Source organism: Phoca vitulina, unplaced genomic scaffold (assembly GCF_004348235.1).
Source record: "Phoca vitulina isolate PV1807 unplaced genomic scaffold, GSC_HSeal_1.0 scaffold52, whole genome shotgun sequence".
Taxonomy (NCBI): domain Eukaryota; kingdom Metazoa; phylum Chordata; class Mammalia; order Carnivora; family Phocidae; genus Phoca; species Phoca vitulina.
This window is the reverse complement of record NW_022589755.1, coordinates 5,280,915-5,417,422: the sequence shown is the minus strand read 5'-3', so window position 1 is coordinate 5,417,422 and position 136,508 is coordinate 5,280,915. Positions and strand designations below refer to the sequence as shown.

General features: G+C 52.3%; 11 protein-coding genes across 11 annotated transcripts in view; 9 read left to right on the top strand and 2 right to left on the bottom strand.

Moving 5' to 3' along the window:
* The window catches only part of LOC116621941 (sialic acid-binding Ig-like lectin 5), a 15,955-nt gene extending 5,590 nt beyond the window's left edge, over positions 1-10,365 (top strand). Inside the window, exons 2-11 of the mRNA XM_032387978.1 lie at positions 2,078-2,266; positions 4,045-4,174; positions 4,255-4,614; positions 4,768-5,046; positions 5,242-5,289; positions 5,760-6,017; positions 6,100-6,384; positions 7,162-7,255; positions 7,592-7,670; positions 10,114-10,365. Coding sequence (XP_032243869.1) covers positions 4,144-4,174; positions 4,255-4,614; positions 4,768-5,046; positions 5,242-5,289; positions 5,760-6,017; positions 6,100-6,384; positions 7,162-7,255; positions 7,592-7,670; positions 10,114-10,293 — 1,614 coding nt within the window. The 5' untranslated portion in view covers positions 2,078-2,266; positions 4,045-4,143 and the 3' untranslated portion in view covers positions 10,294-10,365. The remainder of the gene's footprint in view (positions 1-2,077; positions 2,267-4,044; positions 4,175-4,254; positions 4,615-4,767; positions 5,047-5,241; positions 5,290-5,759; positions 6,018-6,099; positions 6,385-7,161; positions 7,256-7,591; positions 7,671-10,113) is intronic.
* Positions 10,366-11,849: 1,484 nt separating this feature from the next.
* Positions 11,850-17,056, top strand: LOC116622464 (sialic acid-binding Ig-like lectin 8). Its single transcript, XM_032388935.1, has 9 exons — positions 11,850-11,855; positions 14,025-14,091; positions 14,154-14,516; positions 14,706-14,984; positions 15,180-15,227; positions 16,402-16,574; positions 16,651-16,658; positions 16,751-16,885; positions 17,014-17,056. The coding sequence occupies exons 1-9, from the start codon at positions 11,850-11,852 to the stop codon at positions 17,054-17,056; spliced, it is 1,122 nt and encodes a 373-aa protein (XP_032244826.1).
* Positions 17,057-27,373: 10,317 nt separating this feature from the next.
* LOC116621935 (sialic acid-binding Ig-like lectin 10) lies at positions 27,374-34,248 on the top strand. Its single transcript, XM_032387967.1, has 11 exons — positions 27,374-27,691; positions 27,770-28,153; positions 28,313-28,597; positions 28,836-28,883; positions 28,992-29,255; positions 30,326-30,373; positions 30,504-30,761; positions 30,844-31,128; positions 31,435-31,525; positions 31,619-31,730; positions 33,589-34,248. The coding sequence occupies exons 1-11, from the start codon at positions 27,517-27,519 to the stop codon at positions 33,853-33,855; spliced, it is 2,217 nt and encodes a 738-aa protein (XP_032243858.1). The 5' UTR covers positions 27,374-27,516; the 3' UTR covers positions 33,856-34,248.
* A 12,591-nt stretch (positions 34,249-46,839) lies between these two features.
* On the top strand, positions 46,840-48,049 carry CUNH19orf84 (chromosome unknown C19orf84 homolog). Its single transcript, XM_032388026.1, has 2 exons — positions 46,840-46,874; positions 47,521-48,049. The coding sequence occupies exons 1-2, from the start codon at positions 46,840-46,842 to the stop codon at positions 48,047-48,049; spliced, it is 564 nt and encodes a 187-aa protein (XP_032243917.1).
* Positions 48,050-49,288: 1,239 nt separating this feature from the next.
* Positions 49,289-54,614, top strand: LIM2 (lens intrinsic membrane protein 2). The gene is made up of 4 exons (XM_032388028.1): positions 49,289-49,463; positions 53,023-53,172; positions 54,209-54,343; positions 54,553-54,614. Exons 1-4 carry the CDS (start codon positions 49,289-49,291, stop codon positions 54,612-54,614), a joined length of 522 nt encoding a protein of 173 aa, XP_032243919.1.
* A 5,174-nt stretch (positions 54,615-59,788) lies between these two features.
* Positions 59,789-60,626, top strand: NKG7 (natural killer cell granule protein 7). The gene is made up of 4 exons (XM_032388027.1): positions 59,789-60,031; positions 60,111-60,257; positions 60,342-60,476; positions 60,568-60,626. The coding sequence occupies exons 1-4, from the start codon at positions 59,875-59,877 to the stop codon at positions 60,624-60,626; spliced, it is 498 nt and encodes a 165-aa protein (XP_032243918.1). The 5' UTR covers positions 59,789-59,874.
* Positions 60,627-62,617: 1,991 nt separating this feature from the next.
* Positions 62,618-63,887, top strand: CLDND2 (claudin domain containing 2). Its single transcript, XM_032388029.1, has 4 exons — positions 62,618-62,786; positions 63,103-63,240; positions 63,469-63,588; positions 63,814-63,887. The coding sequence occupies exons 1-4, from the start codon at positions 62,618-62,620 to the stop codon at positions 63,885-63,887; spliced, it is 501 nt and encodes a 166-aa protein (XP_032243920.1).
* Positions 63,888-64,646: 759 nt separating this feature from the next.
* Positions 64,647-78,988, top strand: ETFB (electron transfer flavoprotein subunit beta). Its single transcript, XM_032388006.1, has 6 exons — positions 64,647-64,769; positions 73,037-73,195; positions 73,318-73,476; positions 75,521-75,583; positions 77,955-78,113; positions 78,775-78,988. Exons 1-6 carry the CDS (start codon positions 64,713-64,715, stop codon positions 78,943-78,945), a joined length of 768 nt encoding a protein of 255 aa, XP_032243897.1. The 5' UTR covers positions 64,647-64,712; the 3' UTR covers positions 78,946-78,988.
* Positions 78,989-81,675: 2,687 nt separating this feature from the next.
* VSIG10L (V-set and immunoglobulin domain containing 10 like) lies at positions 81,676-87,935 on the top strand. Its single transcript, XM_032387960.1, has 10 exons — positions 81,676-81,715; positions 81,796-82,641; positions 83,029-83,322; positions 83,474-83,758; positions 84,372-84,626; positions 85,083-85,361; positions 85,602-85,898; positions 86,751-86,864; positions 87,057-87,211; positions 87,693-87,935. The coding sequence occupies exons 1-10, from the start codon at positions 81,676-81,678 to the stop codon at positions 87,762-87,764; spliced, it is 2,637 nt and encodes an 878-aa protein (XP_032243851.1). The 3' UTR covers positions 87,765-87,935.
* A 2,815-nt stretch (positions 87,936-90,750) lies between these two features.
* On the bottom strand, positions 90,751-106,392 carry IGLON5 (IgLON family member 5). The gene is made up of 8 exons (XM_032387985.1): positions 106,312-106,392; positions 98,252-98,330; positions 97,348-97,580; positions 95,855-95,974; positions 94,355-94,489; positions 94,078-94,198; positions 93,390-93,544; positions 90,751-92,352 (listed from the first exon to the last, which is right to left on the bottom strand). Exons 1-8 carry the CDS (start codon positions 106,388-106,390, stop codon positions 92,264-92,266), a joined length of 1,011 nt encoding a protein of 336 aa, XP_032243876.1. The 5' UTR covers positions 106,391-106,392; the 3' UTR covers positions 90,751-92,263.
* Positions 106,393-132,363: 25,971 nt separating this feature from the next.
* SIGLECL1 (SIGLEC family like 1) lies at positions 132,364-136,245 on the bottom strand. Its single transcript, XM_032388934.1, has 5 exons — positions 136,221-136,245; positions 134,702-134,983; positions 134,475-134,580; positions 133,241-133,397; positions 132,364-132,411 (listed from the first exon to the last, which is right to left on the bottom strand). Exons 1-5 carry the CDS (start codon positions 136,243-136,245, stop codon positions 132,364-132,366), a joined length of 618 nt encoding a protein of 205 aa, XP_032244825.1.
* Positions 136,246-136,508: the final 263 nt, after the last annotated feature.

Here is a 136,508-nt window from a genome sequence, read left to right as displayed (position 1 = left end):
GCAGAAACCATACATTTTATCCAGAAAGCATCCCCAGTTGTCTTACCATCCCTCAGATGCCCCCATCTCCAAGCTGGGAGAGGCTAACCAGACAGTGTTAAGGGAATTGAGACTATTCTCTGCAGCCCAGAGATGCTGCTGGGGCTTTGGTGGCTGCAACTGTGAGGGCAACAGAGGTCTGAGGAAGAGGTCTGGGTGGGGCTGTGGTCAGACACTCTGTTTGCTACCGTGGTCCCTGGAGGAGGGTGCAGGTATGATCTGTATCCTACAGTCAATGTCAGTGAAGGAGGGTCTGTGCATCTAATCCCATTCTGGACTGACTTTGACCTATCAACACCCACTTTTAGATCTTGGAGATGGCCGAGAGACATCACAATCCTTCTCTGGCCACAAACCCTATCAAAAACCAAAAAGAGAGAACATCCTCTGGGACCCAAGGGCCCCCAGTTGCTCTCTGAGCATCAGAATTTCCAAAATTCAGAAAAGTGGAAATACTTTAGGATAGAGAAATATAAGGACACCTGGCTGGCCCAGACAGTGGAGCATGCAGCTCTTGATCTCGGGGTTGTGGGCTCAAGCCCCACACTGGGTGTAGAGATTATTTAAAAACAAAAACTTAAAAAAAAAAAAAGATAAAGAAATATGGCTCCTAATATATGACACTCTCTGAATGTGACAAATAAGAGCCAAGGGTCCCCAGGAAAGGACCCTAGAGATGGAAACACATCTCCTTATCTGGAGGGTGGGGGAGATGCACAGAGTCCTGAGGCTAATAGAAGGAGAGGCCATTGTAGAGGTTGTGCCCAGGATCATACTCCAGGGTCTGAGTCTTTTCCTCCAGGGGAAAAGCTGACTTCTCCAGTTTGCACCAGATACCCCAAATCTATACCCTTATAACCTGTAGTACAGAGTCTTTTCAGAATCTAAAGAGCACTTTACCAGGAGCTTGTGTAAGAAGATGCTTCTCTCCTCCCTGGGCCCCAAGGCCCCCCATCTTTTAGTATTCATCCATATCTTAGGATCCCAAGATCATTACACCAGCACTACATATCAGGTGACCTTTCTGGGAGGTCGTAGTTCTGTGGACAGAACCATCTGAGAAGTTTGGCCCTTGGCTAAAACCTGTATGTGATTTTCTAGGCCCGATCACAGGCAAAGATGAAGGCCTTCCTTGGAGGGCAGGCCTCAAGGGGGAAACCTGCCCTCCCTGCTCCAGACTTGGTGACGGCCAGTGCATCAAAGGTTCTGAAGGGACTTGCTCCCATCAAGGACTCAGACCTCTCTGGCTGGTCATGCTCCTCGAATACCTGCATCCACAGGCCAGGGGCCTTCATTCCTCCCTCTCTTTATCTGAGGTCTTAGGCAGAGGTCTTCAGGCTCCTCAACTGAGGCCTCCTTATGGGGGAAGGAGGAGAAAAACATGAAGACACTTTCCCCACTCTGACTCAGAACTCAGTATTTTCTACTCCTACCTCCGCATCCCCACCCCTCACAGCGATTTTCCCTCCACTGACCCTCACCCTGCTCCGTGGCTATAAATTCCCACTTTCCCTTATTGTATTCAGAGTTGAGCCCAATCTCTCTATCCTGCTGCCAAACCCCATTGTGGTGGTTCCTGTACCTATTGCAATGGCCCTGAATACAGTCTTAACCATTCCTTAACAAGTGTCGTGAATGATTTTTCCCTTGACATTTAGAATCATATCTTTTTTGTTGTTGTCGTTTTTTTAAGATTTATTTATTTATTTATTTGACAGAGAGAGAGAGCACAAGGAGGGGGAGCGACAGGCAGAGGGAGAGGGAAAAGTAGCTCCCCGTGGAGCAGGGAGCCCGATGCGGGGCTCGATCCCAGGACCCTGGTATCATGACCTGAGCTGAAGGCAGACGTTTAACCAACTGAGCCACCCGGGCACCCCTAGAATTATTTTTTTCTTTAGAACCCAACTGCCTTTCTGTGGGGGAAAGTCAAATGGGGGAGTTGGTGTTTTCTCCCATTTAGACTCTTGTACAATGTATCACCATAGTATGTGATTAAAGCCTTCATTGTTACTTTCATTTTGACTCATGGTTGTTTCAGTTGCCTGCTTAGACCACTCATTCAGCTAAACTCCTGACACCACCTGGCTCAACGTCTCCTACGGTTGTTGGTCAGGACACCTGCATCCCTGAGGGCCTATGTGACTTGAGGACTGGCCAGAAGCCTGGTGTGAGGAAGAAGAAGAAAGCACGACAGTCTCACTTCACCACCCTTCTGTGGATCCAAAGGGTTAGCCTCCCCCACCCCCCAAAATTGAAATAGAAAATACTGTCACACTCTGGTCCAAATATTCTAGGAATCTTGGTATTGGGCCCTGTACCAACACTCTGCTCTGGGGCAGTGATGGAGGTGGGGTGTCTGCTGTTCAGGGCAGAAGTGGGGTGTCAGAGCTCAAATGGGAGAAGGCTGATGCTGCTCTTTTGAATGCCCCCTTGGCTGGCTGGCTGCTGCCCCCTCCAGCTTCTTCCTGGAAAAACTCCCACCAGGGTCACCAAGGACCATGTTCTTCTGCTGCTACTTTCCTGGCCAGGCCATCTCAGTCTCTCACCCCCATTCCCACAGTTAAGCTTGAGTGTGTGTGTGTGTGTGTGTTCCCACAGCTCCACCCAGGGCCCTCTGCTCCCCCCAGTGAATATACCTGCCCCTGGGGCCAACTCAGCTACCTTTCCCACCACCTTCTTCCCAGCCTAGCCCTGCACATTCACACTGCTCTTGGCCATGGCACCTCCCGCCCCCATTACTAGAGTCAGGGCTCTGGGAGTCACTCTAATAGTCCCTTCCCCCACCCACTGCACCTCTCTTTCAGTTTCACTTCCTAAAAGTGTCTTAAATAATTCTTTTTTCCATCCCCAAGGCAATGTCTCCACGTGGGCTTGGTTCTCCCCTTCCCCAAAGTCACAACAGTTTCTTCTCTGGCCTTTTGGCCTCCAGCCTCTCCTTTCCAGCTCTTCCCTACACTGGCCTTAGAGGGATCATGTTGATAACTATGTGACCCTGCCCCTTTCCTGCTCAAGAACCTTCCATGGCTCCCCCATTGCCTTCAGATAAAGCTCAAGCTTGTCTGTCTTCCCCCACTGCTTGAGCTAGTTGAGGGTCAGGACTGATTCAAACCTGTCTTTTTTTTTGTTGTTGTTAGTTTGTGAAGGAAGGAAGGAAGGAAGTGAAGGTGTATGTTGTTTCTCTTGCCTCATCTGGACTCTTTTATGCCTCTGAAGCTATGTAGGCTGTCCTGAGACCCATCCCTAGCAGGCCACCTGAATGAGGGTCCCGAGACTGTGACTCTCTGGGGGGCTGGCCAGGTGGGACTATAACAGCATTGCAGCAGGTCTGAAGGGTTAATTTGCTTCATGCTTATGCACCCCTTGCTTGCTGACTTAAGTCCCTTGATCTGTAGCAGACCTGTCTTTCTTTGAGATTGGCAGACCACTAGCCTTGAGGAGTGAAGGACCAGACTTTCCCAGAAGAGAAGGCCTGACCACATTGGAACACAGCTGCTGTGGATGCCAGCCACTCTGTTCAGGGTCATGTCCACATATGACTAACTGTCTGGCACGTGCTTCTCCTGCATGTGGCTCCCTTCCCTTTTCCTGGGCCTTCTTTGAGTCATTAGTCTGCCATCTTCCCAGATTGCCAGCTTCCTGAATAAAGCACCATCACTTGTTTCTCAAGTATTGATTTTTTTTTTCCTTTTCCTTTAATTCCAGTATAGTAATCATACAGTAATATATTAGTTTTAGGTGTATGCGAGTATTATTGTCAAGCGGCGAGCAGCCGAACCTGAGTTCAGAACCGCTTCTCTGTCCAGTAACAGGTGTCCAGTTCGGACAACTGTGCAGGAGCCCAAGAGGCAGGACTTGGAGGCTCTCGTCCCTCCTTGAGCAAGACCTTTGCTGCCTCTGAGCCTCGGGACCCACCTGCCACACGCAGAAAGGGAACCAGTTAATCACAGTTGACTGCGGGTCTGAAGTTCTCTATGATAGGTTTGTGGTCTTTTGTTTCTACCACAGGCTTCCGGTCGAAGCTTCCTCTGCCCTCGCATATCCTGCGGCTTCTTTTCTCTGTCAGAGGGACCGCAGAAGGCAGGCTGTCCCAGGCACCACGGAGGGATGCTGCTGTGGCTGCTTATGCTGTGGGGAGGTGAGTGGGTTGAGGGGAGAGGGAACCCCACTTGGGGGAGGCACCAGAGCTCTGGGATGAGTGTTTCCCTCTCTCTCCAGGGCCCCTGGATGCAGCTCTGAGCTACCAGCTGGAACTACAGGAGTCCGTGACGGTGCAGGAGGGCCTGTGTGTCCACGTGCCGTGCATGTTTTCCTACCCCTGGCTTACCTTTGCAATCCCCCAAATGTCTTGGTTCCAGAAAGGGGCAGATGTAAACCGTGATCCTCCAGTGGCCACAAACAAACCGAACCAGAAGCTGCATGAGAGGACCCAGGGCCGGTTCTTCCTCCATGGGGACCCCCAGACCCAGGACTGCTCCCTGGACATCACGGGAGTCAACATGGGAGACAGTGGGACTTACTTCTTTCGAATATTCACACATTCATATCTAGATAATATGCTTTCTCTGAATGTGACAGGTATGGTAGGGGCCCAGGGAAAGGCCCCAGAGATAGAAAAATGAACATTCTGTTCCTCTTGGGGATGATGAGGGGTAGAGATAGCCATGGCCAGGCACTGGGGCAGGATGACAAAACACTGAGGGGCCACAACATCCTCTCTATCCTCACCAGCCCTGACTCACACACCTGACATCCTCATCCCGGGGACCCTGGAGTCTGGCCGCCCTGGGAACCTGACCTGCTCTGTGCCCTGGGCCTGTGAGCAGGGCACGCCCCCCATCTTCTCCTGGACATCGGCTGCTCTCACCTCCCTGGGCCCCAGGACCCACCTCTCCTCGGTGCTCACCCTCACCCCACAGCCCCAGGACCATGGCACCAACCTCACCTGTCAGGTGTACTTCCCTGCAGCTGGTGTGATGGTGGAAAGGACCATCCAACTCAATGTCACCCGTGAGTACAGGGCCAGGATGCCCACATCCCTGAGGGCGTGAGACCAGGGCAGAGCTGGGCTAGGGCTTGACAATGGGGTCTTGGTAGCTAAGGAGGAAGGGAACCCCCTTACCTGCTTCCATGGCTCCTGGGGGAAGGCCCAGCACCCACTCTTCCCTTGCACGAATGCTGAGGTTGCCTCATCCTTCTGTCCAGATGCTCCACAGAACACAGCTATCAGGATCTTCCAAGGAAACAGAACAGGTAGGAAAGAACCTCTTTTCTCCAGGACTGGGGTGGAACCTGGGTCTCCACCAGGACAGCCCTAGCTGGGTCTCAGAGCCCCTGCTGGCTAGGAACTGCATGAGACACATACAAGAAGCCAGCCACTGAGTCAGGCACGGGGAGAGCTGTGGGAAGAAGCCCCCACAAACCTTGACTCCTTGAAGTTAATGTTCGCTCACCCACAACTTTCTTTGGTCAAATCCTCCTGCTTTTGGGCTCCGCTTTGGCCCTTTCACTGCCTTTGTTCACCATATCCCTGTCCCGAGCCCTCGGTTTTCCATCTGCTGGACAGTTGGAGCAGCTCCAGGGAAACCGTCCGAGCCTCCGTTGCAGGCCTTCAGACTGGACTCTGCCAGTTCCCTCCTCGGAGCAAGTGTGGACACTGCCAGAGGAAACACCAGCTTCACCCAGCTCATGTCTCTCCCTCTCTCTGCATCTCTCTCCCAAAGTCCCGAAGATTCTGCAAAACATGTCATCGGTTCTCATCCTGGAGGGCCAGGCTCTGCGTCTGCTCTGTGCTGCTGACAGCAGCCCCCCTGCCGAGCTGAGCTGGTTCCGGGGGTCCACCCCCTGGAATGCCACCCCCATCTACGGGAGTGCAAACCTGGACCTGCCTCAAGTAGGGGCTGCAGAGGAAGGAGACCTCACCTGCCAAGCTCAGAACCCGCTGGGCTCCCAACACGTCTCCCTGCATCTCTCTGTGGTCTGTGAGTGTGGGGACCCCTGGGGGCAGGCTGCCCGGGGCCTGGGCAGGAGAGACACCGCTGACCCTTCTCCTCCCTCCCGCAGACCCCCCATGGCTGCTCAGCCCCTCCTGCTCCTGGGAGGGCGAGGGGCTGCACTGCAGCTGTTCCTCCCGAGCCCAGCCGGCCCCCACCCTGCGCTGGCGGCTGGGGGAGGGGCTGCTGGAAGGGAACCACAGCAACGCCTCCTGGACCATGACGTCCAGCTCTGCAGGGCCCTGGGCCAACAGCTCCCTGAGCCTCAGCGGGCCGCTGGGCTCCGGCCTCAGACTCAGCTGCGAGGCCCGGAATGCCCACGGGTCCCGGAGCGCCGCCTTCCTGCTGCTGCCAGGTCCGGGGGCTCTCGGGGGGTGATGCCTGGAGGAAGGAGAACTTGGCCCTTGTATTAATTTTCTAGGGATGATGTAACAAAGTACCTTAAACTGGGCAGCTTAAACAATGGAGATTTACTGTCTTCCAGTTTGGGAGGCTGGAAGCCTAGGATCAAGGTGCCTGCAGATCAATTCCTTCTGAGGCTTTGAGAAACTTTTCTGGCCTCTTCCCTAGCTTCTGGGGTTTGCTGGCAATCTCTGGTGTTCCTTGGCTTGTGGAAGCATCACCCCAATCTCTGCCTTCATGCTTACATGGCATCCTCCTGTGTGTGTGTGTCCACACGTCCCCATCTTATGAGGACACCAGTCATATTGGGTTATGGCCCACCCTAGGGATCCCATCTTAACTTGATTACCTTTGTAAAGGCTCTATTTCCAAATAAGGTCACATGCTGAGATGCTGGGGGTGGAAGGGTGTGCCAAAGGGCTAGGACTTCAGCATATGAATTTGGTGGGGGGGCATAATTCAACCCATAACAGCCCCGGAGAGATGGGGCTGGTGGGGGAGAGCCACCAAGACCCCAAATGGAGGAGGTGGAGGCTTAAGATCCTTGGTCCTGAGGCCAGGGGAAGGGGCTGGTCCAGGGTCCACAGGGCAGCGGAATGCCACATGACTGAGTCCTGGATGGGGAGTGGGTGGGTATACTAGTGGGACAGAGAGAGAGAGAGGGAAGTGGCCGGTCGGAACATGCCATGTGTTGGAGCTGAGGCTTACACACAACGCACATTTTCTGCAGGTACACCAGGAGCCAGGGCCGTTGGGGTCCTGGGAGCAGTTGGGGGAGCTGGCTCCATAGCCCTGCTTTCCCTCTGCCTTTGCCTTATCTTCAGGTGAGAGTGGGTCCAGGGATGGAGGGAGAGGCCTGGAGTGGGAAGAGGATGAGGTCGTGGAATCTCAGAGAGCTTGAGCTAGAGGAACCTGGGCTGCCTGGAAATCCAGGAGCCAGGGAAGGAGGCTGAGTGGTGGTGTGGATCAGCCCATACCCAACTGGGCCAAGCCTGGGGTCTCTTCCAGCTCCTGGTCCAGCTCTTGGATTAGGGGGAGGACCTGGAGACTGGACCCACCTCCACCTACCTTATTCTATGCTCTTCATGGGTTGCAGGGGATGGTCTGCTTACTGCATGCCCCAAATAACCAAGCTGAAAGGCCTGGGGCTTTTCCCTTAGAGTGAAGACCTGCAAGAAGAAAGAAGCCCAGCCAATGCAAAGCATGGACATGAACCCAGCCAGCCGCTCAGGCTCTGGGGTGAGTGACAGGCTGTGAGCTCCTATCCAGCAAATAGCTTTTGGAAGTCGCCCTCAGTATGGGCACCTGAGCATTTCCCTATTAACATCCAATACTCCCTGAGTTCCACTTTAAATTACTGATTCAGCTGCTCTAATACTTCTGTTTCTGATGGAATATGTGTATAGCCCACTTGCTTGTTGGGGGTGTTTCTGCCTCCTACGTCAGAGTATCACATTCCCTTGGACTATTAGCCTTTTCTTGTGGCGTTGATTACCCGCAAGTACAATGGCCCAAACTTAGTCTGTGTCAGACCCACTGGGTGCAAGGGAAGTGGTAGGCTGGAGCCCTAGGGTAGAGAGACTGGGGAACCCCAAACTCACAACTCATCACTCCCACTTTGCATTTTTCAAATCTACCACTGTGTTTATTTAACATCAACTTCATTGAGGTACACTTTACGCATAATAATGCACCCATTTTAAGTATGCAGTGAAATGAATTTTAACAAATGTGTTCACCCTGTGCCCATGTCCCCAGTCAAGATGTGGAACATTTCCATCAGGTCGCCAAATTCCTTTGTTCCCCTGCTCAGTCAGCTTGACATTTCCAGCAATCACTGATTTCTATCACTATGGATTTCTTTTGTCCCTTCTGGAACTTCATATAGATGGAATCATGCAATATTTACTGTCTTTATCTGGCTTCTATCACTTCATTAAAAGATGTAAAAATCCTAAACATGTATACCTCCAATAACAGAGCATCATTCATCAAAACAAATGGATGAAAACTGACAGAACAGCAAGGAGAACAGATTGGCAATTACAGTTGATGATTTCAAAACTCTTCTCTCAGTAACCTGGCAGAACAAGTACATGCAAAATCATTTTTAAAGTTTAATTTACGTAATTGCCTGTCTTTTGTCTCCTTGGTCAACCTTGGGGAATGGAACCCTTAGCGTGGGCTAAATCCCCATCTTGTCGGGAATCAGGAGATATATCTTCCATTTCTTTACCTTCAAATTCTCAGTATTTTTTTTTAAGATTTTATTTATTTATTTGGGAGAGAGAGACAGAGATAGCGACAGAGAGCACAAGTGGGGAGGAGAGGGAGAAGCAGGCTCCCAACTGAGCAAGGAGCCCGATTCGGGGCTGGATCCCAGGACCCTGGGATCATGACCTGAGCCCAAGGCAGATGCTTAACCAACTGAGCCACCCAGGCGCCCCTCTCAGTACTTTTTTCTTTTAAGTGAATGTCTTTTGCAGTCCATACAGTATAGTGGCTCAAAGCACATACTCTGGAGCTAGACTCCTGCATTCAAATCCCATCTTTCCCTGCTGACAAGCTGGGTGACCTTGGGCAAGTGACACACCCTCTCTGACCTCTGTTTATTTTGGTGACATGGGAATATTACGAGTACATAGAGTATCATAGAGTAGTTATGACAAGTGTCTAACACAGTAGCTGACAGGGACTAAGCACAGTACTCATTACTACAATCAGAATCATTCCCTCCCCTAGCAGGTGAGTCCCAAGGGCAGTTTGTTGTTGTTGCTCTTGTTTTATTCCCTGTTGTATCCCCAGAGCCCAGAGAAATACCTGTTTCTTCTTAATCTGAGAACTGTTTCTCTTTGCCTCTCTGAGAGGCTGTGTGAGGGCATCCTGTTTCTATAGCCTGAGGGTGTTGTGGGCACGGAGCGGATGTGGGCTGACATCTTGACTGCTCGGTCTTCTAGCCGCTGCCCAGAAACTGGATATGCCACCCCTGCCTTGCTTTAGATTTCAAAATATCTCATATCACAAATGTAGTACTCTGTATTTGTTTTCTATTTGTTTAGTAACTACCTCTCCTAGAAAACCACAAGCTGCCTGGTCTCAGGAAATGTACTTGCTGTGTTCGTCACTCCACACAGCACCTTGTACTCTGTCCAGACAAAGGATGGTCCTATAGTTAGAAAGAATTGGTTTTGAGTCTTGGCTCAATGGTGCATTTATACATTTATATAGATGTGTGTCTTTTTTTTTTTTTTTTTTTAAATAGGTTCCACACCTAGTGTGGAGCCCAACCCGGGGCTTGAACTCACCACCCTGAGATCAAGACCTGAGCTGATATCAACAGTTAGATGCTTAACCGACTGAGCCATCCAAGCACCCCTATATAGACGTGTGTCTTTAGGGCAATGTATATCATCTCTCTTAGCCTTAGTTTTATTATTTGTGTGATGAGTATGATAATAATATCCTCTCCCAGCTTTCATTTTTTAAAGAATGTAATGCAATTAATATAAATACTAAGGGCTTGTCAATCTTAATTATTAAACTTTTAATAATAAATTAATGGGTAAGTGATAAAAGTTCCATCAGGGCCAATCCCCTTGTGGTCCTTGGCTGTTCCCCCCTCCGCCCCGCCCCCCCAGACCCTATTGACCAGCTCTGAGTCCATCCTCTTCCTTCCACTCAGGCACATCAGCACCAGTCCTGGATGGACAGCCCTGCAGACCACCCAGCTCCTGCTGAGGCTAGCCCCATTTCAAGAGAGGAGCAGGAACTCCACTATGCTCTCCTCAGATTTCCCAAGCTGAAGCCTCAGGAACGGGAAAGCATCAACACGGAGTACTCAGAGATCAAGACACACAAGTGAGGAACTGCTTTTCTCATAGTTCTGGAGGCTGGAAGTCTGAGATCAACGTGTCAGCAGAGGACTCTCTCCTTGGCTTGTAGTTGGCTGTCTTCTCCCTGTGTCCTCACCTGGTCTTCCCTCTGTGTGAGTCTGTGTCCTAGTTTCATCTTCTTATAAGGACACCAGATGTACTGGATTAAGGCCCACACTAGTGACCTCGTTTTAACTGAAGTTGCCTCTTTATATACCCTATTTCCTACAGTCTCATTCTGAGGTACCAGGGATTAGAACTTCAACATACTAATCTTATGATTTCTCAACCTTGACTATTTTAAAATTAATGGCCTTCTTCACAATGGTTTGAATCTCCTAGTATGTGTGGAAGACCCCAGGACTTGTGTCCAAAAGAACTGCGTTCCAATCCGTCTATGCCATGGATCACTTTATGACTCACTTTACTGTTCTACAAAACAGGGAAGTCATCCTTATCTAGCCAGATGATCGTGAAAGATCTATGAGAGGCTCCAAATAAAACAGTTAAGTCCTGACACAAAGCTTTCTGTGAACTCTGAAGACGTGTGTGTCAGGACTTCTGTTAGACGCTTTAACAGAAAGTTTCTGCTAACGATTTCTCTGAAGGCTTGGAGGGGCCAATCCCAGAAGTCACAGAACTTTCCCACCAGGATCAAACACAAGGAAGGATGGCTGCCCTTACCACTTCTATTAAACAGTATTTTGTAGATCCTTTCCAGTGCAATAAATGCAAGAAATAGAAATAAGAGTTATCCAGATCATAAAGTAAGAAGCAAAACAGTTTTGGGGCACCTGGATGGCTCCATCAGTTAAATGTCTGACTTCGGGGTCATGATCTCAGGGTCCAAGGATTGAGCGCTGAGTCAGGCTCTGCCCTCAGGGGGAACTCTGCTTCTCCCTCTGCCCGCCACTCCCCCTGCTTGTGCTCTCTCTCTCTCTTTCGCTCTTGCTCTCAAGTAAATAAATAAAAAATTTAAAAAATAATAAAAAATAATTGAAAAAAAAGAAGAATGGATGAGCAAACTGCGGTGTAGACTCACAAGTGGAATATCGTGCAGCTGCCCCAGGGATGACGCTTGAAAACAAGGTGCTAAAGGAAAAAGCCAGACACTAAAGGACAAACATTGTTTGATTCTGCTTCTCTGAGCTGCCCAGAACAGGCAAACTCATGGAAACAGAAAGTAGAATGGGGGTTGCTCGGAGCTCGGGACGGAGGTGGGTGGGGGTTGTTGGGTAACTGCGCAGAGTTTCTGTTGGGGATGATGAAAAAGTTCTGGGAAGAGGCAGCGGTGACAGTTGCACCACATTGTGAGTGTACCTAGTGTCACTGAATTGCACCCTACACAGTGTTAAAAATGGCAAGTTTTATTTTTGCAAATATTTTACCACAAAAAACCTCAAGGGAACGGGAAGGTGCTGTCATTATGGAGACAAGAATAAAAAAAGTAAATAATAAATAAAATTAGAGCATATCACCTATCGATACAGGCTTGGAGGAAAAGCCCTCAGGCGCATCGGGCTGGGTTTCCTGGAGCTGCGAGGCCATGGAGGTGATATTGGAACAAAGGCTCCAAGGTAGGGAAGAAGCAGACTCTTTGCTTGCCTAAGAGGAAGGTATTCCAGGAAGACGGGAAGAGGGGAACGGTGAGTTTGGTGGCTCTGAGGCTGACAGCACAGGAACGCAAATGTGGGGGAGCCCAGAGGATGGCGCAGACCCCATGGAAAGCCACTGCAGCCCACCGCAGGATTCTGGGAGCCTTTGCAGAGAGCAGACACATGCTGAGACCCTCATTTTAGCAGGATCCCCATGGCTACTCTGTTCAGAATCAGCCAGACTGGGCCCAGGGCAGCAAAAAAGAGATGCACAGCCCTGGGGTGGGGGGGCCGGTGCAGGCAGGAGGTGGTGGTGTGCTGGGCCAGGGATGCGGTGTAGGTAGGGAGGATATGTTTTGGATATACCCAACAGGTCAAGCCAACAGCATGTTCTAATGGATGTGGGGGGTGGGGGGAAAGAAAGGAACAAGGACGATGCCCAGTGTCTCCCCTGAGCAGCTGGAAGGACAGAGTCCTGTTCCGGGGAGGACTTCAGAGAGCCCGGTTTTGAAGGGTGATGTTCATTCTGAGAAGCCACTTGACATCCAACTGGGGATGTCAGGGAGAGAGCAGGAGTATGAATATCCAGAATCAGAGGAGGGATCCAGACTGGAGACGTTAAAATGCACAGCTTACGTGACTTGATAATAGATCAAGTTAATAAAAGAGTATGACCTTTCCTCAAGAAATTAGTAATAGAATCACCATATGATCCAACAATTCCACATCTGGGTGCATATCCAAAAGAATTAAGAGCAGGGGCCGAGAGATATTTGCACACCTGTGTTCATAGCAGCGTTATGCACAAGAACCAAAAAGTAAAAGCAACCCAAGTGTCCCTCAGCAGCTGAACGGATAAAAAAATGTGGCCTAAACTACCATGGAATATTTTTTTAAAAGATTTTTTAAATTTAATTATTTGACAGAGAGAGAAAGAGTACAAGCAGGGGTGCAGCAGAAGGAGAGGGAGAAGCAGGGTCCCTGTTGAGCAGGGAGCCCAATGTGGGGTTCGATCCCAGGACCCCTAGATCATGACCTGAGCCGAAGGCAGACGCTTAACCGACTGAGCCACTCAGGTGCCCCTACCATGGAATATTATTCAGCCTTAAAAAGGGACGGAAATTCTGACATATGCTGCCACATGGATGAACCTTGAGGACGTTATAGTAAGTTAAACAAGCCAGTCACAAAGAAGACAGGTACTGGATGACTCCACTTATGTGAGGTCTCAAAAGTAGTCAAATTCCTGGAGACAGAAATTGCAGCAGTGGTTTCAGGGGCTGGGAGGAGGGGGGAATGGGGAGTTGTTCTTTAATGGGTATGGTTCAAGTTCTGCAGCTTGAAAAGAGTTGCTCTTGTTTACTACGTGTCAAAAATAATCTCGTACTCATATTTTTAGAAAATATCCAGGACATATGGCCAAGTCACAGGTGCCTGCAGCTCTGAACCCCACAGGGACAGCACTGTATATCTGGGGAGGAAGTGGCACCCTGGGTGGAGACCATGTCACGGGACGGACCACATCAGGCCCAGCTGTCTTGTCTCCAGTTCCCCCAACACAGATGTTCACTAAGCATTTGGGGAATGAATGAATTAATTAATGAGTGAATTAATGAATGAGTGGCTCCTGCCTTCTCTTCACCCAGGATTCCTTCTCTTCTTCTGCCCCAGAGGCTCACACAGACCTAAAGAATCCTCTACCTTGCAGGACAGAACACCTGAGGGTCTAGATGAGGCTGTGACCTTCCAGGTCTAGCCAGGAGTTGACTAGCTCCCTGGTGTAGATGCTGCTGCTCAGACAAGCCCCTCAGGTGGGAAGACCTTAGGAGATGCACTGTGTCCCATGCCTCACATGTCCTCAGAGGTCCTGGTCCAGTCTCCGGTGCCAGAGGGAGGTGCCGAGATGGGGGGCAGGACACGGGGTCTGCTGCTGGTCTCTCCTCCCTGGATGGGGCTCCCTGGTCTCTGGCAGGCAGGGGGCGGGGGTCGCCGGCTTTGTGCAGAGATGGGGGGAGCTCTGGCGCTGAAGTTCCTCTTCTGAGAACCACAAGGCCTTGTGCTCCTTCCCAGCTTCCCGTGGGTCCCCTACAACCCTCCTCCACTGCTCTCCACTTCTTCACCCACAGGAAGCCCACACATCTTCCATCTCAAAGATGCTGCTGCCACCGCTTTTTCTGCCCCTGCTGTGGGCAGGTGAGTGGGCCGGGGGTGGGGCAGGTGGGCGGGGGCTGCTGCTGACTCTAAATTCCCCACAGGGTCCCTGGCTCAGCGTTCAAGATTCTGGCTGCAAGTGCAGTCCCTGTGTGTGCATATGCCCTGCAAATTCTCCCACTCCCGACGCAAATACACTGACGATGACCCAGCTTATGGCTACTGGTTCCAGGAAGGGAGTGATCACAGCCAGAATGTTCTAGTGGCCACATACAACCCCGATCGAGAAGTGCAGGAGGAGACCCAGGGCCGATTCCACCTCCTCGGGGACCCCTGGGACTACAACTGCTCCCTGGACATCAGAGATGCACAGAGAAGGGACTCGAGGACATACTTCTTTAGGGTGGAGAAAGGGCCTTATGTGAAATATAATTACCTACAGAACCAGCTCTTCGTGCGTGTGATGGGTAAGGAACGGGGTCAAGGAGAGGACACATGTCCCATGCATGGATCCTGAGGGCTCCTGGGGCAGGGCTGGGAAGGGACCCCCTGATCTCCATCCTGGCTGGGGAGGAGACGGCTGGCCTGGGGTAGAGGCTGCTTCCAGGGGCACACTCAGGGTCCCACTCCAGGATCTCTGTCTCTCTCCTCCTCAGCTCTGACACAGATCCCTGACATCCACATCCAGGGGCCCCTAGAATCTGGCCACCCCAAGAACATTACCTGTAGTGTGCCATGGGCCTGTAAGAGGGGGACACCCCCCACCTTCTCCTGGATCGGGGTCGCCCTCACCTCCAGGGGCTCCAAGACTCCCCACTCCTCCGTGCTCACCCTCACCCCGAGGCCCCAGGACCACGGCACCAACCTTACCTGTCGAGTGACCCTCCCCGGAGCTGGTGTGAGCGTGGAGAGGACCATCCAGCTCAACGTGTCCTGTGAGTGCCAGGCCAGAACGCCAGGGTCCCTGAGGGCAGTGGGTGTTGGGGAGAGGGAGGCAGGGCTTGGGTGGGATACTTGGGGAGAATTCTTAGAGGCACAGGATCAAGATAGAGAGAACACCCAGGCCCCACCCCCTTGCTCACGGCCACCTCGTCATACTGCAGGTAGCCAAGTATTTGTTTCTGTTCCAGATGCTCCACAGAACCTGACCATCTGCATCTTCAGAGGAAATAGCACAGGTGGGAGAGGCCCCCGGGGCACAACTGACGTCTCAGAAGTCAAATAAGGGAATGTTGTGAGGGTCTGAAGGAATGAAGCCCCATCGCTCCTTATCCCCTCCCTGGTCCCAAGTCTGCCCCACGCCCATCCCCTGGCTGGACTCTCCAGGGTCACTGTGAATCTTAGTTTGACCATTCGCTGTCACCGTGGCTGCTTCCTCTCTCCCCTCACTCTCCCGTCATACCCTTTTCCTGATTCTCTGCTTCTCCTATGACCATGACATCTCACTGTCCCACCAGGAGCCTTAGATACAGGTTCCTCTTGCTGGGGATTGGGCCTCTGGCTGCTTTCTGCATGACCCCGTGGGTAAGCCTGGGCCCTGGTGCTTCTAGTCCTATGTCTGCCCTGAAGACCCTCGCAAGTCTCTGTCCATCTCGGTCCAGTCCAGATCCTCCAGAACCCCCTCCGCTACCCTGGGGAGGCCCCTCCCACCTGAGCAACCTGAGTCAACATCCTGGAAGTCACTTTAGACATTTCTGTGCCTCACCCAACACTCCCCATGACTCAGCAAGTTTTGCAAACTCAACTTCTGGAAAATGTCTCAAGCGGCCTCTCTTCCTCCATCCCTGCAGCGGCAGCCCCACCTCGGGCCTCTGCCTTCTCTCACCTGGACATAGTGAGACCACTTGCATCTGGACCAGCCTCCTCTCTGGCCCGCCAGTCTCTGCAACCACCACCCCCCGCAGCCCACCACAACTCGGCCTGAAGGTGTCTCTACATGCCCTAGATCTGGCCCTGTTCCTCCCCTGCTCAGACCCTCCCATAGTTCCCTGTGGCCCTTAGAGGAAAGGCTGGGAGCATCACCTGTGTGTGAGCCTCCCAGTCTTTCCCTCAAGTGGTCAGACCTACGTGTGTCCACGCGCCTCCTCAGCATCACACACCAAAGCCTACCTCCTGGGATGTCCTCTGCCAGGTCTAGACATGCCAACTCTTGCTCAGAGGTCCATCCACATGTCCTGGGATCATCAGGTGCCTCTCCTTCTCACCACCTCAACAGATGGATCTTCACTCTTACTTGCCTTTGCTTGTAACACTTGTCTGAGAGACACTATTTTCCACACCTGTGTCTGTGGAAGGGCAGAGGGAGAGAAGGGGCTCTCAGCCCTGCCCTTTGGGCTTTTCTCTGTCCCCTAGTCCCAGAGGTCCTGGGCAATGCCACTTCTCTTCGAGTTCAGGAGGGCCAGTCCCTGTGCCTGGTCTTGGACACTGGTGACAACTTCCCTACCAGGCTAAGCTGGTCCTGGGGAAGCCTGAGCCTGAGCCCCTCCCAGCCCTCAAATCCCGGGGTTCTAGTGCTGCCCCCAACGGTCTTGGGTGATGGAGGAGAACTCACCTGCCTAGCTCCACACTTGTGGAACTCCTACCATGTTTCCCTGAACCTAGTTGTGCAGGTGAGTATATGCATTCTGAGGTGAACAAGACTAAGGTGTGGACTTAAGGAAATTCACTCTCCTCCTCCTCCTCTCTCTCTTCCTCCCCCCAGGTATCTCCTGTTCCTGCCCCCAAATCTCTGGGGAGCAGTGGAGCCCCTGGCCTCTAATCCTCACCCTACTGAGAGGGACCCTCAGGGGGCTGGCTTCTTTTTCACCTATGGCCTCACCTGGATCTACTACACCAGGTGAGAAGCCCTTTCTCACAGTATCCCAGATTCTGGGATACTTTGGGTGGCTTCACTCTTCTTGTCCTCTCCAGAGAAAGCCATCCGCAGAACTGGTCTCTTACTTCAGAACTGTGTTTTCCCCATAGGTTCAGAGGCTCCAAAGAGGATAAGGCTGCAAATTGTAACTGAGCCCTCTTCCTCATGGTGGTGCCGCTGTCCGGTGGATGAGGATCTGTCAAACCACTGTGTCCTGAGACTCACCCCTGTACAACTCTGTGGAGCAAGGAGGTACTGGAGGACTGGACCCTGCCTCCTCTCCAGAAATAACGTCTCTCTACCTCTGGTCGTTAAGACTCTTCCTGCTGGTTCCGAATCTGTGGTGGGGAGGGCGAGTGAGGACATAGATAGATTTTTGTTATTATTAATTTGAATTATGCATACCCCATTAATATATTGCTTCTGTGTGTTTATCTTGGATAAGCCCCAAATTCAACCCCATAATATATTGTTATAAATCTCATATTATTTTTAAAACAGAATTTTAAAGAGATTTTTTAATTAGAAAAATAAGTTATTTCATATTTATCCACATATTAACCATTCCATGGCTCTTCATTCCTTTGTATACATTCAGGTTTCTCTATAGCATCACTGTCCTTTTGCCAAAATATCTTGTCCCATCTTTCTTGTGGTGTAGGTATGCTGGTGGTGAATTCTCTTGGCTGTTATTTGTCTGGAGAAGTTTCTGTTTACATAAGCTTGGAAAGATATTTTTTATGGGATAAAGAATTTTAGGATAACATTTTCTTCCCTTTCAGTTCTTCAAATTCTTTTGTCTTTCATAGTTTCTTGTGAGAATTCTGTCATTTTTACCTTTCTCTCTTTGTTTGTAGTTTGTCTTTTTCTCTGGCCAGTTTTAATATTTTCTCTTTTTCCCTGGGTTTAAATGATTTGGTTAATATATGCCTTGGTGTGTGTGTGTGTGTGTGTGTGTGTGTGTGTGTGTGTGTGTGTGTGTTTAGAAGGAAGGGAGAGGGAGTAGGGGAGAAAGAAAGATATTGTCCTGTTTGGAATTTGTTGAGTACCTTGGGTCTGTGGATTTACAATTATGATCAAATTTGTAAAAATTGAAGCCAATATTAATTTCAATGTTTTTTTTCCTATTCTTCCTCTCTCATCATCTCTGGGTCTCTCCTTTTACATATGTAATGTGGCCTGATGCTATCTCACAGGGCCCTGAACATGTGTTTGCCATTTTCCAGACTTTTTTCCCCCCTCTATTTGCTGTTTGAACAGGATCTACTGCTACATCTTCAAGTTCGCTGATCATTCTTCTATAATGTTCAATCTGCTGTTGATCTCATTCAGTGGAACTCTCATCTCAGATAATGTATTTTCTTCTTTAAAAGTTACATTTCCTGGGGTGCCTGGGTGTCTCAGATGGTTAAGTGTCTGCCTTCAGCTCAGGTCATGATCCCAGGGTCCTGGGATCGAGCCCCACATCAGGAATCCCTGCTCAGCGAGGAGTCTGCCTCTCCCTCTTCCTCTGCTGCTCCCCCTGCTTGTGCTCTCTCTCTGTCAAATAAATAAATAAAAATCTTTTTAAAAAAATTACATTTCCTGGGGGTGCCTGAGTGGCTCAGTTGTTCAGTGTCCAACTCTTGATGTTGGCTCAGGTCATGATCTCAGGGTCATGAGATCCAGCCCTGTGTTGGGCTCTGCCCTCAGCACAGAGTCTGCTTGAGATTCTCTCTCCCTCTCCCCCTGCCCCTCCCCCTGTTCTCTCACACGCATGTGTGTGTGTGTGCGCACGCATGCTCTCTCTCAAATAAATAAGATCTTTTAAAAAAAGTTACATTTCCTGTTTTTAATCTTATGCTTCTTCTCTTATTATATAATGGTAATGTTTTCGTTTACATCCTTGAGTATATCTGGCACATATTTGTAATAACTCTTATAATGTCTCTGTCTCCTATTTCCACCTCCTGTGTCATGTCTGACCCTGATTCCATTGGATGACTTTTCTCTTGTTGAGTATCAGGTGTTCATATTCCTTTGTATGTCTAGTAATTTTTCACTGAGTGCTGGACATTGTCAATTTTATGTGTCTGACTGCTTGGTTTTGTTGTATTTCTTTAAAAACATTGGTCATTTTTTTTTAAGGCAGTTAAGTTACTTGCATGTTGGGACAATATTTTTGTTTAAGATTATTTGACAGAGAGAGAGAGAGAGAGTGAAAGAGCACAAGCAGAGGTAGAGGGAAAGGGAGAAGCAAGCTCCCCACTGAGCAGGAAGCCTGATGTGGGGATCAATCCCAGGATCCCAGAATCATGACCTGAGCTGAAGGCAGATGCTTAACCAACTGAGCCACCCAGGCACCCCTGGGCCAATATTTTTAAGACTCTTTAATTTTTAGCTCCTCCTAAGATAGGTCTAGTGTTGGGCTAATTTTTTTCACTTGAATGCCATGGCCCTTTTAGAGCTTTTGCTGACTGCCCCATGGATTCAAGGAGGTATCTTCACTCTGGCTGGAGGGAATATGCACAAGTCCAAGCCCTTTGTGAGCTCTGGGAATCTCCCATCTAATAGCTCTCCAGTAATTCCTTCTCTCCTTAGAAATTGTTCTCGTTTGGCCTTAGGGGGTTTCACCCTATGCACATACAGATTGGTATTTTCCAACTACTCAAGGACCTTTCATGGAGACCTTGAACCCTTTCTCCACAATACTCTCCTGTCTGAAACTCTGACCTACATATTTTAGCTACATCTCTTTCCTTAACCTTTAATGTCTGGCTCCTCAACTCAGTGAAAGTTCAGTCCCTTTTATTGTGCCCCCATCCCCTTCTTACTCTGCTATCTGCAAACAACCTCCTAACAAAAAACCTGGGTGATTATATGGTTTACTTCATTTTTGTCCTTCTCTCAAGAAGCACAGTTCTTCCCTGTCTGCAGTCCATGTATGAAAATAGAGGTTTCTTGTATTTTGTTTGGTATTCTAGTTGTTTACAGGAGGATAATTCTGGGCCCTATTATCCTCTCATGCTCAGAAGCAGAAGTCCCCAGCAGACTTTTAATAACGTTTTATTGAGGTATAACTTATGTCATATAAAATTAATTCATTGTAAGTATACAGTTCAATGATTTTTTGGTAAATTTATAGAGTTCCGTAGTCATTGTCACACATTTTGATTAGCCTAAAGAGGACCCTTATGCCCATTTGCAATCAATACCACTCCCTTCACAGCTCCAGGAAATCATTGATCTGCTTTCAATCTCTAATGAACTGTTTTTATGAATATTTCATATACATGAAATCACATGATATAAAGTCTACTGTGTCTGCTATTTTTCACTAAGCCTTAAGTTTCTGAGGTTCAACCATGTTAGAGCACACACCCATATTTAGTAACATTATATTCTTAATATTATTACATTGTGTGAATATACACCACATTTCAGTTATGCATTCACCAGTTGATAGACATTTCCATCGTTCCCAGTTTTGGCTTTTAAGAATAATGTTGCTGGTTCCCCTTCTATCCCTATTCCAGTTCAGGATGATGGAAACTCCATTCCAGGTGGGTAGAGCAGGAACACAAGGCTCCGTCTCCTCCCAGGGAAGGGCAGGCTGCCAGCATTCCTCATTCCTTGCCAGCTTTGTTGAAGAGGCTAAATTCCAGGTGAATACAGCTGAGAAGTCAGGGGCTCTCTTTTTCATGCTGCCCCTTATCCACAGGACAGTGGCTCTAACTCTGAAAACTGGCGTTGATAGGGAAGGGCATGATGGATGGTATTTTCTAGGGTGACAGAAATATTCATTACCTTTTTTTTTTTTAAGATTTTATTTATTTATTTGACAGAGAGAGACACAGCAAGAGAGGGAACACAAGCAGGGGGAGTGGGAGAGGGAGAAGCAGGCTTCCCGCCGAGCAGGGAGCCCGATGCGGGGCTCGATCCCAGGACCCTGGGTTCATGACCGAGCCGAAGGCAGACGCTTAACCGACTGAGCCACCCAGGCGCCCCAGACAACAGAAGTTTATTTCTCACAGTTCCGAAGGCTGAGAAATCCAAGATCAAGGCACCGAAATATCCGATGTCTGGTGAGAGCACATGTCCTGGTTCATAAAGGGCTTCTCACTGGGTCCTCATGTGGCAGAAGGGACAAGGGTGCTCTCTGGGGTCTCTTTCATAAGGGCACAAATCTCATTCAGGAAACTACCCTCACAACCAAATCACCTCCCAAAGGTCCCATCTCCAAATACCACTGCCTTCAGCATAGGGCTTCAGCATATGTTGAAGGGATACAACATATGCTGGGATACAATGTTGGGAGGGATACAACATTCAGTCCACAGCAAAGGCTAAAGCCGTAGTTGGTAAATATTCCGCAGTCATTCATGTTACCCTGCACTGGGGGCTGGGGGAGGGGGCTATGTGGTCATTTTGTGACTTAAACAATGTTCTTGTTTGTGTCTGTGTTAAGGCATGTGACTACTATGGACTACTTATCTTGTTCCACCCCAGAGTGGGTTTGTCTGGTGTGAAATCCTGCGAAATCATTTATATTTAATAGGAGAACCCCAGGGCCTGACTGTGAATGCCAGTGGGGGCTGCTTTACTCTTTATTAAGGGGCGGGGGGAGTAATTCAGTAAAAAGATAAGAAGCTGGAGAAATAAACAGGGACCAGATCAGACAGCCTTGGGTCTTCACATAAAGAGTTGGTATTTCACTTTGGAAAACGGACACTTCACACTGACTGTCAAAACACATGCCAGTAAGTAACAATTTCATCTGATAATAAAGTACTGAACTTGCAAAACTTTTCCTTTACTAGAAATTAGCGAATTCAAATTTATCCTATAGTAGTATTTTTCTCACCTTCTTGCTTTTTAATACACTATCTCGGCTTGAAGAGAAAAGGGTGAAGGCCCAGCTGAGAACACAACCCCAACCTCGACAATGCGAAGATGGGACCTGATAACACCACACGCTGTAGACTGTGTCCCCCCAAAATCTGTATGTTGAAACCTACCCCCCCATGTGATGGTCGCAGGAGGTGGAGCCTTGGAGAGGTGATTAGGACATGAGGGTGGAGCTCTCATGAATGGGACTAGTGACCTTATAAAAGAGGCCCCAGAGACTCCCTTGCCCCCTCCACCATGGGAGGGCACGGCGGTCCGGGAAATGGTCCTCTGTGAACCAGGAGGTGGGCTGTCACCAGACACGGAATCAGCCAGCTCCTTGATCTTGGACTTCCAGCCTCCAGGACTGTGAGAAGTGAGTGTTGGTTGCTTAAGCCACCCAGTTGGTGAGATCTCTGTTACAGCTGCCCAGACGAAGCCACCACAGGATTGCATTTTCTTCCCTGGCCATCATATGGTGAGTGTGGCTCGGTGGGACCCCATCTGAGAATGATGTGTGAGCATGGGGCAGTACTGAAGTGTTTTAAATCTGGGGAGGGTGGGTTTGCCGTGAGGGAAGGAGGGTGGTCACAGTGACTTCTTTAATAGGGCAGAGACTCGGTTTATTGAGGGGCAGTGAAAGGAGCAGAGTCATAATTTGTAGGTGCAGTGAGAACGAATGCAGCCTTTTGGGAAGAGCCACGTTTGCAAAAATTGTTCAGCATCAGGGAAATATTCCCCGGAGGGCTGCAGTTCTCCAGGACCACCACCAACACAGATCCTGGTGCCTGGGGCTCCACAGGGGTCCGTCAGTGCCGCGGGGACAGAGCGCCCCCTGGAGGCGGCGTGCTGAACTGCGGCAGAGGCAGCGAGGCCCCAGGGACAGATCCTATCGGAACAGATGACAGGAAGAGGATGGTGTGTGTGTGTAGCGGGGGACGATAAGATGCCCCTTCCCCTAATAAAGGCTCCTCAGCACCCTCAGGGCCTCAATTACAGCCAGACCTGGACTCTTCATCCTCCACTGGGACCCTTCCCTACATCCTTCCCAGGCAGCATCCTGAACTAACTACCTCTCTCTCTCCGCTCCCAACCTCTCCCGCCCCATTCTCACTTCCTCTCAAATCTACCTTTGCCCCTGTTTTGACATCAGGGGCAGAAGGAGCAGGTGTTCAACATTTGTTAGTGAGTGGAGAGGGGAGGCCTGCAGAGCTGGGTGTTTGTCTGTCTTAAAGGAATAAGTTCAGAGAAAATCTGAACATTCTTGGGCAGAGAAGATAGATGCGAGGATAACCAAAAAAGATTCTCCTGGCCTCGGGTAGCCGCCTGGCTCTTGTCTGGCCAAGGCTGGGGGAGGGTTAGAGGCGATCTGGTCACACTGAGGAAGGGCGGAAAATTCTGAGGGGGCCCAGGAAGCCACAGGACATTCAGAAGGCTGTGGGGGTGGGAAAACGTTGTGGATGACTCTGAACTCCGAACAGTGGGAGGGGCAGCCACAACCCCAAGTATCAACGCCCCCCCCCCCCCCCCGCCAGGTGGGAATAAACTTGGTGCAGGTGAGAATCGGGGGTGGGGGTTGGGGGCGATCACTGTCAGAACGCAGAAACAAAGCAAAAGAGGGTTCAAAGTGAGTTTGGGGAGGTCATCAGAGATACGGTGAGCAGCTGGGATTTTCTCCCGAAGATAACAAGACACCACTGAAATGTTTAAGTAAGAGAGAGACTTGATTTGATTTCTATTTGAAAAATAACTCTGGGGTGCCTGGGTGGCTCAGCTGGTTAAGCATCTGCCTTCGGCTCAGGTCATTATCCCAGGGTCCTGGGATCGAGTCCCGCATCCGGCTCCCTGCTCAGCGGGGAGCCTGCTTCTCCCTCTCCCTCTCTTTCTCTCTCTCTCTCTCTGCTGTGTTGAGAAGCCACCAAGAAGGGAGCAGAGTAGAAGCAGGGAGGACAGTTGATCACTGCTATCATACAGGTGAGTGAGGGCGGTGGCTTGGATCCAGGCAGTCATTCTCCATCAAGGGTGATTTTGCCATCCGGGGGACAGGTGGCAATGTCTGGGGACATTTTCAGTTGTCCCAGCTGGAGTGGACGGCTGCTACTAGCATCTGAAAAGTGAGGCCAGGGCTGCTGTAGGACATCCTGCCCCGCAACACCCCGCCTCACCCCCCAGAATGATCTGACTCAAAATGTCAGTAGTGCTAAGACTGAGACATCTTGGACCAGGGTAAGGAATGGGAATAAGTGGATAGACTTTGTTAATACTTAAGAAGTTGAACTGATGGGTCTTGTGGGTGGCTGTGTATGGAGTGAGATAAAGAAGCAGTCAGGGGGCGCCTGGGTGGCTCAGTTGGTTAAGCGACTGCCTTCAGCTCAGGTCGTGATCCTGGAGTCCCGGGATCGAGTCCCACATCGGGCTCCCTGCTCAGCAGGGGGTCTGCTTCTCCCTCTGACCCTCTTCCCTCTCATGCTCTCTGTCTCTCATTCTCTCTCAAATAAATAAATAAAAAATCTTTAAAAAAAAAAAAAAAAAAGAAGCAGTCAGGACTTGGTGCCACATAATGATCTTTAGACAGCTGAAAAGCAGGGTTGCGGTGAGAAATAGTGCTGCATGAAGCATGTGAAGCTTGAGATGCACATTATAGATTCCTGAGTAGGTGTCTAATGGATGGGGAAGGGTCAGGGCTGAGATGCAATTTACAGTCATCAGCCTGTTTATTGTTGTTGCGTTTTGTGATGATCTATTTTGGTTTGCTTTTAACTTCATTGTGAAGAAACTATAGACTCACAGGAGGTTGCAAGGAAATGTACAGGGACATCCCATGGACTTGAACCTCCCCCCTCCAATGTTATCATCTTTTTTTTTTAAAGATTTTATTTATTTGTCAGAGAGAGAGAGAGAGATGAGCAGGGGGAGTGGCAGGCAGAGGGAGAGGGAGAAGCACACTCCCCCCTGAGTAGGGAGCCTGACTCGGAGCCCCATCCCAGGACCCTGGGATCATGACCTGAGTTGAAGGCAGACACTTAACCGACTGAGCCACCCAGGCGCCCCGCAATGTTATCATCTTCCACAACTAAGTACAATATGAAAATCAAGGAATTGTCAGTAGCATGATCAGGTCAAGCCCATATTAGGACCTAGGCATCCCTCCCTCCCTCTCCCTCTTCCCTGTGGAAGGCCCTTCCTCTATGAGCTTCATGTTGTGAAGTCCCTGGACAGGAGGCTCCCTGGGAGAAGGGACCCTGGCTCTCCCCTGATAAAGCCCAGGTTGGGCAGTGGGGACCTGGATCAGAATGCAGAAGGTGGATATTAGGGACTGAATTGTGCCCCCTGCCCCGTTCACATTTGAAGTCTTAACCCCAGTACCAGCGAATGTGACTATATTTGGAGATAGGGCCTTTAAAGGGGTAATTCAGTTAAAACGAGGTCATAGAGCAAGCTCAAATCCAGCAGGACTGGCGTCCTCTTAAGAAGACATCCGGGGGCGCCTGGGTGGTTCTGCCGGTGAAGCGTTAAACTCTTGATCTCAGCTCAGGTCTTGATCTCAGGGTCATGAGTTCAAGCCCCGCGTTGGGCTCCATGCTGGGCGTAGAGCCTACTTTAAAAAAAACGAAAGAAAGGAAAAGAGATCAGGACACAGGCACACACAGAGGAATGACCATGGTGTCTACAGCCCCAAGGACAGAGGCCTGGGAAGACACCAACCCTGCTGACACCTTGAAAGAAGACACCACTCCCAGCCTCCAGAATGGTGGGGAAAGTTTCTTCCATTGTTTAAGCCATTCAGTTTGTGGTGCTTTGTTCCAGCAGCCCGAGTACATGAATACAGTGGACCTGAGAACAAGGACAGAAGCAGCCACAGGTCACCCCCCCCCAGGAGACCTCTCCTGGCTTCCCAGGAAGAAGTGATGACCATGCCTTTCCTCATCACCATCTGTCCCAGCATCGGCTGGGGGGGCAGGGGGAGCAGTTATGAGCACTTCAGTGCTTTTCTGTTTCTCAGAAGCTTCATTTACCAAACTGGATCCCCTTGAGGTCAGACACAGTGTCTAATTTGCCTGTGTCCCCAGTGTGCAGCTTGGCACCTGCCACAGACCTGGTCCCCAGGCGTGTAGGTTCAGTGGACCAACACATGTCTCTATGTGACCAAAGTCATTTCAAGGAGAAGGGCTGGGTGAGGGGGACAACATCCGGGAGTTTATCCCACTCACTCCCCATCCCCCTTACCTGTGGGTGCAGGTGTTCTCATCACAACAGGTATTACAAGTAAGTGCATCCAGGGGCACCTGGGTGGCTCGGTCGGTTAAGCGTCTGCCTTCGGCTCAGGTCATGATTCCTGGATCCTGGGATCGAGCCCCACATTTGTCTCCTTGCTCAGCGGGGAGCCTGCTTCTCCCTCTCCCCCTGCTTATGAGCTTTCTCTCTTTCTCAAACAAATAAAAATCTAAAAAAAAAACCAAAAACAAAAACCACACAAGTAAATGCATCCAATCTTAGGGCAGAAGAAGGGGAGCTAGAGAGGTGGACTAAGGTCTTGGGGGTGGGAGCTTCTGGTGGACCAGGGGATCGATGAGCCCACCAAGCGAGGATGAAGGGATAGAACTGAGACCGGCCTAGGGTTACCAGAGTTAGCAACTAAAAACACAGGGCATCTATTTAAATTTGAATTTCAGATATGAACAACAAATTATTTTTTTTTTAAGATTTATTTATTTGAGAGAGAGAGGGAGTGTGTGCAGGGGGTAGGGCAGAGGGAGAGGGAGAGGGGAAGCAGGTTCCCTGCTCAGTGAGGAGCCTGCCGTGGGGCTTGATCCCAGGACCCAGGGATCATGACCTGAGCCTAAACTAAGAGTCCAATGCTTAAACAGCGGAGCCACCCAGGTGCCCCACAACAAATAATTTTTTTTTAAAGATTTTGTTTATTTGACAGAGAGAGACACAGCGAGAGAGGGAACACAAGCAGGGGCAGTGGGAGAGGGAGAAGTAGGCTTCCCGTGGAGCAGGGAGCCCGATGCGGGGCTCGATCCCAGGACTCTGGGATCATGACCTGAGCTGAAGGCAGGCGCTTAACGACTGAGCCACCCAGGCGCCACCAACAAATAATTTTAATACAAGAATGTCCTATTGCAATATTTGGGACATACTTACACCAAAAAAATTACTCATTGTTTAATTGACAGTAAACTTAGGGGCGCCTGGGTGGCGCACTTGGTTAAGTGTCTGCCTTTGCCTCAGGTCATGATCTCTGGTCCTGGGATCCAGCTTGGGTCAGGCTCCCTGCTCAGCGGGGAGTCTTCTTCTCCTTCCCCCTCTGCCCTTCCCCTCGGCTCATCCTCTCTCTCTCTCTTTCTCTCTCATGCTATCTCTCAAATAAATAAAATCTTTTTAAAAAATTAAAAAAAAAAGAAAGTCAACTTTAACTGGACATTCTGAATTTCAAGACCAGCCCTTTCCCCACCCCCAAAATCCACCTCTGCACCAACCACCGTCCACAGGACCCCTGTCTGAAGAACGGTTCACTGTGTACTTTCACTTCTGCTTCCTCAGTGACCCAGGGCCCAGTGGGAGAGCCCCTACCCTCCACCCACCCGGGCCCCACGGCCTCACAAGCCTTCCACTCCCTCCCCGGGGAGGTGACTGCCAGAAGGACCAGCTCTGCAATCCTCAAGCACCAGGCAGGCCCCCCGGGGAAGACCCAGAGTTCTAGTGGATGAGGTGGGGTGGGGAGTGTGAGGACGGGGAGTGTCATGTGGGGCTCAGAATCAGGAGCACATTTCACACATCAGGCCTGGGACTCAGCTTTCTCTGCTGGGTGCTTCTTCTCTGCCCTGCCCATTGCCTGTCCCAGCGTCTGGGGGCAGGTCCAAGTGCCTCCTCGTGCAAAGATGCTCCTGCTGATGCTCTTGGCCCTGCTGTGGGGCGGTGAGTGGGCCGAGGGCTGGAAGGGGCCTGGGAGGGGCCGGGGCTGGGCGTTGTAGCTTGAACCTCTGTCTCCCTCAGGGTCCCCGGCTCAGGACCTAGGATTCTCGCTGCAAGTGCGGAGGGTGGTGATGGTGCAGGAGGGCCTGTGTGTGCGCGTGCCCTGCACCCTCTCCTACCCCCCGCTAGGCTGGACGGAGAATACCCCCGCTCTTGGCTACTGGTTCCTAGCCGGGACAGACTCGAGCGTCGGAAGGCCAGTGGCCACAAACGACCAGAATCGGGCAGTGCGGACTGTGCCCCAGGATCGATTCCAGCTTGTTGGTGATCCCCAGAACCGAAGTTGTTCCCTGCTGATCAGAGAGGCCCTGGTGGAGGACTCGGCACCGTACTTCTTTCGGGTGGAGAGAGGCCGTTACGTGCAATACAGTTTTTTGAAAAACCAGTTCTATCTGCAAGTGACAGGTGCGGAACTGACTCCAGGGGGAATGGGGGTGGGGCCTCTCCTCCTCCCTGCCATCCTCCGCCCCCCCACTGGGAAGAGGGGACTGTGGGAACAGAGCAGGGGTCTCCCCCTGCAGCACTCCCTTCCAGGGCTCCCATTGAGCCCTCTCTCTGTCCCAGCCCTGACACAGCAGCCAGATGTCTATGCCCCAGAGATCCTGGAGCCAGGACACCAGGTGACACTCATCTGTGTGTTTAACTGGACCTTTGAGGAATGTCCAGCCCCTACTTTCTCCTGGCTGGGGGCCGCCGTCTCCGCCCCAGGACCCAGACCAACGTCCTCCTACTTCTCGGTGCTTACTCTCACGCCGAGACCCCAGGACCATGGCACCCACCTCACCTGCCGCGTAGACTTCTCCAGGAAGGGCGTGAGCACAGAGAGAACCATCCGACTTAATGTCGCCTGTGAGTGTGGTGGTGGGGTGTCAGAGCGTGCAGATAGGCACGGAGGATGTGTAGGTGGAGAGATGCAGCTGGTGGGGGGTCCAGAGAGGCCGGTGTGGAGACCCACCACGCCGCCTCAGCCCTTGTTTGTCACTTGTGTCCTGAGGGTGGGCACACTTTCTTTCCCCCTGCCGGGGAGCGTTCTCTCTGTGAGGAGCCCCACCTTCCTCCCCAGAGCCAGGTCTCAATCTTGTTGCAGATGCCCCCAAAGACCTGGTTATCAGCGTTTCCCGTGCCAACATGTCAGGTACTGAGGGCCTGGGAGGGTCGGCTGGTCCTCTCTGGGGGACAACTGGTGTTAGGAGGGCGAGGGAGATGGCGTTCCTCCCTGCAGCCTTCCTCTTGCTGCTTCCAGCCCTGGAGCCCCCAGCACACAGCCCACATCTAGAGGCTGAGAAAGGCCAGTTCCTGCGACTGCTCTGTGCCGCCGACAGCCAGCCCCCTGCCACACTGAGCTGGGCCCTGGAGGACAGGGTCCTGTCGAGGTCCCACCCCCAGGGCTCCGGAACCCTCGAGCTGGTGCTGCCGGGGGTAAAGCCTGAGGATTCGGGCTGCTATACCTGCCGAGCTGAGAACAGGCTTGGCTCCCAGAGCCGCACCCTGGACCTCTCTGTGCAGTGTGAGTACAACTGGCCGGGGCCCGGTTTCCAGAAAGGGAGAGGGGTGCGGGGGGCCAGGGATGGGGGCATCCCCGGCTGACAATTCCGATTCCAACTCCGATGTGGGTTCCCCCCCCCCACCCCCCCCCCACACCACCAAGCAATCCTCTAATGCCGGCTAGGCGTTCTAGGATTCAACTCCACCAAACACTGTCTGCCTGGAGGTAGCATCAGACCCACAGGTGAAGGGCTCAGTCCCACAAGACCCTCCCCCCTCTTCAGAGGCCAGTCACAAGCCCAGGCTGACCAACTGGCTATAGATTGGAGTTTCCCATGACCCCCTCCTTGGATTTAATTAATGTGATAAAGTAGCTCACAGAACTCAGGAACATTTTACTTACTAGGTCTCGGGCTATTAGAGAAGGATGTAACTCAGGAACAGCAGGTGGAAGAGAGGCGTAGGACCAGGTATGGGGCGAGGGCGCTCAGCTTCCACGCCGCTCTCCAGGTGCGCCCTGGTCCCTGCACCTCCACGTGCTCACCAACCTGGAAGCTCTCCGAACCCCTTTCTTTTGGGTTTTTATGGAGGTTTCAATACAAAGGCACGATTGAGTGAATGACTGGCCATGGCTGGCTGATTCCACCTCTAGTCTCTCTCCCCTTCCTGGAAGTCAGGGGTGGGGCCGAAGTCCCCAAGGCTCAAGTCACAAGGTTGGTGCCCCTGGCAACCAGCCCCCATCCCAAGGTGCTTTCCAAAAGTCGCCTCATTTACATAAACCCAGGTGTGGTGGAAAGGGGTTTGTTATTAATATCAAGACACCTTTATTGACTCTCATCCTGTAGGAAATTCCAAGGGTTTTAGGAACTCTGTACTAGGAACGGGACAGAGACCAAATAGATATTTCTTATTATAAATCACAGAGACCAGCCCTTCTTACCTGTCAATTCCTTTGGGCCACTCAGCGGAGAATCAGTCAGCGGATGATTCAATTCCCCTTCCCTGTCCTGCCGTCTTGGTCTCCAAGGACGGTTCTCTGCCCAAAGGGCAGCCCCTGGCCTGTCTAGAGCCAGAACCCTGTCTCTGTTTCAGATGCCCCAGAGAATCTGAGAGTGATGACCCTGCATGCAAATAGGACAGGTAGGAAGGAGAACAGCGAAACCAGGGCCTCTCGGGGCCACATTGGGGACCTCAGTGTCTGGAATGTTGACATGCAAAAGGGTCCCTGTGCCCTCAGCTGAGCATCTGTCCTGCCTCTTCCCTCCCCTAGTCCTGGAAAACCTCGGGAATGGCACATCCCTCCCAGTCCTGGAGGGCCAAAGCTTGCGTCTGCTCTGTGTCACCCACAGCAACCCCCCAGCGCGGCTGAGCTGGGTCCTGGGGGGACAGACTCTGAGCCCCTCCCAGCCCACAGACCCTGGGATCCTGGAGCTCCCTCAGATACAAACGGAGCATGAAGGAGACCTCACCTGCCAAGCTCAGAACACCCTGGGCTCCCGACACGTCTCCCTGCATCTCTCTGTGGTCTGTGAGTGTGGGGACCCCTGGAGGCAGGCTGCCGGGGGCCTGGGCAGGAGAGACACCGCTGACCCTTCTCCTCCCTCCCGCAGACCCCCCGCGGCTGCTCAGCCCCTCCTGCTCCTGGGAGGGCGAGGGGCTGCACTGCAGCTGTTCCTCCCGAGCCCACCCGGCCCCCACCCTGCGCTGGCGGCTGGGGGAGGGGCTGCTGGAAGGGAACCACGGCAACGCCTCCTGGACCATCACCTCCAGCTCTGCGGGGCCCTGGGCCAACAGCTCCCTGAGCCTCAGCGGGCTGCTGGGCTCCGGCCTCAGACTCAGCTGCGAGGCCCGGAATGCCCACGGGAAACAGAGCGCCGCCTTCCTGCTGCTGCCAGGTTAGGGGGCCAACTCGATGCCCCCCGGAGGTAGCTGAGTGGGGCAGGGGCCAGGGTCCTGTGGTTGGAGCAGGAACTGGGAAAGAGCACAGGGCCCCTGTGGCCGGGGATGCAGAGGGAAATGCAAATTGGAAGGCCTGTCACCTGGGTCTGGGGTGCAGCAGGGTTTCCAAGACTGGGACAGAAGGGGTTGCCGATAAAACGTCTGGGACGGGCGCTGAAAGACTGAGTACTCAGTGGCAGGTGGGTGTGAGGCCCCAGGTTAATGGGAGAGGCTCAGAGATGGCTGCCTATTTCCTTGTGCAGATAAAGGACTCGTCTCAAAAGCATTCACCAACGGAACATTTCTGGGAATTGGCATCATGACCCTCCTTTTCCTCTGCCTCCTCCTGGTCATGTGAGTTAGGAGCCAGAGCAACGGTGTGTGGGATCTGGGGCTGGGGACAGGGGAGGTGCCAGGGCACACACAGGTGGGTTGTTTCCCTCGCAGGAAGACTCTGAAGAAGAAACAGACCCAGGCGGGGACTCCGCCGAGGCCCAGGGCCACACGGAGAAGCACGATCCTGGACTATATCAACGTGTTCCCTAACCCTGGCCCCTTGGTGAGTGGCTCACGGGCTGCCTGTTCTTTCTATGTTCAGACTTCTCCCCTGGCCCCTCTCCTGTCCTGTCCCAACCTTTTTCCCAAGGGACGTCAAGGTGGAAAAGGTACGGGTACTGGATTCAAGTCCTGATTCTGGCACCTACTATCTGTGAGACCTTGACCAAATCAGTCGCTCCCTCTGAGCCTCCATTTCTTCCTCTGCTTCCTTCGAGAGTTGGTTTGAGGATTAGAACACATGCACTTGCTCAAAATGTAGCGGCTGTCCCATTATTACCACCCTGATGATGTTACTAATTATAACTAATGATGTGATAATTATTAATATCATTGAGAGGCAGTATATTTAGTAATTAAGAGCAGGGCTCTGAAGTCAGCTTGTCTGGGTTCAATCCTGGTTTTATCGCTGTGTGTTCTTGGACAAGTCTCTTAAGTTCTCTGTGCCTTAGTTTCTTTAACTATAAGATGGGGAAAATAGTAATCCCTATTACCTAGGATCATTCTTTTTTTTTCTTCCATGTAGGATCATGCTCATTGTACCTATAAAACATTTAGAATAGTACCTGGCACATAGTAACTGTTCTTACTGGATATCCAGATGCTGGATATTTTCAGGAGAGAACATTTATACACTGATGACTCCAAAATTTACATCTCTCAAACTCACCCCTGAACTTGAGACTCATAGCTGACTGTTTAGCAGCATCTCTGTTTGGATGTCTAATAGGCACCTTGGACCGAGCCTGCCTGAGACAGAACTTATGACTAACTATACCCCGTAGGCTTCTCCTCCACCCAGCCCATCTTAGCAAATAGCACCACATCTGCCCAGCTGCCGAAGCCAAAATCCTTGGAGTCATCTTTTGCTCCTCTCTTCTCTACCACCCTACAACCAACCCATCAGCAATTCCCCTTCAAAATACACCCAAACCACTTCTCACCACCACCCCCGCCAGACCATGCACCACCCCACTTCCTGTGCATGCTCCCTGCTTCCTCTCTCACTGTCTGGCTCTCTTTCTCTGTGCATGCTATCTTTTAAAAGCCCAAGCAGGTACATCTACCCCCATGGGGTACTACTCAGCAATCAAAAGGAGCAAATGAGGGGCGCCTGGGTGGCTCAGTCGGTTAAGCATCTGCCTTCAGCTCAGGTCAAGATCCTGGGGTCCTGGAATCGAGCCCCGTGTTGGGCTCCCTGCTCAGCGGGGAGCCTGCTTCTCCTCTCCTTCTGCCGGCAGCTCTGCCTACTTGTTCTCTTTCTCTTTCTCTCTCTGTCAAATAAATAAAATCTAAAAAAAGGGAACAAACGATTGAAAGAAGCTACTGGTTGAAAAACCTTAGACACAGGGGAAAAAAGGGGAAAAAAAGTCAATCTCAAAAGGTCATATATGCATGACTCCATATTTATAACACCCTGGAAATGGTAAAATTGTAGAGATGGAGGACAGATTCGTAGCTTCAGGGTTGGAGACAGGAAGATGATGAGGAATAGCAAGGGAGGAACTTTGTGGCGACGAGACAGTTCTCATCTTGAATGTGGTGGCGGCTCCAGGAATCTGCCCATGTTTGTTTGCTCAGGCTGCCCTAGCAAAGAACCACAGAAGGGGTGGCTTAAACCACAGATTTTTAAAAATTTGTTTATTATTTATTGTTTGTTCCTGCCCAAGACGTAATCCCCAGTTCCTCAATCATGTGCCTGGCACATGGTAAGCTCTTAAGCATTTGTGGAAGGAAGGAAGGAAGGAAGGAAGGAAGGAAGGAAGGAAGGAAGGAAGGAAGGAAGGAAGGAAGGAAGGAAGGAAGAAAGGAAGAAAGGAAGGAAGGAAGGAAGGAAAGAATGACGATTGTTTTTCCCTCAGGCTCAGAATCGGAAAGCCACACCGAGCAGTCCTTCCCAGGCCCCTCCTCCAGGTGCTCACTCCCTGGAATTTAAGAAGAACCAGAAGGAGCTACATGTTGTTGCCCACACTTGTCCAGGACCCAAATCATTCCCTCAAGCCTCAGAATCAGAGAATAACCAAGAGGAGCTCCATTATGCTACCCTCCACTTCTTAGGCCTCAGACCATGGGAGACCCAGGAGCCCAAGGATACCTACTCAGAGTACACAAACATCAAGTTCCACTGAGGCTGTCCCAGGCTGTCACCCTGCAGGGCTGGGATCCAGGCTAGGCAGAATGGAGAGGATGAGGAAGACAAGGTGCCAGCCTGTCTCTCTCTCTCTCTCACTCTCACTCTCTCTTTCGTCCTCCAAGGATGGGTCCTCCCATCCCAGACCTGAGCATTTGGAACAGCTTGGCAAACCTATCCCAAGGGACCCTCTCTGAATACACTATTCTGAGAGGCAAGGAAAAGCCTTTGCTCTGCCACAGTTTCTCAAAGGTGGGAGGGCCTTTAAAGACGATTAAACTACCACTTTGTGAGGTCAGCAAGCTAACTTCAGAGGTTAAGTCTGGCCCACTGCCTAATTTTGAGCCAAGAGTGCTTTTTACATTTTAAATGGTCAGGGAGGGGCACCCACCTGGCTCAGTCAGAAGAGCTTGTGACTTTTGATCTCCCGGTCATAAGTTCGAGCCCCATGTTGGGTGTAGAGATTATTAAAAAAAATAAATAAATAAAAATAATAATAGTAAGTTTAAAAAAATAAGTGGTTGTGGGGGAATCAAAAGAAGAAACATGTTTTGTGACAAGTGGAAATGATATGAAATTCAAATTTCAGTGTCTATAAATAAAGTTTTATTGGAACATAGTCGTGCCCATTCTTTTATGTATGTCTACAGCCGATGTCAGGCAGAGCTGAGTCTGAGATATTTGCTGTCTGGTCATTTGCAGGAAGAGTTTGTGGAATCTTAATCTAAAGTAAACTCAGCCACTTATTTTTACAGAAGAGGAACAGAAGCGGATGTTGAGAATGAATGCAAGAACAGACACGGCAAAGAAGGCTAGCTGTGTGACAAGACAGGAAGTTCCCCAGAGTGAGGTGTCTCAGGGCAAGGATACCACATGGAGGTTGGGGGCCAGATGTGTTCTCCGACCCAGGAATCTAAGGAAGAGCAAACACATGAGGGGCATGGAAGTGGAAATGCTTTCAAAATGGAATAAAAAAGCAAACTTCAGGGGCGCCTGGGTGGCTCAATTGGTTAAGCGACTGCCTTCAGCTCAGGTCATGATCCTGGAGTCCCTGGATCGAGTCCCGCATCGGGCTCCCCGCTCGGCAGGGAATCTGCTTCTCCCTCTGACCCTCCCCCCTCTCATGTGCTCTCTCTCTCATTCTTTCTCTCTCAAATAAATAAATAGAATCTTAAAAAAAAAAAAAAAAGCAAACTTCAGAATGTGCTCTGAATCAGCCGGCTGGTGAAGAGAGGAGAAGATGGGTCTGTTTCTCAGAGCAGAACATGTCCCTTCCCTTCCTCCTTCCCCAGAGATCAGAGTCCTAATTGCTTCATAGAAAGCTCCCTTGGGGGATGGTTACTACTTGTCAGGCAGAAAACTGAGGAGCCCAGAATAGAGGTTGACCTTTGCATTAAAAAAAAATTTTTTTTTTTTTTTTTTAAGTAGGCTCCATCCCAAAGCGAGGCTTGAACTCACAGCCCTGAGATGGAAACCTGAGCTGAGACCAAGATCTGACGCTTAACCCACTGAGCCATCCAGGCCCCTCCCCCCCCCAAAAGTTTTAAATTACACACTTGGAAGACAGGAAGAGCTGAAAAAAAAAAAAGTACCAGTAAAGCAGAAGAGGTTATGGATAATGCTGAAAAATATGTATGGGGGTAAAGCAGGTCAAAGAGAGTTTTCTCAGGTAACTCACCCTGTGTATGTGGCCGTGTAATAATAAGAGGAAGGGAAGGGGAAGGAAGGAGAAAATAACATTTTTGAGCATCTACCGTGTATCACATTGTGAGCCAATTATTAATAATTACCTCCTCAGTAACGGCTGGTGTGTGGTAAAGAGCATCCCCATTGTGGAGATGTCTGAGACTCAGAGAGGTGAATTAACTTATCTAAAGCCACACAGGAGAAATCTGTGGAACCAGCAGTGCGACCACCCCCAGCAACAGCTGTCTGTCTGGCTCTTAATCACAGCTATCCCCACTGCTTTGCAATCCCTCCTGAAGGGGGCGCTCTTGAGTGAAAAGGACTCGGAGCCTCAGGCGGCAATCCAGGGCACTTGGCTGGACTGAGGCATGAAAGGCCCATCTCTGACCAAGTTTATAGTGAACAGGGTCAATAACTAAAGAGCAGGGAAAGGTTTAGAAGGGAAGGCATATAATTTCAACAGGTTACAACTTCGACAAGGGAAGAAGCTGGTGGTGGATTATGTTAATGTTTTCCAAGCCTGGGCAGAGGTGTTTGGCTGAGGTCCTGAGGCTTTGTGTCCTGAATGAGAAAATAACAGGATGTTCAGAGATAACCCCCACTTCAGCTAAACCCTCTCAAATTCCAGAGCTATTTCTTTGTGGAAATGTTTGTAGCATTGACTAACCTATATTGAGCCCTTACCCCACGTGCTTTGTTTAATGCTTGTATTATCCCACTCAATACAGAAACTCTTTTTTTTTTTTTTTTTTTAAAGATTTTATTTATTTATTTGGCAGAGAGAGAGCAAGCACACAAGCAGGGGGAGCAGCAGAGGGAGAAGGAGAAGCAGGCTCCCCGCTGAGCAGAGAGCCCCACGCGGGGCTCAATCCCAGGATCCTGGGATCATGACCTGAGCCAAAGGCAGACGCTTAACCGACTGAGCCACCCAGGTGCCCGTCAATACAGAAACTCTTAAGGGAATTTTTGACCAAAGACTGGGGGAGTCTCCCTTCATCTTGCTGCATCCTGATTAACTGGCTCATATAAGGCAGCCAGCAAAGGTTCAGAACTTTAAGAAAGAACAGATGTTAATCCAGAAGAGTTCAACAAAACCTCTTAATTTGTCTACCTAAGGTAATAGTCAATAATAGTGAGCTGGTTTCTTAGCTGCTACCGGCAAGATTTCTTTTTCTAATTCTGTTCATCCTTTTAAAGAGTAAAGACCCCTTCTTCCCACCCCCACCACCATAATCTTAGAAAGACAAGAACAAAAAACCAAACAAAAAATCACCAACGGTGACCAGCTGCATGGACACAGTCTGACCACTGCTTCCTCCTGAGATGAGGTGACAGACTCTCCTCTCTTTATATCTGAAATGATTGACAGGGCTCATGTCCAATCACAACTTTTCTCCTCATTCGAGTCACTAAAAGGCAGGTTCTGACTTTTCTCTAATATAAATATTAGAAAGAAGTTAGCATGTAAAAATTCTCATGACATAGGGCCAGATGTGAAAACTGAATGACAGTTCATAACTTTATTCCTTTTATTAGTCACAGCTTGTAAAACTTCCCTTTTGTGAATGAAATGGCCTGAGCTTTGTGGTACCAAAGATCTCCTGGTGACAGTTTAACAAATCACTCTGGTTCCCAGATGAAGATCACTACACAGCAAATAATGAAGAAGAAGAAAGAAAGGGGGAGCCTGGGTGACTCAGGCTGTTAAGTGTCTGCCTTCAGCTCAGGTCATGATCCCAGGGTCATGGAATGGAGCCCCACATTGGGCTCCCTGCTCAGCAGGGAGTCTGCTTCTCCTTCTCCCTCTCCCCCCCTGCTCATGCTCTCTCTCTCAAATAAATACATAAAACCTTTAAGAAAAAAAGGGGGGAGATTTTTAGTTGGAATTTTCCAAGGATTCCCTTATGCAGATATTATTAGCTCTCTGACAGTTGAGCAAACTGAGGTCCCAAAAGGTTACAGATGTGCACAACATCACACGCACGATTAGTAAGGTTCAATCCCAAGCAATTTGACTCCAGAGCCCAGGCTCCTGGTCATGACCCTATAGTGGCCTTCTGGTGGATGGTTGGACAGAGGGTGCCTTATAAAGAGGTGTGCAGGTACATGGGAAGGAAAAAGGACTTGCACCTGTGTCCTGATTCCACCACTTACTACCAGAATAAGTGAAGGCAAGTGATTTCTTGTATTAAATTCATGTATTAAAATGACGGTGATACCCTTACTCAAGGGCGTGTTGTAATGATTGAATAGAGACCGTAGATGAAGGTATTTTGCAAACTGTAAACCATCCCCCAGACATTACTATGATTATCTGAGTATCACTGAGTGTGATTATTTAAGTGTGTGTGTGTGGGCGGGGGGTATTCTTCTTTGATTCAGAAGAATAGAGAATTTATCGAGATCCAAATATCACGTTTGTTTAATGGCAACCAGAATATTTTAAATCTTCTCAGCTTGTAAAAGCCTGCCTAGTTGCATTAGCCATGGTGCTCCAGTCTGCAGGGGGAATGCAAACAGCTTTGGAGAATGAGATACAGAGCAAGGGCGAGAATAAGATACAGAGCAAGTACTCACTGTCTCCTATGCTCTCTTTGTTCTTCTTCCGTAGTCACCCTAGGAGCCCAGATGAGGTCGTTACTGGGTGGTTGATGATATATATGGTAGGGAGACCCACTCAGACATGCTTTGCCTCTTCAGCGCTCCAGCCCCATTGGGGACCGCGTAACATCTAACAGTGAATTAGCTGCAAGGACTGCATTTGACCACTAGGAGACAGTATACACAAAGAGAAAGAAAGAACTGGCGACTCAGAATGGGATCGCCCAATGCAACCACCTCATTTTAATAGACGGGGCATGCCTAAGGCCACGTGGGGAAATGGCAGAACTGAAATTCAAACTCAGATAGGTCCTAGAATGGATGAGCACTGCACATCAGGAATTCCTTTTAACAAAGTTGGAGTGGGGAGAATGCTGGAGAGGCTTCCGTTTCCCTCCCTGAACCCCCAAATCCTGCCATGAGAGCCATCCTTCAAAGTTTGTGTGACCTGGGAAATTTCAAAGAGTGTGCTGCTCGGGCAACAGGTTTGACCAGGGGTCAATAACTTTGAAATATGTGAGCTAAAGTCCTGACTTCTGCAATAATGATGGGAGTTGGAGGGAGGGGAGTGGTTATCTGGGACTCCCGGGAAAGGCAAAGTTGTGTAAATGAAAATAACAAGAGTGACAACAGGCTTGGAGGCAGAAGTCCAGCGTGGAATTTCCACATTGCCAGATACTCTCTCTAATTAATTGGGGACTATCAACCCCAGGAAGTATAAATATAAAACAATTCTACGTTTCTGATCACTGACTTAATCGTTCTCTGTCAAAACATTTTTTTCTCAGTCCCTGATGGTGTCTCAGATACCCTAACTTTCCAGTCAGTTCTGGTTATTAAAACTCAGCCTGGTCCTACACTTTCCCCTCAAATTCCCTCTCCATCCAATGGAAGTTCAAGCTGGGACTTGCCTCCTTGGAGAAGAGAGGGTGACCAGTTGTCCCAGACACACCTTTTCTCCATTCCCACTTAAAGCCCTGGTTTTCCAAAGTTTGGGGGCCTGGAGGAGGGACGGGCATGGTGACAAGTAACTCTTGACCCGCCTGGCCACAACAGTGGCCTCTTGTTGGCTGAAGCTGCTTCTCTAGCTAACCTTGGCTGCGTCCTGTGTGGCAGGTGTCCAAAGACTGGCTCTCTCATGAGGCAAAAGTGTGAGGACTTGGGTGGCTCCAGAGAGGTTTTCTGGACTCCTTTGCTTCTTGACATGAGAATGGTGGCCTCGCTCTCCCACCCTGTGCGTTTCTCCTTTACTCTCACATATCTACTACATTTCACTTCTGACCCCAGGGGTGTGGGTTTTCTACACACTGAGCCATTTTTTGACTCTAGGTGGGTGTCCGACAATTTAACTCCATTCTGACACTATCTACCTGGAGGTGGCATCAGATCCCACGGGTGACAGCTCAGTCCCACGGGGCTGCCCCTCTCCCTTGCTTCAGATGCCACCTGCCCTTCTGACGGACTAGCCATAAATGGGGGTTCTCACCACCCTCTCGTTGGGTTTGATAATTTTCTAGAATAGCTCACAGAACTCAGGGAAACTCTTTCTTACGTTTTCTTATTATAAAAGGATACTATCAAGGTTACAGATGAGCGGAGTGCCTGGGTGGCCCAGTCAGTTAAGTGTCTGCCTTCAGCTCAGATCATGATCCCATAGTCCTGGGGTCGAGTCCTGCATTGGGCTCCCTGCTCAGTGGGGAGTCTGCTTCTCCCTCTCCCTCTGCCCCTCCGCCCCCACTCGTTCTGTCTCTCTCTCTCTCTCAAATAAATAAATAAAATCTTAAAAAAAAAAAAAAAAGGGACACAGATTAGTACCAGCCAAATGAGATGCATAGGGGAAGGTCAGGGAGGGTCCCAACTGTGAAGCTTCTGTGTCCTCAAGATGCATTGCCTTCTCAGCACGTTGATGTGAGTCACCAGCCAGGAAGTTCACCTGAACCTTGGTGTCCAGAGTTTTTAGTGGGGATTTTTTATGTAGCCACGATGGGTTGAATCATTGGCCACGTGATGTAGTTGAACTCAGTCCCTAGTGCCTAGTCCCTTTTCCCTCTCAGGGGGTCACAAGGCTCAAAGCTCCAAAGCCCTAAGGACATGGTTGGTCTTTCTGGCATGGACAGCCCCCATCTTGAAACCATCTAGGGGCCCACTGTGAGTCACCCTGTTACCATAAACTTAGGTGTGGTCTCACGGCCCATTGTAAATATCAAAGACATTTCTGTGGCTCAGAAAATTGCAAGGGTTTAGAGGTTCCCTCCTAGGAGCCAGGAACAAAGGCCTGACAAAATCTTTATTGTACAACACGCACACCAGCTTTGGACTACCATTTTTTACCCTACATCACAGGTATCCTGTCCTGTTCCCTCTGAGCCTGCTTTCAACACTTTCTTTCCCAAAAGCTCTCAGTAGACCTCATTCTCTACTGGTGGATTTCCACCTAATTTGTCACCTCAAAAATCCCTTCATTTTCCTCAAGGCTCCGAGAGAACATAAAACCTAAGAAAGAAGGTAGCCAGAGCAGCTCAGAAAGGCCATACACTCAGCTCTGACCTTAGGCAAGTCATTAACCTCTCTGTGCCTTTGTGTCCTTATCTGTAAAATGAGAATAATAGCTAGTAGGGTTGCTGCAAGAGTGAGTTAGATAAAAGCACTTGGAATAGAGTCCAGTACCTCCAAGTTTTCAAAAAATGTGTTATTTTCTCCCACTATGACATCATCATCGTCATTGGTCCAGAATGCAGCATGTAGAAGAAGAAAAAGCTCTGGAATCAAAACGAGTTTCAGTCTTAGCTGGTTTGTTGCATGTTTGCCAATATGACATGAGTAACTTCTCTGAGCCATTATTTATTGGTCAGTAAGGAGGGGGGGAGGGGGTAACTAGGGACGCCTGGGTGGCTCTGTTGGTTAAGCAATTGACCCTTGATTTTGGCTCAGGTCATGATCTCAGGGTCACCCTGAGTCAGGTGCTGTGCTCAGTGGGGACTCTGCTTGAGAGTCTCTCTCCCACTCCCTCTGCCCCTCATCCACCTCAAATAAATAAATAAATCTTTTTTAAAAGTGGGGGGTAACAAATCCCTGCATAGGTAACCCCCTGGCAGGGGTCTAAGGGGCTGTGCCTTTTAATTTTGTTAGATGAGGCCAAACTGTCCTCCAGGAAGATGCTGGTTTGTTTTTTTTTTTAAGGTTATTATGACAAAGGGGCAGCGCAAGAGAATTTGGGGGGGATGATAGAAGTATTCTGTGTCTTGATGGTGGTGGTTACATGGTTATACATTTGTCAAAATGCATTTGTCCAAAATTTGGAACTGTACACCAAAGAGTTCATTTTCCTATATTAAAAGAATATAAATACAAAACATATTGAGCACTTTTTAAAAGATTATGATCACAAAGTTTAAATGAGATAATACAAGTGAACATGTCTATGTGATCTCCCCCCTTGGGACCCCTGGGCCTCTAGGCTCCCAATGCCACATTAGCAGATGTTTCTAGCAAACCTTGACTTTCAAGTGGTCTGAATATCGTTCATAGCCATATGACATTAGGGGGACTCCTTTCAGACCTAGCCCATAAATCTGACCCCTCCACTCCAATAACCTCTTGCCAAGCACTCTGGCCACCCTGGGGTTGGGGCAAAGGTGCCCATCGAAGGCCCCATGTGGGACACAGGCCTGAACAGTGACTGCTGACTAAGGGCTAAGCATGTTTGATTGGGAGCCTAGCAATCTGGATCCTCTACTTCCTCCTGAAAGCAGGGCAGGAAAGCCCTCTGCATGTATGAGACAAAGCTACTGGGAATCCGAGGTGTGAATTAGAGTCTGGACCAGGCTGGGAAGGAGTGGGAAGGTCAAGAATCCTAAGGCCAAGTGGAGGAGAGAGGGAATTCTGTGTGTGATCGGTGTGGGGAGAAGATCCTTGGGAGCGCCCCAAGGTTAATTCTGGGGGAGGTGTGAGGGCAAGAACAGGCAGGCCCAGGTGAGGGGAAAGGGGAGAGGCACAGGAGGTCCTGAGATTGATGGCCTGGATACTGAAGAAGACCCAGGCGTGCCTGAGAGTGAGCAAGTTGAAGGGGAAACCGAGGAAAGGGGGATCTTAGGACAGTGACTGTGGGAGACAGTCGGAAGAATGGGGGGAAGATGCTGGGTCTTCTGGGAGTGTGTAAGAGGAAGTCCAGGTGAGGGGAAACCGCTGTGGCTGAGGGAGGCCCTGACGATCACTCTCTGAACCGAGAAGCTTCTGCTCTGAGGGCTAAGGGGACTGTCACTGAGTTGGAGAGTGCTGTGTGGGAGTTCTCTAAATGTGGGGAAGCTCCACAGGTGACAACCTGAATGCAGGTAACCCTGAAAAAAGATGACAATGGAAAGGATTGTCCCAAATGTATGTCAAAGGGGAAGGGGCAATGCCAAAGAAGGGAGAGACCCTGAATTTTACAGTCCTCTTGACAGGGCAGGGAGGGGGCTGTGAGAGGGGAGCCCCTAAGAAAGAGAGAGGTTCCCAGGGCAGGGAGGACTCTCTTTACCGTGAAAGATACCCTGGGGCTTCCTGAATGTAAAGGAGATAGCAGTGAGGAGGGAGGTCCTAGAGAGACAGTGGGATGTCTAAGGGAGGGAACCCAGCCGAGGAGCTGGCAGAGAAGACCCTCAGGTGGGGGGTATATGAAAGTGTGAGGGTGTCCTACAGGTGACCACCTGAATTTCAGAAGTGTCAATAAAACACCTGAAAAGATGGGGTTGGGGGAGGGGAGAATGGCAGTGAGGGGGGCCTTAAGGAATAGGGAAAAGAAGGGGAAGAAATACGGGTCTGAAGGCAGAGATGTCTCTGGAGACCCTCTCCCCCTGGATATGAAGGATGCCTGGGGTCTCCTGAAGGAGTGGGAGCCTTCAGTATGGCCGTCCCCCTAAAACTTGCAGGGCTCAAGGACTTCCCAAGGGGATGGTGGGCTGGGAAGAAAGGGGAAAGGGGTTAGAAGGAGAGGAGGCTGGACTCCTGAGGGTGGGAAGGTCCCATCCCCTTCCTGAAGGGCCTAGAAGTTGGGGGAGGGGAGGCATAAGCAACAGGTGTGGGAACCCTGACCTTGTGGGCTGGGAACCATTCCTCAGTCGGCAGGATTCTGTTAGGAAGGTGTAACTCTTGGGTCAAAGTCTAAGGGGCTGGGAAGAAAGTAGTGAGGTCACAGCCCCCAGAAGTGGGGAGATTCTCCAAGGCAGGCAAGGAAGGGAGGTGGGAGCGGGGGACTCAAGGGAGAGAGAGGATGTAAGGGTAGGGGCCGCAGTGAGAGGAGCCCCCAAGACCGGGAGGCCCTGCCGCCTACCCTGCACTTGGGAGGGCCCCCAAGTTGAAGGGGGCTCCCAGAGGCATCCCAGGGTCCCCTGGAGGGGGATGGAAGCGGGGACTTAAGGGAATCCGTGAGCCCAGTGGGCTGGAGGCCCTGAAGGTCCAGTCTTGGGACTTTGTCCGAGGCCCGTGGGGGACAGTGAAAAGAAGGGGGATCCTAAGCTGGGGCTGAGGCAGTGGGGCTCCCTGGTGGGCGAAGGAGAGCCCTGCGCGGGATTCCCCCCTCCAAGTTTCGCTCGGCATCTCCAGGCCTGGGAAGCGTCTCCCCGGACGCCGCAGAGGCCACACAACCTAACAATGCCATCGGACTAGGTTAGATGCAGTAGCAAGAAAGTCCGGAGACCGTCCGGAGAGACGACAACCAATCAGACAGCGAGAGCGAGTGCGCGCTCAGAAATGTAGCCAATCAAAGAGCGAGGGTGCTGGTTCGCCGATCGGACGCCGGGAGGGGACTCGAAAGCAACGCGAACTCACTCGCCAATCAGAGCCAAGGATGACTGTCTCGCGCTGCTTACGTAATACGGAGTGGGCGGAGCCCAAACGTGCGCCCGCCAGAGTTCCCCAGCGAATCGGAAGTTTCGCTGCCCCCGACTCGGGGGTTGATTGGTTACATTCAGAACTTGCCTGTCAATTTTGGAAGACGGATAAAGGACATTCCCTTAGAGACCCAAGAGCCCGCCTCCGCTCTCTCGTGTGGGAGGAGGGCCTTAAAGAGCCAGGTGCTTGGTAAGTTGACGTCGGACCTTGATCACAGAAATAGGAGAAAACAGTAACAGAACAAAACGGGAAGCAATTCCGTTATGCTGGAATCGAGCAGGAAGCGCCAAATCGCGAAAAAGCGGGAATTCGAAAAGCTTAAACGGCTTGCTTTAGGTCACACGCTTCTAAGTAGCGGAGCCGGGATTCGAACCCTCATTTCCGACAAAATAGTCCTGCCTCTTTGGGATACGACGAAACGGATGGATGAGACCCGAGTCTTAATCACACTCGCCAGGAAAGGAAGGCCTCTGCTTTGTGATAAAAATCTTTCGATTCCAGGGATGCTGGGTGGCTCGTTGGTTAAGCATCTGCCTTCAGCTCAGATCATGATCCCGGGGTCCTGGGACTGAGTCCTGCATCGGGCTCTCTGCTCAGCGGCTGTCTGCTCAGAGTCTGCTTCTCTCTCTCCCTCTGCCTGCCTTTCTGCCTGCTTGTGCTCTCTCTCTGTGTCTGTCTGACAAATAAATAAAATCTTAAAAAAAAAAAAAAAGTCTTTCGATTCCAGCCACCTGGCCTTTGCTCACACCATTTCTTCTACATCAAATACCCACTCATTCTAGACCTAGCCCAAAGGCTACCTCTCCTAAAAACAAAAAAACAAAACTCCCCAAAGAACCGCCCCGCCTGCAGGCAACAATGGGCTCACGCCTTTGCCCTTGGCAGCATTTTCCCCGCTTGGAGCTCTTGTCCTGTTCCTGTTTGCAAGCTCTGATCACCCTGGAATGTTACCGCCCATCTCTGTGTCTGGCCCCCACCCGTCAAGACAGACTCCTTTGAGGGCAGGTGACATCTCTTGAGTCACCAGCAACATCCAGCACAGGGCCTAGATTTCAGAGAACTCAAAAAGTAAAAGGTCCTATCTGGGTGTTTCCATCCTTAAAGTGGGATGTTGTGAACTTATGTTAAAAAAAAAAATTCATATTAAAAAACACTGCTCTGGCTGAAAACTTCACGTTATCCTTTTTTTTTTTTAAGATTTTATTTATTTATTTGTCAGAGAGAGAGCACAAGCAGGGGGAGCTGCAGGCAGAGGAGAAGCAGGCTCCCCGCTGAACAAGGAGCCCCACGTGGGACTCAATCCCAGGACTCTGGGATCATGACCTGAGCCAAAGGCAGATGCTTAACCAACTGAGCCACCCAGGAATCCCAGACTCTGCATTATCCTTGATTCCTCATTAATCACCCCCAGAAGCCCTACAGCAAATTCTGATGGTTCTTCCAAAATACATCCTAAATCCTTTCACATCTTCCCATCCCCACTACCCCCACCCACCTTGGGAGTCACCACCACCCCTGGCCTGGAGTGATAGCAGCATCCTCCCTGGACTTGCTGTGACCACTCTTGCTTTCCACCAGAGCCTGTTCTCCAAACCGCTGACACAGTGCTTTTCTTAAAACATAAATCAAATTATGTCACACCTTAGCTTACAAATGCTCCAAGTCATCTCAATGCTCTAAAATTAAAACAAAACAAAACAACCACAAAAAAAAAAAAAAAAAACACAAAAAAACAAATGACAAAAAAACCCAAAAAAACCCCAAAGTCTTCAGTGCAGCCTACCAGTTCCTACATAATCTGGCTCCTACTTGTGTCTCCGTAAAGAGCACAGATTTGAGGTTCAAATTTCACTTGTGCCACTTCGTAGCTCTGTGACCTTGAGCAACTTACTTAGACTCTGAGGCACAGTTTGATAATATGTGAAGTGAGGATTAAGTACATTAGAATTCTCAAAAAAATAAATTAGAATTATTAATTAAAACGGACCTCTATTTTATAAAATAACTGAGTAGTATTCCTCAAAACTGTTAAGGTTGGGAAAAGCCAGGAAAGACTGAGAAGCTGCTGCCGAACAGAGGAGACAAAGGAGATGTGATAAATGGCATCTTGCATCAGATTCTGGAACAGAAAATAAAGGACTTTAGTGTGAAAACTGGTAAATTCCAAATAAAGTCTGGAGTTTGGCTAATAGTCATGTTAGTTTCTTAGTTGCAACAAAGGTTCCAGAACAATGTAAGAAGATAACATTAGGGGAAGCTGGGTGAGGACTGTATGAGAACTCTGTAATATCTTTGTAACTTTTCTGTAAATACAAAGATATTCCAACAGAGGGGTGCCTGGGTGGCTCAGTGGGTTAAGCACCTGCCTCGACTCCAGCCCATCTACTTTCCCCTCTGCCCTGAGGAGCATCCAGATGTCCTGATTGCCCTATCTAAATATCCCTTTACTCCTAAAGAACATCATCAGGCCCACTGAGGAAATAGCCAGAAATACAGATGGAGATAGAGGAGGGGGCTGGGTCCTGACTCCTGGGTCGGAGGGAGGAGGGGGCTGGGGGTCCAGATTGCTGGGTCTGAGCATGGAAGAAGCTCTGTGACCAGACTCCTGGGTCTCGGGGAGATGGGCGCTGCAGCCTGAAATACGTGGGGTTGAGGAATTAAATCCCACGACCCCAGCGTACTTTGCCGCGGCTCCGCACGCCCCAAGGGCCACGCCCCACTCCGGGCAAAGTCCCGTCTACTTTCTTTCAGACCCCTCCGCGCCGCTCTGGGCCCTGGAGAAACCGAGTCGAAGGTGCCAGAAGCGTCTTGAGACACCTCTGTAAAAATGGAACAGCAAGAGAAAGAGACTGGGCCCGAGGGGTAAGAGACGCAAGACCCTCCCCACGGGGAGGACAGAGACTAGAGAGGGAAGGGGACTGACTCAAAGAGAGTGTCAGAAAAAAAAAAAAAAGTCTCAAGTATCATCAGTTAGAAATAGACTCTCAGCAATCTTATTGACAGAGTTGAGGGAGATACTTAGGAATAGGGACACAGCTAGAAACAGATATTCGTGGAACAGGGAGAAATTTCAAGAAGGAGCCAAGAGAATCAGAGATATCAGGAACAGCCATAGAGCTGGAGAAATAATAATAATAATTGTCAGACCCAGGCCTTTCCTATGCACCTTTGGTACCACCAAGAGCCATCTTTTGGTTTGAAAAATTAAGGTTCAGCACAGGGAAGTGATTGGCCCGGAAACACACCTTGAGCGAGGCAGCCTGGAGCTGGAATTTCATTCTGTCTGATGCTGAAGTTCTGGCTGAGGTGTCTGTCTCTCTGTAAAGAGAGATGGGAAGAATGAATGAGAGAAAGATGGAGAGACTGAGAGAGAGAGATTGAGAGAAGTGGGTAAGGAAGTCAGAGGTGGATGCAGAGCTGAATGGACTCCCAGGAAAAGGGCTGGACCACAGTAGGAAGGACAGAAAGAGATGGTGAGACCCGCTGACCTGTCCTCTTGTAATTCCAGGAACAACCTGTCCCTGCCATCACCAGGGACCGAGCCGTGGACCCCTGCACCTTTCCCAGCCTTGCCACCTCTCCCCCTGGGCACCCCAGATCCAGCCCACCTGGGGCTCCCTGAGAGCTTGGCCTCTGTCACCGTCCCCATCCGTCTGGACGCCCTCTCCTACCTCCTGCACAGTGCCCTGCTGGGGGCCTACACCCTCCAACAGTCCTTGCCCTCCTGCCCCTGCACCCCCCAGACATGCTGCACCCAGCCAGGCACGGCCACAAGGCCATCCAGGGGACGCGGGGGCTGGGGCGTCCAGCGCAGGCCAGGCTGGGGCCAGGGCCAGCAGCGATGGCGACCCGGAAGGGCTGAGAGGGGCTGGCTGGGGGGGTCTGGGGCTGGCCCCAAGACTCCGCCGATGATGCCAGCATCGCCAGCATCACCACCAACGCTGCCTGACCAGGATGGGAAGAAGGAAGCCCCAGGTCAGGAGCCACCCCAGGAGACGCCTCCTGCTGCAGCAGAAGACTGGGAGACAGAGTACTAGGACCCTGAAGGTCCAGCTCCCCAGACTCCTGAGAGGGGCCCCCAGGGTCACCAGGAGGGTTTTCCTGGAGCCCAGAGTGACCTCAGCTATGGCAGAGATACCCCAAGAAACATCCTGCTCCCGTGTTTCTTCTCCCCAAACCACAGCCTCAGGAGTGGGTCCTGCGAGGCACCCCATGAAAACTGGAGCTGATTTAGGATCCCACGCCAGCAAAAGCCCTGAGCCTCATATCTGTGCCCAAAGCCATGCCTCTCCCCATTCCCAACACCACCTCCAACTACAGTGACAGCCCCAACCCCATCCCCCTTGCCTCTGTAGCCCCAGTCCTGTCCCCACTCTCAGTATCATATCCCCAACCCCACTCATTCCCATTTCCATCCCCATCTCCACCCTTAGTCCCAGCTCTGCACCCTCCTCCTCTACCTACCTCAGGCCAACCCAATCCTCATCCTTAACTGCCTCCTAAACTTGACCCCAAACCCAGCCCATCTTCAACCCCAGCCAACACCATCCCATCCTCCTTCTGGTCCCAGCCCCAACCATGACGTGCCCTGTGACCCACCTGCAAAGAACCCCATTGGCCCAACATACCCAGACACCTGCCACCCCCTCGACCCTGTTTCCTGCCCTTGGGAGTGGGGAGCCTTGGTTGAACAATAAATGGATGACTGCCCCATGTCTTGTGTCTCTGTGTGTGTGCTTACGCAGCTCAGGCTAACCCAGCGGGTGCTGTGAGCAAGGCCTGTGAAAGGGTGGTAGGGTCGTTGGGAGGGTCACAGAGAGAGGCCAGTGGGGCCAGGGGTTGCGGGGAGGGAGCACTTGGATCCCTGTTTCAGCGAATTCCATTTGGGGCCTCTGCCACCATTGCATTTTTGCCTGCTGGAAGCTGCTGGGCCACGGGCCATTGTGTGGGGAGGCTTAAGGGATTTGGGGGACCCAGGGAGCAGAGAGGCCAGCAACCTGGCTCAGCTCAGTCCGCACAGAAGGGCTGAGGCAGACAGAGGGCTTGTGACAGGCTCTGCCACTCAGGTAGGGAGCAGGCATTGGACCTATAGGCCCCCTCCTCCACCAAGACCTAAGGGTCCGTCCTCTAGCTCCTTCCTCTCCCGGGGGCCTGGGGGGGTCCCAGCCCCTAGCCCCCTCCTCACCTGGGATCTGGAAGTCTAGGTCCCCAGCTCCTCCTTCCTCAACTGGGAGTCCAGATCCTGACCCCATCTCTCCCCGTCTCCACAGATCACCATGTACAGCTTCATGGGTGGCGGCCTCTTCTGTGCCTGGGTGGGGACCATCCTCCTGGTGGTGGCCACAGCGACAGACCACTGGATGCAGTACCGGCTGTCGGGGTCCTTCGCCCACCAGGGCCTGTGGCGATACTGCCTGGGCAACAAGTGCTACCTGCAGACAGAGAGCATCGGTAAGGCTCCGGGGCGGGGTCTGCGCCGGGCCTGGGGTGAGAGCCCCCCGCGGGGCACAACCTCGCCAGCTGTTCGGCTTGTGGAGAACTCTGTGGCTCAGAGAGGGAAAGGGACCAGCCAAAGATTGCTCAGCACAGAAGAGGCAGAACTGGGATTTCAGGATTTTTTTCTAGTACAATTACTCCTGGCACGGAGTCAGGTAGAGCGGTTGGGGGTGGGGCTGGGGCTGTCAGAATAGCATTTCCTCAATATCGATGACGTATCAAGGACTAGGTTGGGTACTGTGGGATACGGAAGCAATACGGACCCTAAATTTGCCAAATACTGGATGGTAGTTTTTAAAACCTACTGTGCGCCAGGCTTTGTAATATATATGTCTATATGTACATGTCTATGTATGTATATGTATATATGTGCATATTATAATATATGTTGTAAAAATGGAGAAAAATAGCTCTTCCAGCATAAGGTTCTTGCAAGCTACATTATAATAATATATATTATATATAAGATGATATATATTATATAATATACTATATATCTCTACGTATCTCTCTCCATATGTATATACATATACATATGTACATACATACATATATACATATATATGGAGAGATACTCACATATATTGTATATTATATTACGTAATATATAATGTGCACTATATATTAATAAATCAATAATATACAATATGCATATACAGTAATAAATTAATAATATACAATGTGTATTATATATTAATAAATTAATAATATATAATATTACATATTTTATATGTACTAAATAGTGTAGTGGTAGTAGTAGTAGTAATAATAATAACGACTGGCATTTATTGAATGTTATTGAGTCCTACATGCTATTCTAAGTGCTTGACATGGATTAATGCCCTTGGTCTCCCAGCAACAGTGAGGGTGGTACCACTGTGTCTAGGAATAAAACATGAGACTTGCCCTCAAAAATCCAAACATTCTCTCCAGGGGGTTTTGGGAGGAGGAGCCAACTCTCCTGAGCCCCGCGACCGGCCAGATTTCAGCCACCCCATCTCACTGAACCTGCCTGGGGAGAGGCAGCAGAATGCCCCTGTGCAGGAGGGGTAAACCGAGGCAGGAAGCAGTGGAAAGACATGCCCCAGCCGCCAGCTCCCGAGCTCAGTCAGCCTCCTTACTTCATGCATGCCTTTCATTTCCGGAGGTCTCATTCGTCATGCTTCTACCATTTCTCCCGCTTCAGCCTGGGAAGGCCCCAAGGACATCCCCTCTGTCTTCTCTCTGTTGGGGATGGGGGGAGAAGGAGGCATGATGGAGGTCTGCAAGTTCATTTGACCTCAAAACCGAAATCCTCAGGGACATACCTCACCCTGATTGATCGCTGGGTATCTGTTCAAGCAGCTGGCTCACCGTGCACATCAATTGTAACTTGTTCACCAGACTCCGAGCAGGAGACGTGAACTTGCAGGGGCCAAACCCAGCCGCAGACGCGTGTGTATAGTGTTTTTAAAGTTTCTTACGTCTCTGCCAGAATTTAAAAATTTGGAGATTTTAGGTATAAAAATCGGGACTTGTAGCTGTCTTTGAAAAATCCAGTTTTGCATCCTTCAAAGGTGGTCTCCCAGTCAGGGTCCCTCAGGAGACAGGTAGCACACCGTGATTTGAACAGGGAGAGTTTTCTCTGAAGATGGAGCTGAGAGGCAGTAATGGGTAACTGGGGATGGGACACCACAGCCCCCACTTCAGCCTGCTGGGGGACAGATAAGCTGCTCTTTTTTGCAGCCACAGGCAAGCCTCAGAGGCGTTTGCATTTTCCACTCCCACTTCACCACAACCAGGGGAAGGACATAGGCGAAAACATGCCCCATAAGTCCTCCAGACTTTTTTTTTTTTAAGATTTTATTTATTTGACAGAGAGAGACACAGCAAGAGAGGGAACACAAGCAGGGGGAGCGGGAGAGGGAGGAGCAGTCTTCCCGCTGAGCAGGGAGCCAGATGTGGGGCTCGATCCCAGGACCCTGGAATCAGGACCTGAGCCGAAGGCAGAGGCCTAACGACTGAGCCACCCAGGCACCCCCCTGCAGACTTTTAAATACCCAGAGGCATCCGTAGTTTCCTGGGGCTGCCATGACAAAGGACCACAGACTGAGTGACTCCAACAACAGAAATGTACCGTCTCACAGCTCTGGAGGCTGGAGGTCTAATAACCAAGGTGTCCGCAGAGTTGGTTCCTTCTGAGGCTATGAGGGATAATCTGTTGCCTGCGTCTCTCCCAGCTTCTGGTGGTGGTTGTCTGGCAATCTTTGGCACTCCTTGGCATGTCAATGCATCATCCTGATCTCTGTCTCCATCTTCACATGGTACCCCCCACCCTCCTAAATGTCTGTCTTTCTCCAAATTTCCCCATTTTGTGAGGATACTAAGTCGTTTTGGATTAGGAATCCGCTCTGCTCCAGTAGGACCTCATCTTAACTTCCACATATGAATTTGGGGGTTGGGGGAGAGATACCGTTCAACCCGTAACAACATCCGTGGAGAAACAGCCAGCAGTTTTTCTTACTGAGGTTCACACAAGACAAAAGAGTGCATTTTGCAAAGATCCAGACTTTTTATTTTTCAGTGGCGGGATCCAGGCTCTGTCCCAGGTACACAGGTGTCATGGGTCCTCTGAGAGACAGAATAGCCAAGCAGTTAAGAACAAGGGCTTTGGTGCTTGGTTGTCAACGCCAGTCGTAGTGCCAATTATGGGACCCTGGATAAATCACTCTACCTCTCTCAGCCTTAGTTTCTTCACACCCGAAAAATGGGGATTAAAAATAGTACATACAGCAAGATGAGATCATAACTATTATTCCCAGGGCATGTCCTAAAGGGCCAGCCCAGAGCCAAGCACAAGAGACGAATGATTCTCAGTGCTCCACGTTCATTCACTCAGCATGTGCCCTGAGGACCCGCTATGCGCCAGGCGCCTGGTGCAGCAGTGAATGAGAAAGCAAGACCTTTGTCCTCACATAACTGAGCAACCAGCAGGGAAAGACAGACATAAATAAGTTAAAAATAAATAAATAGGTCATTTTCAGGTATGGGCAAGTGGTTATCAAGGAAATGAAAGAGAGTGGTGGGAGAGAGGGTAGGAAGTGATTAGCAGGAGGATAGCGGGGAATCAACACTCATTCATCATTCATTCATTCATTCATTCATCCACCCACCAAACATTTCTCCAGGCCTGTTTGCAAACGAAACTTGTGCTGAGGATGGTCTCCAGGTAGAATCCTGGCCTCAGGGAGCAATCAGGCTGGAAGGGGAAACAATCCAAAGAGCCACAGCCCAGAGCAGGGGATGAGGACGATACCTGAGGGGTGAAAGGGTACTTCCCAGAGGGGATTTGGGAGCTGGGCTGTGGAAGATGAATAGGAGCTTGCCAGGGGAAGAGAGCATTTGTTTGCAGAGGTGAAGGAGGAGGTGGGTCAGGGACGTGGAGAGAGGCAAGGCATCCCGGCCCTCAGGGGTAGCAGCTTTCGCCACTGAGGGCAGGGGTTGGCATGGGAGTGACCGTTCGGTGCTACCACAGCTTATTGGAATGCCACCCGGGCCTTCATGATCCTGTCCTCCCTGTGCGCGACATCGGGCATCATCATGGGCATCCTGGCCTTCGCTCAGCAGCCCACCTTCACCCGCCTCTCCCGGCCCTTCTCCGCGGGCATCATGTTTTTCGCCTCCAGTGAGTGGACCCACCTTCCCCGTCTCCCCACCTCCACCCCTAGCGTCCCTGCCCATTTCCATCCCCAGCACCACTCTCATGAGGAGAGGGGTTCCTCCTCATTCTCAGCTCCATGGCCATCCTAGTCGCACCCCAACCCCAACCCCAACTCCAAGACTGGTTCTAACGCCTAATGCCAGCGTCTTCTCACATCAGCCGCTGTCCCGTGGCTCGGGGCCGGCACTAACCACCGCCCAGGTTTAAGGGTGCGATTCCTAACAAGGCTGCTCCTACTTCAGTTGCAAGAGGGGTCCTCAGGTCATCTGCCCTTTTGACCCCTGGCTACAGGTGGTTCAGGGGTCCCCAGGACCCAGTCAGTTTCAGAAATTTGCTAGAAGTCACAGAACTCAAGAGAGCATTCCATTTACAATTACAGATTTATTATAAAGGGCACACCTCAGCACCAGCTCTATCAAGAGATGCACAGGGTGAAGCCGGAGAGGGTCTTAAAGGCAGAGCTTCTGCACCCTCCCCCCATGGTGTCCCACTGAGCTGTTCACCAGCCAGGAAGCTCCCGCACACTTCGGTATCCGGAGTTCCTGCTGGAGTTTCATTGACTGAGTCATTGACCCTGTGACTGAACTTAATCTCTAGCTTCCTTCCCAGGATACCAAGTGGCTTAAAGCCCCTACCGGCTGTTCTGTTCCCGTGGCTGGTCCTTCTGGTGACCAGGTCCTACCCACTGTCATCTCAGCTCATCAACATAAATCCAAGAGGCTCAACAATAACAAAGACACCCGTATTGATCAGGAAATTCCAAGGATTTAGCGTCTCCCTCCCAGGAACCAGAGCCCCAAACCAGCCCGTTCAAATTCTTTATTACACAGCACAGCCCCGTCCCATCCCCACCCCAAACCTACTCCCGAGGCACCCTCACCCTTTTCCCTTCCCACCCCAACCCGGCCCTCCGCCTTCCTCAATCTCACTCCCACCCCGATCTGGAAAACCCCACCCCCACCCCTTTTCCCACCCACCTCCCCCCATCTTCTCTCCCCAGCCTTTTTTGTCCTGTTGGCCTTGGCCATTTACACTGGAGTCACTCTCAGCTTCCTCGGTCGCCGCTTTGGGGACTGGCGCTTTTCCTGGTCTTACATCCTGGGCTGGGTGGCCTTGCTCATGACCTTCTTCGCAGGTACGAGGGCTTGGGGGTGGGAAGTTCAGCGTCCGTGGCAGAGTGGGCAGCACTCCAGAGGGTGAGATGATGGGGTATCCCACAGGGCCCCCCCAGCATTGAGCCAGAAGACAGACACCCAGGGAGAGAGGGAGTGCTGTTTTGGGGTCTTGGGTTGGGAGCCCAGGTTAGGAGGACTTGGGGGCCAAATGGGATCTCTTCTCACGCAGGGATTTTCTACATGTGTGCCTACCGGATGCATGAATGTCGGCGCCCGTCTGCTCCCCGCTGAGCCCAATGTACCCCCAACTTCATCTGGAAGTTAAAATGGGGCCACTGAAAAGGAGGGGGAGGGTCTAGAGGCCTGAAGTCCTGGTTCCTTTGGGCAGGAGGGGGCTCAGTCCTGGACTCTGGGTGGGGGCCTCTGACTCCTGCGTCCCAAGGGGGAAGGAGGGAGAAGGGGGCCTGGTGGGAGGCAGTTGAGATGACCCAAGGCCCAGCCCACGAAGAGGGGGTGTTAGAGAAATGGGATCTCCAGTTAGAGCGACTTTTTGAGAGCCTAATAAAACTGATATGAAACTACTAAGGTGTGGTCCTTGAGGGGTTGGGGTGATGAGAAACAGGTGTGAGTGGTGGATGGGGTGGGGGTGGTTGGATTACTGCGGGCCAACCTGCTCGGTCTCTGTAGGGATGGGGACAGACATGAATCACACAGTCCCCACCCAGGGGTTAACTATGACCTCTAGGAAACAGATGTGTGGGTCCAATTCTTGGTGTGTGTGTGTGTGTGTGTGTGTTTTTCCTAATCCCACATCACCGAGCAACTCAGTTCTGACACTATCTATGCAGAGGTAGTGTTAGATCCCACAAGTGGAGGACTCGGTCCTAAAGACTGCCCCCCACCCCCACCTCAGATGCCATCACAAGTGCAGCTTCTCACCTGGGCTTCTGGTCGACCAGCAGTAGATTGGAGGTTTCCATGACTCACTCTTTGGGTTTGATTAATTTGCTAGAGCAGCTCACAGAACTCAGAGAAAGATTCTACTTACTAGATCACCAGTTTACTATAAAAGGATATAACTCAGGAACAGCCAGATGGAAGGGACGCAGAGGGCAAGGTGTGGGAAGAGGGCAAGGGGCTTCTGTGCCCTCTCCAGGGGGCCCCTCTCCCCATTATGCACGTGTTCACCAACCTGGAAGCTCTCTGAACCCAGTCTTTGTGGGTTTTCATGGTGGCTTCATTACACACAGGCATCCTTGAGTGCATCATTGGCCACCGGTGATTACTCAGTCTTCAGCCCCTCCCTCCCCAGGTTGGGGGCTGGGACTGAAAGTTCCACACCTGGTTGGTTCCCCTGGCAACTTTCTTACTCTCAAGTGCCTACCCTGGGCCCCCAGTTGCCTCATTAACATAGCAAATACACCTTCAAGGCCCTCATCACCTATGAAATTCCAAGGCTTTTAGCAGCTTTGTGCCAGGAACAGCACAAAGACCAAATATGTATTTCTTATGAATCATAAGATCAGTGGGATAATACAATAAATGAAAAGATCTGTGGAAAAAACCACCTCGCCCTCCACTCACATCGTCTCCAGTCAGCATTCCTAACCGCCCCTCCCCTCCCTGGATGGGCCCCTCCAACTGGAAGCACCAGATCTCTGATCTGCACCCCGCCCCCCGACTCTTCACACACCATTCATGACCTTGACCTTCTCATTCATTCATTCATTACTTCATTCAATAAGCTGTGCCCAATTGCCATGAGATTTACTGATATCTATCATAAAATAATAAGACTATTTAGCAAGGCCCATTCTAATAATAAGAATATTAATTACAACCTACGCTAAAACTGTCATATTAATAGAGGCTTACTCCCTAGAAATATTTATTGGGGACTCCGCAAATAACAATAATACCATATTTATAGAGGCTTCCTCTACTAACAATGGCAATTGAGGCCTTCTCTAATCGTAATTTATTGAGGTCTATTTAAGTAGACATATTTACTGAGGCTTCCTCCAGGAATCATATTTATAGGAGTTTATTCTAGCAATAATAATGATGTGGTAACTCCAGACTCATCTCCGATATCCACTTGAAAAGAAGAGGCATCTCAAATCTCCCGTGTCTTAGTCTCTCCCACATCCCACACCAACTCCTCCCATATCTCCCCATCTTGCCCCGTTGTCATTCAGATGCTCCAGCCAAGAGTGTTGGGATCGTCCTCAGCTGCTTTGTTGCGTCCCACATCTGATTCATCAGCAAGTGCCGTTGGCTCCTACCTTAAAAATGTGTCCAGGAAGAATGAAGGGGGGAAATCGGAGGGGGAGACGAACCATGAGAGACGATGGACTCTGAAAAACAAACTGAGGGTTCTAGAGGGGAGGGGGGTGGGGGGATGGGTTAGCCCAGTGATGGGTATTAAAGAGGGCACGTTCTGCATGGAGCACTGGGTGTTATGCACAAACAATAAATCATGGAACACTACATCAGAAACTAATGATGTAATGCATGGTGATTAACATAACAATAAAAAATTTTTAAAAAATGTGTCCAGAATTTGATTCCTTGTTCATCCAGTTACCACCCTGATCTTGTTTCACCGGGCTTATGGCCTCAGCCTTCTAACCGGCTCTGCCAGTGCCCCTTCCCTCCTTCTGCTCCCCCGGCAGTCCATTCTCTACACAGAGGGATTTTCGTTAAGGCATGATTCAAATCACGTCACCCCTCAGCTCTAAACCCCCCAGTGGCTCCCAGCTCCAATGAAAAGCTAGTCTATCAAGGTCATACAAGATGCCCCGTGTTCCAGATCCCCGCTAACTCTTTGACTCAATCCTCCCTCCCTCACTGCAGCTCAGGGGCCCCCAAGACCGCCTTCAGTTTCGACGGTTCGCTAGAAGGAATCACTGGAAAGCTGTTATGCTCATGGTTACAGATGATCATAGCAGAAAGGATACAGATGAAAATCAGCCAAGGGAAGAGGCTCGTAGGCAGCGTCCAGACCAGGTGTGAGCTTCCAGTTGTCCTCTCCCAGTGGAGTCACACGGACAGCGCTCACCGCGTCCACCAACAATGTGTGACGATCTGCACAGAGGACTGCCCGCTGGGGAAATTCAGTCCAGCCTTGGCGTCCAGGGGTTTCACTGTCCAGGGTCTGAGGCAGTTCTGTAGGCATGGAGAAATCACATGGCTGACCTCAGCTACTCAGTCTTCGGCCCCTTCAGGGGTCATCCTGACATGGCGTGGCCCAGGGCCCCCGCCATAAACCACACAGACAGGACACACTATCTAGTGTGGCTCAAGGACCCCAGGTGTTCAAAGACACTTATCAGGCAGGACATGCCAAGGATTTAGAAGTTCCTTTTCAGGGGACAGGCCACTCTAATCCTTTGTCAAGGTTAATGCTTGGCTTCTCACTTACTCTGCTCTGAGCCTTGCCGGCCACCAGGCAGGCACAGGTGTGCGCTGCCCCCTCCTGGACGGCTCTTTCCAAATGTCTGTCAGGTTTTTGCCCCAAAGTTACCTTTTTCACCGAGATGCCACTGACTGACTACCTTATCTGAAATCACAACGCACTTCCTCTCCCACTTGTTTGTTTTGCTTTTACATATTTTATTTTGGAGTAATCCCTACACCCAACGTGGGGTTCGAACTCACGATCCTGAGATCAAGAGTCGCATACTCCACCGACTGAGCCAGCCAGGTGCCCCTCAGCTCACTATTCTTAGCTGATAGTTTCCATCTAACGTTCTTTATTTCTTTTACACCAGAGTGGATACATGAAGCTACATTCTACTAGACAACAATTAGACTAAAAGATTTAGTACATTTTTATCATCATAATAGACTGTGTTAAATATTATTAACAGAGTAGGCCTCAATAGAAATGAGGGTGCCTTCCATAATAACTGGTTATAAGCAGCATTCGTGTCTTTACCATAGTGTGTATAGTGTAGGTTCGGCGAGGGTGAGGGACTCATGTGCTTTGCACACCGATATTCCCTCAGGGTGTGGCATAGTGCCTGACCTATAAGAAGTGCTGGTTGAATCAAATATTTCCGGGGGCGCCTGGGTGGCTCAGTCGGTTAAGGGTCGGACTCTTGATTTTGGCTCAGGTCATGATCTTGGGGTCGTGGGATGGAGCCCCACATTGGGCTCTGGGCTGAGCGTGGAGCCTGCTTGGAATTCTCTCTCCCTCTCCCTCCCTGCTCGTGCTCTCTCTGGAGATAAGGATGGGGTAGAGATTGCAGATGGGCTCTGTGCTCTGGCACTCCCTTCACCACACACCCATGGCCCAGATTCCTGAAGCCTGTCCGCTGCTCTTCACTAGACCTACACGCACCACCATTTTTGTGTCGGTGCCCCTGCTGCTTATGACCTGAATCTGCCCCTGGGAGCCTGTCCTCGTGAGCATGTTCTCAGGAGTGGCCAGTTACCTCGGTGGTGAGGGTCTGGGTGAGAGATGGGGGCCGGCAAACTGGAGTCTCCAATAATGGAAGAGGCCCCGGCCTCTTGAGTCACTCTGGGTCTCCCCTTCACCAGCTGTGGTGGGACTGTTGGCTCAGGTCATCTTCGTGACAGAGGTCCTCTTCCAGGCCATTCCCCGATTCATAGAGGTCACGTGTGCCTGCACTTTCTACCTGGGCTGTGTCACCTTCACACCTTCACCTCACACCTGCTCATCCCGATCCCTGTATGGGAGGAGGAGGCCAGTGCTGGGAGGGTGGGACGGTCCTGTGTGCCTGCCCCTGCCCCTCAGGCACCCTGATCTTGGCAATGAAGCTCACCACACGGGAGGCCCTTCTCAAGGCAGAGCTGTCTGTGAACTTTTATCAGAGGAGGATGTGGACGTGTCTTGCTCTCCACAAACTTCCAGAATTGTGATTCTCCACCATTTGCTTGCCTTGGGGATAAGCTCCATGCAGGGATCCAGGAGTCTGAGCCCCTGCCTGCCTGCCTCCTCCTCAGGACTCGAGTCCAGGTATCCAGCCCTCTTTTCGTTCAGCCGCAAGCATCCCGGCCTCCAGCCCCCTCCTTCCACAGAGACACTAGAATTGGGGCCTCCCTCTTCCAGAATGGAAGGTTGCGGAACCCACAGGAAAGCATGACACAACCCCCAACTGTCCCCTTTGGCCACATCCCCCCGTTTAACTCACACCCTGGTCTCATCTATCACCTCCCACCATGGGGCCCCCAAGCCTCTCTCACACCTCTTCCAGGAAGTCTCCACTGATGTTGAGGGTTCCAAGGGTGGGAGGTATAGAACCTAAAACAGAGGCAAGTTCTGAACCACCATCCAAACCACTGATGATGTGACACCCTCCCCACCACACACTGTGAGGGGAACCGGACCTCTGTGGGGGGAGGATGTTGTCAGGGCAACCAGAAAGGGAGGGTGTAGGGCAAGACTCATCTACCCGGAACTGAGTGAAACAAAACTGGCCTGGTTTTAAAGTCTTAAAGGCTTATCTTTCTTGAGCTCAGAGGACCCGAGTCCAGATCACCAGCCTCTTCATCCCCAGGACCCAGACACCCAGTACTCACCTCCATGGAGCTCTGTCGGTCCCTGGCCCTACTCACTGGCTCCCTGGGCCTGGTGTCCATCCTGATTGCTCTGAGCACGGATTTCTGGTTTGTGGCTAAGGGGCCCAGGTTTTCATTTCACTCGGGGCTCTGGCCAAAGGAGTTTCACACCGAGGTATCAGGTAAGGGATAGTGGTCCCTCTCCTGTTGGGGGTGGTGGGCTGCCAGACGGGCGGGCACCGACGTCTTACCTCCGAGCAGGCTACATCCGTGCGACGCAGGGCCTCAGCATTCTGGCCACCCTGTGGGGACTGATGTCGGTGATCTTCCTGATCATGTCCTGCATCCCCTCACTGTCCATTCGAGGCTACGGGCCCCTCGTCTCTTCTACCATGGCTTTTGCTGCAGGTAGACTCCGGGCTGCACTTGGGCTCTGGGGACCGGTGGGTTCCCGCAGAGGGCCTGAGCCCTCTCTCTTGTCTTCATCCCCAGCCATTTCTGCAGTGGTGGCCATGGTGGTCTACACCAGCGAGCGGTGGAACCAGCCTCAACACCCCCAGATCCAGACCTTCTTCTCCTGGTCCTTCTACCTGGGCTGGGTTTCAGCTGTCCTCTTGCTCTGTACAGGTTACTGATCCTCCTGGACCTGGAGAGGGCAGCTGGGGGCTCTGAGACAGCAGGGTGGGGGCTAATGCTAACCTCTTTCTGCCACCCCCAGGTAGCCTGAGTCTGGGTGCTCACTGTAGTGGCCCCCGGCCTGGCTATGATGCCATGTGAGCCGGAGGCGAGACAGGCAGGATGAAGCACTATCCGCGGAAGACCTCATCAGGAGCCGCAGGCCCCCGCAGCCCTCCCTCTAGCCCTTACCCCCAGCCCTCCCGTAACCCCTCCATTTATTTCTTCATCCATTCAACAAAAATTTGCTGGGATCTGGTTATTCTGAGATTAATTCAGCCACGACATTAGCTGAGGGCAAGCCAGCTCCCTGGTGGGCGACACTAAGCGCCTAGAAAGGAGTCAGAGCCCCCACGTGCCATCAGGTGGCTCCTGCGCATGGAACCGGGGCAGGTGTGGACTCAGGCACGGCCCCATGTTGGCTCCCTTCTCCCGCCCTTGTCTTTCTCTGTGTTTCTACCTTGAAACCCCGTCCTTTCTCTTTTCTCCTTGGTCTTTCCCACTTCAGTGCTCTTTCCTTCTCACTCTCTCCCTGATTTTGTCACCCTTGTCTTCACTCTGGTCTTCCTCGCTCACTTCATTAATTCATTTACTCCTTCAGCTGGCTTTTCCTGAGCTCATCCTTTCTGCTTGGTCTCACTGGGGATGCTGATGGGAAGTCTGACCCGGGCCCTGCCCACTGGGGGCTGCAAGTCTGGTGGGGGAGGTGAGAGAGCAGGCAGAGCCCAGGATGGTGGGGAGAAAGACTGTGTCAGGGGTGGGGGGTTGGGGGGAGCTTTCTGGGGTGAGGGTGTTTAGGGGCTTCTCGAGGCCATCCAGGCAGAGGGACCCAAAGGTGGAGGTGTGGAAAGCCTGGAAGTTTTCAGGGGATAGAGAACAGTGCTTTGTGGCGGAATGTAGAACACAGGGGTGGTGGGGCATGAGGATGGAGAAGCAGGTGGGAGCAACGGCCCCGAGGGTCACAGTGACTCTCTCCTGAGGGCAATGGGGAGCTAGGAGGACGTTGTGAGCCGGGGAGGGACAACGCCAGTTCCAGGTGCCAGAAAGACCCCTCTGGGACATGCAGGGAGGCCCAAAGGGAGAGAGGAGCTTGGCAACGCAATGGGTGCGACTGGGACCAGGGCATGAGGTGGGAAAGAGGGAAGGAGCCAGAAAGATTCGGGGGGAGGGGGCAGAAGGAACCAGACTCAGGGATTCAAGGGCCTTGTGGAGTGATGGGCAAGAGGGAGCAAGGATAGTGCCCAGGGGTGCAGCACAACCAACCGGGTGGGACGGTAGAGTCATCCCTGGTTTGGTGGAAGATGCTGACCTCGGCTGGGATATGGTTGTCGGGGGTCTGGGAGAGAGACCCAGTGAGGAAGCTCCTCTGGTAAGGAGCAGGACGGAGGTTCCAGGGAAACGGGCACTAAGTGGAGGGAGGAGGAGGAGCAGGGGCTTGTGTGGGGACCTAAGGGGGCACAGTCGGAGAGCTGGGGACCTGCAGAGGTTATGAGATCAAGGGAAGCGTTTTCACAAGGTTATGATCTGCTATGTCATGGCCTTTCGGCTCCCCCCAGACCTGCCATCTGACTCTGAGCTGTCTGTGTGCTAGAAGAGCTGCTTAGGTGTGTGCGTATGTGTGTGTATGGGTGGGTGGGTGGTTATCTCTTTAAATGGCTGATGGGAGAGGGGATTCTGGAACTCCTCCTGCCTCACAGAGACCCAGTCTCCCTTCCCCCACCCCTCTGGACTCTGTGTCTAAGAAACCCTGGGAGCTGGGTGTGAGTCATTCAGGTGGGTGTGTGCATGGGGGTGGGGAGGGCACTGGACAGGCTAAAGGGACATTCCACTGGTGAAAGACAGGGTCTCTAAGCAGTGATTCCTTGGGGGTGAGGTCTCAAGGCCCCCAATAGGAGCAGTAGGTGATGAAGGTGTTGGGTTTGGGGAGGGCCTGAAGGAGGGGCCCCCAGACAGCGGTGCTGGGGTGCAGTCAGACATGGAGGGACATGTGGGAGGGGGTCTCAAGGACTTGAAGGACCCGGGAGAGGGGTCTGGGGACGGGAGGGGTGTTGGCGAATCTTGCATGTGTGGCCCTCGGCAGCAGCCTCCCTGGCATGGGGGTGAAGCAGAGCCTTCGGAGAGGGGGCACCTTGCTGGGCTTCTTGGCCCAAATCCTCACGATTCTCTCCACTGCCACCAACTACTGGATCCGTTACCCCGGGGGCCACAGTGGCCTGTGGCAGGAGTGTAATGGCGGAACCTGCTCCAACATCCCCTGCCAGAGTGAGGCCCTGCCCGCCCAGATGTCCCCCACTGGACAGACAGCCCCCAGCACAGACCACAGCTGGGCACATGCTGCGGCGCCCCCACCCTCGCCCCTTCCACTCCAGTCTCAGGTCCACCTGCTCCCCCGCGACAGAGACTACCACGAACCCCCACTTGGGGACCTACTTCCCTGTTGCGACATTAACTGCCCCTCATGAAGTAACTTCCAAGTTCCCATCCAAACCGTCAACTCTGCTCCCAGCCCCGTACCGGCGGGTCGGGGTGGTGGCCAGGGCCGGAGCCAGCGCGGGGCTGAGGCGGCCGCTCTCCCCAGCCATGCTGGCGGTGACTGGGGCGTGCATGGTGCTGGCGGCGGCCTCCGGCATCGTGGGTTTGGTGATGGGGCTGCGGATTCTGTGCCACGAGGGCGACTCGCGGGGCCAGACTACGAGCGGCATCTTCTTCCTCTACGGTGAGACGGCAGCGGGCCCTCAGGCACAGGGTGGGCCTGGGGGTTGCAGGGTGCAGGGGCCCAGGGGTCGCGCTTTCAGGCGCGGGGACGGAAGTGGGGGGAGGGGCCGGAGACCCAGAGGAGGGGGTGGGGCTGGGAGAAGGGGGCGTGGCCCGGGCGATGGGCGCGGTCTGGGTGGGGCCTGGGTGCAGCCCCCCCGGCCAAGCTCACGGGGTGCGCGGGGCCCAGGCTTGCTGCTGCTGATCGCCTTGACAGGCTACACCGTGAAGAACGCGTGGAAAAACGACGTCTTCTTCTCGTGGTCCTATTTTTCGGGGTGGCTGGCTTTACCCTTCTCTATTTTCGCGGGTAACCTGGACAGCGGGAAGAGGGTGGAGGAGACTGCCCAGAGGAGCCCCTTCCCCGCAGACTCCCAGCCGCCCTCCCAGGGACTCCTCAACACACTCCGCTCCCGACTCCCGCAGACCCGGCAGGGGCGCCCTTGGGGCCCCAAACCCCAGTCCCCGGGGCGCTCCCGGCCATCTGCCCCAGGACCCACCGTCCCCCACCCGCCCTCCGCTCCCCTCCCGCCAGGCTTCAGCTTTCTGCTGGCGGACATGATCATGCAGAGCACGGATGCCATCAGTGGATTCCCCGTGTGCTTGTGACCGCAGCCTGGGGCAGAATAAAGGAACGGCTTTCACCGCCGCCGCTCCGCGTGCCTTTCTGGGGACCGTGAGGACACGGGGGACACGAACGCACGCGGGAACATGGATATGAAGAGGACGGGGGATTGGGACACGGGGGTACCTGGGGGTTCAGGGAGGACATAAGCACATTAACCTATAGGGAACGAGGAACACGGGGACACGAGCATGGATGGAATGGACAAGGCGCATGGGCTCGGAGGGGGAACGGGGCACAGGGGTGGTGGGGTCAGGAGAGCACATGGGCTCTTGGAAAGGATGTAGGGACATGGACGCGGGAAAACGGATACAGGGGAACGTAAGAGGCATGATCGTGGGACGAGGAACATGGCAAGAAGAGAATGGGGAGACAGACACAAGAGGACGCAGGGAATGCGGGCATAGCGACTTGCAGAAGCGAGGGAAACGTGCGGAACTGGGGGAGGGATAAATCCGAGGGCGCTGGGAAAAGTTTAGGAGGCCTGGGAGGAGGTCCACTCCGGGAGCACCTCCCCCTGCGCACGACCTTTCCCCTAGTTCCCGGCCACGCCCCCTTTACTAAGTCCTTTTCCCTTCCTCTCAGCTCCCGCCTCTTTCTCCAGAATCCGTTCTCCATTGGTCCGAATCCTCTTGCCACACCTCCCTCTCCTCCGGGCCTCCGATTGGTCCTTTGTCAGGGCGGAGGCGGGCACCGCCGCGGTTGACTGGCTGGCGGCGCGGGGCGCAGGCGCAGGGCAGGGGGGGCGGGACGTCTGGATCCAGAGGCCGAGTGAGCGGACCGACGCCGCAGGTGGCCGCGGCAGGAAGATGGCGGAGCTGCGCGCGCTCGTGGCTGTAAAGAGGGTCATCGACTTTGCCGTGAAGGTGACCGGGCCCCCACTTCCACCTCCCCCGAACCCCGAAACTGTATGGGGGGGTCTGCTCGTACATCTGATCTCTGCCGCCTTTCCTCCCAAACGTCAAAGTCACACCTGAGGGCAAGGATCAAGGACTGAGGGTCCGACTTCAGATCCCTCCTCGCTCAAACCCGGCCCCTTTGGGGTCATGACCCCGTTCCCTTTTCTCAAGTTCTGGACTCACTGTCTTAATAATTCTGTGCAGTAGGAGTTAGTTTCTCTATTTCTTGCCTGCTGGAGGTGCCACGGCCCCTATGTAACATTTGGAGAAACTGAGGCCCAGAGAGGTCACTCAGCTAGGATGGGATAGAGCTGAGATGATTCCCCTCCGGGTCCGTCTGACTCCTCAGCGCAACTAGTGCTTTGCACGCAAGCCACACTTTCACCTGTTAGGCTGCATTGCACACTCAGTTGACTGTTAACTTGGGAACCCAGAAGCTTTCACCCTACAAAGCCGCGGGGTGAGTGAGGAGGCTGTAGCCAGGAAGGGAGGGAGAAGTGTTTGCTAGAGATGAAATCCTGTTTGACTGAGCTGGTGGAATGGCTCCCATTCCCCATGAGAGGGCTGGGGGGGCAACGTCTCTGAGGTCCTGGCTTGTCCCTGGAGAGAAGCTGGTCGGGACAGACGTGAATCAGACACAGGCTCTCGGGCCAATTTCTCGAAATACTTGGCTTAAAGCAGACTGAAGATGGTGACTGCCCATCCATGTCTGTCCTCACCATCAAACTGGGATTCCACCTCTGTGTCCCCAGCATTGCCCAGCACGGGGCCTGGCATGCCAGAGGCCTTGGGGTGCATGAAACCAGGGCCCCTGACGGCTTGGGGAGTGAGGTGGGGAGTTGGTCCCGGGAGCCGGACTTGGCATGGAAACTTCAGTGATCATAACTGCTCACGTTTAGTGAGTGCTTACTGTGCAAGCAGCGGCACTCCAAGTCCTTGACAGAGACCGACTCATTCAGTGCTTTCAGTATCCTCTTGATTTTGTGAATGCCGTTGGACGGGTTAGGAAAGTGAGGCCCGCGGAGGTCCTGTTACTTGCTGGATCACCCAGCTCCAGGCAGCCAAAGTCAAGATCAAAGTGCAGGGCAAGTCCTGCACCAGTCTCTGCTACCCCCCCCTTTTTTTCTTTTTGAGATTTATTTGAGAGAGAGAGAGAGAGCAAGCGCACAAGCCGGGGAGGGCAAAGGGAGAGGGAGAAGCAGACTCCCCACTGAGCGGGGAGCCCATCCCAGGATCCTGAGATCATGACCTGAGCCAAAGGCAGCCGGTTAAGCTGAACCGCCTAAGCCACCCAGGCGCCCCTCCTCCCTTTTTCACTCCACAGCTGCCACAAAGCCCTGACAGCAAAGGCTAGGGGTGTTGTCTTCAGCTGCTCCTGGGGTCCTGGGACCTTCTCTCCTGGGTTCCTCCCACTTCTAGCTGTTGCTTTGGGCTCTGTCGCCCCCTGGGCCTCCCTGTGCCCCAGCCCTGGTCTCCATGGCCTGAGATGCCTGTGTCGAATACGTCTCCCCCACCGGCAGGCCCGAGTTTGACGGGCTTTGGTCCCAGCCTCACCCAGCACAGGGCCTGGCACACGGGTGTGCGCTGAATGAGAGAACAAAGAGAGGGTATCAGCCGCTGTCCTATCCCAGGGATGTGTGCTGCCTGTCCTCCCACGCTGCCCCAGGGCCCCCTCCACTGCATCCTGTCTGCTGGCTGTGCGTGGGTGCCCTTTCTGAAGAAATAAATGGTTCAGACGTTGCCAACTACCTGATCACTGGGCCAGAGCCCCAGCACCATTGCCCTCCTTCCCTTACCACCCCCGCCACCTGTTACTTGTCAGCTGGTCCCTTTGTCCATCCTCATGGGCCCCGCATTTCAGGCTTCCCTTCCTCCCACCTGGCCCCACAACGCAGTCTCCTCCCTGGTTCTCAGTGTTTCCTTCAGTCCATCCTCTCCCAGCCTCAGGGCTCGTCCTGCACCCCGAGTTGCCCTGAGGCTCCCCAGCACCCTCAGGACAAAGTCTGAGCCCCTCAGCCTAGTGTTTGAGACCCTTCGTGGTCTGGCCGTGGCCCCTGCTGTGCCATCCATGGTGCCCTGTCCCTCCCTCGCCTGATCTTTCCTGATAGACCAGGCCCCTTCTTGCCTTGGACCTTTGCCCCCCGCTGTGCCTTCTGCCTCGGCACCCTTCCCTCTCCATCTCTGCTGCTTGTACCTCCCTTGTCCTGCCTAACTCTGGTCTGTCAATTGTATCAAAAGTTTAGTGATTCTCGGGGTGCCTGGGTGGCTCAGTCGTTAAGCGTCTGCCTTCGGCTCAGGTCATGATCCCAGGGTCCTGGGATCGAGCCCCGCATCAGGCTCCCTGCTCTGCGGGAAGCCTGCTTCTCCCTCTCCCGCTGCCCCCACTTTGTTCCCTCTCTCGCTGTGTCTCTCTCTGTCAAATAAATAAATAAAATCTTTAAAAAAAAAAAAAAAAGTTTAGTGATTCTCTGGTATCACCTCCTCCAGGAAGCCCCCCTACCCCAACCCTCTCAGGCCTCTTGATCTGTCCTCGGACACTCCTGCAGCCCCCTGGGCCTGCCTCTCTCAGCTCTGCGCCCACACTGGATTGGGATCCTCTGCTCACCCAGGTGTCACCCCCGCCCCCAGAATGGCAGCTCCTTGGGGTGAGTGCCGGGTCTCTACTCTGTTCCCAGCGTGGCTTTTTCACCTCCTTCCAACCTTTGCTCAGATGTCACCTTCTCTGTGAGGCCTTCCCTGGACACTGACTTAAAACTGCAGCCCCCATCATCCCTGTGCCGTCCCTTGCTGTAATTTCTCCATACTCTTATCACTTTGTAATCCACGGTGTAATTTTCTGATCGCTTGCTTTAGTGTCTGTCTCTCCTTCCAGAATTCGAGCTCCAGGGTCTGGAGGAGCGTCTGTCTGATGTAGTCACCACTGTCTTAGATAACGGTTATGCTCTACGGTTCAGGGCCCACTTCAGGCCAGTCGCCTGGGTCTGCTTCCTGCTCTGTGGCCTTGGGGGCAGTTGCTTGACCACTCTGAGCCTTACTGTCCTCCTCTCTACAATGGGGATAACACTAGTAGCTCCTGTATTGGATGGCAGTGAGGATTAAATGGGCTGTTAGGATAGTTCCTGGCTCATGGTTAGTGTTGGCCTTGGCTGGTACTCAAGGAGTGTGGTTATTATTGGTAGAACTGGTAATGGAAGTTTTTTTACTCATCCGTTCAGAACACAACAAATGTTCTGCTCAGTGTGTGTGTCTGTATGATTGTGTGTCTAGGGGGTTAATTCATAAGCATTTGGCAACCCAGGAATACTCAGTTCTGGCCAGGGATACCTTTTCCATGAGCCGATGAGGCTGTCAACTTCAGCGTTTCTTTCAAGGCCCAGGGAGAGACTGGATCAATTTTGCGTTCGTGATTTGGTGTGCATTTTCCTAAAGAGGCTCCCGCAAAGGCTGGAAACTTCAGGCCCCAGAAAACCTGTATCCAGCTCTGGGCCTAACCCCAACCAGCCATGCCTTCCTTCGGTTCTGGGAGCGCCCGGCCTTTTCCCCTTCCCCTCACCCCTCCTGCTCTCAGCAGGGCTGGCCCCTCCTTGTCCCTCACGTCACATGTGTCAGCTCCGTGAGGGTGTTGGTCCTCTTTCCCTGCCCGAGATGAGGTTTGCTGTAGAAGGGTCTCAGAGCGCTGGCCACTGCCTTAGTCATCTGTCCCTGGCGTCACTCCCTGGCCACCATCTCCCTGTCTGGCCTTGGCTGTCCCGGTCACTCCGTGTCCTGGGTGCACTGTGCTCTGCCCAGAGCCCCAGCACATGCCCAGTGAGTGACTCGCTTGACGGAAAAAACTAGAGGACAGAACCGCAGAGGAGTCCTTGAGCTGTGTCGAGAGTTCAGGGAGAGCTTGCAGAAGTCACTTTATAAACACCTGCTCTGAGACAGTGGGCCATGAATAAAGGGACCAGCTCCCCTACCTCTTGAGGGCCCATTTGGTGTCCTAGAGTCTCGTGATTCCCAAGTCAGACTTGGAGTTAGGCTCCTGATGCTGCCACTTCCTTGCTGCTGTGTGATCCTGGGCAAGGCGCTTGGCCTCTCTGTGCTTCGGTTGCTCCGTCTGTACAACGGGGATGGTGATGGCAGCAACTAACCTCCTCGGTGGTTAGGACAGTTCAATGAGTTAATACACGTGAAGCCCTTGGAGCGATGCCCATCTGGCTCACGGCTGTTTCTGTTGAAGGTTCATATTTTGCAACTTGAAGAGAAAGAATGAAAGCTCTATGCTGAATCACCTCCTTTGATTTATAAAACCTCATTATTTAAAAAAAAAAAAAAAGACACTGGTCTGATTTTTCAGACCAACCATTGTTTCCTGACTTATGTAATTTAACTAAACAGTGTTTTTGAAGCTTGAAATCCACTCAGGCTTAAAAGGTCTTCCACGGAGAAGACGCTCTGGCACATTCCCTGGGGCCGGAGGGCTCTCATCCCTGCTCCTTGGGGGTCAGGAGCTTAGTGCAAGGCGTCTGGCCAGACCAAGAGCAGGTTCGGCGCCCTCCACCGGCTGCTGGCTCAGCAGCACCGGCCTTTTACGGGTGGGGGCTGCTTTTCTTGTTCAAACGGGAGACCTCTGACTTGGATTTTATTTTTGTAATGAGAGGGCTTTTGTGTTTCAGTTTCCATTGCTGTTTCCAAGCGTTTGAGTGGTTCTCGTGCAGGTTCTCATGGTGGTTCTGGCAGGTGCTCGGCCCGCGAGTACAGTGATGAACAGAGCTGATGGAAATGCCTGTCCGCGGGCAGTTGACTTTCTGGTGGGGAGAAGACTGGTAGTCACTCTAAATCAGTCCCGCGTGTGTGGTACATCAGGGGTGGGCAGTGCTACGGCGAGAGTTAAACAGGGTAAGTGGGAACGGGAGAGTTGGAAGGGATGGGGTTTACACAGGAGCCGAAGGACAGCCGAGGAGGTGGGGGTTGAGCAAGGGCATGTTCCGGCAAATTTTGGGGATCGTGTACAACACGCTCAGGGTAGGTTCTAGTGAAAAAGCATGGATTCAGAACATGGTATTGGCTCCAATTGTATTTCCGTAAGGTGAATTTATTCAGTTCTGAGATTTGAGCCTTATTTTTGGTGCTAAAATGACTTTTAGGAGCACCTGGCTGGCTCAGTCAGTTAAGCATCTGCCTTCGGCTCAGGTCATGATCTCAGGGTCCTGGGATGGAGCCCCTGAGCAGGGAGTCTGCTTCTCCTGCTGCCTGCCACTCCCCCTGCTTGTGCTCTCTGTCTCTCTCAAATAAATAAATAAAATCTTAAAATGACTTTTAAAAAATGAAATAACAGTGATAGAAAATGATAGTTGTCCTTTTTCTCCTCCTTCTCCTGCTCAGTGTCACAGGTCCATGAGGCGCATCCAGACTGGGAAGAGAGAAATGTGCAGGGAGGTAGGAGGAGACTACAGTGAGTGTCCCCGGCCGGGCCAGGCTGTCATCTGCGTCTATGCCGGCTGAGCCCTTGGCGGCAGCCACAGGGGAGCAGAGCAGAGGGGCAAGCCAGGTCCTGGGCTGGATCGTGCAGGCGCCCGAGCAAGGCTCCTCTGGGCATCTCATGGGCTATTTAGACACAGAACCCACCTGCCCCCCGGCTCATAGGATGTAGCCACCAGAAGCCCCAGAGTCCTGCAGGATTCTTCCCTCTCCCCGCCCCTGCCCCTGCCGAGCCCAGAGCTCTGTCACTCCCACCTCCAAAGACCCCTCCAGTCCCTCCGCTTCTCCATCTCTGCTGGCTCGGTGGTCCGAGCCACTGTCATTCCTCATTTCGTTGACTAACAGCCACCCAGCTGTCTCCCCACTTTCCGCCCTTGCTGTGCTCCCAGTCTTCCCCACCAAGAATCCAGAACGACCTTGCGAAAACTTAAGTTGCATCTACTCGCCTCTTTGTCGCCCTTGTTCTTTGGATCCAGACCCAGCTCCCCTTCCGGAGCCCGCTGGGCCCTGCGCGGTTAGTTTGCTTTTGCTGCTGTGGTGGACTCAGCAGCTTCAAACAACGCAGACTGGTTCTCTTCCCATGCTGCAGGTCGGACGTCTGAATGAGTCTACTGAGCTAGGATCAAGGTGTCTTCGGCCCTGCGTTCCCTCGGGGATGGGGAGGGAGGCGCGGGGAGAATCCGTGTCCGTGTCATTTCCAGCTTCCAGAGGCACCTGCGTGCCTTGCCTTGCCTTCTTCCAGCCTCAGAGCCAGCAGCAGAGTATCTTCACGGTCTCTCTGACCCTGCCACTACCCCTCCCCTCTCCCACCTACCTCTGTCACTTAGAGCGACCCTTGTGATTACATGGGGCCCCCAACCAGATAACCCAGGATGATCCCCCTCTCAGAGTCATTAAATTAATCACTTTTGCAAAGTCCTTTTTTGCCCTGGAGGTGACATTCATAGGTTTCAGGGATTAGGATGAGGACGTTTTGAGGACTCATTACTGCGCCCGTCACAGTAGTTCAGCCTCTGTGGCGTGATGGCAGACTGCTCCGCTGGCCACACTGCCCTCCTTGGACTCCTTAAACCTCAGGGCCTTTGCACATGCTCTCGCCCCACCGAACCCTTTCTCTCACACTTGACCACTCCAGTTCGTCCTTTAGGTCTCAGCTCTAGTGCCACTGCCCCAGGGAAGCCTTCCCTGACAGCCTCCAACATCCGACAGGCTAGGTCACAGGCCCCCATCATCCTCAGAGTTCCCCAGACTTCATGGATTGTCCGGTGGCATAGCAGGGGATTTGAGTGCTTGGGTCCTAGAAACCACTGACCGGCCAGCTACTTTGCTTGAGTGCCTCAGTTTCCTCTTCTGCCCACAGGGACAGTGACTGCTCCTTCCTCGTTGGGCTGTCACCAAGATTAATGAGTTAGGATAATTGCTTAGGACAGGGCTCCTGCATGCCTGGTGGCCAATAACATTCTCCCTGTGGGCTATTAAGAGGAATGTGGTGGGCTAGGAAGTGGCCCCCTATGCTGTCCAGGCCCCGATCCATGGGTGAATGGTAGCTAATTTGGAAGCAGGGTCTTTGCATTTATGCCTGAGCTAAGGCTCCTGAGATGGGGAGGTTATCCTGGATCATCCAGGTGGGCCCTAAATGCCATCTCCAGAATCTGCATAAGAGAGAGGCAGAGGGAGCTGGGGGAGCCAAGGGATGGATTCTCCCCTCGAGCCTCCAGAGGAACCGCGCCCTGCCAACACCTTGCTTGCAGCCCAGTGAAACTGATTTTGGATTTCTGGTCTCGAGAGCTGTGAGACAGCAAGCGACTGCGTTAGCAGTTATTTGGAATGGCAGCCACGGGAGACTAATGGGATGGTTAGTTGTTCATACTGTGCTAGACCCTGCACTAGACTGGGAGCTCATGGGCCGGCAGGCCTCACTCCCTTGCTCGTGGTGGTGTCCCCAGAATCCGGCTCTGGGCCGGCAGCACACAGGGAGTGCTTGGCGAAGACGGACCATGTGCGGAAGGGAGTGAGTGGGGTTTGCCTGTTTGGCAGAATAGGCCTTTGATGCTAGTGTTTTTGCAAACTAGATCATGACCACGTGTCAGTCATAAGATCCATGTAGAGGGCTGACATTTAAAGAAAGAGCAGAAAACGTCAGGCTATGGTGTACGAGGTAAGGGTAAGTATTGTTACCTGAACCTCGCGTTGCAGGGGTATTTCTGTTGATATGTAAGTATATGTTGTGTATTTGTAATATGCTCAGGAGTATGATGAAGTGTACGTCACATTGTGGTTTATGGTAAACAGACATTTGAGAAACATTGTTTCGGGCCCCAGGAGCAGCGAGAGTCGGAGGGGCATGTCCTATGTCCCCGATGCTCCACAAATGTCTGAATGAGATCGTGAGCGGATGATCCTCTACCTACCTGGGACTTCTTTTTTTTTTTTTAAAGATTTTATTTATTTATTTGACAGAGAGAGACACAGCGAGAGAGGGAACACAAGCAGGGGGAGTGGGAGAGGGAGGAGCAGGCTTCCCGCCAAGCAGAGAGCCTGATGCGGGGCTCGATCCCAGGACCCCGGGATCATGACCCGAGCCGAAGGCAGACGCTTAACGACTGAGCCACCCAGGCGCCCCCTACCTGGGACTTCTCATCTGCTGTGTCGCCTGAGCTGTGGGACCCTGGACAAGGCCCTGCCCCTTCCGGGTCCCCGTTGTCCCCATCCAGCCCTTGCCTTCTTGCCTGTTTCCCCTGACCCCGCCCCTTCCCTTTCTGGCCCGGCAGATCCGGGTAAAGCCTGACAAGACGGGCGTGGTCACGGATGGCGTGAAGCACTCCATGAACCCCTTCTGTGAGATCGCCGTGGAGGAGGCCGTGCGGCTGAAGGAGAAGAAGCTGGTGAAAGAGGTCATCGCTGTCAGCTGCGGGCCCACCCAGTGCCAGGTGCAGGTCCTGGGGAGAGGGTGCCAGGACCCTGAGTCCTGGGTCTGAGGGAGGAGGGCCTGGGACCAGGCTCCTGGGTCCCCTTGGGGCTAGAAGCCGAGTCAAGTCCCTTCTCCTGGCAGGAGACCATCCGCACTGCTCTGGCCATGGGTGCAGACCGAGGCATCCACGTGGAGGTGCCAGCTGCAGAGGCAGATCGCCTGGGTCCCCTGCAGGTGGCCCGGGTCCTGGCCAAGCTGGCAGAGAAGGAGAAGGTAGATCTGCTGCTGCTGGGCAAGCAGGTGAGTGTGCCTCCCCCGCTCAGGACTGGGGAGGAGGGGGCCCAGGCTGAGTGGAGAGTTAGAGCAGGGTGGGCAGGGTGACTGTGGACGTCAGAAAGACTCCTGGGGTCCTATGGGGTGAGATCGGAGCCCCAGGGGCTACAGTGATGGTCCGTGTGGGAGAAGAGGAGGCCAATGGACAGAGTGGACAGGACAGCCGTGTGGCTAGGGGGCGGGGCTTGAGCTGTAGGGAGTGAGGGGGAGGGAGGAGGCCAAGACAGTGCTGGGGTCTGGCTGGGAGACACAGGGAGGGAACTCCTGGAAGAACAGTCAGGAATTGTAGAGAGCCCAGGAAGACATGGGGAGGTGGTGTGTGGGGAAGACAGCTGTGTGATTCCAACAGCCTAGGCTACTACAGAGACCTGAGGCTTCTGGAGGGTGCCGGGGAGCCTCGGGAGGCCTGTGAGCGGGGGAGGGAGGGGATCAGCTCTGGCCGCAGAAAGACCTCTCTTAGGCCATGGGGAGTGGACTGGAAGGGGAGAGACTGGAGGCTGGGAGTTTTGGAGGAGCTTGGGGGCTAATGGTGAGCTAGAACCCTGCCTACCACATGGTACCCCCACCTGAGGCATACGTGAGTCGGCCTCAGCTGTTTCCGCAGGAGACTGGGGAGGCGACACCCTTTCTCTGGCTAGCCTGCCCACCCCCTCCCATTTGAGGACAAACATTGTGGACTCACTCGGGGTGGGGGCTGAGGGTCATCGGAAGAGCCAGAGATAGACAGCAGTGGGAGGGGACAGACCAAGGGACAGGGGCTTAGGAACAGAGGCTGACAAAGAATGTCAGAGACTGAGAGATAAGATAGGGCACAGACCTGGCTCAGGAGGCTCAGAGATAGAGCCAGGGCGCTGGCTGGAAAAGACAGGGATTCTGGCAGGCTGGATCAGCCCCTGCGGAGAGGGGGAGGCTGATGGGTCTATGTAGGTTGTTGGGTATCCTACCCAGCCCTGCACAAGTCAGGCAGTGGAAAACAAGAGAGATGACAAACAGCAAAGGAATCAGTACAAGTCAGTAAGCTGAGGCAGAGGGCCAAACCAGAGAACAGGCCAAAAAGGCATGGTCTGGGTTGGGCTCAGGGCTCTGGGGACCCAGGTCTCACACCAGCTCCCCAGGACACTGGTGCTGGCAGCATGGCCTATGGAAGCCTCCTGCATTCACTGGTGGGTCTCAGACTCATGTCCTGCCTGTCTTGGTTGTCAGGGACAGTTCCTGGGGCCAGGGCCTCCAACTGAGAAGGTACAGGATAAACTGGACAGGACACTCTTCATTGTAGGTGGTAGTCAGAAGCAAACAGGCTTAAGCCTGAAAGTGAACCTGTTACCTCATACAGTGCAAGCTTCAGGTATGGCTTGATCCAGGGTCACATGTCAGCTCTAGGCTCTGCTCCTCTGTCTTGTCTTTACTTCATGCATCTCTAGGCTCATATCCCACAAGCCTCCCCAGTGGAAAAAAAAGAGCCTCTTTCCCAAAGGCTCCAGCAAAGCTTTCAGAGCTGACTCTTCATTGGTCCAGCTTGAGTCAAGTACCCATCCCTGCACCAATCACTAGGGTCAGGGGATAGAACATTCTTACTGGCCCAGATCCTGTTCATTCAGTTCCCCAGTGTGGCTGGCCCAGGTCCTGGCTCACGGGAGGCTTCTGTGAATATTTATACAGGGGCAAAGATTTGGCATCGAGATGCTAGATGTCTTTATGTGCCCCTGGACAAGTGACTGCCTGTCTCCAGGCTCAAGTTGGGGATGGGATCATTCTAGACCAGGAGTCAGCAAACTATGGGCCATGGCCACCCCTGATTTTATAAATAAAGTTTTATTGGAATGCCACCACACTGGTTGCTTTATGTAGCACATAGTCTGTGGCTGCTTGTGTGCTACCCAGGGTAGAGTTCAGGAGCTGGGACAGACCACATGGAATCTAGAAAATGTTGGCCAACCCCCATCTAGACAAAGGCCCGAATGGTATGTGAAAAGACCCATTGTCATACAGTCTTCTCTCTTTCTCCACTCAGGCCATCGATGATGACTGTAACCAGACGGGGCAGATGACAGCTGGGTTGCTAGACTGGCCACAGGTGAGGCTGGAGTGGGGAGCGCCTGCTGGGGGCCAGATCTGGGGGCTCAGAACAGGGCCACCCTTGTCCCTGCCCTTTTGGAGGGAGGCAGGCTTAGTAAGACAGGATGGCTACTCCAGCGGGCAGGAAGGAGACGTGTACAGCCGGGACACCAGGCCTCATCTGGGCCTTTGGTGCTCTGTCTTCTTCAGTCCTGTCACCCTGCAACCACACCAAATTCATCCCTGCCTCAGGGCCTTTGCACTTGCTGTTCCTTCAGCCTAGGGCATGGGTCCCTCAGATTGCCTCGTGGCTTTCCCTCTCTCTCCTTTAGGTCTGCTCAGTTGTTACCTCTTTAGAGAGCCCTTCCTTGCCCACCCTGTATGAAATTCCAGATGCCCCACTTGCCACCTATGCCGGTCCAATAGAAATGCAAGCCACCTAGGTGATTTATAATTTTTCATAGGCATTGCTTCTCGGCCTTTTGGCTAAGATCAAGTGTACAGTTTTTCATAGCCAGATTAAAAAAGTAAAAAGACACAGGCAAAATTAATGCAGTAATATTTTATTTAACTGGACACATCTAAAATATGATCATCTCAACCTATAATCAATATAAAAAACACTGAGCTATTTTACATTCTTTTTTCTTTTTGTATGAAGTCTTCAAAATCCAGTGTGGATTTTATATCTACAGCACATCTCAGTTTAGATGCTGAATTTCCATCAGAAATACTTAGTTTAGATTCCTAAAACTCACAGTTGAAAAAGTAGGTTCACACACCCCAGTTATTCCAAACAGACTTAAAAGTTTTCCAGGGACTGAATCGAGTATCTTTTTTTTTTTTTTTTAAGATTTTTATTTATTTATTTAACAGAGAGAGAGAGAGAGAGAGAGAGCACAAGCAGGCAGAGCGGCAGACAGAGGGAGAGGGAGAAGCAGGCTCTCCGCGGAGCAGGGAGCCTGATGCGGGGCTCGATCCCAGACCCTGGGATCATGACCTGAGCCGAAGGCAGCCACTTAACCGACTGAGCCACCCAGGCGCCCCCCTTTTTTTTTTTTTTTTAACAGCTTTATTGAGATTAAGTGACCTACCATAAACTGTGCATATGTAAAGTGTACAGTTTGATAAGCTTGGACACACATATACACCCATGAAGCCGTCATGACAATCACGATAATATATTTGGCTTATTGGTATATTTGGCTTATTGGTATATATATATATATATATATAATATATTTGGCTTATTTAATAAATTATTAAATTTATTTATTTATTTAAAAGATTGATTTATTTGAGAGAGAGAGAACAGGGGGAGGGGCAGAGGGAGAGAAGCAGACTCCCGCTGAGCTTGATCTCATGACCTTGAGACCATGACCTGAGCTGCAATCAGGAGTCAGGCACTTAACCAACTGAGCCACCCAGGCACCCCTTGGTCTTTTAATTTAAATTAATTCATAAGATGGAAAATTCCATCCTTCCATCGCGCTAGCCATGTTCCTTACGCTCAGAAGACACTTTGAGTCCTGTGGCTGCTATGTATGTATTTGGTTCCTGGCGGTTTTCCTGGCCAGGATAAATGCACATGAAAGCCAGGGCCTTGTTGGTCACTGTCACAGTGTATCCGAGGGCTGGTTCTTGGGGCGCTCGGATGAGACTGGGAGTGACGGAACATTCCAGCTAAGACTTGAAAAGTTTGTCCAGTGAGTAAGTGAATGGAGAGAACAGGTTGGTTGGACAAAGAGGGTGTAGGTACATCAGCAAATGTTGATTCAGCACTGAGAGGCAGAGGGGGCTTGGCCAGAGCATGGGCACCAAGCGACGAAGATGGGGCCCCAGCAGACCTTTCCAGGGTCAGCCTAGCAGAGAGGCCTGGAAGGGAGCCCCAGGGGACAAAATGGTGGGTAGGGGGAATAGGGCATGGAAGCAGCTCTTGGATTACCAGTGGTGGGTGACAGCGAGCACATTTTGGAGCCTTTCTCTGCTTCAGTTTTCCTCATCTGTAAAGTGAGGATAATAGCATTTACCTTATAGAGTTCCCATGAGGGCCTGATGACTTAGTGCATGTAAGTTGTTTAGAACAGCATCCTTCCACTCCATACGCGTTCATCATTATTAAGGGAGGTTAATAATAGGCAGGAACCTAACTGGCAGGTTCAGGTCATTAGGACCCTTACCTTGGCTCCCAGTGAAAGTACAGATACCCGGCCCTAGATTTATGAAATCCCTTTCTGTGGTTTCCTCCTATATATGAACTTGATGTCTATAGGTTACCTTGCGGGACTCTCTCTCTTCTGTTCTCTCATTCATTTGCTCACCTGTGCATGCACCCCTGCCACTCTGTGCCTGTCTTGAGTTAACCTCACCCCCACCCCCCATCTCCCCAGGGCACGTTCGCCTCCCAGGTGACACTGGAAGGGGACAAGTTGAAAGTGGAGCGGGAGATTGATGGGGGCCTGGAGACCCTGCGGCTGAAGCTGCCTGCCGTGGTGACCGCCGACCTGCGGCTTAATGAACCCCGCTACGCCACATTGCCCAACATCATGGTGAGCGCTTAGCGGACGGGTCCCCGAGGGCCCGGGAATGGGTGAACGCATTGCGGGCCCAGTGCCTCCCTGGTGCTCAGATGCAGGGACAGAGGATCCAAGGGACTTCTTATCCAAAGGAAGGCCTCACCTGGCTAAAAGGAAGAGTTCGCTGTTCATCATGGCCAGTAGGATGGGTTCATTGGGTCATCTTAGCCAACAGGGAGAGTTTAGCATGCCGTCCCAGCCAAGAGGAAGGGTAAGGTGGATCATCTCATCCAGTAGGATGGGTTCAATGAGTTAGCTCAGCCAACAGGGAGCGTTCAGTGGGTCATCTCATCCTCCAGTAGGGTGGGTTCAGTGGGTTGGCTTGGCCAAAAGTCCATTGAGTCATTACTGCCAGAAGATTGACGTTGCCAGTCCATTTCAGCTAGTGAAGGGCTTCCAAGGCAGCTGACTAAAAGAGGACCCTTAATAGAGGGGTTTCCCAGGCCATTCCTGCCCACAGAAATGATCTGTACCAGGCCCCATAAGAGGTCACAGATGTCCTGGCTAGTGGGTAGGTCCAGACAAGTTCAGGCAATGGGATTGGTTCTGCAGACGTGGCAGTCATGGGGAGGAGGCTGCCGGAGAGGGGGCAGGGGCTCCAGCAGCCCTGTGAACTGTGGCTGCCCATGTGCAGAAAGCCAAGAAGAAGAAGATTGAGGTGATCAAGCCCGGAGACCTGGGTGTGGACCTGACCTCCAAGCTCTCCGTGGTTAGCGTGGAGGACCCGCCCCAGCGTACGGCTGGCGTCAAGGTGGAGACCACGGAGGACCTGGTGGCCAAGCTGAGGGAGATTGGGCGGATTTGAGCCCCTTCCCTGAAACTCAGCAATAAAACCATGACCCTCCCAACGACTGTCTCTGTTAACTCATTCCCTGGAGACCTGGTCTTTGATTCATTCAACAAACATTTACTTAAATCTCCTGTGTGCCAGGCCCTGTGCTGGGTGATGCCGGGGACCCAGGTGAGTCATATCCAGTCCCTGAGAAGCTTCCAGGCTGAAGTGGTGGGGGATGGACACGTGCAGAGGCAGCTGTAGGTAGGGTGCTGTATGCTCTAAGCAGAGCTGACACCACACACCTGGGAGCCCACCTCGGGCACCTGACCTGGCACATGGGGCCAAAGAGCTTTCCCAGGGAGATGGCATCTCGGTTGAGTCCTGAAAGACACCTATCCGTGACGTGGGGAGAAGGGCTTTCATCTGCAGAGTTTTTGCCGGGGACTCCCTGGGGACTCCCAGGTGCCAGGCCCTTGCCGAGACTCGGGGTACAAGAGGGAACGAAGCTGGAAGCTCAAGGTCTGGTTGGGAAGACAGACAGACAACAGTCAAAACCTCATGTGGGGATGAAGAGCCGGGGCCTGGAGTCAGACTTGGTGATTTTAGAGCCTCGCTCACAGTTACCGGTGGTGGGATCTTGAGTGAGTGACATCCCGTGTCTGAGCTTCGGTTTCCTATCTGACTGATCAAAATAGGAAGGGCTTACTGTAGTGGTTAAGGGCTCAGGGTCTGGATCCTGAGGCTGTGGCCAGACCATTTCCTGGCTCTGGGAGAACTCTGGCAAGTTCCCACTCTCTGAGCATGGATTTCCTCCTCCCTCAGGTGCAGTTAGTAATAAAACCCGTGTTCTGGCTGTCTGGCATGGCATAACGAGCCACCCCAAAACCCAGAGGCTTAAGCCAACAATCACTTATTTTGCCCATAAATCTGAAATTTGGGCAGGGCTTGGCAGGACAGCTCACCTCTTCAGGTGGCATCGGTTGGGGTCTCAAGTGGGGCCAGAGGATCGACATCCAAGATGACTCCGTCATGCGGCCTGCAAGCTGGCCGGGGTTGTTGGCTTGAGCTGGCTGTTGACCAGGGGCCACGATTGCTCTCCGGGGGGGCTGCTGGAGCTCTGTCACAGCATGGCGACTGGGTTCCAAGAAGGAGCGTTCTACCACACATGAAGGGGAATATGCCAGTCTGCAGGCCGAGAAGCAGACGCTGGAGTGGGGTCACTTCTTCTCTACTCTCTTTAGCCGGATCTGAGGGGAAGGGACATAGACCCTACTCCTTAAGGGAGGAGGGTCGAATTTGCAGGCATCTTTAAGCTATAAAACTTACCCCATTAATGTAGGCCCCCCCGCCCCCCGCCAGAACCACACCTGACACAAGGAAGGTGCTCACTCTGTATGTTTACCATTGTTACCATCAGCGTGGTGAGAACTCTCCGGATAAGCTCAGAGGACTGAGCTGAGCCCAGCATGTGGTGGTAGGAGCTTTCAGAAGGAGTGAGCAGTTTGACTGCCCTGAGCCAAAGCCCAGCTCTGCCCTCTGGCTGTGCAACCTCCTGCAGGTCCCTTGACCTCTCTGAGCCATAGTCCCCTGGCCTGTAAAATGAGGATGATGACACGCAGCTCATAGGGCATTTGCAAGTGTTCGGGCAGATAATGCCTGGGAAGCATTTTGCATTGTTCCTGGCACAGAAGTGGTAATTATTATTATGATTCTTAACTAGGTGAGGCTGCAGGACAAGTTGGGGGGGGGGGGGATTGTGGACAGGGAGTGAGCAGAGCATTCCAGGCAGAGGAGAGACGGCCTGCAAATCTCGGAGGGGAGAGATGGGGCATAAGAATGGCTGGATGTTCAGAGTAAGAGGGTGGAGTGTATGGCCAGGGTGGGTAGGTCTGGGCCACTGTGGGTCTAGAAGGGACCTTGGATGTCTCCTGAGGGCACAGGGGAGCCACAGGAGGGGCAGGGGCAGAAAGGGGTCAAGTGTGGATCCAGGGACTGGCGGAGGCTGGAGGCTGGAGGGAGGAGGCTAGGGGAGAGGACAGTTCTGCCCAGTGGAAATGGAGAGGAAGGGGCAGAGCAGGAGGAGGGGAGAGGAGGGAAGAAGGCTCCCAACCTCTGCATAGATGTGGAACCACACTTGAAATGGAGAACCCAGGAAGGGGGTTGTGTTGGAGGGAAGATGCTGAGTTTCATGGGATGCAAGGCATTTGAGGCCCAGGGGCACGGAGATGCAACTCTGGATCTCAGGAGAGGGTGGGAGACAGCCAGTGGAGATTCGTTCTGAGGGCAGCAGGGAGCTATGGGAGGAGTTGGAGCAGAGTAGGAGCAGGGTCAAATGCAGGTATCTGAGGCTGCAGGCAGGACAGAGTGGATTCAAAGTCAGAGGCTGGTGAGGAGGAAGCCTGAACTGAGGCTGAGGCCATCAGAGGTGAGGCTCTCTGAAGCGTCACCTCACCCTCCTCCAAGAAGTCTTCCTGGCTTCTGTTCCCCAAAGGTTTGCTACCACGTTTCCGCTGGGACCCATCTCTCACCATCTTCATCCCGGGGGTGGGGAGCGCAGGGGTCAGATGGGACCAGCTGATGAGGACCAGTGGGGTGGGGTGGCTGGCTCTGCCACTAGATTGGGGGTGGGGGCTCCTGGCACCTCCCACTGGGTCTGGCTTCCTTCCCCGCCCAGGAAGCTACCAGTCCTGTCGGACTCGTCAACCGGGGAGGCACAGGTGCAGGCCCGCTCCAGTGTCCTCATGGGTGTGGCCGAGCACCATGGACACCTCACGGGCTCTGCTGCTCTTCCTGCTCCTGGGTAAGTCCCCTGCTCGGCCCCTTCCCCACTGGTTCCCCTTCTCAGCAGCCCCTCAACGCCCTCCCCTCCTCTCCTTGCAGCCTCCGGAGGAAGGGTCCTCACCCACAGAGCCTCTTCTGGAGTTCAGCAAACCAATTTCTCCCTGGACTCAGAAAGCTCTTCCCAGGGCCCAGGTTCAAAAGTCTCCTCCATCAAACCCCCCAGCTGGAAATTTCCAGATCAGTCTCCAGGTTCAAAAAGCACTGCTGCTGTCCCTCATTCCAAATGGTTTCCTGAGGCCTTGAATTTTAGCGATGTGCCCAGGTCCGTCTGGTCAGATGTTTCTGCTGAGGACCAAAAGCTGAGCCTGGATCCTACCTTCTCTGAAATCCCGGATTCCGAAGTATTTTCTGATGTCTTGGGTTCTCAAGTTCCTGCCAAAGACTCAGAGGCCTCCTCCTCTGTTAAGACCCCAGCTTCAAACATTTCAGCTCAAGTCCCAGATCCTGAAGTATCTGTTGAGACCCCAGGTTCAAAATTCTCCCCTGAGGATCGGGATCTTGAAATATCTGCCCAGAACCCCGAATCCAAAGTCATCGCAGTAGCCCACCCAGAGGAAAGCCTCCCCCAGCAAGTGGGGAGGCCTCTCTCAGTGCTAGTGGGGACCACCATCCGGCTCCCTCTAGTTCCGGTTCCCAGCCCTGGCCCTCCTGCTCCTCTGGTTGTCTGGCGCCGAGGCTCCAAGGTGCTGGCAGCCGGAGGCCTGGGGCCAGGGTCCCCCCTGATCAGCTTGGACCCTGCTCATCGAGACCGCTTACGATTTGACCAGGCCCAAGGGGGGCTGGAACTTGCCTCTGCCCAGCTGGAGGATGCTGGGGTCTACACTGCTGAGGTTATCAGGGCTGGGGTCTCCCGGCAGATTTGGGAGTTCACGGTGGGTGTGTATGGTAAGTGGGTACTGAGGTCCAGAGTGCAGGCCCTTTGGGCAGGTGGCTGCTGTCTGACGGTGTTTTCTCCCCTAAGGAAGGGGGTCCCTCGGCAGGGGAGACAGGACTTCTAGGTTGGAGGGAGGATGGATAAGAGGGGCTGGGGGTCAAGACAAATGTTCTTGAGGGAAGTTGGACCTGGGGATCAAGACCCCTGGGGGTTTGGAATCTTGTCTCTGAGAGGAGAGAGTGGGGGACTCAGACTTATGGGTCTGTGAGGAGGAGGACTCCTGGGGCTGGTTTCGGAAGTCCTGGGTGGGAGGAGTGGAGAAGGCTGGGGCCTGGAGTCCTGGATCTAGGGGGCGAGGGGGCCGGGGACCAGGTCCTGAGCCCGTCTCCCTCTCCCAGAGCCGCTGCCCCAGCTGTCGGTGCAGCCCAAGACCCCCGAGACAGAGGAGGGGGCGGCCGAGCTCCGGCTGCGCTGCCTGGGGTGGGGGCCGAGTCGCGGGGAGCTGAGCTGGAGCCGGGACGGACGCACCCTCGAGGCAACGGACCCTGAGGGAGCAGAGCCACCCCGGATCCGCACAGAGGGCGACCAGCTGCTCATCATGCGCCCTGTGCGCAGCGACCAGGCCCGGTACACTTGTCGCGTCCGCAGCCCCTTCGGCCACACGGAGGCTGCGGCCGACGTCAGTGTCTTCTGTGAGTGGGGGTGTGCCTCGGGTTGGGGGGCGGTGATCTGGGAGCTCAGGCTCCTGGTCCGAGGCGGAGGGGGGTTGGAGGTCCAGCGCCCAGGGGTCGTGGCGGAGTCCCGGGGAACCCTGGCTCTCCCGGTCCGGACCCCTTCATCCAGACGGCCCGGATGCACCAGTCATCAAGGTCTCCTCGGATCGCGACGCCGCCCCCGCCCTGTATGTCACCGCGGGCAGCAACGTGACCCTGCGCTGCACCGCCGCCTCGCGGCCGCCCGCCGACATCGCGTGGAGCCTAGCCGACCCGGCCGAGGCAGCGGTGCCCGCCGGCCCGCGTCTCCTGCTGCCCGCGGTCGGCCGGGGCCACGCCGGCACCTACGCCTGCCTCGCTGCGAACCCGCGCACCGGCCACCGCCGCCGCTCTCTGCTCCACCTCACGGTGGCGGGTGAGCACGGCCGGGGCGGGATGGGGCGGGGTACCCGGAGAAGGCGGGGCCACAACGGAGGGGCGGGGCCAGATTAACAGGGCGGAGACTCCTGGGCAAGAAGCGATCTCAACAAATTAAGCAGAGGGTCAAATGGCGAAGAGTGGAGACCAGAAACGGAAGGGACTTAAGGCGCTTGGGCCCGTAAGTGGGACGAGCAAATAAAGAAATTACCTGGGAAGGGGGCGGGGTCACAAGAGAAAGGGGGCTGGGTCATTCTAGAAATGGGCGGAGCTGTCTTAGACGTAGGACGGGGCGCAACCGCAGGGGCGTAGATGTCTGGCTAAAGGCCCCGAGTAACCTGGTGGAAGGGGTGGGACTACAAAGGAAGGGGCGGGGTTAGGTTTGCGAGGAAAGAAATCAGTGCGGACATGGAAAGAGAGGCGGTCAGTGGGGCTGCAGCTGCCCACTTAGCCCGGAAGTTTCTGGGAAAGGGAGCTGGGTGGCAAGAGAATGGGGCGCGGACGGCGCCTACGGGCCGGTGCAGAAGGGTTGGCGTGACAGCGCGGAGAGGCGGGGCTGGAGGGGTGAGGGGAGAGAGGCTGACCCCTTGATCTCTCCCTCCGCCCCACAGATCTGCCTCCCGGGTCCCCACAGTGCTCAGTCGAAGGCGGTCCGGGGGACCGCAGCCTCCGCTTCCGCTGCGCGTGGCCCGGCGGGGTCCCTGCCGCCTCCCTGCAGTTCCAGGGTCTCCCTGAAGGCGTCCGCGCGGGGCCGGTGCCCTCTGAGCTCCAGGTGGCTGTCCCCGCCCACCCCCGACTCAGCGGCGTCCCCGTCACCTGCCTCGCTCGCCACCTGGTGACCACGCGCACCTGCACTGTCACCCCGGGTGAGAGTCGGCGGGACTTCTTTCCTGTTTCCCGAGGAGGGGGTATTTCTTAGCTCCTTTAGGAAATGAGCAAGGCAGACTTCTGACTCCAGGAAAAGAGATTTCCTTTTCCTTAAACCCTACAGAAGGACCAAGGTTTTTCCTATACCTCAAGCAGGGGAAGGGCCACAATTTCTTTCCTGGACCCAGGAAGAGGGCTGACACCTTCCTACGTGTCCAGAGCAATAAAGGCCCTGGAATAATATGAGTTCCCCGGCTCAGAAACTGGTCCATAGTATGTATCTAATAAGTCGTTATTAAGGACATCAGGTGATGATTGAATGAGAGAGTGAGTGAATGGGCAGTGCTTCCTTGTTTGCTAAAGTTTCACAGCGATTTACTTCACCAAAGGGCGCAGGACTTGGTCTTTGGCTCCAGGGTGAGGTCTTGACTTGGCTGGGTTTCTTCTACCTGCAGAGACCCCTCGGGAGGTGCTGCTGCTTCCCACAGTGGAGGAAACACAGTCAGGGGAGACAGAGGTGGCGCTCGAGGCCACTGGCTGTCCTCCACCATCAAGAGCATCTTGGGCCCGGGAAGGGCGGCCCGTGGCCCCAGGAGGTGGGGGTCGCCTGCGGCTCAGCCAAGATGGGCGCAGGCTCCTCATTAGCAACTTCAGTCTGGCCTGGGACCTGGGAAATTACTCCGTGTTGTGCAGCGGGGCTCTGGGTGCTGGGGGCAACCAGATCACGCTCATTGGTGAGTCCATTTCTTTCCCAGAACCCAGAAGTCCAGGTCCTCCAGCCCTCTCTAACCTCAAACCCAGTCCCCAGCTCCTTCTCCCTCAGATCCAAGAGTCCAGGCCCCTCAGTCTCTTCCTCTTGTAGGCCTAGAAGCCTCTCCAGACCTTTTGCTCCCCGGACCTGAGTCCAGGCCTGCAGCCCCCTTCCCTCTCCCCTCTATGACCCATAAATTCAACCCCCACCTTAATCCCCCCAGGACCTTCCATCTCCTCATGGAGGCTGCAGAGAGCCCAGGATGCAGCAGTGCTGACTTGGGATGTGGAACATGGGGCCCTGATCAGTGGTTTTGAGATCCAGGCACGACCAGAGGGCCCTGACCTGGGTAGATCCACTACCTACAAGGACTGGATCTCCCTGTTCATCCTGGGACCTCAGGAGCGCTCAGCTGTGGTGCCCCTTCCTCGTCAGAACCCCGGGACCTGGGCCTTCCGTATCCTGCCCACCCTGGGCGGCCAGCCAGGGACCCCATCACAAAGCCGAGTCTACCAGGCCAGTGAGTTGGGGCCGTTCGAGCCTTTTCCTGGGCTGCCTCCCTCAGTCTGTTTCCTTGTATCCTTCCTGCTTGTCTGCTTATATCCGTTTTCTGGGGCTACGGTCACAAAGGACCATGAACTGGGTGGCTCGAACCAACAGAAATGTATTCTCTCCCAGCTCTGGAGGCCAGAAGTCAGAAATCAAGGTGGCAGTGCTCCATCTCAGGGAAATCAGGGCCGTGCTCCCTCTGAGACTCGGGGTAGAATCTTTGCCGGCCTCGTCCAGCTTTTGATAGTGGCCATCAATCCGTGGCCTTCCTTGACTTGTAGCTGCATTGCTGTGGTCTCTGCCTCCAGCTTCCCACAGCCTCCTCCTCCCTCTCTGTGTCTGTCTTCTTCTCGTAAGGACTCCAGTCATATTGGATTAGGGCTCATCCTAATGCTCTCATCTTGACTTGATTGGTTGAATTGTGTCTCTCCCCAAAAGATATATTGACATCTTAACCCTCAGTAGCTGTGAATGTGACCTTACTTGAAAACAATCTTTGCGGAAGACTGACCCTATTTCTATAACACATTATTTCTGTCATAGCACATTTATTTTTCTTCTTAGTGCAACCTGTAATTATGTTATTAATTTGTGTATTCTTTTCTGATTTCCCTAAAAATTAATCCCCATGAGAGTGGGTATCCGGGTTTGCTCACCAGTGGATTGTTACCATCTGGTAGAATGCCAGTTGCTTAGTAAATGCTAAATAAAAATGAGAGTCTGGGGTCCCAGATTCCTGGGTTCCGAAATAGTTGGAGCAGGTTGCTTAGGAAACTTGGGTCCAGCCCTGGCTCCTTATCCTCCATCTCTCTGTCTCTTCCAGGTCCCACCCTGCGCTCTGGGGCCATTGCTGGCATCGTCCTGGGCTCCCTACTTGGCCTGGCGCTCCTGGCAGCACTTCTCTACCTGTGTATCTGCTGCCTGTGCAGCCTTAGGGGTAAGTGAGGGGCCCCCCACCCCGGGAGGGTCCCTAGAAAGAGGCCCATTGGAGACCTGGCTGAACCAGTCAGAACTGCCACAGGTCATTCATCCCGCTTCTACTTCCCTATCAGCCAATCAGAGTAAGGCTCCGCCCCTCAGCTTAGAACAGCCAATCACGTGTTTCTGTTTCTCTTCCTCCCCTTTCCAGGATACTCTTTTAAGAAAAAGAAGCATCCCTCCTCCTTGACCCCTGTGATTCCCCCACTGGAAAAAAAGATGCAGAGCGTAACCCCAGTGCAGACCTCACAGCCTCTGCCCCTCAAAGTCCCGCTGGAGGACCCTAGCCCAAACAGGGCCCACCAGGTGAGTGTGGGTGCCCCATGTCCTGGAATGGGGGGAGAACTTTCTGTGTTTTAGGGAGAGGAGATGGTCTGAGTCCTCTTCCTCCAGGTTTACTTGTTGATTTACAAAGTTGGTAAACACCCCCCGCCCCTTTTAATACATAAAATTGGGACAGGAATTCCCATCCAATTTTTGTCATATTAAGAGTGAAATTCCAGTTTCCCTCCAAAGGAGGGAGAACTCCTTTATTCTTTTCCATAAAAATTGGCAAAACTTCCATTTTCTATCAGACGTGGGATGGAATGTCTTCTTCCCCATAAAAGCTGGGTTGTCACATGTCTTATCTCTCCCAAGGGTGGGCGGACATTTCTTTTTTCCCTGTTGTAAATGGAGGGAATCCCGCTAATGTCTGACTGATGTGAGCTAGCATTAGAAAAGCGTGAGTCATGTCGCATTCAGGGTAATCCCTGAGGTTGTCCCCCTCCCTTCCTTTCTCTTCTAGGCCACTGGCCCCAGTCCAGTCATCTCTACGGGTGGGGGCCCAAGGACTGTTCGGGCAGCCACACAGGTGTGACCAGGGCCCGCTCTGCGCAGGATTTTTTTTTTTTTTTTTTTTTGTAGGACCTCCTATTTCACCCCAACAGCAGGCAGGGCCTTCCTGTCCTGCTGTGACTGAAGACTGGCCCCTGAACATGAGACTTCCTGTCTCCCTCTCAGCGCAGAAGACTGTACTTGTATTTGTGCAACTAAGGAGCTGTGGCTTCTGGGTTGGGAGAGACTCCTGCTGATCTACCCGTGTGGTTTGCAAAACCTCCAGGCAGGCAGGACCTGCAGGCTCAGTGGTGGACAGGCTGGTGGACAGGCCGGGCTTGTCCTGTGCTGCTCCAAGCCCCAGGAGGGGCCCAGCTTCTTTCTCTCAGAAGGTCTTCCTACATCCGCTCGTCTCCTCCAGGCCATGCCCCATCCAGTTCCCAGCGTCTGCAGCTTAAAATAGCTCAGACCACGTCCTCTCTTTAAACCCTTCTGGGGATGCCCATTGCTCTTCAGATATTGTCCTGACTCCTCACTATGATTTTCAGAGCCCTGTGGTTTGACTTCTGTTGACCTCTGACCTCCCCTTCCTGTACTTTCACCCCTGCTACTCAATTAACAACAGGCTTTCTGTCCGCACAGCTCTATTTTGCCTCCGGGGCTTTGCCCCAGAGTTTGCTTTGCCTGGAACACCACTCTTTGCCCCAGGTTATTCACTTCTCAAGTATAATGGTAATTGAGCTACAATGATTTATAGGAAATATATATTTGGTCATTCAGATGACCAAAATATATTTCTCAGATATCTTTGACCTTGCTTGATCCACAGTTCTTGAAAACGATTCAGAGCCATAAAGGTGAAATGGGTGTCTTGTTATTAATGAAGGTGACTTGTGGATCCCACCCAAAGGCGGGGCTGGTGGCCTGGAGGACCAAACCTGTGATTGGAGGACTGGAACTTTCCCAAACCCCTCCCTGCCCCCCCGCTTTCCAGGAGGGGGAGGGAATGGAGGTTGAATCAGCCAATGGCCAGTGACTTAGTCAATCATGGCGATATAATGAAGCCTCCATAAAAACCCAAGAGGATAGCCTTGGGTCCATTTCCGGAGAGCTTCCCCGTTGGAGGAACCAGAATGTCCCCCCTGTACCATCAAGCTCCTCAAGGACAGACGCTCCTTTGTTTGGGAGCTTGCCCTGTGTATCTCTTCATCTGGTTGTTGATTCATATCCTTCCTCATATCCTCTAATAAACTGGTAAATATAAGTAAGTGTTTCCCTGAGTTCCGCCAGCCAGTCTAGGAAATTAATCAAATCCAAGGAAGAGGTCTTTGGAACCTCCAGGGGTAGGGAGTCGGTCAGAAGCATGGGTAGCAGTTTGGGGCTTGCAGCCGGTGTCTGAAGTGGGGAATGGGGGTGGCAGTCTTGTAGGACTGCACCATGAATCTTAGAATCTCCTGCTGTCTTTGGGGAGACGGTGTCAGATTGGAGTTGAATTCTCAGACACCTGGTGTGTTGAGAATTCTCAGGTCTATCTAGATCTGCACAGGTTGCTTTTCCCCATTACATGGAAGATCTTGGGTCTGTGGGGATAGCAGTGTTGGGGAAGATAGCATGTGCAGGCTGAGAATGATAGAAATACTGTGTTGGGGGAGGGAACCCTCCAATGTTGGAATCGGGTCCAGAAACCCTAAAAATGTAACCATTACCAGCTTAGGAGGCTGCCGTGGTCATGGGCTTGGTCCCACAGCCTCTGAACCTCTGGCTTCTCTCACTTAAATCTGTATGTACTTGTTTAACCTCTGCCTCCCTCTCTAAACTGAGAACGTCAGGAAGGCAGAGACCATGTCATTATCCCCAGCACTTAACACAGAGCCTGGCACGCAGCAGGTAATCAATAAATACTGGTTGACTGAGCAAATGTTGTGGCGCCAGTGGAAGGCTGGGCTTGCGGCTGCTCTCCCCAGCACGATGCCTTTCTTTCTTAGCTGGGTTTCTCGTTGGAAATTTAGGGAGTGTGTCAATGAAGATTCCCTTGGCTGCAAGTAACAAAATAAATGGTAGCAAAATAAATGGTGGTTTCAGGCTGGCTCAGCAACTTAGCAACCCCGTGAAGGACCTGAGCTCTCTGCATCCTTCTGTTCGGCCACCCTCAGTGGGTTGGCATATTGTCTTATGTGGCAAGATGGCTGCTAGAGCTCCAGGCATCACCTCTTCACACAACTGTATCTGAAGACAAAAGGAAGGGAGCAAGGTTCCCTTCCCACACTCCTTCCCTCGACCAACCTCATGAGTGAGGAAAAAACTTTCCTGGAAGCCCATCGGCAAACTTCCCTTACTGACCCCAAATTAGCCACATCACTGCAAGAGAGGCTGGGAAACCAAACATCTCAACCTATATCATGGGAGGTGGGTCTGACAGCAAAGAAGGAAGAAACAACTAATGCATCCATCTCCCAGGGAAGGGAAAGATGTGAGGTATTCTGGTTAAAGACGGGGATGAAAGAGGCCTTTAGGGAAACAGAGCTCTTGGATCTTTTTGGAAAGGTGAAGGCTGGGGTCCTGGGTACCTGGATCCTCTATATCTTTTCTATATCAGTTAGACCTTTCATTTCTTTTTAATCACTAGTAAGAAACATAACACAACTTGGCTTATACATTCAGGGGACTGTATTGCTTATGTAAATGAAGGTGGGCGGCAGGTACATTTTGATCCAGCTACTCAAACGATGTCAGCATGGACTCAGTTTCTTTAGACGTTCCTCTCTGAACTCCGTAGTGTTTCTATCATTCTCAGCCTGCACATGCTATCTTCCCCACCACTGCTATCCCCACAGACCCAAGATTTTCCATGTAATGGGGAAAAGCAACTGTGCAGATCTAGATAGGCCTCATATCACTGTGTAATGGATCAATTCCAAACCTACCGAAAGAGAGAGAGAGGGTAGAAATGACGTCGGGGAGGCACCACCAATGACCCTTTGCCCTCCACTCACCCAAATCCTTAATGACCCTGACACTTGGCAGGCAGAGACTTTGGAAAAAGGCGTTTATTGGTGTGGTGGTCTCAACACTCCCCATGAATCGGAACACACGGCCCCCAGGGCCCCCCGCCCCCTCCCTGGCATCCCTCCCCACCCCTCCCCAACCTCCCGGACCCTGGGGATGGAAGACAATGTGGGATGGGGCCCACGCCCCCGTCTGAGGTACAGTCATTGCCCCTTGCCCCCCTGCCCCTGCTCTGAGTTCTTCCTTGCCCCCCTTCCCAAGCTCTGGGTAGTGTGGTTTGGGGTGAGTGTTTCTAGCGGGTCTCCCAGGAGTCAGAGCTGGTGACTTGACATCTTGGTCTGGACTGGGGATATCTGTGATGCCTCTCTCTTCCCCACTTTGTGTGGTGTGGTGTGCCAGGATCGCGTATTCCTACAGCAGAGCTAAGGTTACAGCCTCTCAGTGCCCCCTCCTGACAAGTTGCCCACCCTCAGGGGAACTACAAGCTGGTCACCAGCTATAGGTCAGCTGGAGCCAGGGGGCTATTGCTGGTCCCAGTCGCTGATATGTGTGTGTGTGTCTATCGGAGTGTGTGTGAGGGCCGTCAGGTCAGCCTTTGGGAGGTGCAGTTGGTGGGGAGGCCAGGGAGTGGTAGACCAGCAAGCCCACACCTGTGGGTGGCTGCAGGGGGCCGAGGGGAGTCGGGCGGGGGTGGGGTAGGGCAAAGCACTGAGACAGACAGGTGAGCACAGGCACCAGTCTGACCGTTGGATGGAAGCACCGATTGGCCCAGATGGGGCCCGAAAGTCGGGGTAGGGGAGGGGGGCAGAGAAAGTGGGAAGGTCTCAGGCTGCTGAGCCAGTGATGGGGCCTCCGGCTACAGGCAGCTGGTGGTTGACAGCAAGGAGGCCCAGAGCCAAGATGGAGATCCCCCACCTGCTCACAAAGGCTGAATGAGAGCTTGACAGGTGAGTGCGTGACACCCCTCCTCACTCCCAACCTGGCCAGGAGACACCCTTTCAACAGGGAGGGGAGGGGGTGGTGTGCGTGCATATATCGGGAACCCGGGGAACCTGGAAAACCTCTCCTCACAGCTTCTGTCGAGAGGCCCACATACCTACCTCCAGCCAGAGGTGAGAGGCAGCAGCATTGGGGGCGGTGGGCGTGGGGGTTTTAGGGGAGGGAAGATTGCTGAGCCCCTTCCCCCCACACACATACACACACGTGCAGGCTCATGCTCACACACACCCACTACATACACACGATCCAGTTGACAGCCTGAGCTAAGAGAGGGGTGTGGGGTGGCTGGGGGTGGGTCACAATCGGAAACGTGAACGGTGGCGAAAATGGCTGTAGAAAGATGCATAATTTTGCGTTATCCCTCACAGTGATGGGTTCTCTAAAGAGCTTTCCTCCTCTTCCTCCTCCTCTCTTCTTCCTCCTCGGTGGCAGAGAGCTCTTCCGCCCCCTCGAGACCCACGGCGCTTGCTCTCCCTTTTTCTCTCGCTCCCGGCCTCAGGCCCCGCGCAGGGGGAGGCGAGCTGCACTGGGTTCTTCCTACATCCTCCACCACAGCCAGCCCAGGGCCCAGAGGAGGGTCAGGGGCCCCGGGGGCCTCGGGGCTGAGTTCTCCAGGGATCCTGGGCCTGGGGAAAGAGAGAGGGTCACGGGAGTGGCCTGGGAAGGGGAGACCCCACGTGTGTCTGGCGGTGCATTGTGTCCGCCCTGTCTCTGGGGGTGTCTTTGAGCCTCCCTCTCTAGGGGCCTTTCTGGGGCTTTCGCTCGGTGTGCCTGCCCTCCCCACTCTGTTCGGAGTCTTAGCATCTTGCTGAACATTTTTTCTCTCTGCCACTCAGTCCCTCTCTCTTATCCCCCATCTTTCTCAGATCTTCACATCGCACCGTTTACGTCTATCCAGGACGGCTAGGAAGCGTCTTGCAGTCAGCGCGGCCGAGATGGTACTCTTGACTTTTCTCCCCGAGACTGGCTACTGCCCCCTCCCCAATATCTCTCCACTTCAGTACTTTACTACTACATCCCCATTCACCCAGCTACTCGAGCCAACACCTGCGATCGCCACGACTCCCCTTCCTTCTTGCCTCCACCTTCAAAACATCTCCGCGATACAGCGACTTTGTGCTACCGCTCGGGCCCTCGATTACGTCAGGACCTCCTCCCTGGTCCCTCTGCCTCCATCTTGCGCCCCCTACAGGCCATTCCTCAAACAGTGATTCTCTTTAGAAGCGTCAACCGCTTGGTCAGTCCCTTGCTTAATAGCCTCCAGCGGCCTCACCCTGCAGTAGAATAAAATCCAAAATCCTTTCCGGGGCCCATGAAACTCTGCCTCTCCCTTCCTCTTTAGCCTCAGGCTCCACGGTGATCACTCTGCTCAGGTCATGCTAGCCTCCTTGCTGTGCCTTTGCATACATACACGTTCCCTCCGTCCGCAAAGCTCTTCCCGCAGGTCTTGGCAGGCCTGGCTGCTTCTTACCATTCAAGTCTCAGCTCCGCCCCCTAGTGGACGCTCAATGAACCGACACTCATTGAAGGGATGGGTTTCTCGCTCCGTCCCATTGCTTGGGTCTCAGCGTCCGTCACTTTCCCAAGTTCGCGGTCAGTCTGGGATAGTCCCGGCCCCGCCCCCCGCCCCCCGCCCGGCCCCGCCCCTGCCTCTCGGACGCACGCAGGAGCCGCATGGAAGCGCTGGACATTCCCAGCCGGTTGGCGGCGCGACAGGTGTAGTTGCCGTAATGCCGGGCGCTCACGTTGGCGAAGAGAAGCATCGAGCGGGTGCGCTCCGTCTGCACCTTCAGGCCCTCGGCTGTGCCGCTGATCAGCCTGCCGGGGATCCGGGTCAGGGACCGGGCCGTGGAACCCTGGCCCGGGACGCCCTCGGGGCGCAGAGCCCACTCCCCCCGACTCTCAGGCTCCCCGATTTCCCGGGGACCCCGCATTCTGCCCCCTACCCCAGAGATCCCTGGCTTCGGGCTCTAGCTGTCCATGGGTCCCCAGACCACTCCCACAGACACCCCTCTCCAGGCACCCTGGCCCCTCAGGGTCACTGGACTCTCCCAGCTTGTGCCCCCAATCTCTACAGCCTCCCAGACCCTGCTGGACCCCCACCCCAATGGTCCTCTGAAGCTTCCCCGCCACATCCTCAGCATCGACCCCCGAACATCTCCCTGAATAGCCTGAAGAGACCAAGCTTCCAACATTCATCATTGTGGGACCCAAGTTTCCAGTAAGCCCCCGCGATCTCGCTGGGGCCCAGCGCACCCTATTCCCTGGAAGCTGGATTCCCCAGTTCTCGGGACCTAGGGCTCGGCTACCTTCCCCACCTCCCCCTTGGCCCGCCCCGGTGCTGTCCTCACAGTCTGTCATCCTTGTACCACTGGAAGTCCGCGGGGGGCACCGCCATGGCTTCGCAGCGCAGGAGGGCGGCCCGGCCCAGGGCCGTGCGGGCGCTGGTCACGTCCGTGATGGTCGGAGGATCTGGCGAGGGGCAAGAGTTAGTGAATTCTCCTAGCAAGGTGAGGACTAAAGGGTTCTGTCCCCATCCCCCTCCTTCCCAAGAGTCCAGCACCCCCATCCTCCTCCCCAGGGACCCAGGGCCTGCCCCCCTTTCATGCCCAGTGCCAAAGGGCTCACAGTTGACTGTGACCAGCACACGGCGGCTGTCGGGTGCCGAGTTCACGCCGTTGTGAGTCACGCACTCGTATTCCCCGGCCTGGCCTCGCTGGATGTCAGAAATCTCCAGGATCTCGCCCTCCGAGGTGAAACCGTCTGTGCGGGGAGGGAAGGGGAGGGGGCGGGGCCGGACACAAACACTTAACACGGGACAACACGGGCACAACACGGACACACATCAGCGGGGCAGGCACCGCAGGGCCTGGAGTGCCCGGGTCAGTGAGAGCCAGGAGGGGTTTGCAGGGGTTTGGGGCGGGGGTGTGGATCCACGGCCTGGGATCTCCTGCTAGGGGTGTGGGGCAGGGAATGAGGGTCTGGGGCTTGTAACTAGAACCCAATGGGGCGGGTCCTAGAATTTGGGGATGCAACAGATCCAGGGATCTGGGAGCTCACGGTTCAGATCATGAGGCTCACAGTACCCAGTGGGGAGGATCCCAGGATCTTGGAGCTCAGAAAGATCCAGATAATACAGACCCAAGGGGTGGGGTGGGGGGTACAGAGTTCTGGGATCTTATTTTTGGGTTCAAGGAATCAGGATCTAGTAATTGGGATCAGCAATCCAGATACCTGGGGGTTCATGACACATCACCAGGTTCAGAAGATCCTTTGGGACTATGGGCATCCAGGGACCCAGGGTCTCAAGCCCAGGATTGTGGGGCTCAGATGACCAGGTGGGAAAGGATCCAGGATCTGAGACCTAGTTATTGGGTTCTGGGGTCTCGGGGGATAGAGTGATTGGCACCATTGGTCTCTAAAGACCCAGTGAATGAGGGTCTAGGGATCTGGGGGATAGGGGTGGAGATCCAGGTAAAAGGGTGGTGGATGTCCAGGATCTGGGATGTCATGTTCAGGTATCTTGGTGCTATGTTTGGGGGAAGCCTAGAGTAGTGGTTTTCAGCTCCATCACCAGAATCACCTGAAGGGCTTGTTCATACAGACTGGTGGGGGTGGTGGGTGGAGGGAGGTTCTAATTCATTAGGCCTGGGATGGGCCCAGAATGTGCATTTCTGGCAAGCTCCCGGTGATGCCGATGCTGCTGGTCTGGGGACCACACTTTGAGAACTGCTGAGCTAGAGCGTCCCGCAGAGGAGATGTAGTGAGGTGACCAGGAGATGGGAACAGGGGCAGGGGCCACTGGTTATAACGTGACTTAGGGTTAGTGGTAGGGATTCAGAACCCAGAATTACGTGAGCCCGTGGGGAAGAGACCAGGGCTCCTGGCGTGGGGACAGGGTGCAGGCTGGGGTCTAGCAGGTGAGTTAGAGGAAATGGTTCAGGCCTGCAGGTGGTGAAGGCTCTAAGGCTCTGGGGGCTGCTGGTGACATAATGGGATCAGGGTGGAGGGAGGGAAGCAAGTCATGGAAGGGGGGGACTCTGGGAATCTAGCTAGGGATATGGGGAATCGAGGGGCCCAGATTGTGGAGCGGGGAAAGGGGCTTTGGGCCAGGGGTGGGGTCCTCACCTCGGAGCTGTCTCCAGGTGACCGTGGGCTCTGGCCGTCCCACAGCCAGGCAAAGCAGGTTCACGTTGCCCCCCTCATTCACCGTCACAGGGGAGGAGATGTTCACGATGCGGGCGGGGACTGCAGACCGGGAGGGGAGAGGTCAGCGAGAGGCTGAATATGGCCTCCCAGGACCCAGGAGCCCTGGCCCCCAGCCCCTCCTCCCTTAGACCCAGGGGTCCAGCCAACATGCCCTCTGTCTTTCTAAGAATTCTGTGTTTCCCCGTTGCCCCTCTAGGTCTGGCTCCTTGTCTAACTGCTAGTCTCTCTCTTTCCTGTTCTTTCTCAGTCTCTGTCTCTGTCTCTCTCTCTCCCTTCATCCTAACTTGGTTTCTCTGCCTTCTGGTTTGAATTTCTCCCACCTTATCTCTGTCTACTTTTATTAATTATTGTTATTATTCTTACTTTAAACAATTAATTTCTATAACAAATACTCATATGGTGCTTCCAGCGTGGTAACCCTGTTCTAAGGGTTTTATACAAATTAGCTCATTAAATCTTCACCACCCTGCCACCCCCTGGGGTAGATGTTGCTATATTCGTCAATTCTAACACACATGGTGGTTTCCCGCACCCGCCGGAACATTGTTCCAATCAGGATGGCCTGACAACATGCTGGAGTTTAATTGGCAGGGTTACTTTTCTTTTCTTTTTTGGCAGAGCATAAAATAAAGATGCCCCTTCCAGTTGACCATGTCTTGGATTTGATGCACGACAGAGTCATCCCCATTTTGCAGATGAGGAGTCCGAGGCCGCCCTGCTTGCTCCGGGTCCCTCAGCACCTGGGTGGTCTGGCTCCCGAGTCGGGGCTTGTCATGGCCCCACTGGGCTGTCTCTGTCTCTGGTTCCCTGTCTCTCCAACTGCTCCCTGCCCTCCAGCCACCTGAGCTCTGTCCCCTGTTGCTCTCTCTGTCTCCTGCCCACCTCTCGCTCTCTGAATTCTGGGGCATCCAGCCACGCGGGACCTGTTCTGCACGCCTGACTCGTTTTCTCCCCTGGCCCCTGCAGCGCCGCTCCGTTTCCAGTACCAGCTCTGCCCCCAGCTGAAGGTCTCAGCTCAGACATTATGTCTGGGAAGCCGCCTCCTTAGAAAGTCAGCTTCAAAAGGGCAGGGACAGCCCGCCTGGCTCCTTCTCCATCCCCCGGGCCTAGAGCAATGCCTGCACATAGTAGGTGCTCAGTAAACAGAGCCGAGTGGATGGCTGCAGTCTTCCCTGAGCACCCCCTCACCCCTGCAGCTCTCCTGCCCTAGAAGCTGTCATGCTGAAGTGTCACTTTCTGGGAGACTGTCCCTCCTTTTGCTTGGCTGAAATCCGCGAGGGCAGGGTGTGTGCCTGCCTTCCACACCATGTATCCCCGGGATCGGGGATCGGACCATTGGTGAGGATGCGAGGATTCTCTCTCCCTCGTGCCCTCCACCCCCTCCGCCACCCAAGGCCCGGCTGAGGGCTCACCATGGACGATGAGGTAGACCTGAGTGGTGTACGGCTGGTGGCGGGTCTGGAAGGAGCAGGTGTAGAGGCCCTCGTCGCCGAGCCCCACCTGGGTGATGAGGATGGAGAACTCCTCGGGCGTGTTGATGAGCAGCCGCACCCGTGGGTCACTGGTCCAGCGGTCATTGCCCGCGTACAGGATGTTGGAGCGGTTCAGCCAGGCCACGCGGGTCACATGCTCGTCAATGAAGCAGCTTCAGGAAAGACAAGGGAGGAAGGTTCTTCTCTCCCCCACCCCAGAAGGCCCTCCAGGTTCTGCCATCGTAGGGGCTTGGAGGTGGGGAGAGGAAGGCCTACTGCATTGCCAATTCCCACCGAGGCCCTGTGAGGCAGAGGGGATTGTGCCCACTTTACAAGTGGGTAAACTGAGCCTCAAGTTTGAGCCCAAGTGCACAGCGGAAGGTTAGCTGATGGTTACTGAGTGATGTGTGCTAGAGACTGGAAAAGTATCTGGAGCACTCTAAGAGAGAAAGAGTTGCAGAGATGAGGGAGAGAGACCCAGGGAGAGGGGGACAGAGACCAGAGGGAGGGGCAGACGCAGTGTGGGGGGCAGCATTGTCCGGAGGAAATAAGCCTGACTCTCGTCTGCTAAACGGTCACAGTGTGCCATGCTCTCTGAACTCGGAGTGTGAGTACAAAATCTTGAATCGCCATGATAGCCCTCACAGTGGTTATCATTCCTCCACCCATTTGACAGATGGGGACACTGAGGCCCAGGCACAGAACCAGGCCTAGAGTCCATGCCTCTAACTACTTTTCCTGACCGACAGGGGCCAGGCTGTGCGTGCGGGTCAGGATTGTCTTCCCCTAAGGAAGGCCAAGGAGCAGGACTGGGTGATTCCGGAGTCCCCGAGATGGGAGGTACCTGAGGGTGGCGTTGTCCCCTTCACACACCGTGTAGTTGTCCGCGGGAGAGCTGAACTCCAGGCTCTGGGACAGCAGCCCTGCGGACGGGAGGGGCAGCTCAGCAGGGACTGGACACGTCTGCACGCACGCGCACATGCCCTTGCACACACGGACATTTCCCACACTCCCTGGCACACACATTCATCGATGTTTCCAGAGATGCACGGCAGACGCGCTCGGAGCAAACACACGCAACATGTTCCTTTCTGCAAGCTCACACTGACTCACAGACTGGGACACACAAGCCTACACACCTCCAGAGACACTTCAGTTACAGCACACAGACACGCGTGTGCGCACACACACACAGATTCACACACATATACGTTCGCAGACCAACAGCTGCATAAATGTGTATGCAGATGTACACACAGCACACGTACACAGACACACGTGTACACAGGGATACACACACATGTGCACACATGTGTCCACACAGATGCACACACACGTACACAGATACACGTGTACACAGGGATACACACACAGGTGCACACACGTGTCCACACAGATGCGCACACACACACAGACACACGTGTACACAGGGATACACACACGTGCACACACGTGTCCACACAGATGCGCACACACACGCGCTCAAAGTTCAAGAACACACAGATGCACACACATGCACTCACATGCACACGTACATGGGCATGTATACACACATATCCAGGCTCATGACGCGTACATACATACACACAGATACATGTGCACATGTCAACTCAGAAACACACGGAAACACACACAGAGCCACCCACAGGAGTACACGGACCTGCAGACACAGAGATGCAAACACGTGCACGCAAACACAGATGCGTGCGTGTATCCCCTCGGACACACACCTGTCCCAAATGCACAGGTACGCCCTTGGGCCCTGTGTACAGCCACACACACGCGTCTCCAGACGCACCCGCCTGCCCATGCTCACGGGGCACACTCGCAGGCGCACGCCCACGCCTGCCCGCACCCTCCAGCACAGCTCATGGGCACCGTCGCCCCGCAGAGCCCCCACCCCCACCTATTCATCTCCGTGGACCGTGGCCAGCGGGCTGGACCAGGGCCAGGGAGTGGGGGCTGGGCATGCGGAGGCGGATGGAGCCGGCACCGGGCAGGGGAGAGGAGGCTGGATGACCTTGGATGCCTGGGGAAGGAGGGCCCTGCGTGGGGCTGCCCTGCCCCCGCCCTGGCATGAGGAGCTAATTAATCTAATGAATTAATTGCCCGTGCCGCCCCAACGACTCCCGGGGGCCCTCTCCATCAGCAGCCCCTCAGGACTGGGCTGGGGCAAGGCCAGTGCGGTGGGCTCCCCAGGTCCCGGGGGCTTGGGGTGGGCCCTGCAGCCCCTCACCGTGGCCGGAGTCACTTCTGGATGCAGGGAAGGGGCCTGCCTTCCCCCGAGTTGTGCAGAGGGGACGCTACCACACACAGTCCTGGTAACAGCAGGAGACGGCCAGGAGACGGACACACACAGACAGACACATCGCCAGGGCCCAGGGGAGACACCCAGAGCCCGGGCTGGGCCAGGAAACAGTCCGACGCTCCAGCACCCGGATGGCAATGGGGCCTGCTCAGGGGCCCGGGTGCACACACGCACCCGCTGACACACAGCCCAGGACCCAGCCCCAGCAGAAGGTCACCCCACCATATACAACTAGACCCACGCTGTTGCACCAACACCAAGAGCCCCACACACGCAGGTGCAGTCCACATACAACTCGTTACAGCCCCATCCAGGGGGCCCTCTTTCTCTCTCTCACACACACACACACGCACACACACACTGACCTCATCAGTCATGCTGACACTACCAGCCCAAGGGCCATGCTCACCACTCCCCGCCCCTGCACTCTGGAAAGTCGTGCAGAAAGCTACAGAGTGCAAGGAAACAGTTGACTGTCAGAGCCTCTCAAATACAAAGGAGCCGCCCTGGGCCAAGAATCGGGCGCACGCAGTCACGCTGTCACTGACGATCAGATCACGCACACATCCGAGCGCACACATGCCACAGGACCTGTCATACTCCTGCTCACACACTGCTAGACCCAGGCTTCTCCACGTTGGGCCCACTGACGTTTGGGGCCAGATGCTTCTCCACTGTGGGGACTCTCCTGTCCCCACGAGGGACTGTGGGGACTCTGCACCACAGGATGTTCAGCAGCATCCCCGGACTCTACCCACTCGATGCCCACTTCACAGTGGTGACCACCACAACTGCCTCTGGACATTGCCCGATGCCCCGCAGGGGGCACAATCCCCCCTCCTCGCCCAATGATGCCCAAACCTCCAAGGTTACAGGAGGCCTAGGGTTGAAGACGGAGCTGTCCAAGGTCCCCCCAGGCTGCAGGGACCCAGGGCTCCCGGGCTAAGCCCCAGACTACACGCAGCTGCCGCCGCGGGAGCTAAGCCCACAGACACGGGCAGGCAGGACCTCAATCCTATGTCCTAACAGACAGAAATAGAGACAGACACACACCCTGTCCAGAGGGATCTTTCCAACACTCAGAGCTGCCCCCCTGCTCCCGTGGTTCCCTACTGCCCTGAGGACAAAGGCCCAGCCCCTCAACCTGGGTCTGGGGCCCTGGGGTCACTCTCCTGCTTTGTCTCCCCTAGTGCGTGTGTGTGGCCCAGCTCTGCGTTCCCCACTTTTCTCCTTGTCCCTCTGTCCCACGGTTTATGACAAAAATGCTTCCCCTTCCCCAGGGGTCTAGTATAACGAGGCCTCTCCTAGGAGAGACAGCACATATGAGCTCCTGCCCTGTTCCCAGGGCACCTTGGATCGGAGTCATCTGCCTCCCCCATCTGCTCCTCCAGGGCAGAGCCTGGCCCAGACCATCTGTGTCCCCAGCACGCCCAGCTCCAGGCTCAGCTAGAGGGCAGTCCCAGGAGATAAGTGATGAAAGAATACATGTCTCAGGCGGGTCTTGGATTCTTGGTCCCTGTGTCTATACATTTGGATGTCATGAGTCTGCATGCCTGTCTCACACAATTCCCAGGCTCCAGGATCAAGACCCCCCCCACCCCGCTGCTGTGTGACCTTGGGCAAGTCCCTTCCCTTTTCTGGGCTTCAGTAAGTGGAGGTACGGGTCGGGTTAGTCGTTCCATCACCCACTCTGTCCCTGAGCACAGCTCTTCCCCGGATCCTGTCTGAGCCTGCTTCCCTCACCAGATGGGAGCCCCTCAGGGAGGCGCGAGGGTCTGACCCCCCTCCAGGGTTCCAGCATTGCTGGCTCTGGGCCTGGCCCACAGGAGGCCTCGAAAGATGTTTAATGTATAAATAAATAAGCTGGTGCTCGCGAGATCCACTCTGCAGGAATTCTGTTTGGAAAACTCTCCCTTAATACTGGGAAGCCCTCCCTACCCCCTCTAAGCCTGGTCTGTATTCCCACAATGCCTGGACTACCTCCATTAGAGCTCACATCACACCGTGGTGGCCATCTGTGTCTGTTTCCCCCTTCAGACTAGAAGTTTCTTGAGGGCAGACCCTGGGGCTGACTCAGGTCTGTATCCTCAGCATCTCCCAGCATACGGCCTGACCCTGGAGACCTTGGGAAATATTTGTTGAAAGAGTGAATGTAAAGAGATACCTACAACACATGTCTTCAACTCTTGAACTCCTACTCATTCTTCAAGACCCAAACTCAAGTGCCCCCTCCTCCAGGAGGGCCTCCCTGACTGTTCAAGACAGAGAGTCTCAACGCTTTCTGCTGGATACCCTCTGACTCAGCTGGGACAGTGTTCAGGGGTGCCCCCCCGGCCCGAATCTTAGCTGTGTCCCCCAGAGCTGGGCTTAGCCCAGAACAGGGAAGTGTTTGTAGGGAGAATGAATGCTCTTGAGAGACTGGATAAGAAAGGCAGGAGGAATCTGTGCTAGGAGGTCAGATGTCTGCCCCACCATTTCCTGGCTGGGTGAACCCCGGACAGTCTGAGCCTCAGTTTCCCCATCTATTAAAAGGAGAAAAAAAAAACCAGTCCTTCCCTCTGAGGGTTTTGTGAGGGAGTCCATGAGAACATGCAAGCAAAATGTTTAGCTCAGCGCTTAGCATGTAGAAAGGGTCCAATAAATGTTAGCTGTTCCTTCTTTTTTAAGAAACATCTATTGCTATCCCTGGTTCGGTGTCAGTCCCCCGGGGTGGGGGCGGGGCATCCGTTGCTCTGTGCGCTGCACCCACTGGCGCTGAGTCGGCAACCCATGTACAGATGCCCTGTCCACATCTGCTCTGACACCACCAAGCTAGCATAACCGGGCCGCTGAAAGAACAGACTGGGGACCCGGGCTGCCGGGGTTCGAGTCCCGCGCTGCCAGTTGCACAAATTCCTTCACCTCCCTGGGACTCAAGTTTCTCCCTGTGTGAATGGGGACGATCGCTGGGCCTCCCGCACCACGCTGTGGGTGGCGGGGAGGATGAAAAGAGGTCACCGAAGCAACAGGTTCAACGCAGAGCCTGCTAGCTGAGCGCTTGCCAACAGCCCTCTCGTGCGCTGGCTGATGGGATGATGATGTGGCAGGTGCCCCAGCTGGTCTGGGGGGCCAGTGGTGACAAGAAGGACCACTTGGGTCCCTGTCAGTCTGCACTAGTAGCCCTCACACCTGCTTGGTAAGTCAAGGGATGAAGGTCACTGGTAGGTGAGGTTCCTCCCCTTCAGAGAGAAAGAGATTTCTAACAAGATGGAGGGCCTTGGGTTGGAGATAAGTACCTCCTGCTACCCTTCAGAGGGGGAGCTTTGGTGAAGCTGGGACCCTCCAATGAGGGAAGGCTTGGATTCCACAGTTCTGGAACCCACCGAGGGGAAGCTGAGGCCCACAAGTGTGTGTGACTTGTGGCGGTCACTCAGGGAGCTGTGGCGGAAGTGAGGCTGGACCCAGGGAGGGGTGGGGAATGCGTTGGGAGGGGGTGTGGCTCTGGCAGGGGAGAGCTGGTGAGAAGGGGCTGGAACCCTCAGAGCCCCCTTCCTCTCTGCTGACCTCCAAGTGTAGGGGCCTTCCCAGGACAGATGCCTGGACTCCAGACGCTGAGCCAAGAGCCCTGGCACTTTCCATCACATGCTGGCTACTCCCTTCTGCTGGTTCCCACCTCAGGACCTTTGCCTCCACTGTTTCCTCAGGATCTTTTAAAGGTCGACTTCTCTCCTTTCAGTCTGAACTCCGCTCCCTGCAGCTCAGAGAGGGCTCTCTCAACCCCCAGAGCTCCCATGGTCAGCTCGTCCCTGAAGTCACTCTTAATTTCTTTACACTACTCGTTGTCACTCTCTGAAATTACCCGTTTACTTATTTGCCTGTTTTTAGGTTGTGATCTCTCTCCATCCCACTAGGATAGAAGCTCCTTGAGAGCTCCTTGATTCATCTGGCTTGCTCACGGCTGCGTATATATAGATCCCCAGTGCCCAGAACAGAGACTCTGTGCTCAGGAAATATTTGTCAAATATCCAGTCCGGACAGACCGGATGCCCAGAGGGCCGTGGCCAATGGCCGGCACGCCCCGTTCTGCCTGCCCCAATCCGTCCAACACCCCTCGCCGGCCGGCCAGGGAGCAAAGGAGCCACCCTACACAGCTTGCTGCAGCAACCTCTGTAAGTGAATATATATGTATGTGAGTGTGAGTGTTGGCATAAAGAATTTAGAAAAGAAACTAAAGATAGAATCATATCTCTGGATGCTGGGGAGCTAAAGTTAAGTGGAAAAAAAAAAAAGCCAGTTGCAGAGAAATGGGCTTATTTTGTTTCTATCTCAGGGAAAACATCCACCAACAAACCAATACCTTACATATGTTCAACTCTGCGTGTCTGACTTTGAGTGAGGGAAGGCCGTGACCCGGGCTCTCTCAAGAGAGTGCAGCGAGTGCGTTTTGGGAGGGGTGGGGCCGGGACAAACTGGGATCTGCTCTAATACATATTTGTAGAGGATTGCTCACTTGCATGCATTCCTTCTGGAATTTGGAAAAGAGCAAATGAATCAGAGAGGAGAGAAAATGCAATTTTGTATATGTGCCCAGCCCCCCCCCCCCCCAGCTTTTTTTCAGACCGCACCAACTGTCAGCAGGTGGGGTGGGGCTGTCTTGCTGCCACCTAGATCTGTCTCAGACCACCCGCCCCCGCCCCCTGGCCCCATTCCCTCTTGCTCCCAGATCTCCCATGGGGAACCCAAGGCCCAGGAGTGGGAGAGGACTTGACCTAGGTCACAAGCTGCTTCCTGGCTCCAAGAAGCTCCCAGCCCAGGATGTGTGTACCAGAGCAATTTCTGGGATCTGGAAGATTCAAAGTGGAAAGTGGGAAGTTATCTTGAGACTGAAGGAAGGGAAGGGTTGGTGAAGGGAGAGGGGAGAAAGGACGGGGCTCCCAAGAGTATGAGGAGCGGGGGAAGGAGAAGGAGAAGATGAGAGACAAGGAAAGGACAAGGGCAAAAATGGGAGGTGTCGGTGACCATGATGGGACGTGAATTCCCAGGAGTGAAAGGAACGAGGACTGAGAGGGCTAGGAACGAGGGGGCCAGAGGGGACAGGCACGCCTGTGTGAGGATGAGAAGCAGTTCCTGAGGCAGGGAGGGACAGATGTGAAATTGTGCTGAGGCCAGCAGGGATGGAGAGACAGAGACCCAGAGACAGAGACAAATGGGATGTCCCCCAGAGCTAGGGAGCCTCTGGAAATGACCTAAAAAGATGAGTGACAGAGACAGAGATGCAGACAGGCAGTCCGAGTGTCAGACGGTGATTCAGACGGGTCAGGCTGGAGAAACCGCCAACCCACTGAGGCTCCAGCCTGCCCTCCAGCCTGCCGAGGCCCTGGGGCGGGGGTCCTGCGTGCACGGGGCTGCGTTTGTGTGACTGGGTGTCGTCGAGTGCGGCTCTGGGTCAGACTCGGGGACGGGTATTTATGTGTCTGTGGGTGACCCGGTGTGTGTGGGTGGGAGGCTGAGAGTGGCTGCCTCCTTGAGACTGGTGAAGACTCTAGGTTGTCCCTGATCGTGTGTCCCTGACTATAATCCTTGGTTCAGGGCAGGGCCTGGGGGAATCCTCCAGAAGCACTGAGTTAACCCTGATCCCTGCCTCCTGCCTTCTTGCTCTCTCCTCCTCTCCTCAGGGGGCACGTCCTAGACCACCCCTGGGCCCCGGGGAGACACAGGGTCCAGGAGACTCTCTCCAGAGGCTGCCCAGGTTCCCCTTCTGCACTCCACACACCAGCCCCCAGCCCCACTCATCCCCAATCTCAGCAGAGCTGAGATTAACCCTTTGACCCCGTGTTAACCCTTCCCTTCCCTCCCTTCTTAATCTGCCTCCTCTCATCCTCAGTCCAGCCTCTGAATCCTGCTATTCAGCCAGAGCTTCCTACATCTGAGTCCCCAGCCCAGCACCCCCAACTTCCTGGATCACCAGCTCCATTCCCCTACATAACTGCAACCTCCCAAACACCAACACTTTCTCCCCACCTAGGTGACCCAGCTGGGAGGCCAGAGCCCCTCTTCTTTTCCTGGCCCTGGGATGGAAGTCTGTGGATACCCCTGCCGCCTTCTCCTACAGACCCTGGGAAGACACCATCCCCCCACCTTTGCCCAGAAACGCCCACTCCAGCCCTCAGGCCAGGACCCCCTCAGGGACTGTCTCCACTCAGAGATGAAGACCCCCGACGGGGCATCCTACTTCCCCTCCACACCCCAACTCAGTTCAGAGATCCTGCCCAGGGACCCTTACTTTAGCGTTTGATCCCCCTCCCTGATCCCGAGCCGCAGACTCCCGCCCCCAGGCCGGGATCAGGTGTCCGCGACCCTCTCGCCGGCCCGGAGAAGCCGACCTCCGGCCCTAGGCCCAGACTCGAGCCCCCGGACGCGGAACCCTGCCCCCGGGCACGAATCCAGACGTCCGTGACCCCCTTCCCAGCCAGGGGATGCAGCCCCCGCCCCGGGGCCCAGACCTCAGCGCCCGGAGGGCCCCCCCTTCTCCGCCCGGGATGCAGCCCCCCACCCCCAATCCCGGCTCGGGACCCCGGTGTCCCGGCCGACCCCCCCCGCCCCCGACGCTGCGGTACCTCGGCTGATGACGGCCAGGCCGGCCAGGGCGGCGGCGACGAGAAGCCGGAGCCGGGCCCCGGGCGCAGGGGGGGGCATCGCGGAAGCGGCGGCGCGAAGGGGGAGGGGAAAGGGGGGGCCGGTCCGGGGCGCGCAAGGCCGGGGGAAGAGGGGGAGGGGGAGGGGGACCCCGCCTGCGGCTGCACCGGCCCGGGGGGCGGCGGGGGCGGGGGGAGGGGGCTGGGGGGGCGCGACGAGGCGGCCGGAGCTGCTGCAGACCCGGGGAGGGGGGCGGCGCTGACGGGCAGGAAGGCCGACCAATCAGGGGACGCGGGGGGCCGGGGAGGCGGGGCCGAGGGGGGGTTGCTTGTTGGAGGGAGAGGCCTTTGTTACTGCGGCCCGGCCCCTACCCCCTCCCGCCCCGGGCGTCCCCACGTCTTCCCATCTCGGATCCCCAGAACCCTGGGTCGGGGACACTTCCTGAGCCCACCTCCCTTCTGCTTTGGGTCCCAATATCATCCTCCCTCAGACCCAGAAGTCCCGGTCCCCAGCCCCCTCCTCCCATAGACCCAGGAGTCCCGGCCCCCAGCCCCTCCTCCCTCAAACCCAGGAGTCTAGCCCCCAGCCCCATCCTCCCTCAGACCCAGGAGTCCTGCCCCTAGCCCCTTCTTCCCTGAGACCCAGGAGTCCAGGACCCCAGCCCCATCCTCCCTCAGACCCAGGAATCCAGGCCCCCAACCCCCCAGCCCCCTCTTCCCTCAGACCCAGGAGTCCTGCCCCCAACCTCTTCCTCCCTCAGACCCAGGAATCCAGGCCCCCCCCCCCCCAGCCCCCTCCTCCCTCAGACCCAGGTGTCCAGGCTCCCAGTCCCTCTTCTCTCAGACCCAGGAGTCTAGGATTCCAGTTCCTTTTCTTGCAGGACACAGTTCAGCTTCTCTACTTTCATGAATAACACTGCCTCTTGGAGTAAAATTTCCTTTTTCTCTTTACTCCAGTCCTCCTCCTCAGGATAACAGGGGGAATGGGGCAGGACCAGGGACCTGGTCGTGGGAGTGGGGAGGAGATGGTAAGGTGCAGAAAATCTGGACTCCCTATTCTTTCACTTATTTGGCTGTGTGACCTTAGACAAGTCACTTCTCTTCCCAGAACCTCCCTGTCTGCCCCGCAAGAGGGAATCATCTCTATTTCCCAAGGTTATTGAGAAGAGAAGAGAGATCCTGGGGAAACTGCTGGCTCTGCCCAGTATCCCAACAACCTGTGGTTAGTTCTTTCCTCTTGGTCCCACCAGGCACCCACTTGCTATGTGATGTGGGAAACAAAGGCAGAAGAAAAATTATTAAGTTTCTTTACTGTCTACAGCCCATTGACAAGTCCTCAAAACAGGCAAAGTGACATTCCTTTAAGAACTCAGCTGCCTTGATGTTAATACTTTGCTAAGGGCAAAAGGCAATCTTAGCCCGATCCCCAGGATCCTGTAAGTCTACTTTAACATATAAAAATTCTTTTGGAAACTTCCTTTTTCTCTACCCCCTACACCCCCCAAGAGACATGTTGACAACCATCCCCCAAGCATATGACCCACCTATATACATCTGAAGGGTCTCATGACTGAGTTTTTACTAAACAGTAATAAATGACCTTTTCCTAACAATAGCTAGCCCCCTTCAGGATCCTGGAAACCTTGTTTCCAAAATACCTGGGAGCCTTACGCTATCCCTAAGCCCCTCCCAACTTGAAAGTATATAATGAGCCACTCTTCACGACCCCAGGGCAGTTCTTTCTGCCCATGGGTCCTGTCCCTGTGCTGTAATACAACCACTTTTTTTGCACCAAAGACGTCTCAAGAATTCTTTCTTGGCCGTCAGCTTCGAGCCCTAACGTCTTTCCTACACCACTAGGTAGGGCCCTCCCTCCGGACCCGCCAGGTGAGGTGTCCCTGTCCCCGTCTCCCGTATTGACCTCTGAAGCAAGAGAAGTCTCAACCTACTCCATGTCTGCGGCAGTTGCAGGCAGGAGTTTCTGAAGTCTACCTCACAAACACATCCTCCCTTCTTCCCCCCACATCTAGTCTGTCTGCAAGAGCAGCCTGCTCTGTCTTTAAAACAGGGTCTCTACTCTGTCCACTCCTCCCTGTCCTGGGTACTCTCACCAGTCTGAGCCGCCACCATTGCCCCCTGGAGGACTGCTCTGACTACACCAGCCAGTGTCCTGGTCTACCTTTGCTTCTGCGTTCAAATGCACAACCACTGAACGCATAAACCAGCTCATACCCCTGCCCAGCCTCAAACATTCACTCAGCTCCAGCTGCTCTGGCTTTCATTCTGTTCCTCAAACAAGCCAAACTTGTTGCAGCCACAGGTCTTTGTTGCACTGGCTGTTCCCTCTGCTGGAATGCTCTTCCCACCAGATTGGTACCAGACTCTTTATCAGGGGTCACCTTTATTTTTTAAAGATTTTTATTTATTTGAGAGAGAGAGAGAGAGCGCGCACGCACAAGTGGGAGGAGGGGCAGAGGAAAAGGGAGAAGCAGACTCTCAGCTGAGCAGGGAGCCAGATGCAGGGCTAGATCCCAGGCCCCTGAGATCATGACCTCAGCTGAAGGCAGATGCTTAACAGACTGAGGCATGGAGGCGTCCCATATCAGGTGTCACCTTTAAGAATGCTTTGTCAATCATGCTAGCCAAAGTAAACCCCCTCCCAACACAAGAGCTGTCATACTTGCTTTGTTTTCTCCGTAGATCTTATGATTCCCTGATTTCATGTGCTTGCTTATTTATTTTCAGTCATTACCCTACCCCCCTCCACTGCCCCTACCTTCAGAATATCTTTGCTAGGGAGGGTCTTCTTTGCTTTTGCTCAAGTCTGCATCTCCAGAGCCAAGCCCAGTGACTGACATAGAAGGTACTCACTAAATCGGTACTGCATGAATGAGTTGGATGACTTGCCCCATTTAGACAGGTGGAAGGGACGAAGATCCACAGAGAGGAAGAGATCCACCTAAATTAACCCAACCTGGTGGTACAGGAGCTGGGGGTACACAGCAGATGACTTGCACTGGCTCCGGAGAACAGACTGCTAGATTTCCAGTAATTTTGCAGGCTGGATGTTAAACCATTGTTAGTTTGAAACCGGCCATGAAGGGAGTACTTACACCATGGCAACTAGCAACCACTACAAATCAGAGCTTTTTTTTGGAGGGTCATTGTATCAGTATGCCACTGTACAGAATCTGCTGTGGCCCTGGCAAAAGACCATTTATTGCTCCCCTTGAACTCAGGACCATCCAAACTTAGGATGAGGACAGGATTCCTCTTCCTGGATTGGCCCATGCCAGGCCTGATGACAACAGGAGTGCTTACTACGTGCCGGCATCTTTCTGAGCACTTTTTCGATATTACCTCCTCGAAGCTTCATGACATCCTTATTACGTGTGTCTTGTCTTTATTTCATGGATGAGGAAATAGAGACACAGAGAAGTAAAAAAATTTCCCAAAGCCTTAGACATGGCTGAAGATATCTGTCATATGTGTATTTGACAATAAACTAGTAGCCAGAATATATAAAGAACTACTACAAATCAACAAGAGACAACTCATTTTTTAAACTTGGCAAAAAGACCTGAACAGGCACTTCACACACACACAAAAGGATATCTGATAATCACATAAAGAGAATATCCCACCTCTCCCAGACCTGGCACAATGAGAGGATAATCATACTACTTGACTATTGCCTCTATGCTCCAAAGCCACCCTTTGTTACCAGCTCTGCAAAAATAGAGCTGGAATCTTTAAATATCCTCCCTTTGCAGTGAGTGGGCTGCTAAATTTTGTCAGTAGAGGGAGCCTGAGGGACACTGCAGAAGGAACAGGGCTTTTCCCTTGTTCTGACTTTTCCTTGGGCTTCCTCTTGCTCTTAGCCTCTGGTCACCAGTGACACACATGGGGCATATTCAGTGGTGCTCACTTCCATCGGGTTTCATCCATGTGGATGGCATCTCATCAAGTTTCAGTGTTTTCCCAATTGAGGCCTTCCCAGTGTGTCCTAGAAGCTGGCTTTCCAGCCTCACCCTGCCAGCACTTGGGAGGGGTGTTCTCTGCTTGCTCAGCATCTGTGGACCAGCTCTGGTCTGGGCAAGCCAGCCACCTTCCCCACCGTCCAGTGATCCACAGCCACATATCTTACAGTGTGGGCTGCACCCCAGCCTTGGTGGGGAGGGCCCTTTCCAAGTTCATTCCTTCCTCGGGCATCCTCCCTGAATCCTACAATATTCCTCTACCCCTTTATAGAATATTACCTGTTAGAGTTAATAATTCCTTATATTAAAATTTCCCTGTTCAATTTGAAAAAGAAAATGCTTGGCAGGGCAAGTTACTTAATATTTTTGTGCTTTCGTTTCATCATCCAAAAAACTGAAGGTAATAATGATTCCTGCTCTTGGAGTTGCTTGAGAATGAAGGGAATTTCCTGACATTGGAACAGCACCCATCCCAGCACCCAGCCAGGAGGGAGAGCTCTCATGATTTCTGCTGTGCTGCCGTATCCCTCTGTATCACCATCCCCATCTGCCCGGGCTTCCCGTGACTGCTGAAACAAATTACCAAAAACATGGCAGCTTAAAACCACACACGTCGTTCCCTCCCAGTTGTGGAGGCCAGCAGTCCAACACCAATTTCGCCGGGCTGAAAGCAAGATGTCAACAGGGCTGTGCCTCCTTGGGAGGCTTCTGGGGTGGGGCAGGGGAGAATTTTTTGGTTGCCACCTGCATTCTTTGGCTTGTGGCTGCGTGGCCCCAAGCTCTGCCCCTCATGTAAGGGTATTGTGATTGTATTTAGGGCCCACTTGGGTCATCCAGGATAATCCCCTCACCTCAGGATCCTTCATCTAATCATAACTGAAAAGATCATTTTTTCCTTCATAAAGTAGCATTCATGGGTTCCAGGCATTAGGATCAGGTATCTTTGGGGACCATTACTCAGCCTCTCACTGCATCCCTCCTCCATCCTCCACTCCCCTGACACATGCCTGGGAGGCTGACCTCTACTGATCACATCAACAAGCTCCCCTGCCCTTTGACTTCAAGGTGGGTTTGGCAAAAGGGAGGCACAGGCTGAACACTGGAGGGTGGCTGGAGAATGCTGTCTTCCTTGCCCACTGCCCTCCTTGGTTCCTGTCGGGTTGCCCCTCTGCCCCAGCACTGGTTCTCAGTGAGGCCCCAGGGGCACATTTCTCCCCCTGGTTCCACCAGGATGCAGCAGAATCTGGAAGGACTCTTTCCTTCCTATGTTGCTGGATCCTGGGAGCCCTAACCCTGAGCACACCTCTGTAAGCGTCATCTGTTATCAGAAGTTGCTTAAGAATCTTACTGGAGGGGACTGTCCCAGTGCTAGCACAGGCTTTGTTATTACTCAGTGAGTGTTCTTCAGGTGCTGAGCATTGCAAGATGTTGAGCAGCACCCGGGACTCGAGCCCTAGATGTCAGGAGCTCTCTTCCTGCCGCCCGCCCGTAATGGTCAGTACAACCCAGAGTGTCTCCGGGGAGGGGCAACGTTGCTCCCAGGGAGAACCACTGCTCTGGGGGGAAACACAGGAACCAAGGACAGTGGTTGTCTCTGGGGAGTGGGATGAGGCAGGAGTCTTGCTTTTTCATTTTGTTCCCCTTTGTAACTTGTTTCTGCAAAGCCTCTTTGAAAATGAGGAACTCATTAAAGCCACAGCTGGAAGTTAAAATAAGAACAGGTGGTGTTGGAAGTGGCCCACGCCTTGTGTTTGTGGGTTCTCAGGGGGCTCTTGGTTGGGTCCTGTGGGAACTGCAGCATCCTTCTGGAGAATTCTTACATTGGCTTTTTCCCTTTCTGCAAACACACCGGGCACTCAGCCCCCAGACCTTTGCTCGTCTCTACCCTCTGCCTAGGCTCTCTTCTTCTAAGACCTTCACCTCCTCAGAGAGCCTTCCACGGCCACCCTTGGCCCCTAGGCCAGGGGCACCCACTGTTTTCCTTACCACCCCTTACCTGTCATGTATCCATTTATTTATTCCTGTCCACTTGCCCAGTGTCTCCCCCATGGGACTCTAAGCTCCCTGAGGGCAGGGAACTTGTCTCTCCCGATGGGTGTTATGCCCTCCGTGCCTCACACACAGTAAGGCTCTCAATACATTTTTGAAAGAATAACTCCTTAACCTCTTCACTGGCTTCCACCCCGCGGAAGGTCAGCGATGGTCACCCACTTTGTAATACATTTTCCTTTTTCCTGCCACTCTCGGGTCCCTGGAACTGTGCTGGGTGTTGGTAACAGCAGCTGAGGATGCTCACTGCCTGAGGCAGGTGGTGGGGGTGTCCAAGCACTGGCTCCAGCACCTCGACCTGTGTTCAACCAGGCAGCCTCCTTAATCTGAGTCTCTCTGTGCCTCTCTATAGCATGGGGATAACAGCAGCCACCTCACAGGGCTGGGGTGGGGATCAAATGGTGGGACAGTCAGTTTTACGCATGAACTTGGCTAGACCAGAGTCCCCTGTCAGTCAAACCCCAGCCACTGTTGCCCTGAAGGTATTCTGTACATGTGACTGACATCTCTAATCAGTTGAGATAATTCTCAATCATCCGGGTGGGCTTGATTCAGTCAGTGGAAAGGCCTTTAGAGCAGAACGGAGGACTCCCAGGAGAAGAAATTCTGCTTGGGGACAACAGTTTCCCGTGCCTGAGAGTTTCCCGCCTGCCCGGCGGATGTCAGACCTGCCTAGCCAGCCCCACAGTCACATAAGCTAATTCCTTGCAATGAATCTCTTAATATAGGTCGGCTACTGGTTCTTTTTCTCGGGTTGAACCCTGATGGTACAAATGGGAGGATCTTAACGTGCTTAGAATAGGACGTGGTGCACACAAAGAGCTCAACAGACACGAGCTGCCATTCCAGGGGCCTCAATGCCCTGCTCGGTGCCAGGTAGCCATGAACACATTCCCACCTCACAGTGACGCATGATGTTATGCTCCCATTCTGCAGATGAAGCTGGGAATGGGGAACATGACCAGCCCACACTCGGGGCGGTGCTGGGGTCCCATCACAGGTAGCCCAGCTCCAGCGGCCTGTGACCGACCACGAAGGTTCATGCTCCCACAGCCCCGCTGCAGTGACCAATGGGGATCCCTACCCTGTAGAGGCAGGGACAGTGGCAGCCCTGTCCACCACCATCTTCCAAACCTAACAAAGTGCAGGCACACAAAGGGTTAACTGAGAATGGAACCCGATTGGGACTGCTGAGAGAATGAGATGGGTGGGGAGCAGGGACTTGCTCCCAGAGAGATTCCTTCTCCAGGTTGCTCCAGCCTTCAGGTCTCCCGCATCAGTAGAAGCCATCCTGATGGACTGGGCTCCCAGGAGTGGGTGGGAAGGACCCTCCCCTTTCTGAATGTCAGCTGCCTTGTGGGAAAAGGTGGGGGACCAGCTCCTGTCTCATAAAGTTGAGGTGTGGCCTTAGGGAGGTTTCTTTCTTTTTATCCCCCTTAGGGAGGTTTCTTAACCTTTCTGGGCCTCAGTTTCCTCCTCTGTAAAATGAACATGACCACCAGACCCGTTCCATGGTGCTGCTGGGCTATGTGAATGAAGAAGGCCTGAGGGCTTGGAGTGCACTGGGTGCCATCATCACGGTTGTCCCCATCATCTCCTGAAGGAACAGGGGAAGGGTATTTATAAAGTCCACCTCCCCCATGATCTCCTCCTCGGGTCGAGTGAGGAAATAGCAAGATTTGGCCAGTGACATGAGTGACTGTTGACCACATAATCAGAGACCGGGAGTTTGTCTGGGGAGTGAGTAGTCGCCTCAGGCTAGATGGGGACGAAGTATCCTCCTCTGATGGATAATGGGTTTCAGCAGCTTAGGCATTCACCTCTGAGCCTCAGTGACCCCCCTACTCTCAGCCTCCCCCTCCCCCGGAGGCATCTGTGTCCCAGTCTGGACAGGGACGTGCTGGTCTCACGCTTGTGTCCCTGCAAGGCTCAGCATGAGTGTGGCACCTGGGGGCCTGGGGAAAACGTGTATTAGATGACGAACAGAGGGAACGGGCGAGACAGGGATGTTGACGGAGGCAGAGAGTGACGAGGAGGGGTGGGGGGTGAACCAGAGACTCTGGAGAGAGGTTGGCCAGGCAGCCACTCCTTGGCTGATGATCCACTTTCCAACCTCATCTTCATCTGTGGAGCTGCTCCCGCCACCCACCTGTGGGGACAGTACGTTTTTTCTTGAACTAGGTATCCCTGTGTCCACGAGTCTGTAACTGGCTGGGTGACCACTGAGGCCGGTGAGCAGGGGAGATTCCTCCGGCAGGCCTGTGGTGCCTTGCCTGGCTCATTCCTCCCTGCTGTCGCCCCCTGTTTGTGCTGTCCTCCTTGGAGCATCCCCACCCCCCCCACCCCCCACCCCCACTTTCTGTCCTGTGGCTTCCCTGCTCCCAGCATGTCTGCCCAGCTCAGGTGGTAATGCTCCGGCGAGGCCACGCTCTCTCTTCCCTGTGCCAGCCCCCGCCCCTCTCTGATGCTCCCTGTACGCAGCCTTGGCCCTGCTGGCCGAGACCCGGGAGGGCCTTGCGGGCAGGACCTGAACCTCACTCTTCTGTGTCCCCGACCCAAGACCTGCCACATGGGGACACCACAGCTGTTTGTGACAGCACACGTGAATGAATTCCTGGAATGTCTTTCTCCACCTAAATAATTCTTCCTCATCCTTCCAGACCCAAGCCGCTGCCCAGGGTCTAGGGATTCTTTTTCCACTGGGCAAGGTGCTCGCATTCTGAATAACAACACCTTTGGGCAGGAGGTGTGTTTAGAGAAAAGGTATCTCCTCCACATCTATGCTTCTGATCAGACTTGCAAACAGTAAGTCCACATATGGCTTTTCGGCGGCCCGTGCTGCTTTTTAAAAACAGTTACTAATAGTTTGAATCCAGAAATTTCACACTGGAATCTAGATTTCTGGATTCTTCTGAAAACAAACAAATGAATAGATAAAACAGAAACCAGAAGACCCAGCAGATCTCATTCTTGCTGGGGGAGGGGGCAGGTAAGAGTTGGAGCTGAGTTCGCTGCTGCTGGCGCCCCCTTCAGGTGGGGCCCCTGCTCTCAAGACCACCCGGTTCCCATAGGGGCCAAAAGCACTCACTTTGTTACCTGCCGGACCCCTGTGGGCTTTTGAGTTTGCAGCCTCCGCACTATAGTCTTATAAGGTCAGGAGAAAATAGCCAGGGGACAGGGACGACTGCTCCAGGGAACAAGGGTCCTGGGATGGAGGGGTCCTGAGCAGTGCACAGTCTTGCTGTGTGGTCCGAGGCACTGTGAGCCTCCATTTCCCCGTTTGCAATGTGGGGGGTGTGGAGGGCAGGCCTCATGATCCCCAGTGTCCCTGCAGAAAACCTTTGGGGCTTCTTTAGTGTTTCAGGCGCTTCCCTCCCGCGGGTCTCAGTTTCCCTCTGTAGAGTGCAGAGCCTAGCTTTGCTTGGCAGTGCCCAAGGCTGCAGGAGGGTCACTGTCACTCTGGGTTACAGTGCCCATGTGGACAATGGCTTTAGCCCATTTGCTAGTGCTGTCTCCCCCCAGGCTCCTCTGTATGTCATCTGCGCTCCTGCAGGTCGGCCTGCCTGCCCAGACCGCGCTGCTCAAGGGCAGGGAGCAGGCATGTCCCTGGCGGGGGAGCGGGCTGACAAACAGGCCCGGCTCATGGGAGTCCTTGTGGGGTGAATGCGTGAGCTCCTGGCGCTGGTCTCTGGTCTGAGAGTCTCACATGGAGTTGCTGCTCCAGCTCTGTAGGTCTGTGAAGTCTAACTGGGTGGGTGGACGTAGGCGTCTGCGAGCCACGCGTCTGTCTTGATCTGTCTGGGAGTTTTCCCGTCCATGGTTGGTCCTTCTGGCTCAAGAGCCCTAGACTGTGGGGGAACCAGATCCTGGCATTCTTCTGTCTTGGCCAAGCCCTTCCCCTCTCTGGGTCCCCACCAATGGAGGGATATGACTAACTCCTTGATGCCTCTGTCACAGGCAGAACCGTGCCCTACCCCTCGTGGCCCCCTTCCCCCCCACAATTCATATGTTGAAGTCCCAACCCCCAATACCTCACACTGACTTTATTTGGAGACAGGGCCTTTAAAGAAATAATTAAGTTACCATCCACCATCTCACCATCCACAGCAAAGGGGGCTCTGCTGCTGGAAGGGGACTTGGCTTGAGGAACCAGACAGACACTCAGGGAAGGCCCAGTCCTGCCAGTGGCCACACCTTGGAATGAGGAGGAGAGATTGCCAGCAGCGCAGAGAGGGTCTCTGACCCTGAGGGGTTGGGTTTGCAGGTCCAGGGGCCCCTGACAATCTTTGTTTCTAAAGAGTGTTCCCTGGTGGTGCCAACGGGCAGTGGGTGAGTTCAGGCAGCTTGTTGAGTTCAGCTGGCCTCAGCTGTGCATCAGCCTGGCTGGTGGCCAGTCCCAGCCCAGGGACTTACCTCCATCCAATGCCCAGAGGTTTTGGCTTCAGATTTCACGGCTGTTTCTGGCTCCTCCAGCAGCTCTGGTTTCTGAATGATTGGAACCTCTTTGAACTTGACACTGGGCCTGTCCTTCCACCATTGAAGTATCTTCGTTCTAAGGTAATGAGCCCTGTGGTTAATACTGTGCTCAGTCTCCCTGTTCCTAGAAGGAACCCTGGGCTGGGGGTCAGAAGACCCTTTCCCTCCATTTCCTGGTTCTGTGACCAGCACCCCCCTCTCCTTATCAAACAGGCATACAAATCCCTACTCTCTTGGCCCGGATCCTCTTCCTAGCCTCTTTTCCAGCCTCCTGCCCCAGAGGTGGCCTGCATCTTCCCTGCCCAGCCATCCCATGGCTCCCCAGCTCCCCCACGACAAAGTCCCAGCCCTCCAACCCAGTGGCCCTTCATGGTGGTGCCTTTCCTCAGCTTCTCTCCCAGCCCTGTAATATCTCAATATGTATATGATTTTTTTTCCAGACTAATTTTTTTTGCACCTTTCCTCTTTCTCTTAATATTTCCACCATATCTGGGCATATTAGTACATTGACAGCTTCCTCAGTCTTTTTCACAGCTGCGTAGTGCTCTGTTGTGTAGATGTACCACTGATTCCATAACTGGTCCCTTTCCTTTCTTGCCCTGGCAACTGCAACTGCCCTGCTCCCTGGTCCCTCTGCTTTGCCCAGTCTGTCTCTTCCCCAGGAGTGGGATTTTGTTTGTATTCGAGTGTGGTGAAGCCAACAGATCGGGGGATGGCTGCATTGAAAAGATAGTTTGTTATTCAAAGTTCCCAAGAGGTGGGACCCCTGGGTGGCTCAGTCGGTTAAGCATCTGCCTTCAGCTCAGGTCATGATCCCAGGGTCCTGCTTCTCCCTCTCCCTCTGCCTCTCCCCTTGCTTGTGCACTTGCTCTCTCTCTCTGACAATAAATAAAATCTTTAAAAAAATTTCAAAGTTCCCAAGAGGGGGCACACCATGCCACACAGGGCCACACAGGGAAGCACCAGGGTTGGTCAGGAGGTAGGAGTGAGGGGGAAGCATGTGTGGGAGCTTTTATTGTGGTTTCCATGGGACTGGAATTGCACAGTAGGCATGGCCCACAAAAGTACCTCACCTACCTGGACATTAGTTGAGGATGGCCCTGTGACTGAAGCAGGGACAATCAGAGTCTTCTCTGGAATTGATGTGTCTCCAAGAGGAAGACAAGTCCTGTTTCAGCTAAAGTTGCTGAGATAGGATACAATCGTGTGGCTGCTCCTGGCCATTTTGCCACTAGGTGGAGAGAGCCTCCAGAGGTCAAGTAAACACAGAAGGAAGCAGAGCAAAGGCATAAGGATGGCAGACTCTTAATAATGTCATTTGAATACCTAGATCCAGTCATGCCTGAAGTACAGATATTCCCTGTTATAGGCTGAATTGTGTCTTCCTCATCCCATCCAATTCATTTGCTGAAGTTCCAACACCCAGTACCCCAGAATGTAACTGTATTTGAAGACAGGGCCTTTAAAAAGGTAATTAAGGTAAAATGAGGTCATACGGATGGACCCTAATCCATGTGACTGTATTTGGATAGGGCCTTCAGTGAGGTGATTAAGTTAAACTGAGGCTGTTAGGTGGGTCCTAATCCAATATGACTTGTGTCCTTGTAAGAAGAGGGATGGGGTGCCTGGGTGGCTCAGTAGGTAAGTGGCAGACTCTGGATTTCGGCTCAAGTCATTATCTCAGGGTTGTGGGATCAAGCTCTGCACTGGGCTCTGCACTCAGCACAGAGTCTGCTTCTCCTTCTCCCTCAGCTCCTCCCCCCACTCATTCTCTCTTGCTCTCTCTCTAAAATAAATAAATAAAATCTTTTTTAAAAAGAAGAAGAAGGACAGACAGCAGGGGTGTGTGTGCATACAGGGATGACCATGTGAAGAGGCAAGAGGGTGGCCATGTGCAAGCCAAGGAGAGTCTCAGGAGAAACCAATCCTGCTGACACTTGGATCTTGGACTTCCAGCCTCCAGAACTATGAGAAAATAAATCTCTGTTGTTGAAGTCTTAGACTTAACAGATGGAATATGTTCCTGTAGCAGATTACATACAGATGGCTGCAAATTTCTGGCATTCCTCCCATGGAGAAATGGGGTCTATTTTCTCTTCCCCTTGAATCTTGGCTAGCCTGTGACTTGCTCTAAGAGAATATGATGGAAGTGACACTCTATCAATTCCAGGCCTAGCCTTAAAAAGGACTGGCAACTTTTGCCTTGGAAGAGACCATGACAGACAAGGCTCTGACACTGCATGGAAAGCGAGAGGGGCCCAGCTGATCCCAGCCCTCTGGTTGTCCACAGCAAAATGCCAGGCATGTGAGTGAAGGCATCTTGGACCCTCTGGCCCAGCCCAGCCCAGCCCAGCCCAGCAGCTAGCTAAGTATCACCAAGTGACCTCAGTGGATACCACAGGAAGCTGAAGAATCATTCAGTTGGGCCCTACTCAAATTCCTGATCCATGAAATTGTGCTATATACTAAAATAACCATTGTTTAAAGTCACTAAGTTTAGGGGACTGTAATATAGCAACAAATAACCATAACTGTTCCCTTTTTCCTTAAGTTTGCTGAATTCAGCTCTTGTCACTCACAACTGGAAGAGTCCTAACTAATGTGACTTATCTCCTTTAACCGTTATCCGTTATGCATTATTCCCCAAAACTTTTCCACCTATGACGGTTTAAATCCCAATACCCCATGCTCTGACTAGTTCTGTCCTATTCAGCTTTCTTATGCTCCCATCCAGTCTTGTGTTCCTGTTCTTTGATCTCACAGATGGAGGCTTCAGATCCAAGACACCACATTCCCTAGCCCTCATGAAAGCCTTCTTGTTTTCTCTTTCTTACCTCCCTGCCCCACAGGGTACAATGGCTACCCACTCGAAGGGCTCTTTCCCTCCAGCTTTCACATCTCTCTTGTCTCCCACCCCATCATCCTTTCATGGCATCCTGCCTGCAAAGACCCAAACCTAGATCAATGCCACCATTCACTTTCTCTTCCAACGACCACTACTGGGAGGAAACATCACACAGCAATGACATTGGTGTCGCTAACAATGAGCAATCTCCAGTCACTGTTGGACCTTTGCTGCTGGTCACCAATTATTTGCCTTGTCCTCATGTGGATCCCACTCATTCTCCTCAGTGGCTATTCCAATTGCCTCATCACCATCACCACTCTTCTTGATCCCTTCCCCTCACCCCTGCTCCCACCCACATCACTTTCAGCAGATGGCCTCACCACCCTCCTTCACTGTGGAAAAAAAAAAAGCCCATGGGGAGGAAGGCCTCACCCCACCCACCAGAATCATAAATGTTACCTAAAGTGAACAAGAAAAATATAGAACATCTGCCATTGGATTTTGAGAATAATTTTGAGAGTAAGGATAACTGACTGCTTTAGACAGTGCCATTTCAGTGGCATGGTGCTGGAGAGCAGATTGCAGGAGACTGACGAATGTGAGGGTGATGAGAATCAGGCAGTGGGTGTAAACTCTTCTCTCAAAAAAAAATTGGATGGTACATAGAGGGAGTTTGTGGGACTGAGGTAGGAGAGATTTGGGCATGTTTATATCCTTCAGAGAAAGAGCCAGTGAAGAAAGAATGATTGAAAATTTAGGAGACAGAAGGGATGATTAATGGAGTGTGGAGGAGATGGATTCCCAGGCAAAAGAGGTGAGGCTAACCTTGGACAGGAAGAGGGATGCCTCTTTCTCTGAAAAAGGCAAGGAGTAAATCACCAGTGCCAGTGGCAATAACTCTGTAGGTGTTGGGGAGTTGCTTTTTTCCTGTGAAGTAGGTAAAACTTGTTGCTGAGTAAGGGGGAGGAGATAAGAGAATCAGGGAAGGAAAGAAAACATCTGTAATACTGACAGGGCATCACGTTGGGGAAGGAAGGCTCTTAGGGGTGTGTGGGAGGATTTCTTTCTTTTTTTTTTTAAGATTTATTTATTTTAGAGAGAGAGAGTGGCGGGGGGACAGGCAGAGGGAGAGGGAAAGAAGCAGACTCCCCGTTGAGCAAGTAGCCCGATGTGGGGCTTGATCCCAGGATCCTGAGATCATGACCTGAGCTGAAATTGAGAGTCAGACACTTAACCGACTGAACCACCCAGGCGCCCTGTGTGGGAGGATTTCTAGGCAGTATGGATGCTACCCTCCCCTGCAAGGATGGAGATTCTGAAGGCTGGGGTCCCCTTAGTATCTCCCTTGTATGGATCTCTAACCTAGCACTTGCTTACTTGTCTATATCCTTGGGAAATGCAGGACACAGGGCAAGAGGAAAAACAGAGAAAAAAAGAAAGCCTGAGAAATATTTTTTTTGAAAGTCTGAGAAATATTAAATGAGAAGCCCACAGTGAAAGGAAAGGGTGGAAGCAACATATGAAACAATGATTGAAAAATTTCCAGGGTTGATAAAAGACACCAGAGCACAGATGAAAGAGGCCAAAAAGATGTACATAACAGCAAACAAACAAAAAAAGATATCCACACTTAGTCACATCAGAGTAGAACCATTAGCACTAATAGTATCCAAAAGCCCAGATGGCTGTGGGGGCCCTGAAAAGGCGCCCAGCCCAGTGCCAGGGAAGGGTTTCTGGAGCACATGATGGAAGGGCTGTGAGCCGAGCCTTAAATGATGAGTAAATGTCAGCCAGGTGAGAGAGGGGAGCAGGAATGGGAGGTGAAGTGCAGAGAAGGGCACTGAGCAGAAGTCACAGTACAACCAGAAAAGATGACCTTGATTTAAAGGCTATGTATCTGTGGAACACTGCCTTCATCAAGTGTAGAATACACACTCTTTTTAAGCCTATGTGGAATATTTATAAAAACTACACAAAAATTGTGCCACAAAGAAAATAACTGAAATAATGCATAGTATTAAATCCACTTATTGGATTTAAGCTAGAAATAAAGAAAACAGGATTATTAGAAAACACTGGTGTGTCTAAGAAAAACTCTCCTGGGTCAAAAATCATAATGGAAATTAGAAATATTTTAACCAAGTGATACTAAAATAGTTTAATTAAACTTCGTGAGATGCAGCTAAAGTCATGCTTAGAGGGAAATTTATAGTCTTAAATGCAAATACTGGAGAAGAAGAATGGCTAATTAAATGATATAAGAGACCATGTTAAGAGGGCAAAGAAGAACAGACTGGAAGAATGATGATGAAGGAAATAAAGAACATAAATAAATGTAGTAGGTGTTGGAAAAGGCTTGATATGAATTTTAACCTGGTACTCACGTGAGGAGGACAAGGAAGAAGAAGAACAGTGTGGAGACAATGGATCCATACACAATGCCCTGGGTCAGCCCTTTCACGAACACACTGGAATCTGAATGCTTATCTGGAATCAGACGGAAGTGAGAGTGGTTTTATTTTTTTCCCCCTAAGGCTGTGAAGTCGGAGCCTGTACCAATCCTCATTTTGATCCCCATGTGTTGTCGTTCTAGCCCAGTCAGTAGACCCCTGTGTACCTACCTGGTAGGAGGAAGATACGTGCAGCATGGATTCCATATTGGTTCCTCCCCTCACAGCGGAGACTCATGAGTATGTCTGGCTCCCTGATGAGGCGGATGGTGCTGTTGTTCCAGGTGCCAAATATGGTGGAAGTCACCTGGAGGACCTTATCTGTGTTGTTCACACTCACAGGGACACCTTCCAACAACCACTGCATAGAGGGTGTGGGGAGCCCATGGAAAGAACAACTGCACTGCAGAGTCTTCCCCAAGGAACAAGAGGAATTGAGCAGTCTTGTGGGTGCTATGGGGAGAGAAGGTCAGCAGTCAGCAAGGCATCCTGACTTCCTTTCTCCACTTTCTCTAGGACCCAGCTTTTTCCTTATTCCTGATTCCCAAGTCGCTTCGGAAAGACTTTCTGGAAGCCCACAGAAGCTGGGCTTCTCAGACCAGTTCCCCTTCATCCTCTTCCTCATCTGTGTCTAATTCTGGCTCAGCTCTTACCTCTGGTCTTTCAGCCACAGAAGCCCGGTAAAGATGTGACAGCTTCCCAGACTCCTCCCACCCAACCCCACGCCAGGACTAAGGAATTTCTCCTGGGCCCACCACTTCTCCCAGACTCTGGATCTTCCTTTGCCCACCAGCACTCACAGACCACTTGGAACGTGACCACAGCACTTCCAGTGAACATAGCTGGGGAGAAATTCAAACGACATCTGAGGGTGGTGCTATAATCCTAAGGCTTCAGGGTGAAGTGCAGCAATAGGAGGAGGAGTTGCTGGAGCCATCTGTGTTGGAGAACATGGTGGGCCAATTCCAAGAAAGGAAAGGGGCTTTGCTTTCTTTTCAGGTGCCTTTGATGGTACAAGTCAAGGTCATAGGATCCCCAGCCACAAGAATCTCTAGGATGTGGAGCTCTGGTTTCTGGGTCTGGTCTGAAGGGAAAGACAGATTGGACTGAAAAGAGGGACTCTCATGGATACTTCAATGATGCACAGTGTTTCCAGGTTACAAAGTGCTTTCTCACCCGTAAGTTCACTTGGTACCCCTCCCCTACTCTGATAACCTCATGGAACCCGAGACTGTTACTGTTGGTTAGATTTTCACAAATATATTTCCCTTCTCTGCACTGTCTAGATGAGCAAACTGAGGAGACTTGCTTAAGGAGGCAGAGCTTGAACCTGAACCCTGGACTCTCAAGACTGAGGGTGAGAGAATTTTCCAAGATCTACATTGCCTATGATTCCTTACCTGTCCCCTAGCTCAGACCTCCTAGGGTCAGCTCCTACGCTGCATCTTCCCTCCCAATCCAACTCTCCCCTCAGGCTCTGCCCCTTCCCAGCAGATCTGTGATCACTTCCGCCCTCTACCTCTTACTTGCTGGATGCTGTGGGGTAAGTCACTTCCTCTCTCTTTGCCATTTCTATTTGGAAAGATAAAGTTATCAATTGTACCTATATCATTGTATTATTGTTGTAAAAATGAAATGCCTAGGATTTTATAAAGCCCTATGAAGTAAAAACCACACAATTACCAGAACATCTTCTTTACAAACCATCCATTGAATGAGATTGAATGTCATCTGATATGGAGAGTTTGATATCCTCCTACAGGAAGGACTCTTGTGTTCTAGATCTGCACAGAATAAATATGTCATGCTGTTCCTTTTAAGTACATTGTGGATCAGCAGGGTACAGTCTTGTTCTTCAAGATTTCAAATAGTGTGGAATCTGCCCTTGGTGTTATTATCTATGGTAGCCCTGGGTTGATTTATAGCTACATGGGAGCTGATATTTTTATTGAGCCAGTAGGCTATGGGTACAGAATTGCTTGGGGATTCCTTGGGAAGTTCAAATATTCCAAGGATTATACCTCTTCCACTGGTATCTTCTTGACTTCCACCAAAATATGAGAAAGTAACCCTGTGGGGAGGGATTCAAGTTGAAAAAACTGACTTACCTAGTGTTCCCCAGTATCCCACTTGTGCATTAAAGGATTAACCTTACCCTAGGAAGGTTTGACCCTTTCCCAGCTCTAGGGAGGTAACCTCTAAGCCCTTGGAATGTCCTCCTGATAAGAGTGTCTGTTTACCTAGGGCCATGGGTCATGCCAGATAGGCTATATGAACAAAGTGATTTGTGGTGGGGACCTTGGGCCACATGTGGTATCAGCCTGACCTCTGGAGAAGCTGGAGACTAAGGTCAGCCATGCCTATGGGACCAGGCCCCCAATAAAAACCCTGGACACTAACGCTCAGTGAGTTTCCCCGCTTGGCAACACTGGGCATATCGCCAAAGATTATTGCCAGGAGAAGTAAACACTGTATGCACAACTCTACTGGGAGAAGACAACTGAAAGCTCATGCCTAGTCTCTCCTAGATCCTGCCCTACATGCCTCTTCCCTCTGCTTATTTTAATCTCCATTTGTTTGTTATAATAAACTGTAACTGAAAATATAAGAGTTCTGCTGAGTTCTGTGAGCCCTTCTTGTGAATCACTGAACCTGAGGGTGGTCTTGTGGACTCCTAAGTGTGCCACCCCAGTTTAGCCTGCTGGAGTTTTTTGTTGTTCTTATTGTTGGTAGTAATTTTATCTTGTGAAGTTGGCCATGTAGCTCCATTTCTGAATCTCAGTTTCTCAATCAGAAAAATGGGCACAATACTACCAGTGTTGCAATGTTGTGAGAATTAAGAGATGTTAACTACAAAAGCACATAGTGCCCTATAATAATTGTAGATTGTAACTTAGCTTTTGGCTGTCACTGAACAATTATTCTTTTCCCTGCTTTCTTCATTTCCCAGGTGGCAGCTCCCTTATGTACAAAATGGAGGGAGGCTGAACTTCATGGCTCCTGAGGCCACTTCTAGTAATGCCATCCTAAAATTATGGTAGTAACACTGACCTGTGTAAGTGTTTATAGATTTTCCAACACCTTCATAGAAATTAGGTTAAGCCATCCTTATAATGGTTTTTTATAATCCCTTAGACAGATGGAAAACTGGGGTTCAGAGAGGTTAAGGGCCTGCTTCAGGTTATAGAGAAAAGAGTAACAGCATCAGGCCCAGAACCTGGCTTTCCACGTGTTAAGTCCAGTATTTCAAAACATCACCACCGGGGTCTCAACAGTCTTGGTTCTGGAGCACCATGCTATTTCTCTTCTCTAAGATGTGACTTAATTAACACCCACCATACAGATGATGGTGTTGAGAGAGCAGATGTGTATATGTTTATCTCTGAAGTTCTAGAGTGGCATGGGCTGGCATTAAAATAGAACTAAGAGTCAGAAGAGCTGGGCACTCCAATAGTGAAATTTCTAGTGACTTGTGGCAAGTTGCTGAATCTCCCAAGGCCTGTTTCCTCATCTGTGAAATGAGAACAATAATTCCTCAGGGAGTTGTTGGGTAGATGAAATGGGACACACTGTGGGTCACAGAATAGGCACATTGAAGACGTTTATTATTTATTATTTATCAAGTACTTAATTCTCTATGTCTTCACCTTACTTCGGCCCTTGCCCGTCTTCCACTCCCCACCCACACCCACCTCACCCCTACCCTTTTTCTCTTCCTCAGACCCATCCCACCCTGCTTCTCATTCCATTTACCCCACCGTAACAGCAGCAATGACATCAGCCCCAACAGGATCTCAGGGACAAGAGAGGGCCAGGACCTATCCTGCTGCTAACTCTGGCCTCATCCATGTTGTGGAGCACAGGATTTGGAATGGATGAGGAGAGGGTCAGCAGTAAGAGGCAGTAAGGGGAGGTAGAGGTAAATTCATGGCCTACTGGGGGCTTTTGTCTCTTCAATCACTCTTAAATTCTGTTCACCTTGAAAATTAGGAGCCTCATGGGAACAGATGTTAAGGAGCTTCGAGGATAGAACAGCGTCTCCAAGACTCTCTCTGAAGCCTCAATACCATGTCTTTCTTCTTTCTCCTCCAATCTTCACCCCCAGGTCCTTCCCTCTTTGAAGAACCTTAACTGCCAGGCTGAGAAGCTTGGCCTCTCTCCCAAGTCGATGGGGGAAGTCATGAAAATCATTTTCAAAGGTTTCGAACCATGGGGAACAGGTTTGGGTGTCATAAAGACCGCTATGAATCTGCATCAAGGAGAAAGAAATAGTTCAAGAGGAAGATAATGTGGCCTGGGTTGAAATAGTGGCTATGTGGGTGGAGAGGACAGGATCTATTTAAGGGGTATTTGAGCAATAAAAGACATTTCTATGTCTACAGGATAAATTCCAAACTCCTTTGCCTTGCATTTGAGGCTGTTCATGATTTTGCCCCACACTTGCCCTATCTCCACTGCTTCCTTCCCTAGCCTCTGCTATTCTTTGCTTGCCAAAGAGAAAAGTACCTTTCCACATATATTCTATACATTCCTGTCTCTGTATGTTTAGTCAGGCCACTCTTCTTTTCACGACATCCTTCTGCAACTCTCCCCTCTGCCCACATTCAAATCCTATCTCTCTTTCTAAGTCCAGGTCAAATGTATCTTCCTTCAGGTAGCCTTCCAGGATCTCCACAACCAGAAAGAAGCCTCCATTCCTAGACTCACTTCAACACCCCTATCTGTTCATCGCTTTTAGGGCAATGTCTCAGACAAACTCTGAGAGTTGCCCTACCTGATAACCACCCTCCTGTGTATCCTTATAATTTCAGATTTGTTCAGGTGATCAACCCCCAGTTAAAATAAAAAAAATAAAAATAAATAAAAACCCTCTATTTCTCTGCCTCCTCTACATCCAGGAATGGCTCTATGACGTAGTTGTGGCCAATGAGCCAAGTACAAGAAAAATGTCTTGTGCAAATAAAAGCCTATTCAGCCTTTACCCCACTTTCTTTACCACTACAATTGAGCTCCGAAGGTCTTTTTTTTGCATATAATACTAGCTAATGGAATTCCAGACCCTGGTTTTAAAAAAATAAGTTTTCATAATAGAAGGAAACAAGTCTTAGAAAGAATTGAAAAAGATGTTCACGTCCCCTGAAGCTATAAATCAAAAGATATTGTTCTGTGTCATAAAAGGGTTCAAGGAATCTGATTTGATATTGTACAAAACTGAGAATGTTTATTAGAATATAATTTATGTTCTCCTTTACAATATACAGTTTTGTATGAATATTCATGACTGTTACTGACTTGTTCTGTTCTCCGTTGATACAAATCCGCCCTTGGAAGAACGATTTAAACAAAGTAGTCTTATGAGACTCTAAAGACATTAGAAATTATTCCATGTCTTATGAAAATGATATCCAGATAAAATGGAATTCTGACCAGTTGTCTTATTTGATAATTTATTGCTCTGGTAACAATAATATTATAACTGACATCTCTGTTTTCTTATATTGTACACCTATCTGTAAGATTGTACTCTTCTCTTCTCCCGCATGTGCTATGCAAATAAAAATCTTGGACTCTGCTAGATTTATTATTAAGCAAATATTTTGAGAGACTTGTCTACTTAGAATACCAACCATGAGGCTACCTGCTGAAGACTTTGGGGATTTCTACCTTTCTGATATTAGCACCACTTTCTCTTTGTTGTTTTCTTCTTTTCCAAAACACGTCCCCTCTTTCTCCTCCTCCTCCTCTTTCCCTGGAATATGGATGGGATGCTGGAGGTGGAGCAGCCATTTGGCAACCATGAGATAACCATAAAGATCAAAGCCACAGACTAAGGATGTCACTGACAACAGTATAGGGGTTCTGGTTCCCTGACAGCCTTGTGGAGCTGCTACATTCACCTTGTCCAGCCTACTAACATGCTTCCTCTTCATTTGATTGTTGCTCTAGTTGGGAAATTGATGAAATATCCTACCAGTGGAACTATCCAAGAGTGAGATTCTTGAGGAAAGATCCTACATCAAATAGATCTTTGTGTCCTCCACGGTCTTAGAGACTTTCTTGTCTGATAAATATTCACTGAAAAAAATGTATAAGCACAAGTCTTGATGATTTTCCAACTATTAGTTTCCAGTTTAATTCCACTGTGATCAGAAAACATACTTTATATGATTCCAATTCATTTAAATTTCTTACTTGTTTTATAGCTCTGAACATGGTCTAAGTGTTCCAGGAGCTGTTGAGTACAATGTGTATGCTACTATTGTTGGATGGAATATTCTATAAATGTCATTTAAGTCAATTTGGTTGATGGTATTCTTTTTTTTTTTTTTTAAGATTTTATTTATTCATTTGACACAGAGAGAGAGAGAGAGAGAGAGAGAGAGAGAGACAAGCACAGGGAGTGGCAGGCAGAGGGAGGAGGAGAAGCAGGCTCCCTGCTGAGCAATAAGCCCGACCTGGGGCTCGATCCCAGGACCCTGGGATCACGACCTGAGCTGAAGGCAGACGCTTACCAACTGAGCCACCCAGGCGCCCCAGTTGATGGTATTCTATATCCATACCAATTTTTTCATCTGCTTGCTCAGTTACTGAGAGGGGAGAGTTTATTTGCCTAGTTCTCCTTTCAGTTAGATTAGGTGTTTTTTTTTTTTTACTTTTTGAAATTAAAAATTTTAATAAGAAATTAATTCTCAGAATCTAATTGAATATAGCGATTTATTTACAACCTCAAATCAAGGATTGAGGAGAGCTCTGGGGTGGTTCCAGACAGGGCTTTGCCAGTAACTTGCTGGAAACTTTAGACAAGTGCTGTTCCCCCTCTTGTTTCCCCCCATTTTCCCCATCTGTAAAATGAGCAGGTATTACTGCCCAGTGTGTAATGGTCCTTCCGACTTCAAAATTCTGATTTCTTCCAAGTTTCATTCCCTTTTCCAGGGCTTGGCGCAGCCATGGGTTTTCTCCACAAGAAACCTCTTTCCTCTTCCCGCTAAACAACCATTTCCTTTTCCAGACTTACCACCTCGTCTTGGGTGCCCACAGCTCCAGCCTGGACTGTCCTCATGGGACAGCGGAGACGTCTCCACTCCGCTATTTCCTCGACAGCTCAACGTCCTCTTTGGGTTTGGTTAAGCGCATCACGTGCACTTAGCCAAACTCACCGATTGGCTGACTTACTACTTACAGGAACTTACTTTCCAGAGGGATGAATTGATTGGCTGGTTTAACGCCTCCCGACGAGCCGGGTCAACTGACACATGCAATGAGCATGTGTACAACTACTGAGTGACTCACCACCGGGAAGGGACTAAGGTAGAGGAAAGCTAACTGATTAGCTCACTCATAACCAGTTCACTAGGTGACCTGTGAGTCTCCAGCCTCGCCAACGGCCCAAGGGCCAGAGGTCACGTGGGGACGCCGCTCCCCGAAGCCCCGCCCCTCAGGCACACCAGTGAGCATGCGCGAATCTGTCCAGAGCCAATCAGGGCCTGAGGATGCGTGTGGGGGCTGCTGGGACAGGGAGAGACGGCGCAGTAGAACCGTTGGTCTCCCGGGCGTGAGGCCGTGCGGAGCAACCGGTGCTTGGTTTATCTTGAGCCAGAAGTTCTAGACCCCTACCGGTCCTGGAGACGCAGGACCATCAGTGTAAGGGACACTCCTTCCTCAAGCCAGTACTTGTGGGAAAGCAGGTGATGGGGTGGATTGAAAGCCATCGATCAAAGAACAAAATGCCAAGTGCTTGACCCTCAGGGCCCATCAGAGGGCATCTGGGTGCCCCTTTCCCTTCCTGCGAGCAGGGTCCCATCCACGAACAAACCGAGATGCATGAGGAAGACCCAGTTCTCCATTCTCTGTCAAAACCTATCCTTGACCTAGTCCCGACCCAGTTCCCATCTCTATCCCATTTCTCTTCTAGATGGCATTCTCCAGTCCTTAGGAGCCCGCTTTCTGAAATTACAAAGCACATGAGGAAATAACCCTCCCTCCGTGAGTGAGGATAAAACATAAACTTTTCACCAGAGTCTTTGAAGCCCTGAAAGGTCTGGCACCTCAGGATCTCACCCTTCCATCTGAGCTCTGGTGCACAGACCCCCTCTGGGCTCTTGGACTCCCATCCCAGAGCCTAGCATCTACTGTTCTGCTGACCAGCCCCTAATAATCCGTTCGGTCTCAGCACAAATGTCACTTCCTCAGAGAGGCCTTCTCTGATTCTCTAATCCAAACTAGGTTCCTCCCCTGGTCCCTTATACTTTCTCATAGTGTTAGGTCCTTTTTCTTCCTAGCACTTGTCAACATTTTAAGCTGCAATTTTGCCTTTATTTCTTCATTGTGTACCATGAAGACCACGAGCTTCATGGAGGCAGGGCCAGTGTCTGGCTTGTTCACCTCATTATCTGGCACAAAGTGGATGCTCCTATTTCTGTGGAATGTGTGAACTGCATGCCAAAAGGGTGCCTATACATGTGAGGGCTTATATAAGCATCTGCTCTTGAGTACACGATGACCATCACATTGTGCTGGATGGAGAACCACTGGATTTACACACAAATAATGCCCCAGGGAAGAGATGACCCTTTTTGCAACCTCTAAAAATTACCAGCATCTGGCTCCAGAAGGGAGTATCATCCATTCTGAGGGGAACAGTACACAGCTATGGTCCATTCTCATGCCAGATTCCTGTTCTCATTCCTTGTATGCCTGCCTTTCAGCCTGGCCAAGAAGTATTGCAATAACATCCTAAGTGGGCTCTTTGCGTCCAGTCTTCTAAGTACATCTTCAATAACTACTCCTAGAATGATCTTTCACTATGTATCTGGCCACTCCTTTTTTTTTTTTTTTTTTTTTTAGTTTCAGTGGTAGAATTTAGTGATTCATCAGTTGCATATAACCCCAGTACTCATTACATCAAGTGCCCTCCTTAATACCCATTACCCAATTACCCTTCCCCCCACTGACCTCCCCTCCAGCAACCCTGTTTGTTTCCTAGAGTTCAGTGTCTCTTATGATTTGCCTCCCTCTCAATTTTCATTTTACTTTATTTTTCCTTCCCTTCCCCTATGTCCATCTGTTTTGTTTCTTAAATTCCACATATGAGTGAAATCATATGGTATTTGTCTTTCTCTGACTAACTTATTTAGCTTAGCATAATACCCTCTAGTTCCATCCACATCATTGCAAATCTGGCCACTATTTCTTTGCTTCAAACCTTGCAATGGCTTATAATCCGTTCATTCATTCATTCATTCACTCACTCACTCAATTATTCAACAAACATTTTTGAGAGTCTGTTATATTTTAGGAACCATTCTAGGTGCTGGTGGTACAGGCAGAAAACAAGACAGACAAGATCCCTGTTCCTGTGGAACTTACATTCTAAGGGAGTCAAGATTAACATCCTACCAGATAAAGCTCCAATGCCTTATCTTGGCATTCAGGGACCTCAGGAGCTCACTGTTCATCCTGAGCTCCAGTGCATAGACCCCCTCTGGGCTCTTGGACACACTTTGTGTCTTTTCTCCACCTCCACCTCTGGACACCACTTTTCACTTACTCTCCACCCATGTATGCCTCAGGGCAGTGGTAAAAGGTCTTATCCAAAGACATATAGCCACTAAGCACTGAAGTTTGTATTCAATCCATATAAGATGGCTCTAAAGCCTGGTGTTCTTGTATGTATATTCCAGGTTCTGGGCATACAGTAGGGGCTCCAAAGCTACTTTTTGGTGGACCATGGTCTCATATTTATTTTCCCTTCCTTTGACACCATCCCAGGCCAAGGCATATTTCTTCTAGTTAACCCGAACAGCAGATCATAGAGTTTGCTTTCAAACGTTCTAAGACCAGGTTCCAGAGTAACCCTATTCAATGGAGAATCAGTGTGAGGGACAGGTGGGGCTTGAGGGGTCCTTGTGAGATGAGGAGACTCCAGGGGCTTTGGGTTTGTCATAGACTCCAGGGTTTCTGGGGGTTGCTGAGTATTCTGTAGACTGTGGTAATTCCATGGACAGTGGGGACTCCAGGTAGGCATGTAGTCTTCACAGGCTTCATCAGTTCCAGTTTATTTTGCTTTTTTCTGGAAGTTTAGGGTAAGGGATGCTACAGAGCAGGGCAAAGAAAGAAGGATGTTGAACAGGTCTAGAAGTGAAGTATCCAAATCTTAAAAAGAAAGAATCCTGTCTCTCTCTTTGAGCACAGAATTACAGTAATGTGGAGCAGACACTGGCTTTACCTTTTCTCAGAATCTCATGATTGGAGTCTGCAACTCTGTCTTCTCCTGCTGGTCCTCCGTGTGCATTCCCAGCACCAGGAGTCCACCCAGTGTTCCCGACTCCTCTGGGAAGTTCTGCTTGACTTCCCCAGGTAGGGTCAGTCCCTCCTTCCTCTGGGCAACCATAACCCCCATCTTGGCCCTGTTACTGTAAGGCTGCCTTTCCACCAGCCTGATTGCTCTCTGAGGGCAAGGCCTGGGTCTCACCCATTTCTGAGACACCAGCATGGAGGTTAAGAGATACTGTAGGACATTTTGGTGGAATTTAACAGATGCATGATTTACCCACAAAGTGTATAAACCAGCTCCTAGTGCAGAGGGCAAGGAGGGCAGCAGGGCATTTCTGGTCCTAGAGAATTATAAATGGTAAATAACAGCGAGGCCTGTCTCTTCCAAGCCCTGCTGAGGATATGGGGTTCAAGGTAAATGAAGGAGTACCTTGGCTTTGGGCTGGTCTCCAAGCACTTCAGGCTAACATGGGCCTGTGGCATCTACAGACCGTGTTGACCACAACCTGCCAGACACTCAGAGTTTGGTTTGGTTTCTACTCTGTTGCCACAACCACTGTTAGGGGCTCTTTTGACCCCCTTCTCAATGTGGATTCAGTGTGAAGGGGTGTGTGTGTGTGTGTGTACATTGCTGATTCTAATTAGTCTTTATTTCTCTTAATTTTCATCCTTCTTCCCTTTATCATCTATAAGATAATCTGCCAGCATATTCTGGCATTCTAGATGCCCTATAAGATTGAGGATAATAATTCCTTTAAACACTGTATGTGTCACTCCTTGTGAGTCTTACTGCCATTATTCTGATAGACTAGATTCCAGGCACAATGGATACCCACCAATATCTGCTTCTCTGAAGATGGGCTGATTGTGGATTTTCCTGGCTCTTGAGGCTTCAGAGGCATCTTGGCTTCTTGGCTTGCTCTGACTTTAGGGTTGTTTGTTGCTTTGACCACTGCAACTTTCTTTGACAGCTTCACTCTGATATATTTCATTCTAAGGAAATGACCCCCCGATCAGTTCTGGCTCTCTGCCCCTCAGTGGGCTCTAGCCTCGACCAGAAGTTCTGGTTTAGAGCTTCAGTGACACCATTGGCTTGCTGTGTTGTTGAAGGCAAGCCACACAGCCTCTCTGGGAATTGGTTTCATCCTCTGTAAAATGGGGAGACCTTGCTTATCAGGCTGTGGGGCTCAGATGAGGTCAGCTCTGAAAGGGCTTTGCAAACTGTAAAGGGTTGTTATTGGTCTTTAAGTCCAGCTGATTATACACCTTAAAGATAGCTCCCCAGTTTGCCCTGCTGCCTTGTGCCTCTTTCTTCTCACCCCTTACAGTCAATCAGTCCCAGGTCCCATCTCTCTGACTGCCCCTCATCACTTGCCTGGCTCAAACCTGGCTCTTCGCTGTGTAGTCGGTGGCACCAACTTCCTGCCTGGTGTCAGGCCTTGGGCTCTTGCTCTTTGGTCTGTGTACAGACACCTTGCCCTAGGAGCTTTCCTTCCCACTTTAGCACTGTTCCATGGCTCCCAACTGAGGATCGAGTCCGAGATGCTCAGACTGGCCAGAGGCCCCTCTGCCAAACTCTCTGGCCTGACCTCTGGCAACTCTGCCCTTCTCATTCTGGGCTTCTAGCCAACACATTTAGCCAACTTTCAAGAGTCTCTATGAACTAACACCAAGAAGCCTTTTCAACTCCATCTTTAGCCATTTCCTCTCACTCTCTATGCACCTGACATTGCACAAAGACACTGGCAATTCCTCAAATGTGTCTCTGGGGTACGCATATACTACTTTCCACCAAACAAATGACAGCCCGCTTCAGACAGCACCCCCCAGGGACTCCGCTGGCTTCTCCAGGGCTGCCACTTCCTCCTTTATGCAATTTGCTGAAAACCTCTGTCCTTTGAACCTCTTAGTGGCTCAGCATAGTGCTGATGGCCCTGGACTGTGGTGACCATGTTTGGTGCCTTCTTCCCTTGCCAGACCCTAAGCTCCTTGGGGGCAAGGGCCCTGTCTTTCCCTTTCCATGCCAGCCTTGCAGGGCCTGCCAGGTAGAATTTTATCCCTGGTACTCACATGAGTGGGGCGAAGCAGAGGAATAGCAGGGCAGTTGCAATGGCTCCATACACAAGGCCCTGGATCAGCCCGTTAATGAAAGTCTTGCCCGGCGAAGACCTCTCTCCTGGAAAAAGATAGCCTGTGAGAAAGACTTCTCCTCTGAGGTCTTGAAATCTGAGCCAAAGCTCTGCTCCCTCCCCATCCCACTCTTCCTCACCCAGTCACTGGGCCCCCTCTACCCTCACTTGGTAGCAGCAGGATGCTCAAAGCGTGGGTTCCATTTTTGTTCTTCCCCTTACAGAGAAGCCTCGTGCTCATTCTTGGCTGCTCTGTCAGGCTGATGGTGCTGTTGGCCCAGGGGGCAATTATGGTGGAAGTCACCTGGAGGCTGCCATCTGTGTTGTTCACACCCACAGGAGTACCTCCCATCCACCACTGCACAGAGGGTGTGGGGATCCCATGGAAGGAACAGCTGCACTGCAGAGTCTTCTCCAAGGAACAAGAGGAATAGAGCAGCCTGGCGGGTGCTGTGGGGAGGGAGGGTCAGCAGTCAGCAAGGCATCCTGACTTCCTGTCTCCACTTCCTCCAGGACCCAGCATTTTCCTTATTCGTGATTCCCAAGGAGCTTCGGAAAGACCTTCTGGAAGCCCAGAGGAGCTGGGCTTCTCAGACCAGTTTCCCTTCATCCTCTCTCCTCACACTGGACCTAATGGCAAGGGAGCTTTCTGAGGATCTACATTGCTTCTGACCCCTTACCTGACCCCCCGCCAGCCCCAGGCTAGACTTCCTCATCTCAGCTCCTACTTTCCTCTTCCTCCCATCTCTCAGGCTCTGCTCCTTCCTAGCTCCACCTGTGATCAATTTCTCCTTTGTCTGTGACTGTCTGGATGCCGTTGGCTAAGTCACTTCCCCTTTCTTTGTTCTTTCCCAGTTTGGAAAATAGGGGTATTCATTGAACTTGTATCCTATTATCATGGATGTAAGAATGAATGCCCTAAGGTTGAGAGTGTTCCTAGCTGAATATATGGTAAAGTGTTACCCATTCAGTAAACAGAACACCTTTCTAGACTTCTTTCTTCCCAGTCCCAGGTGGCCTTTGATTGAGTATTCATCCTAAGCAGAGATTGCTTTGGCATTTTCTGGGTAAGAACATTCACAACTGCCTCACTCTACATAGAATAGGTAGGATATATTGTCCACTTGGTGACTTTTGTCAGTTAATAAGGAGTAGTCACACTCTACAAGGTCTCCAATGAGGAATCAGTTCTTAGTGTTTCCTACTTTTTCACTGGAGTTGTTTGAGGTTACTGGAAGAAAGGGGTTAATTTTCTCTTAAACAGTAACCCTTGATTTTGACTTTTCATCTGGGTCACTTGGGGGGGATGAGGAATTTGCAGGGATTCTCCCCCACTGCTGTCCTCTGGATTATTTATTTTTACCATCTGGGAAAGCATGCCTGTGGACAGTGGCTGACAGACACGGGAAACCTGACGAACCCTGGGCCTTCCAGCTCCTAATGCTCTCATACCTTCAACCACCTTGTCTGAGTGCCCACCCTTACCCCCAACTCCACTCCCTGGCCCAATCTGCTATTCACCTCAGCCACTCCCAGCCCTGCCAGGACCCGGCACACAGATGTTTAGTCCATGTTGGTTATTTAGTACTCTACACCCTTATGTCCTCTCTTCTCATATCCTTGCAGCCCAGTCCGCCCCAGTCCTGGAGCCTCAGGCACCCCCAGCACTGTCTTTCGTCCCACTCACCCAGCTGCGGCAGTGGTCCTGCCATCTACAGCAGCAGTGGTCCTCAGGAAGAGGAGGGGCCAGGGCCTTCGCCGCAACTGGCTCTCACATCAGAGCCGTGTGGTTCAGAAGATGAGATGACGAGTAACTGAAAGGATGTGGGGATGGGAGAGCAGAAAGTATTCTTAGCAAGCCAGGGGCTTCTGTCTCTGGTCATCCTAGAGGACTGTTCACCCTCAGAAGCAGGAATTATGTGGGATGAGACGTTCAAGAGCATCTAGGGACAAGCAGCACTCCTACGATCTCTGT

Coding starts and splice junctions, on each gene's coding strand:
- NKG7 (XM_032388027.1), top strand. CDS start 59,875: ATGGAGCTCTGTCGGTCCCTGGCCCTACTCACTGGCTCCCTGGGCCTG. Junction 60,032..60,110: donor GTTTCACACCGAGGTATCAG/GTAAGGGATAGT, acceptor ACCTCCGAGCAG/GCTACATCCGTGCGACGCAG. Junction 60,258..60,341: donor TACCATGGCTTTTGCTGCAG/GTAGACTCCGGG, acceptor CTTCATCCCCAG/CCATTTCTGCAGTGGTGGCC.
- LOC116622464 (XM_032388935.1), top strand. Junction 14,985..15,179: donor CATCCAGCTCAACGTGTCCT/GTGAGTGCCAGG, acceptor TTTCTGTTCCAG/ATGCTCCACAGAACCTGACC. Junction 16,886..17,013: donor ACCTGGATCTACTACACCAG/GTGAGAAGCCCT, acceptor TTTTCCCCATAG/GTTCAGAGGCTCCAAAGAGG.
- CUNH19orf84 (XM_032388026.1), top strand. CDS start 46,840: ATGGAACAGCAAGAGAAAGAGACTGGGCCCGAGGG. Junction 46,875..47,520: donor AAAGAGACTGGGCCCGAGGG/GTAAGAGACGCA, acceptor TTGTAATTCCAG/GAACAACCTGTCCCTGCCAT.
- VSIG10L (XM_032387960.1), top strand. CDS start 81,676: ATGGACACCTCACGGGCTCTGCTGCTCTTCCTGCTCCTGG. Junction 81,716..81,795: donor GCTGCTCTTCCTGCTCCTGG/GTAAGTCCCCTG, acceptor CTCTCCTTGCAG/CCTCCGGAGGAAGGGTCCTC. Junction 84,627..85,082: donor CACCTGCACTGTCACCCCGG/GTGAGAGTCGGC, acceptor TTCTACCTGCAG/AGACCCCTCGGGAGGTGCTG.
- IGLON5 (XM_032387985.1), bottom strand. CDS start 106,390: ATGCCCCCCCCTGCGCCCGGGGCCCGGCTCCGGCTTCTCGTCGCCGCC. Junction 93,545..94,077: donor TGGTACAAGGATGACAGACT/GTGAGGACAGCA, acceptor GATCCCCGGCAG/GCTGATCAGCGGCACAGCCG. Junction 92,353..93,389: donor CGCTTCCATGCGGCTCCTGC/GTGCGTCCGAGA, acceptor CTCTTTCCCCAG/GCCCAGGATCCCTGGAGAAC.
- SIGLECL1 (XM_032388934.1), bottom strand. CDS start 136,245: ATGGCAGGACCACTGCCGCAGCTGG. Junction 133,398..134,474: donor CTCTGCTTCGCCCCACTCAT/GTGAGTACCAGG, acceptor TCATTTCCTTAG/AATGAAATATATCAGAGTGA. Junction 132,412..133,240: donor CTTCAGAGAAGCAGATATTG/GTGGGTATCCAT, acceptor ATGCACACGGAG/GACCAGCAGGAGAAGACAGA.
- LOC116621935 (XM_032387967.1), top strand. CDS start 27,517: ATGTGGGGCTCAGAATCAGGAGCACATTTCACACATCAGGCCTGGGAC. Junction 27,692..27,769: donor CTTGGCCCTGCTGTGGGGCG/GTGAGTGGGCCG, acceptor TGTCTCCCTCAG/GGTCCCCGGCTCAGGACCTA. Junction 28,884..28,991: donor TTCCCGTGCCAACATGTCAG/GTACTGAGGGCC, acceptor TGCTGCTTCCAG/CCCTGGAGCCCCCAGCACAC.
- CLDND2 (XM_032388029.1), top strand. CDS start 62,618: ATGGGGGTGAAGCAGAGCCTTCGGAGAGGGGGCACCTTGCTGGGCTTC. Junction 63,241..63,468: donor CGGCATCTTCTTCCTCTACG/GTGAGACGGCAG, acceptor CGCGGGGCCCAG/GCTTGCTGCTGCTGATCGCC. Junction 63,589..63,813: donor ACCCTTCTCTATTTTCGCGG/GTAACCTGGACA, acceptor CCCTCCCGCCAG/GCTTCAGCTTTCTGCTGGCG.
- ETFB (XM_032388006.1), top strand. CDS start 64,713: ATGGCGGAGCTGCGCGCGCTCGTGGCTGTAAAGAGGGTCATCGACTTT. Junction 73,196..73,317: donor GCGGGCCCACCCAGTGCCAG/GTGCAGGTCCTG, acceptor TTCTCCTGGCAG/GAGACCATCCGCACTGCTCT. Junction 73,477..75,520: donor TGCTGCTGCTGGGCAAGCAG/GTGAGTGTGCCT, acceptor TTCTCCACTCAG/GCCATCGATGATGACTGTAA.
- LIM2 (XM_032388028.1), top strand. CDS start 49,289: ATGTACAGCTTCATGGGTGGCGGCCTCTTCTGTGCCTGGGTGGGGACC. Junction 53,173..54,208: donor CATCATGTTTTTCGCCTCCA/GTGAGTGGACCC, acceptor TTCTCTCCCCAG/CCTTTTTTGTCCTGTTGGCC. Junction 54,344..54,552: donor GCTCATGACCTTCTTCGCAG/GTACGAGGGCTT, acceptor CTTCTCACGCAG/GGATTTTCTACATGTGTGCC.